Source organism: Peromyscus eremicus, chromosome 7, assembly GCF_949786415.1.
Source record: "Peromyscus eremicus chromosome 7, PerEre_H2_v1, whole genome shotgun sequence".
Classification (NCBI taxonomy): Eukaryota; Metazoa; Chordata; class Mammalia; order Rodentia; family Cricetidae; genus Peromyscus; species Peromyscus eremicus.
In genome coordinates, this window is record NC_081422.1 from 65,146,055 (window position 1) to 65,267,950 (window position 121,896).

General features: G+C 38.7%; 1 protein-coding gene across 1 annotated transcript; it reads left to right on the top strand.

The window, feature by feature from the left end:
• Nucleotides 1-10,709: 10,709 nt before the first annotated feature.
• Nucleotides 10,710-121,522, top strand: Adam10 (ADAM metallopeptidase domain 10). Its single transcript, XM_059268205.1, has 16 exons — nt 10,710-11,012; nt 37,566-37,716; nt 54,403-54,521; nt 58,312-58,470; nt 76,930-77,030; nt 80,387-80,539; nt 82,605-82,697; nt 86,072-86,255; nt 93,772-93,935; nt 103,658-103,841; nt 109,801-109,951; nt 110,714-110,897; nt 111,643-111,751; nt 112,462-112,682; nt 117,622-117,748; nt 119,255-121,522. The coding sequence occupies exons 1-16, from the start codon at nt 10,958-10,960 to the stop codon at nt 119,347-119,349; spliced, it is 2,250 nt and encodes a 749-aa protein (XP_059124188.1). The 5' UTR covers nt 10,710-10,957; the 3' UTR covers nt 119,350-121,522.
• The last annotated feature ends 374 nt before the right edge of the window (nt 121,523-121,896 follow it).

Consider the following 121,896-nt stretch of genomic DNA (forward strand, 5'->3'; position numbering starts at 1 on the left):
CGGAGCCCAGGGCTGGGATTAGAATCTGCTCCATCTGTCTGTTCACTCATTTTCTAAGTTTGAATATGTTCAATTTACTTAACTTTAATTGCTACTCTTTGTAAAAGGAAACGAGAGAGAGAGAGAGAGAGAGAGAGAGAGAGAGAGAGAGAGAGAGAGAGAGAAAAGAAGAAGAAGAAGAAGAAGAAGAAGAAGAAGAAGAAGAAAGAGGAAGGAAGGAAGGATGAAAGAACAGAAGGAAGACAGAAAGGGAAAGAGAAAGAAAAGATAGGGTAGGCAATGAGGATGTAACTCAGTTGGTAGAGAGCTTGTCTAGCAGACAGCCTGGATTTGAACCCAGGTGTAGTGGTGCATACCTATAATCTCAGTATTTGGAAAGCAGAGGCCAGGAAATTAGAAATTTAAGGTTATTCTCAGCTACTTAGTTTGAGGCCAGCCTAGACTAGACATAAGACCCTATCAAAAAAACAAAAAGCAAAAAGCCAAGGGACCACATTAGCTTCAATGATTTTATTTTATTTTTTGTTAGATTTTTCTTGTATTTATCTGTATGTCCGTGTATATATAATGGGATTTCACATGTGTGCATGCCTGCTGAAGCCAGAAGAGGGCATCAGATCCCCTGGAACTGGAGTTACAGCTAGTTGTGAGCTACAGGACTGGGTGCTGTGAGCCAAATTCAGGTCCTCTGGAAGAGCAGCAGTGCTCCTAAGCACTGAGGCATCTCTCCAGCCCATGTTATATTATTTTGTAAATTAAATGGGAACTTAGGACAAATAATTTATAAATTATGCATGGATTTTCAATTGTGACTGCTGTTATGGTGATAATGGGGATCAAACCCAGGACCTTGCACATGGTAGGCAAGTGCTTTCCTACTGAGCTACACCCGGGCTCGAATATATTATTATTATTATTACCAGAGTTATCAAACTACTGACAACCTAGTTAGAAAGATACAACGTAGGTTTATTAAAATGAAATGAAAATATGACATGTGTAGGCAGTGCAAAACGGGCTGGGAAGTGATAGGAATGAAGTCACCAATGATAATGAAATATCTAAACTAAAGCGAGGCATGATAGAAAATGCCTATAATCTCAGTAACTTGGAGATGGAGGCAGGAGGATCACGAATTCAAGGTCATTCTTAGCTACATAGCAGTTTGTAGGCCTGCTTGGGAGATGTGAGACCCTGGCTCAAATCCTCTCCCACCCCCAAAATTAAAAATCCACATAAATATAAAAAGAATTAGCTTACCTATTTGTAATACTTCCCCAGGAGATTAGATTTTTTAAAAAAATATTTAAAAGTAAGGGTTAGGAGTAAAGGTCAGAGGTAGAATCCTTTCAGCATATGTGAGGTCCAAGGACAATTCTCAACCCAGAAATAAATATATAATAGTAAATAAATAGGGCTGTCGAGATAGCCCAGTCATTAAAGTGCTTGCCACAGAAGCATGGGGATCTGAGTTCAGTCTCTCAGAACTGCAGCAAAATAGCTGGGTAGAGTAGTGTTGGGAAGGCAGAGACAGGAGGAGCCCTAGAATCCATTGGCTAGCCCATCTAGCCGAATCAGCAAGCTCCAGGTTCAGTGAGAGACCCTATCTCAACAAATAAGGTGGAGGGTTGGAGAGATGGCCCGGAGGTTAAGAGTGTTTGCTTCTCTTCCAGAGGATCTAAGTTTGGTTTTCAGAACCTATATCAGGTGGTCCATAACCACCTGTAACTCCAGCCCCAGGGCATGTGGATACTTCTGCTGGATTCCATAGGCACTTGCATTTACACATGCATACACACACACACACACACACACACACACACACACACACACACAGGCATACACATACACAAATTAAAAAAAATTTAAATCTTAAAAAAAGTGTTATAACATTTGCATCATGTAAATAAATAAAAGAAATAAAGTAAAACCTAGAAATCGAACTAAAGCCTGGCCTAATTAATTATGGCAGTGCTGAAGAAAACATAGTTACTAAACGGAAATGGTGGTGAGCATGGTTCTGGGGATCATTCCAATGCATGTGGGTTTGTTACAGTGTGCCTTTGATCACCATCTACATAGAGGTTCCTGAACAAGTGAGTGCCTTGATATCTCTGCCAGTGTGATCCCTAGGTAACCTCTACTTTGGCTGGGTAGTTGAATAGTAAAATCACTTAGTGCATTTCTTTGGCACCAGTGACATTCACTAAGCCACTTTCAATTATGATTCAGCTTCTTGATTATTGATAGTAAAGAAAAGATGAGTTCATTGGCTTGGTAACATGAAAATCTACCCGAAGGTGCTTTTAATAGTTTATTTTGAGACAGAGTCTCAATATGTAGCTCTGGCTGACCCAGAACTGGTGGTGATCCTCCTGACTCTGCTTCCTCCGTGAGGGGATAACAGGCACACAACGTGACGTGCCTGTAACATTTAAAGACACCGCTCTTAAGAGTTCAGTTCTCATTCATTCGTCCTTGTTAGTTGATAAATTCAGATAGCACTGAGAAACGGGGATGGCAAGATGGATTAGTGAGTAAAGGCATTTGCCCCCGAGGCTGATGAGCTGAGGTCACTCTCCAGAGCCAGAGTGGGAAGGAAGGACTTAAGAGCTGTCCCTTGATTGCCACTCATTTGCTGCACACATCTTCACTTACACACATACACACAAAATAAATAAATAAATAATTTTGTTTAAAGTCGTTTGTGGACCATCAGAGCTAAAAAGAGGGGCTGAGGGTATGACTCAGTAGTATCATAGAACATGTGTTTACCATGCGTGAAGCTTTGGATGTAATTCCTCAGCCTAAAACAACAAGCAAAAAACAAACAAGCAAGCAAGCAAACAAACAAAACCCCTAAGATGGTTTTGGACCATAGCAATGACAGTACATCTTTATTTACCACGTAATTCTGGAGACTAGCCTACAAGATTCCGAGTTCAGGTTGGCTTAGCTAGGGTAACTGAGTGATGAGAAAGGACAGGGTACAGGTGAAGCACACATGAGTCGTGGAAGAGGATAGAAAGCTAAATGTTTTTCCAGTTTTAACTGTGTCACAGATTTTCCTTTCTTTCTTTTTGTGGTGGATAAGTGCATACAAATGTAATTGATAGTGAAAGTGTAAAATCCAAAGCCAAGCTCCCCGGTTTCAGACTGTCTAGTTGTTTAGAAGTTCACTGAGATGTGTAGGCTTCTGGGTAAGTGCTTGAGTGCCTACGTTCATCTAGTTGTATGAATTTTTTTTTGTTTTTTAGTTTGCAAGTTCTACACACACACACACACACACACATACACACACACACACACACTTATGTTAGAAGCCCCGTGTATTCGTTACTCTCTTTTCTCATTGCTGTGGCCAAATTCCTGACAAGGAGAAGGAAGTTAGGGAAAGAAAGGTTTATTTTTGTTCCTAGTGTGAGAGGTACAGTCCACCACCGCAAGGAAGGCTCGGCAGCAGGAACAGGTGACTGGTCACGTTGTGTCCTCCATTTGGAAGTAGAGGGATATAGCACGAATCTTAAAAGGTCTTATTAATAAAACAATCCTGAAGCCAGGTATTGAGGTGAACACTGGAAGATCAGAGAAACAGAACAAGCCACAGCTGACCTCACCTCGCCAATTCCTCAGCTGATCCTGTTTCCTCAGACCGGAAGCCTCTGAGTCCTCATCCAAATGGATCTCAGCTGAACTGCTGCTAAAAGCCTAAAAGCTTAACCAGCTCTAGTTCCTGGTTTTCATGCCTTAATACCTTTCTGCTTTCTGCCATCACTTCCTGGGATTAAAGGCTCTTGTTACCACGCCTGGCTTTTTCCAGTGTGGCTTTGAACTCACAGAGATCCGGATGGATCTCTGCCTCCAGAATGCTAGGGTTAAAGGTGTGTGTGCCACCATTTTCTGGCCTCTATGTCTATCTAGCAGCTGCTCTGCTCTCTGACCTTAGATAAGTTTATTAAGGTGCACAATATATTGGGGGACACAATCTCACCACAAAGGAAGACAAATGGTCATGCTCATGGGCCTTCCTTCTTCCCCCTTTTCATCAGTCTGGACCCCAGCCTGTGGGATGGTACTGTCCACATTTGGAGTAGATCTTCCTTCCTCAGTTAAACCTTTCTGGGAACATCCTCACAGACGCACCAAGACATGTATCCCCTAGGTGATTCCAAATCAAGTCAGGTCAACCATTAAAATTAACTACCACACCTGGTACGTCTCAGTTTCCCCACCTGTAAAATGGATCACAGTATATCTATGTCACAGCATTGTTACAAAGAATAAACAAGATTGTGTGTATAAAAGTGTCCATTAACATATCAGGACTATTATTTGATAATCTGGGAATACCCATAGTAGGAACAGAATAAATGTTCATTGAATTTCAGAACAACAGTGATCATTGCCATTCTGTAAGGTTTTCTGGTCCTTTGCTTCTGTCTTAGTGCCTCTTGATGTCAGCTGTCAAGGTAATAATAGGAGAGTTTCCAGGAAGTAACACATGCTTAATTGTGGAAGAAGGCTAAAAATAAAAGGTGTTTTGGACTAAAATGTGACTGAGATTACTGGAGCCAGAGAAGCGCAAGCAAAATCAAGGACTCTTCGCAAGTTGGTCTAGTTTCTAAAGCAGAGGTCGCATAGGAAGTTTACTAGTGGGGATAAAGAGCTCTGGAATGACCTAAGACAAGCCCAGTCCAAAGAGGGCAGTCTCTCCTCAGTTCCTGACAAGGAACGTGCACGAATCTAGGTCTGCAGAGAATCATGGCTGTACCTTGAAAGCTCCTAATTGTTGGATTCAAATGAATAATGAAGTTTTAAAACTTGACTTTAAATCAAACTAAAGATGTCTCTGAGTGTGACGGGCTTTCTGAGCCGTCAGACTGTGCACTGCACTGAAGAGGCTAGGTTAAAGCTGTACAAGGTGAAAGGAAATGGGGCAGAAGTGTGTTGGCAGAAAATTCTGAAGATGTTTTTCAAGTTACCAAGACTAGACCAGTTTAACGGAACGGGGAGGAATAAGAGAAAAGAGAGAGGTCCACGGACAGATGAGATATGTCTGTGGAGGCTTTTAAGTTTTGAGTAAGTTACTAGAATTTTAGGCAGGAAGGTGTTATTTCTAATTTTGGAATAAAGTACTCAAATTCAGTCCATACTAGTATTGAAATTTAATATGTTTGGACATATCTTTACTACACTGTATGGCTCTTTCTAAAACTCCTATAAGATGGAAATCACACTTGTCATCCGAGAATTAGGGAGAACGTGGCTTTAACTCAGCATTACAAATGCTTGGCTAGATGTGGGTTAATCCACAGAGGAGAAAGGAGAGAGAGAGAGAGAGAGAGAGAGAGAATATGAGAACGTTTGATTAGTCTAGGGATCAAATCCAGAGCATTGCATATACCAGGTTAGTACAGTACCACTTAACCCAGGATAAGTATTTTAAATAAGCAAATACATTACAATTTGATAAGTCTACATTAGAGGTATGTAGATGGCAGATACTAAATTCTTTCTAGTAGAGAAGTTAATAAGGATCTTAGAAAAGGGGAGAAGCCTTAGCCATATGTCTTAGGCTTTCTACTGCTGTGATAAAACACCATGACCACAAGCAGCTTAGGGAGGAAAGGGTTTATTTCACCTCCTCTTCCACATCACTGTCCATCCTTGAATGAATTCAGGGTGAGAACCTGGAAGCAGGAACTGATGCAGGGAGGAACACTGCTCACTGGGTCGCTTTTCTCATGACTTTCTCAGTCCACCTTCTTAAGAAAAAAACAACCCAGGAACACCAAGCCCAAGGGTGGTATGGCCACAGTGATCTGGACCCTCCCACATCAATTATTAATCAAGAAATGTACCACAGGCTTGCCCATAGACCAATCCAGTGGGAACATTTTTCTCATTTGGGGTTCCCTCTTCCAAAATGACTCTAGCTTGTGTCAAGTTGACATAAAAACAGCCAGGACACCATATTTCAAATTCTGTCCCTGTTCATTTGAAAGGAAATGGATGCTTAACCCCAACCACACCCCCAGTAATGGGAATTCACTAAGATCCCCTGCATGCTAGACAAGCACTGCCAATCTGCTGTTGAGCTGTATTCCCAGCCCAGACATTGATACTTTTAAGTGCCAGTAATTGTATCAGCATATTTTATTAATTTCTAGAAGTGTATTTTAATGCGTTTCTTTTTGAATCTCTCTTTTACATGAAAACTAGAATCCTAACCGCCCTCCAATAAAGTGTGTTAAGAAATGCATCACTGAGGGGACCTTCTGAGCCTCATTCTGTAGAATATGGGGACTGCATGGGAGAGGACTCCTGGAGGGTGGAACATGTGCAAAGGTGTTGAAGTGGGAAGTGGTGTGTTTGGGAAACTAACCTCTTGAACAGCAGCACGCTGTACTGACTGAAGCCGGCATGTTCTCCAGATGAGTCTAACTTTGTTGCTTGGCCCGGCTGCTCATGAGCTTCTGACTTTGGATGGATTATTTAAGTGATGTAAACTTCCATTTCCTTACTAATGTCAGCTCCTGTTACTCTGATTTGGCCCTTGTTACTTGTATTTTATTAACCCGCCCCTCCACCCCGATGCTAAATTGGACTTAGGATCTTGTGCATGCCAGACAAATCTTTCCCACTGAGCTGCATTTCCAGGGAAGAAAAGGAATGGGTTGGGGTTGTAGCTTAGTGGTAGAACTGTACACACCAGGCCCTGGGTTCAATTCCCAGGTCAGGGGGAAAAAATTGATGATGTGGCTGTGTAACACCACCAAAAATCTAGTGAGCAAATGTTACACTTGTAATTGTAATAGAATCATCTAGAATTTTATAATGCTTACTATGTGCTATGTGCTTGTCTCAGTGCTTTACACCTGTTAACTTATTGAACTCTAGTAGCAGTCTTGTGTGGTAAGCAGTACTATTCTCCCCATTGTGAAGATTAGGAAACTGAGACTCAGATGCCTTAAAAAAGATTTCATTCTTTTATTATTTTTTGTGTCTGGGTGTTTTTTTTTTTCTTGCATGCATGCCCATGCACATGCATTCCTGGTGCCCTCAGAGGCCAGAAGATGGGGCTGTACCCCCTGCTATTAGAGTTACAGACTGTTTTAAGCTACCATGTGGGTGCTGGGAATCGAATTCAGATCCTCTGAAAGAACAGCCAGTGCTCTTAACCACTGAGCCATTGCTCCAGCCTCCTTGATTCCTTTACCTTAGCCAAGAGCACATGCTTAGGAAAATGGTGCAACTAAGCTATAGATAGATAGGGCTGGGGCTTGGGACGGAGGTCCAGGAGAACAGGCTGACTACATGCTAAGAACCGGAGTAGAATTCAGAAGAAGGCAGACCCAGGCTTTGTGTGGAGTTTGCAGCCTAGTCCCAGTCACATGAGGGTCATAAGAAGTAATCAAGGGAGTGAATGATTAGAAAATAAACCCAAAAGATCAAGTCCTGAGGACCAATGATATTTAAGGGGTAGGTGGAGGGAAGAGAGGCCTGGGGGAGACACAGATAGAAGCACAGCTCAAAGCCAGGAGGAAAGCGAGGAGGGAACAATGTCTTCCCGAACACTGTAAGAGGGAGCTTTTCTTTAAAGTGTCAAATATCTAAGCGGTCTGATAAGATAAGGAATGAAGATGTCTACTGCCATCAACAACTGACAGATGTTTGATGGCTCTAGGAATGATGAGGTGGCATCAGATTGCTAGGAATTAAAGTGAGGTGTGAAAGCAGGGGGAATTGGAGAAGGGAGATGAGCTCGTCCTGTACCTGGTCAGCGAGAGAAAGTAATTGTCTCAAACAGGGTAAGAGCAGAGAGGGGAAGTGCAAGAAAGGGACGACTCAAAAGGACTTGGTGACTGGCCATGGGTGACAGTGTGAGACTCTAAGGTGATCCCACTCTTTTTTTTTTTTTTTTTTTTTTTGTCGTTGTTAAAACATTTATTTTTTTTTTTAGGTGTACAAGAGTCTTGCCTGCATGTCTGTACACCATGTGTCTGCCTGGTGCCCACGTAGACCAGAAGAGGGCGTCTGATGCCCTGGAATTGGAATTACAGACAGTTGTGAGCAGTCCCCTGGATGCTGGGAATTGAAGCTCTGGTTCTCTGGAAGAAACAAGGAGACATCAGCAGGTGGTTTAGTAGGAGTTGAAAATTTAAAAGGAAATTGCTGGGCTGGGGATGTAGCTCAGGTGTGGAGTGCTGGCTTAGTATGCATAAAGCCCTGGACTTGGTCCCTGGCTGCATGTGCATGTAGTTCTAGCTCTCAGGAGTTAGAGGCAAGAGAATCAGAAATGCAAGGCTATCCTCTGCTACATAGCCAATATTGGTCTTAAGTCTGTGCAGCAAGCATTTTTCTTTAATATCATTTGCCTGATATATCATATATGACTATTTTTTACTAAGGAAATGTCTCATTGCTATAATGTAAGGATGGTTTTTATGGGCCGGACTTTAACAAAAATCAAAACAAACAAACATAAAATCTGTTACTGTTAGCATCAAAATTGTCTGTTATTGATTAATGAACAATGCTGCTACAATAATTCTTGGAGCAGGTTAGCTGCACAAACCTGATGACCTGAGTCACTTGGAACCCAAATAAAGATGGAAGGAGAGAGCTGACTCCACAAAGTTGTTCTCTGACCTCCACATGCTTATTCTGGGCTATGTCCCTCCCCCCCACCACACCCCCCACCCCTGGTTAAAAATAAAGGAATCACTGCTTTCCACTAGATATTTGTTTGAGAAGGAAATTAGTATTTATGTATTTTAACATATAACAATTATTATCTGCTAGGTACTTATAATTGCTTTACAATGTTAACTAATCTGAATTAATTAATCCATCAAAATAGTTACAAAAGGCAATTTTCATTTTACAAGGGAAATGTTGAGGTTACAAAGGGTTTTGAATAAGTTGGCCAAAGTCAATGAGCTTATAAATGACAGGGGTGGGAGTCAAACTCAAGTAGGTCTGTGGTGGACGGTATAGATGCAGACCTTATCCCATTACATTTTTCACTGTCCTCTTCACTTGCAAAATGTCATTTTGCAAAATGAAATTAAGACTTCAAGCAAAGTAATGGTCCAAAATTGTAACATGAAATTGTCATTCATTATGATGCGGGAGTGTAGTGGTATCAGGTTTTACAAAGATAAGAAACAGCATCTTAGATGTAATGTTTGGTGATTATTTTGAATTTAAAAAGAAAATGCTCTTTGCCTATGATTACTGGACAGTATTGTCTAACACCAAATTTGTCACAAAGATGGATTAGTAACTTGAAGACTCAAACGTCACTTGTGACAGCTTCTCTGTAAGGGAGAAGTAGCAAGTACATGTGGTAAGCAACATGTCTCGAGGTAACTTTCCTAAGAGTAGATCCTTTAAGAAAGGAAAAAGAAATAATAGCATTCAGTCATTCTGTGTTAATTTCATATACCTCAGTAGAAACGAACGGATGGGATGATCATGATGATGTGGGAACTTCGGACTGTAGTATTGAGTTCAGTGATGTGAAACAAAACAATAATTCATTTCTCAAAACAACTAAAGAAAATACGAATACTCCTTAAAGATGGTGAGATGGTGTATGTCTATAATCCCAGCGATGGAAGATGGAAGGCAGGAGGATCAGAAGGTCAAGTTTATCCTTGGCTAAATGATGTGTCAAGAGATTGCCTGGGATAGATGGGGATGGGAGATGGGGGAGGGATAAGTATATTTTCCTTTGCTTTTGTTTTATTTAGAGAACCACATTGGACTTAATGATGTAGGTTGTAGGAAATATATAGGGCAGAAGTAAAAGAATTTCAATTTACTCTTATTATCGATAATATAAACTCTTATATTCTCTGAGTCAACCTAAGCAGAATACCGAATAGATGAAGAATAATTAGTGTCATCAAGAAGTTGTAGTTCTTGAAATATGAGTGTAAGAATCAAGGTGAGTTACTGAGAAACCAAATATCAGCTTTGTAGAAGTTGGCTTGAAGGCAATATGACCGGACAGACTAACAAAGGGGCATTTTCTGAGCTGGAGATTAAGGACTGCTGGCTTTTTATCTATCTATCTATCTATCTATCTTTTTTTTTTTTTTTTTTTTTTTTTTACCATGGCTAAGGCCTAGTATGTGACATAATTTTGTTAGGGGTTCAGGAAAAACTACCCCTTAGGCATCTCTTCTTTCCTTTGGGTCTTTCCTAGCTAGGTCCCCAACACGGCTATCTATCGCGGCTAAAATCAGAGCTTGCTGGGACTGCTTTTGTTTACTTGGCAGCTGCAGAGCTTCAAGAGAGGCCGATAAAGAAGCAAGGAAAACCTCTCGTTTTCTGGAGGCGAAGAGGCGGAAAGCCGTTCCTCTGGAGAGCTCCTGGCTAGGGTGTGAGCCCCAGGGACAGTTCATAACAGCTGGAAGAACCGGACAGCACTTTCACAAGGAAAAGAGCGCTCCCGCCCGGGGCGGTGGGCGGGGCCGTGGGACGCCCCGCCCTACAAGGCCAATCCCAGCTCTCCGTCAGCGGACAGGAAGTAGCGGCGGGGCCTAGCGGCCGGGGCGCCCGTCTCGGCACGCATGCGCGCTCTCCCGGGGCGCCTGGGGGAGCAGGGCGGGGCGGGAGGCAGGGGCGCGGCCTCGCGAGCGCATTGGGTGCCGGCGCGTCACGTGGCGAGGAAGGAGGCGGAGGGCCGCGGCTCAGGGAAGGGGCCGAGACCAGGCGAAGAGCGAGGGCAGGGAAGCGGGGAAGGGAGGAAGGAAGAGGCCGAAGGGGAGGGAGGGCCCTGTTTTGGCGGAGCGGGGCGCGCGGCCGGGCCCCTGAAGTGGAGCGAGAGGGAGGCGCTTCGCCGGTGCAGCTGCCGGAGAAGGCTCGTCGGGACCCAGCGCCGGTCGCGGCTCCCTCAGGATCGATGCACCGCGGTTAACCCGTGAGGAGGCGGCGGCCGCGGAAGATGGTGTTGCCGACAGTGTTAATTCTTCTCCTCTCCTGGGCGGCGGGGCTGGGAGGTGAGACACGACCCCCGGGCGGCGGCGGAGCGGCGGCCCGGTCGAGCGCAGCGTCGCGGAGCCGGGCCGCGCGTGTCAGGGTCTCCTCAGCTTCTGTCAGCTCTCTCAGCTCGCCTCAGCCGACCCCGAGCCGCGCTCCCCGTGCGCTATTGTCCCCCGCGCGCCCCGACCGCGCTCCCGCCGCCGGCGGCCCGAGCAGGCTGCGGAGCCCCGGGCCAGGCCTTCCCCGCCCCCACGGCCGGGCGGCCCTAAGCAGCCCAGCTTGTCGCGCCGCTTTCCCGGGAGCCGCGGAGCCCAGGCCGGCCGCCCTCGCGCACTCCTCAGCCACCTCAGCCCTGCCCGGGTCCGAGCCCTTGGACCGCGCAGACTCGCAGCAACTTGCGAGGTTGGCAGCGCGGCGCGTGCATTGTTCTGGAAGCGAGCGAGCGCGGCGATCCGGAGCCGATCCGGGCCGGGTGTCGGGCGACGGTGGTGTGCGTGTCCCACTCGGGCGCCTTCCCTCCCCATTGCGCTCGGGTCGGAGTGTTTGCAGTCAGCGCGCCGGAGTGTGTGTGTGTGTGTGTGTGTGTGTGTGTGTCTCCTCTGTCGCCCTGGGGGAAAGGCTTTAGTTGACTTAGGAGGACGTTTTAGGATGCTCTTCGATCCATCTGTCTGTTTGATTTGAGTTCCTTAGAGAAGCGAGACCTACCCTTCCTGGGCGACCCAACTTGCAGAGTTTGCTTAAACTCAGGTGGAGCAGACGTACCGCGGAGTCAGAGGATTGTCAAAACTGTGCTGCTCCCTCCCCCAGCAAATTGGAGCTCACAGTTGCTTGAAGTCGGCAGTTTCTTGATGCGTCGAGTTTGAGGGACTTCTCATTCCCCGTGTTTCCTAGGACAGGCATTCTTATTTTGTTCGTAGGAGAAAGTGCTTTACTTTAGGTAAGCTGACTTGCTGCCCAAGTATCCTGATTGAGCTTAGCTTAAAAGTGTTGAATTGAAAACAAAACAAAAACCAAAACCAAAACATGCAGGAGTGCTTTGGATGGCTGTCTGCAGCCTAATTTGATAATTTAGGGAATATCCCAGCTTTTTCTGTGGCGTATTGTTCGTGTTCTTCCCTTTGTCTCATTGACTTACAACTGCAGGGCCTGTTTCTGTCCTTTCTGCTTACTCTGAAGTTGGTTTTGTTGTGTACTCAGACTTCTGTTGTCGTTTGTACTATTCATTTATTAGACACACATTTTACATGATAGCCATTAGTAGATGCTTTTTTCTTTCTCTTCTTCTTTTTCTTCTTTTCCTCCTCCTCCTTTTTTTTTTTTTTTTAAAGAACCAAGTTACAGACTGTCTGTAAAGAGCCTCTTTAACATTTGTATTTCTTGTTGAAACATGGTTTGCAACCCTGGCTTGGTATTTCCACTTTTTGTGATTATGGTCAGGAATTAGACACTGTTCTCCATGAGGTAATAAGAAGTAAGACAAACAGGAGACACTTTGATAAGTAGTATATAAAATGCCTTTTATTAAGGAAAACTAAAACCAATGTAGTCTGATGTTTGGGGGGAAAAGTAAATGAACAGCATAATCATTGTGGGTGAAGACTTTTATTCAGAACTCTGGAGTGTCTTACTGCACTAAGTAATGGTTCAAAGGCCAGTTTTCACTGTGCTTCTGCTATAAACTTAAAAAATAAAAACACCAAAGCTTCACTGAAGTATTGATAGCAAGATTGTAATGTGGGTAGCAAGGCCATGCAAGACTTTGGGTTCAGACCCCCCACTTTAAGGCAAACAAACAAACAAAAAAAACCCAAAACCCTCCTCCTGTATTTATTTGTAATTTATTGTACTATATGTTGTTTTTTTGTCTACTCTGAGCCAAGTATAGCTAAGTTTGTATGTTTTTGTGATGCTTTGTAGGCTAGTGTGCGTTCAGGCTGAGTAGATGTTGGCTTTAGTGCATGGGAAAGTTGAACATAAGATTAGGGTAGGCTGTAGAAGTACAGAGAGTGTTAAGGTGTGAACATTTAAGTGCAACTGAACTCAGTTGGTTGCTTTCATCTAGCCTGTTTGTTAATCACTGCTGTGTGTGAATTTTTTCTTACTCCACTTATGTGAGGGATGGAAAGCCGGAAGGAGGCAATAAAATGTTTAAAACATAAAACAAACTTTTCTAGTTTTCCCTTCTGTATTAGCAGTTGTCCTGCTCTAAGTTTTATTTGTAGAAAGATACTGTGGCATTTTTAGTTTATGAAATGTCTGTATGGAAGTACTAAAACATACATACAAAATGCTTCTAAAAGTTATTTGTGTCCTAGCAAAATGACTCAGTAGGTGGGAGCCCTTGCTTTGAAAGCCTGACTATCTGAGTTCTAGCCCTTGTCCTTTGGTTGAAGGAGAGAACCAACTCCCGAAGATTCCCCTCTGACCTCCACATGCATGCCATGCTTCCTCATGCCCACACTCACACATGTACGCCACACACAATAATAAGTAAAATGTTAAAGTCATTTGGAGATAAGTTAGGAATTCATTGGCACTATTCTGATTAACCAAAGAATTTTTCTGTATTTGTGATTTTTAAGATGCAGACAGATTATGTTGCTGTCCTGTAACTCCTAGGCCCAAGTGATACTCTTCCTTTGTAGTAGCTGGGACTACAGGTGCAGGCCTTTATACAGGGCTGACTGTTACTTTTAAGCATACAAATGTGGAAAAGTTAAGGTCTTTACCTTCTTTTGAAAAATTATTTTGTGGGTAATGATGATTCACACCTTTAATCCCAGCACTTGGGAGGCAGAGGCAGGCAGATCCCTGATTTCAAGGCTAGCCTGGTCTACAGAGTGAGTTTCAGGACAGCCAGGGTTACATAGAGAATCAAACAAACAAACAAAATTATTTTGTGTGCTTGAGAACTCAGAAGGTATTAGTTATAGCAACACATTAATCCTGTCATGTTTGGCTTGATGAAGTCATCCATGTAATAAACTTTGGTGTGTGTGTGTGTTTTAATTTAAAAATGTGGTGTGAATGCTTTGCTTTGTATGATACATGTTCTACAGAAACAAACTTTCTGGACGCTTAGTCCAAAGAATTTAAAGTATCAGTGCTTAAGCTTGAACTGTTTTTTCCAACTTCTGCCAGCAAGTAGGAGTATAGAAAGACAGGGTCTTTTTGTCTTTGCCTCTAAGGAAGTTTGACTTTTTATCTTTTTAACTAGAGTTTGAGAGTCCAGCACACTCTGTCACCTAAACAAGGCCAATTTCAAGTCATTCCCAACATTAGCAGTGTCTCTTGTGTCTGTGTACAGGACCTCTGTTGGCAGAGTTGAAGGGAATGGGCATGGTAGGCATTCCTTTGTTTCTGGTGTGCTCTTAATAACTTGCTCCAGACCTTTGTATACTGTGTATTATTGGATCTCTTTTTCCTAAGGACTTTAACCTAAAGGGTTGGATTGGGGAGTGCAAAGGACATTTCTTTGATGTTCATCATGCATCTAATACTGTTTAGGAGTTTCTCCTTTAAACATTTATGAAAGCTAAACAAATGTAGGCTTAATTTTTTAGTGTCTGCTAAGTGGTGATATATTCAAACACAGGTTAGTGGGCTTTTGTTTTAGGTGCTGGAAATTGGATCTAGGGCTTCCCAAATGGCTGGGCAAGTACTCTACTACTGAATTACATACCCAGTCTCCCCTAACTCCCCCGACCCCCTCACTTTTTTGTTTTAGACAGGGTCTCACTAAGTCCTAGGCTAGCCTTGAGCTTGGGATCCTTCTGAGTAGGTGGTATTAGGTCTGTACCACCAGGCCTGACTTACCTCAACTGAGAAATCTCAAAGGCTAAAGTTTTAACCCACTGCTGTCTGTACCTCCATACCAGCCTTTTGTTTTGATTTTTCTTTTCCTTCTTTTTTTTTTTTTTTTTTTTTTGGTTTTTCGAGACAGGGTTTCTCTGTGTAGCTTTGCGCCTTTCCTGGGACTCACTTGGTAGCCCAGGCTGGCCTCTTTTCCTTCTTGAAACAGGGTCTCACTGTGTGGCCTACACTGTTCTCAAATTTATAGTCTCCTGCCTCAGTTTACTCAGTGTTGGGATGACAGGTGAATTCCACTATGACAGACTATATAAAAACTTTCTTTCTTTGGGGTGGTGGTGGCACATGTCTTTAATCCCAGCACTCAGGAAGTGGAGGCAGGTGGATCTCTGTGAGTTCAAAGCCAGCCTGGTCTACAGAGTGAGTTCTGGGACAGCCAGAGCTACATAACACAACCCTGTCTCAAAAAAAAACAAAAAAAAAACAACAAAAAAAAACCCAAAAGGACACAAACAACCCCCCCCCCCAACTTTCTTTTCTGCTTTTTAAATTTTAATTGAAATAAACTTTCTTTTTTTTAAATATTTATTTTATGTGCGTGAGTGTTTTGCCTGCAGGTATGCTTATATACCACATGTATGCTTGGTGCCTGCCAAGGCCAGAAGAGGGTGTTAGATTCCTCTAGAACTGAAATTACAGTGTGAGCCATCATGCTGATGCTGGGAATTAAACTTGAGTTCTCTGAAAGACCAGCCAGTACTCTGAACCACTAAGCGATCTCTTCAACCCCTAGATAATAGCATTCTAAAATGCATTACGTGTTTACTGTCTAAAACAGACTAAATTCAGTCTTTTCTTAAATGAGAAGAAATGATAGGGAAGGGGGCTTTCTTGTAGCTTCTGGTTTGTTTGTTTTTTTTTTTTCCTTCCAGAAACTATTGAAATGGCATGTTTATTATGAAGTTAGTGTAATTGATTATGCTTTTTAGTATTATATATAGTTTTGGTCATATAACCTTTTGGTTAGGTTTCCTTGTGAAATTTGAGGATGTTATTTTTAGGGGGAGTGGAGGATAGATGTGCTCTTACTAACGAAGTCTATGCTGTCCTGAATCACCACATAGTCCAGGCTGGCCTGGAGCTCTTCATCCTCCTACCTCTGCCTCTGGAGTGTTGGGATTACAGGTGTGTGCCACCATGTCTTAGCCGGGTTATCATCTGAAATTAGCTTCTTTTTCCCCCTATGAGAAAACTGAATAGATGTACTTAGCACTTGCATGCAAAGTGGAAGTTCCGACTTTTCTCTGGGATAAAGTAGATGACCTTTGGTAGTTTTATCTTTTTAAATGTATGTTTGGTATTGTAGAGTTTAGCACTGAGGTTGCCTTGTTTAGTTTCTGAACAGTTGGGATATGGTACACATGTGTTAGTTAAAGTGAGGGGGCCAGAATGGGAAGAAAAACCATAAATAACCTGGAAGGCTTAGCAAATACTATGCTCATTCATTTAGTCATAGATAGATCAATCATGTCCTGGGTCTGAATGGTGAATACTGTAGCTTTAAACTAATTTACTAGATTGTTGATAGGAATTTAAACGTACTTTAAAATGTTTATTATAATATTCCCTATAGTAATATAAACTGCAAATTGAGAAAATGTGTTTGCTCTACTTAAAGAGAATTCAGTAAAAGCTGGATGGCAGAAGCATCCATATTGTTTTATTTATTTACTGCTAGGGCTGTGCTAGAGTAACTCTGTTATTCTATTTGTATTAAAGTTACATTTATTCTTTCTTTTCTTTTTTACCCTTTTTTCTCAATATTGAGGATTGGACAACTTTGCCCCTGCTAGGAAAACATTCTACTACTGAGCATTATATCCCCAACTCTTTTTAATATTTGAATTTTAAAAAATGACTTATTTATTCTGTGTGTGTGTGTGTGTGTGTGTGTGTGAGTGTGTGAGAGAGAGAGAATGTATATATGTATGTATGTATGTATGTGTATACACATGCACATACTTATTTGCATGCACATGTCACTTATGGGGTCAGAGGACAACATTTAGAAGTTCTCGACTACTTTGTAGGTTCTGGGAATTGAGCTCAGGTTATTAGGCTTTAGTTTCTGAGCCATTTCACTGGCCCTTTTTTATGATTAATTTGGAGACAAGGTCTCATTAAATTGATCAGGCTGATCTTGGACTCAGTCTGGAGACCAAGCAAGCCTTGAATTTATAATCTTTCTCAATAGTGTGAGTAGCTAGGATTATAGTAGGCCTAGGTAAGGGTCCCCTGCCCCTACTCTTTTTTTTCTCTTTGGTGTTAGAGACTGAACCCAGGTCATAATTAATGCTCTCCCACTGAGCTGCATCCACAGCCCAGTCTTTTAATTATAATGTTTAGAAAAATTTTGCTAAAGCTGGTGTTTTTTTTTTTTTTTTAAATAATTTATTTAGCTTTTATTTTATGTGCATTGGTGTGAAGGTGTCAGATCCTCCGGAACTGGAGTTAAAAAAAGTTGTAAGCTGCCATGTGGGTGCTGGGAATTGAACCTGGGTCCTGTGGAAGAGCAGCCAGTGCTCTTCTTTTTAATTTATTTAATACTTGGTAACACTTCCATGAAACTCAAAAAAGTTGGCTTGGGGGCCAGCAAGATGGTTCAGATGGGTAAAGGTGCCTGCCTTCCAGTCTAAGAACTTGAGTCAGACCCCCAGAATCTACATAGGGAAAGAACTGACTCCTGCAAGTTGTACTCAGACTGTACATGAACAAAGTCGGCTTGTTCTAGTGGTGGTAATGCTGACTAATCCAGATGTCAGTGTTTTTAAGAAGGTTATTTATTCATTTATTTGTTTACTATATGCGGTGTATGCCTGTGATTATGTTGGTGTAAGCACCTTGCAGAGGCCAGAGAAGAACTCCACATGCCATCCTGTATTGTTGTGCTTCACCTTATTCCTTGGAACAGGGTCTCTCACTGAAGCAGAAGTTAGCTTTTTTAGCTAGGCTGACTGGTCAGCGAGCTCCTGGAGTTTGCCTGTGTGTACCCACTAATAGAGGAATTAGAGGTGTGAGTATCCACACCCAGATTTCTGTTTGTCTGCTGGAGATTTAAACTCAGGTCCTCATGTTTTGACAAGTGTTCTCATTCACAGAGCCCTTTCCCCATCCCCCACCCACATCCCCCAGTTGTCAGTTTTTATGCTAGGGATAAGGAAGCCATGTCAATGAGAAGGGGGAAGCTGCAATAATTCCTGTCAGTTGGATTCCTATTCTCCAACAGTGAGATGGTCTTGAGTTAGTACTTGTGGGCATAGTTCTGATCCAGGTAGGTTGAAGAAACACATATGAGGACAGCCTCAGATAATGTGATCTGCCTTTGCTACCAAAAGAATTCATCCTTTATCTACTGCAGTTCCAACTAATTAATGAGCAAGATCTCCAGTAAGAACCAAGAATTGTTGGGTATCTGTAATTGGTAGTTGTGAAGCTGCAGTTTGAATGAGAAGAAAAGTAAAAGATACTAAATTTACCAGAGTGGATATAATGCCAGTATGTAAAAATACAGTTCCAGTTATATATTGTAGTTGCAAGTGAAGTGAAATTTGATGAAGCTGTAGAGATGTCACCTAGCTAGCTGGGGAAGTTTGTGAGGTAAAAGAGAATGATTTAGGAATTAGGTTTGAGAGACAAAAACAATTGCTTTTGATTTTGTTAATTTAACATGTTGGAATTAATCTCTTTAGTTCCAGATTGCCTGGTATACTTGGTTATATGTAAATTGTGAACTTACTATTTCAAAGGCTAGTTGGGGAAAACAATCTGATCTTTGAGTTTTAAATGGCAGGAAGGCCCTTGCTAACTGGGCCATAATGACCTGGATTTGCATTATTCATATTCTGGGCCATTACTAGGAGGCAGAATACTATGGAATAAAGTTGGTGTCCATATTGAGTGATTTGGGATGTGATACAATTAGGAGTAAGTTAGCTGCTTGATGAATTGTGTGGCCTAGTTTCAGGTTAGTTATTGTAAAAATAAAGATTTAAAAAGTTTTGAGAGCTGGCAAGGTGGCCAGGTAAAGGCACTTGCCACTAAACCTGACAACCTGAGTTTCTCTCTGGGACTTACATGATAGAAGGAATGAACCAATTCCCATAAGTTGTCCTCTGACATTCTCATATATTGTCCCCCCCCCCCCCCCCCCCCACACACACACACATAGAGGTGGGGGAATAGCACTGGTAAAACTTGGCAAATGTTTAATGTTAAGCTAACAAAATAAACTGAGGGCTTACTGTTGAATTGAGATCTTAGGAGCTTTTACTTGGAGAGTGGCTTTGTAAACCATTGAGATTTTAGTCTTTGAAGTTGAAATTGTCTTGAGGTTTTGATTCTAGATAGAAGATGGGGGTGAATATTAGTCTAGGACTAGATACTACTGTGCTTCTTTCTGGGACTGCTTAAAAGTTTGCACTGCTCTTCAATTTTCTGTGGCTGGTGATTGGTGAAGAATGTTCTAGAGAGTTGGATGATAGGGGTCTAATGAATTTGGGACAGAGGGGAGCAATTAGCTTTGAAGATACACTAACACATTTTAAAAAGTGGTTTATTTTTATTTTGTATGTATGAGTGTTTTGCCTGCATGTACATGTGTGCACCACGTGTGTGTCTGGTGCCTGTGAAGGCCAGAAAAGGGCATCAAATCTCCTGTGACTAGAGTTATAGATTGTTGTGAGCCATCTGATGGATGCTGGGAACTGAACCCAGGTCTTCTGTAAGAGCAGCTAGTACTCTTAACTGCTGATCCATTTCTGAACTGTCTCTAGCCTCCATTTTTGTTGTTCATTTATCTTGCTAGAATTAGCCTCTAGAATTTTAGACTGTTTTTGGTACTATTGATTAAGGAGTAGTTTGATTAAAGCAAGTTTGGACTATGAACTTTCTACTTCAGAAACAAGTTGGGGAAAACAAGATTGTCTTTAAATTTTAGGCAAATGGTTGTATACTATTGTGGAGCAAAGGTCTTTCCATGTCTTTGCTTACATTGATGCTGATAAGAGACACATAGTCACACAGACACTTGAACTTTTGATTGAGTTTTTGGAATAATAGAGTATATCAGTCTAGAAGACCATGGATAAAGAAATGTGATACTGCCAGGGGGAGGTGGCACATGCCTTTAATCCCAGCACTCAGGAGGCAAAAACAGACAGAACTTTGTGAGTTCAAGACCAGCCTGGGCTACAGAGCAAGTTCCAGGACAGCCAGGGCTACACAGAAATCCTGTCTTGAAAACCAAAACACAAACCAAAAAATGTATTCATATGCAGTGGAGTTTGATTCAGCCATAAGGAATTACCAAATTTGCAGGAAAATGCATAGAACTGGAGATTGTTAAATAAATAACCAGACTCAAATACATGTTGAGTGTTTTCTGTCATATACAGAATATAGATGAGTGAGAGAGTGTGTGTGTGTGTGTGTGTGTGTGTGTGTGTGTGTGTGTGTGTATGTGTGTAAAACCTCATTGGGACTTGGGGTTTACTGAGTAGGCTAGGCTAGCTGTCTAGCCAGTGACTCTCAGGGATTTGCTTGTCTCTGCCTCCTCAACACTAAGCTTACAAGCATGTGCCACCATGTCAGGCTTTTTACATGTATTTTGGGGTTCTCATGTTAGTGTGGCCAACACTTTATCAACTGAGTGATCTACCTGTTCCTGTGATTTTATTCTTAGTTTATGTGTTTTAGGACCTAACACAAAGTGTAGCTGACATCAAGATTTATAATAAATGTTTTATTTAAACTGCAGAATTATGGCTGATGAAATAGCCCATCAGGTTATGAAAAAAAAAAAAGGAAAAAAAAAAAAAGCCTGACAAGCTGTGTTCTGGAACCACAGTGAAAAGAGGTAACCGACTCCCAAAAATTGTCTTCTAATATCCACCATGGCACATTAATGTGCACCTACATTCACACACACCCCATATATACATATACACATACATATTATACACAAAGTATTTGAGAAAGTTTATAAAAACCACAGAATTGTTAACAACATTGCTTGGTGAATGGACTAGATTTTTGAGTGCATGTTACATAGCCATTTTCATTAAGCAAGGTTGTAGTCTGGCGAAACAGCCTTTGAATTGCTGTCTGTCCACAGTGTTAGAGAAGTAGCTTCATTATATAAAGCTAAATGTCTTGATTTTTGTTAAAATTGAATATTCTTGTAGTACATTAGAGAGTACCCCCTCCAATTAATACAGTATGTTATCAGAGTTCCAAATGGACAGTAATAAATATTAGGTTTTTTAATCTGGAACAATTTGGTTGCCAGCCTTGAAGGTAGGTAGTTATTTGTACTTACAAATTTTAACTTTATTTTGGTCAAAATGTTTAATTTCCCTGGTGACCTATAAAATCTGATTTTGCCCATACAGTAGTACAAATCTCTTAGTAATCCAAGAGTCTTTATCCTTCATATATAGAGTAAGCTATAGAATAGTAATTCTTAGCCAGGTGTGACATGGGTGGAAGATGAGGCAATGGATATAGGGTTAGAATGAAATCCAAGATAGGTGTACAGCAACAATGGAAATGGTAGCTGGAACTCCTAGTGTCTGTGTGGGAGAATAATGTATATAGGTTGAAAACTACAGTTTTTATGTATGTAGATTACCATCTGTACTGGTGGTATTTATTTGAAAGTATATGAAAAAATTCAGATATAAGCATACAAATCTAATGATAATACATGGTTCCATTTTGGAATTTTCAAACTTTATTTCTTAAGTGAATGGTAGAAATAGAATAGTCAGTGGATTTTAATCATTCGTGTTCTGTGCCCTGTGTGATTGATTTAGTTTGTAATTTGTGAAAGAGTTACTTAGTTAGTTTCACTTCTGATCCAGCAGGCTTTATTATTTTATTTATGAGTCTAGCTTATTTAAAAATGGATGTGTTGAAATATGCTTTTTAATATAAATGTACTCTGTTATCTTGAACTTTCACTTGTAACTATGAGGTGTAGATAGTTGATTTTAGATTATTTGACTGGTTTCTAGTGAAGAAATGGATACTGGTTTCAATTTGAAGTAATAGTGTAGAAATGGTTTGTCTCTAAGTACATTAAAATGCTTTGTTATATTGCTGAAATAAAGGTCATAGTTCCTAGAAGGCTACTTTTGTTATACAAGAGAACAGTTTTGTAAGTGCTGTGTAGTATTTCAAGATCAGAGTGAATATATATCAGCATAAAGAGCATTGGTCAAGAATGTTCCTTGAGGTACAGTTGATGGTTTGAAAAGAAAGAAAATCTGCTTTTATGTTGGAAAATGTTCTTGAAATCACATTGTTGACTTTAGTTGTCAGCTTGACTGAATTTGGAATCACCTGGGACACATAACTCTGCAGGTGTCTGTGAGGGTGTTTCCATAGAGATTTAGCGGAAGGGGAGAGAACTACCCTGAATGTGACTGGTGCCATCCAATGGATTGTGGTCCTGGGGCGATTGTAAAGGAAACAAAACAAACAAAACACCAGAAAGGAGGTTGAGCACCAGAACTCCTCTCTGCTTCCAGACTATGGATGTTATGTGACCGACCAGCTGTCTGAGCTTCCTGCACCACATCTTCCTCTCCTTGGTGGACTAGACTGCCAGGCCACAACAGTGAGAAGTAACTTAATAAATGTAGTAACGAATTTTGAAACTAATGTAAGTGAAAAGTGTTGGAAATAACTTGATTGCAGGTAGTTCTTTTGAGGCATTAGAGATGTACCAGTTTTAGTTTGTCCTTTATCTACCTTTTTGTGTGTTGTAATTGAGTTTTCTATTAAGTCGGAAGATTTATGTTAACATTTTTGTAGATTTTCTCTCTCTCTCTCCCACCCCTCTCTCCCTCTCTCCCTTCCTTCCTTCTCTCCCTCCCTCCCCCCTCCTTCTTTCTTTCTTTTTCTGTTTTTCGAGACAGGCTTTCCCTGTGTAGCCTTGGCTGTCATGGAGCTCACTCTGTAGACCAGACTGGCCTCAGAGTCATAGAGATCCCCCTGCTTCTGCCTCCCAAGTGCTGGGATTAAAGGCATGTGCCACCAAAGCCTGGCTTCCATTCTTAAGATTGTATAATCACTTTTTTAAAAATTATAGATAGGAAAAAAAAATGTTTGTTAAGTAATGTTGCTATTGGTCCAAAAGTGATGCTGTTAACCCACCATCTCTAGGCTAGTAGCTAGGATTATAGATGTGCACTATCACTCTTGGTTTACTTACCTATTTTCATAATGTTTCACAGTGCTTTGATTGAACCCAGGACCTCCACACACATGCTAGGCAAGTGCTCCACTATTGAACTACATTTCCAAGCCCTAGCATACTTATTTTTCAAAGGTTGAGCACAGAGAGAAGAATCTCTTGGCTGAGAGAGACTGTTTAAATGTGTTTTCCACGGTACACGTCTGTAATTGGGGTAGAGGGTGTTTTTAAAAATATTTTTTATATTCATTCACTTACTTGCGTGCTTGCCACTGCACATGTGTTGAGATCAGAGGATGACTTATAGGGGAGATCGTTCTCTCCTTCCACCCTGTGTGGCTCAGTGGTTGAACTTAGTTCCTCAGGCGTAGTGGCAAGTGCCATCTCACCATCCTTTGTGTGTGTGTGTGTGTGTGTGTGTGTGTGTGTATGTGATAAATGTGGGAATGTTCAAAATTTCCACTGGGCCTGTAAAGTGTTAGGCACTGTGTGCATTTTATTGTGTATTTTATACAAGGTCAGATTTCTGAAATATACAACAAAGGGCAAGAAAGCAAACTGCTGCTGGCATGCTTTTTTGTGTAGGTGAAATAAAGTAAGAGAAAGATAACCTACCTGACAACCAGAGTGCAGAGTGATTTAATGTGGACACAGTGCTGCAGTGAAATAGCCCTGAGAGTATTACATCATTGTGGCCTCCCCCGGTGAAGATGTTGATAAGAATGCGCCTGATCAAGATGTTAAACCATGGAGAGAAATTAGTAATAGTTCAGGTGGAAAGATATATGGCACATCGAAAAACTTGGGTTGTCTAGAAACGTTCCTTCACCGGAAACTGTCACTTTCCACTGACCTCACATAAGGAACATTTCACTCGGCACTGTAGGTTAAATGTGTGTTATTTTTGCCGTTGTCAGGAAACATCATTGCACGGGAATACCTTTAGTTGTAGTCTCTGTGTTTGGAGATAAAAGGAGTTGGGTTGGCAACTTTTTTCTTTTTATTTCTTTTCCATTGTTGGGCATCAACCCCCAGGCTCTGTGGATGTTTGACACGTTTTCTACCAGTGAGCTACACTGGTTGGGGTCTTCTGAGCTCTTCCTGCTAACTTCCCTGTTGTTCATTGGTCCCTGTATGGTAATGCATCAGTAATGAAAAGAGATACTCTAGCTCTGGGCTTTTTGGTTTTACTCCTAGTCTTTAGGAGATTGTTCATTTTGTACAGATCTGCTTGATATATTTAAGGAGTTTAAGGCAGGGGAAGATTTTCATTGTGGACTATAAATCCCATGTTAAAATAGAAGCAAGCTTTTAGAAGACATAATTTCTTTCACTTTTTTTTTTTTTTTTTTATTTTTCGAGACAGGGTTTCTCTATGTACCTTTGCGCCTTTCCTGGATCTCGCTCTGTAGACCAGGCTGGCCTCGAACTCACAAAGGTCCGCCTGGTTCTGCCTCCCGAGTGCTGGGATTAAAGGCATGTGCCATCACCGCCTGGCTGACATAATTTCTTTGTTGGTATTTAGTAGTTACTTTCTCTGTAGCCTAGGCAAGCTTTGTACTTGTACTCTTGAGTAATTGATTTCAGTCACCAGTTCACCAGTTCGCTTCTGATTCAGGTTAGAGTCATTTTTCTTCAGTTCCTGTCGTATGGTGCCCACTCTTCTCCCTGCATCCATCCCATTCAGTCTCTCTTCACCTTAGTAGTCAGTGACCATCCAAAGTGTGGTCATAACCAGCCAGTAACAGATTGTGTACTTCCCAGTGGCTAAAGTCAGGACTTTATTGTGTGAATTTTACCTCAGTTAAAAATATCTCAATTGAATAAACAATAACACACCTATCAAGTAATTCACCATTGTAAGTAAAAGTCAAGTTTGTAAAAAACTGTATGGGTACCTTTGCATCTCTTGTTCATTTCTGTTCCAGTTAAATTTGCTCCTGTATGAGGGCCTTTGTGCTTTCTGGTCCTTTGCATGAAACACATATTTCTGTATATGGCTCTATTATGAGCTCTCTGTTATTTTGGAAACTAAAAAAAAAAAGCAATAAAATCTTAATAGTTTCAAAGTATCTAGTTCAGTAGTGGTATGGACAGTCACATTATTGTGGTTTGTTCTCTATTGAGTCTTTTTTTATATCTTAATCATCCAGATTACCTTATATAAAAATGCCAGCTCCTTCCTTGGGCTTCTCTAGCCACCATTTTCCTATACCTCTCTTCCATTAATAACTTTTATAGCTTTGTTTATTGTTCATCATCTGAGAGTAAAGCTCCACAAGACCAGTAGCTATTTATTGTAACTTTTTAATGTTTGTATTCTCAGCACCTAAAATAAAGCCTAGCACATCCACTATTAAGTGTACCCAGTATGTTTGTTGAATGAAAAAACAAATCATGAAGTCAATAATTTCTTCATTTTACAAATTATGTAAGAATTCCCAAATTTCTGAGAGTGTGTATTGGGGAAAAAGCCTCCAGAGATTCACATTTGTCCTTTTTCTTTCATTGACCCCCTTAACATTTTAAGTGGTGCTCAGGATCAAACCTGACTTGAGTATGCTAGCTAAGCACTTTACCACAGAGCTGTGCTTCAGCCTAATGTAATCAACTTTAAAATAGAATGGGATTGCCATTTTTGCTAGTGTATTCATTCATTTTGTTCCTTAAGTACTTTTACATGCTCTTTTAATTAAAGAGGTAGGATGAGTTAGAATTGTTTCTATAAGAACTAAGTTGCTTTTTAAAAACAACTGTGTCTTCCCATCCCAAAGTATATTTTATTTTATGTATATAGGTGCTTTACTGGCATGGATGTTTATGCACTTCTTGTGTGTCTGATGCTCATGGAGCCAGAGAGTGTCAGAATACATGGAACTGAAGTTACAGACACTTGTGAGTTGCCATTGTAGGTGTGTGGAATTTAACCTGGATCCTCTGAAAGAGCAGCTAGTGCTCTTAACTGCTAAGCATCTCTCCAGTCCCTGAAAGCGTTTTCAAGCATGTATTAGTTCACTGCAAAAAGTAGCCTAAAAGCATAAATATGTTGTTGTTTTGAAACAGAATTATCTTATACTCATCTTCCTCCCTTAGCCTTCTTTATACTGGGATTATAGGTATCTGTCACCATGTCCAGCAGTAGTTTTTAACAATAACTTATTATATCTTTAGGTAGTGTGTGCTGTAAACCATTCTAGACACTTTATACACACATACATTTAATCCATATAATGTCACTTTTAGGTACAGGTACTGGTATCTTACACCTTTTTCAAATGGGAAAACTGAGGCATAGTGAAGTAGGTACTTCATATAGTTGTGAAAGCTGCATGGATATTTTGCATGGAAATTTCCTGAAACACATTCATGGCAGCAGTAAGATAATCTTTCCCTTATCTTGCAAATAGATATAGAAGTTTTTATAGAAATAAATTTTATTCCATTGCCAGGCTTGCTAGGAATTCTGTTTTGTTTTTGTTTTGTTTTTTCGGTTTTTCGAGGCAGGGTTTCTCTGTGTAGTTTTGCGCCTTTCCTGGAACTCACTTGGTAGCCAAGGCTGGCCTCGAACTCACAGAGATCCGCCTGGCTCTGCCTCCGAGTGCTGGGATTAAAGGCGTGTGCCACCACCGCCCGGCCTGTTAGGAATTCTGATACTTAGGTTCATAGGTTCATATGTTTTCCATTGATTAGTTTGTGGCTCTTAATTTCTAAAATATAGTTTGCCTTTCCATAGAACATTTGAATAGATTCATTCATTAATTTTTTATATTGGTGTTTATTGATCACCTTTTCCTTTTTTGGAGATAGAGTCTCATTATATATCTCTGGCTAACCAACACTCACTATGTAGACCAGGCTGACCTCTCACTCACAGAGTTCCTCCTTTCTCTGCTTCCCATGTGCTAGGAGTAAAGGTCTGAATGACCATGCCTACACCTGACTGTTGTCCAGATGCTGAGGATCCATGAGTGAGCAAAGTGCCTGTTTAACTTGTGACTCTGTATTCTAATGATGGTGGGCGGTACATGTTCAAAATCTCATAAAGAATACCAAAGTAGGACGTGAGAGTGTGAGTGATGGGAATGTACACTTAGGGTGCTCAGAGAACTCAGGATGACAGAAAGGTGACGGATAGAGATATTGCACATAGAAAGAAAACTGGGGGAAGATAAGATGAGAATAGATAGGAGTTGGGCACGGGGAGTACAGCCTCTTGTAAGGATCACACTTAGCTTTGTAAGCTGTTGTTTAGACTTTGAGTCTGGAAGGTTAATATGCTTACACTTTTATTGAATAGCATTACTCTGTTGTGTAAAGGATAGATAGTAGGAGGTGGGAATAGAACCAAAAAGGAGGTCAGTTATTTGTCATGGATTTGACTGTTGAGGTACTTTTGAACCTTGCTGTGTTTGACACGTTTTTAGCTTTTGGAGTTCAAATTTCTTTGCAGCACATTTTTTTCTTTCTCTCTAGGCACATAAAGAAAGCTACTGTTATGTTAGCTATAGGCACCTGTAAATTAGAATTCTCCCTGGAGACTTAGGTTCTGAACTGAGCAGACATGCTTTACTTGATGAAGTGTTGACATTAGTGTACATCTTTTGGAAAGTTTTCTCCTAATTGCTTTTAGGTTGAGTTTCTGGCTCTAGAAGGGCTGAAGGTGCAGGTCAGGTAATGTGCTTGCCTCAGTATCCATGCGATCCCTGTGTTAAAACTCCCAGCGCAACAAACAAAGATGACATTAGAAAGGCAGCACTTTTAATATTTTCACATATTTTGATGGTAATTATGGTACATGCTGTTTGCTTCTGGGAGTTACCTGAGGATAAAAGTGGAGAGGTTTATTACTGTTTGTTTATTTTGTTGGTTTTTTTCAAAACAGGGTTTCTCTGTGTAGCTCAGGTTGCCCTGGAACCCTCTCTGTCACCAGGTTGGCCTTGAACTCACAGAGATCTGCCTACCTCTGTTTCCTGAGACTGGGATCAAAGGTGTGTGCCATAACTGCCTGGCTGGGGTTTGTTACTGTTTTAAAGTGTGAAATTTTACTCTAAGTAGATAGTATTGTGTGAGAAGTATAGAGATCAAATAAAATCATATAGGGAAATACTTTAGTATTTATGGGAACAGTTTTCCTGAGGAGGATTTTACAAGATGATTTGTACGAAACACAGAATCTTGGATTTCTATTTGAGTATGGTGTTGCTTTGCCTGATTCATGATTTCTCTTGATTAGATTGATATTATAGGAAGGCTAATATTGTTAGTCCCGAGGCATCTATAGACTGATATAACCTGAACTGGAAGAGTAGCAGGTGATAAGAATAAGGACTAGAGTAGATGACGAGGAATTGGAATAGACAGTTGGCACCTTGGTATTGGGGAAATCAAAAGCTGTGCCAGGGAGGGCTGGATGCAAAAGTGAGAGGGCTAGAGGCTGAGCTCTGTTTAGATAGAGGCAGGTGAGTATTTAACATGTGTCTGTGAGACCTGAGGGCAACCTGTGTTCTGTCTTTACCTTTGGAGTTCCTGACCAGTTGCTAAAGTATAAGAACAAAGCTCAGTTGAGTCACTTCAGACTCTGCATGTGGAAACAGGCAATTCTGTGGTGTCTGACTGAGGTAAGTGCTGCAAAGGTTGGAGATTGGCCCAGGTGCCTGTGGAGTAAACCATGCCAATTTCAATTACTAGCTGTGGAAATCAAGGGTATGCACATATTTTTGATCTATAAAAAGTACATTCTATTCCTCTTTAGTATTTCATTATATGTGGGCTTAAAAATATATCTTAAAGGTAGATGTTAGTTTTGAAGGCCATGTCATTGATGTGTTTTTATTTCAGTTTTTTGCAGTCACATCAGCATCATGAATGGTGCTTGACTTTATGAAGATAATAAAACTGTTACATGTTTTCTTGAGCTCGTTGATACCTCACTTACCTCCCTCATAATGCTCCTGATTTGCTCCATGCCTTTGGGCTTGTTACATACCTCCTAAACCACCAGTTTCTTTAACAGTGCCGAATAGTTTTTAATTAATAGATCCATTTGGTGGGTCAAATGGAAAAGTTCAGAGCAGTGCATAGCCTGGTAAATTGCAAGTGCTCAGTAAATTTTAATTATCATTACATTCAACTTATAAGTACCATTATTGTGATAGTTAACCTTGATTACCATCTTGATGCCAAATTAGTAGTCTGGAGAGGATTAACTGGGTGTTTGGGGGTGGCAATCCCTGCTCTGAATATGGGAGATACTACCATCTAGTAGGTTGGGGCCTGGGTGAAATAAAAGGAAAATAAGAAGGAAACATTCTCTCAGCTATAATGAGTCTTTCTCTATCCCACCCGCCAGCTCCCAAATAATGACATGGAGACTTTTTATTAATTATGAAAGCTCAGCCTATAGTTTAGCATTGTTCCTAACTAGCTCTTATAACTTAAATTAGCCCATTTATATTACTCTACATTCTATTACATGGCGTTGCCTTTCTTCCATCTTGCACCTCCTGTTTCCTCTCCTTGTCTCTGGGCGTCTACTGCCGCTCGATTACCCACTTCCTTTCTCTTACTGGAAATCCAGCCTATGCCTCCTGCCTAGCTATTGACCATTCAGCTCTTTAATAAACCAGTCATAGCAATATAATCTTCACACCGTGCACAAATATCCCACATATCTTAAGATATTAGCAGCTTCCTGGCTGCTAATGTGAGCTGCTTTGTTTTGTCACACTATCTCTGCCATGGTAGGTCAGAACCTGTGAAATTGTGTCAAAATAAGTGTTTTCTCCTTTAAGTTGTTATCTCAAGTTTTTTTTGTTCTGTTTTATTTTTATTTTTGTAACCATGATGTAAAGTTAACAAGCTTGCGTTAACATTTATTTTACTTACCTATTTTTTTTTTTTTTTTTTTTTTGGTTTTTCGAGACAGGGTTTCTCTGTGTAGTTTTGTGCCTTTCCTGGAACTCACTTGGTAGTCCAGGCCGGCCTCGAACTCACAGAGATCCACCTGGCTCTGCCTCCCGAGTGCTGGGATTAAAGGCATTCGCCACCACCGCCCGGCTATTACTTACCTATTTTTAAACCAAGTGCTAATTCATAAATTTATTTTAAATTACATTTATTTATTCTTTTTGGTGGGTGTGGGATGGCAGCATGAGCCTGCCATGGTGTGCATAGAGGTCAGAGGATACCATTTTAGAGTTGATTTTCTTTTTCTACCTCATGAATTCTAGGGATTGAACTCAGGTCACCAGGTTTGGTAGCACACAGCTTTACATGCTAAGTCACCTTTCCTGTCACAAATATTTAATTAAACAAAAACTGTACCTAATCAGGATAGTCTTTCCCCCCATATATATATAGTAAGCTGTCAGTGTTCATTAAAACAAACAAACAAATAAACAAACCCAAAAAACTAACAAACAAAAAAACCCCAAAGTCCTACAACTGTAGTACTTAAAAAAATAAAATAGCCCTTTGTAGTTTTGGGATTTTAATTTTCCTTCTTAAGATATAAAATGTGGAGCTCTAAATTTTTTTTGTGTCTTCTAGCCAGATTTTCATATGAATTTTAAAATACTAGATTTTTAAAATAGAAATGAGAGAAAAGCATTAGCATGATTTTATGAATATGCAATGAACTAAAGGTATTCTTACTAAAGTTGAGGGCAAAGTGAAAATGCTCTTATTTCTTTTTTGGTGAACGGTTTGGGGTGATCCTAATTAGTATAATATAGTAAGTTAAAAACAGATAAGGTTATAGTAGATGAGGGAGAGATTTAAATATAAGAAACAGAAACAGTGCCAGAAAATAAAATAAAAAATATTTTCATAAGTTTTGTGTATAATCATGGAGTTTACAAGTTCTCTCCAAAGGGTCTCAAGAAAGAAAAAAACCAATAAGAGACAGATAAATGGATCTGGATGATTTGGATGTCTTAGGGAGAGTTTACTAGAGGAATTGGCTTGTGGTTATAGAGGCTGAGAAGTCTCATGGTAGGCCATCCCAGAGAGAAAAGGAGAAAATGATTGTGAACAATTGATGATTTGGTGATGTTCACCCACATGATTGGATCAGTTTTTTGTCTTCCACACTCACATTCCTGACTCACATGGCAGTCTCCTAGAGACACCCAGAAATAGCACTTTGGCAGCTCTCTAGGTTATTTTTTTTTTAAATTAAATTAAAAAAGAAGTATATCTTACATGTATATGAGTATTTGCCTACATGTTTATCTGTGTACCATATGGATGCTTGGTATCTCTGGAGGTCAGAAGAGGGCATTGAATCCCCTAGAACTGAAGTTAAAGACAGTTGCGAGCCACCATGTGGGTGTTAGGAGTCAAACCCTAGTCCTCTGGAAAGAACAGCCAGTGTTCTTAACCTCTGAACAATCTCTTCTGCCATATCTATCTCTAGGTGTTTGTTAATCTAGTCAGGAAGATGCTAAGATTAATTATCACAGAGGTCTAGTGATCTCAGGTTAGTGTTCTTGTTGCAGCAGAAAAAAGGATGCATTGTAGTTAAGTCAACACTTAAGAACCTTAGTGTCTTTAGTGACTTCTGTAACATTCTGTAATGCTCCACATGCCTCAGCCTCCTGAGTGCTAGGATGACAAGCTCTGTTGCACAAAAGTAGTGATTAAAAAAAACCAAACAAACAAGTAAATTGATGATTTTATCTGTGTTAAAAACAGATAGTGTCTGAAAACTAGCTTTTGGGTTTTAGGATATGGACCCCTGCATCATCATCATCATCATCATCATCATCATCATCATCATCATCATCGTTTGGCTTTTCAATACAGGGTTTCTCTGTGTAACTTTGCATCTTTCCTGGAACTCACTCTGTAGCCCGGGCTGACCTCGAACTCACAGAGATCCGCCTGCTTCTGCCTCCCAAGTGCTGGGATTAAAGGCATGTGCCACCACCGCCCAGTGCATTATTATTATTATTAATACTATTATTGGGCATTTTTGAGACAGGGTTTCTCTGTGTAGCTTTGGAGCCTGTCCTGGAACTTGCTCTGAAGACCAGGCTGACCTCCAATTCACAGATCCACCTGCCTCTGCCTCCCAAGTGCTGAGATAAAAGGTGTGAACCACTACGGTCCAGCAGACTCCTGCATTATTTAGTAAATTTTCCCTAGCAGTTCTTTTACCTAGAAGCATGGGTGGTCCCTAGCCCTATTAATACACTGTTGATGCTTCAAGCAATCATGTAGAAAAAAGGGGAAATAGTTGCTGGGCTGAAGTCTGGAGTTTCTTCATGAAGAAAAGTTGCAATGCGTCCTAAGCTTGAATGTGCATGTGGATGACTTTGGAAATCAAGACTGTGTCTTTCTGTTGCTGTGACAGATGCCTGAGAAAATCAGCCTAAGGAAGAAACGGCAGCCTTTGGCTTATGGTTTCAGAGGTTCCAGTCCATAGGCCAATGCTGCCCTTGTTTCTGGGCCTGTGGTAAGGCAGATGAACATTCTAATGGAACAGAGTTGGTCACTTCATAGTGGCCAGGAAACAAGGAGGGGTAATAGGAGGTTGTAGGGTCAAGAGAAATATGCATTTTAAAGGCATGCTCCCAGTGACTGACTTCCTCAGAATAGGACCCATCTTTCATAGCTCCATCTCCTTCCCATAGTCTCAACATTTCAAATCTGTTGGTGGCTGAGAGCATTGATTATGTCAGAGCCCTGATGATCTAACAGTATCAGGAGATACCCACAGTATCACAGTACAGGTTCTTCACTGATCTGGATGTTTCTCAATTCAGTCAAGGCAGCCAGCATTCAAGATTACCTACCACACTGGGTTATTTGGAGTGTCAGTAGATGTTGTGGGGTGCTCCAGAATCTGCCCTGTTAACAATTCCCCAAGGTATGCCCATGCTCTAGTCCTGGAAACAATTTAGATAGTGAGGTCTCTTGTGATAGGAAAATGCAACATCTGTGAGTGGAAAAGTATTTATTTTCATAGGATTAAGACATCCACAGAGGTGTATTTCTAGTCTCAGCATTGAGTTAATGAGTTTATACTGCTAGGTGTTTGGTGCATGCCTCTCTGTGAGTTTAAAGCTAGCTTGATCTACAAAATGAGTTCCAGGCCAGACAGGGCCACACAGTGAGACCCTGTCATAAACAAACAAAACCCCCAAAAAACTAACAACAACAAAAATCAAACAAAAACAAAACAGTAAAAAAAGTTATGTATTTATTTGATCATATGATAAATAGTAGATTTTCCAGATTTTCATTTTTAGCTGTTGGTCTTAAATGCAGAGTCAGATCTACCATGTTCTAAGAAGTTCTTGGTTGTGAGCAGAGGATCATAGAGTTGTTTTTTGGTTGAAAATGACCTAGTTATGTTGGTTTTTTTTTTTTTTTTTTCTTTTCGAGACAAGGTTTCTCCGTGTTGTTTTGGTGCCTGTCCTGGATCTTGCTCTGTAGACCAGGGTGGTCTCGAACTCACAGATATCCACCTGGCTGTGCCTCCTAAGTGCTGGGATTAAAGACGTGCACCATTGCCGATTGGCTCTTGTTGTGTTCTTAACTGATGCTTTTTCTTGAAGTTGTTTTCCTACAGGTGTACTCTTCATACCTGGAATTGATTGTTACTTGATCTTCTACTTTTGCTCTGTCTTGTTTCTTGCTCTGTCTTGTTCAAAATGGAGATATTTAGGAGCAACAGATTATTAAAAGATGGGCTAATAGTTTATTGGAAATGATTAGAATGGTGATATTTAAATTTCTGAGAGAACAAATTGAAATATTTTTTTGAGTTGTCTCTGATTTGTGTTTGTTTTTTATTATGAATACTTAAAAACAATTTTAAATTTTGTTTATATTATGTGTATGGGTATTTTGCCTTCATGCATGTCTGTGTACCATGTGCATGTCTGGTACCCTTGGAGGCTAGAAGAGGGTATTGGATTCCCTGGAGCTGGAGCTACAGACATAGCTGTCATGTGGGTGCTTAAGACTTAAGTCTTCTGCAAGAGCAGTAAACCTTTCTAATGGCTAAGCCATCTCTCCATCTCCCTGTTATTTTTTTCTGCCTGGAAAATTTCTCCTAACATTTTTAGTAGTACAGGTCTGGTATTAAGATTAGAAGCTTTGATATCCAAACAAGTCTTGGTTTTGACCTTCAAGACCCTTCATTTAACTGGTTATAGGATCGTGGGCTGAAAGCTTTGTAGAACTTTAAACATAGATGCCTACTTTGTGATTGTGTACAGAGTTGTGTCTTTATTCTTACCTGTGTGGCGTGTGTATTTTCCTCTGGGTGTTTTGGTGCTTCCTTGCTACAGTTCATTTTAACATTTTGACCTCTAGTTTTCAACCATTAGCCTATGATTTGCCTTTATCTAGTTTTCTTTTATGTGTATTCTTTTTGATTTAGTGTTGGCTTAGAGTTATATTCTGATATTTTTTTTTATCCCCCTCTGGAATATCTGCTTTTCCGGTTAACTAGTGTGTAGGGTGTTGAGACAGGGTTTTTCTCTGTAACCCTGGCTATCTTGGAACATGCTCTGTAGACCAGGTTGGCCTCTCAGAGATTTGACTGCCTCTGCCTCCCGAGTACTGGGATCAAAGGTGTGTACCACCACTGCCCGGCTTAGTGGGGCTTGTTTTTAATAGCTGCGTTTACAACATCATCTGCAAACTTCATCATCTCTTAATATTCTGTTACTAAGGACTGATTTTTGTTTTAGTTATGGGAGAATACACACACACACACACATAAGCATATTATATGCATGGTAACTGTTGTATAAAGAACATTCTGATTTTTATATTTGGAGGTGTTTGATTGTATCTTTAAACACATTTAGACTTTTCTGGCAGTTAAGCTACTTGGAATCAGTTAAATCCAATTTGTTATTTAAATTTGAAAGACCATGTTTATTTAAGCTTAGTTAAGATAGATCTAGAACAGCTGTTAGTCTATGACTACTTGTACCTCACTACTAAGGAGTTACTTTTTTTTTTTTTTTTTTTTTTTTTTTTTTTTTTTTTTTTGAGACAGGGTTTCTCTGTGTAGTTTTGTACCTTTCCTGGAACTCACTCTGTAGCCCAGGCTGGTCTCGAACTCACAGAGATCCACCTGCCTCTGCCTCCCAAGTGCTGGGATTAAAGGCCTGTGCCACCACCGCCTGGCTAGGAGTTACTTATCTGAGGGTTATACCCAGTGTTTCATATACTTTTCTTCTCTTGGAGATATGGAAATGAATACTTACTAGACCTGTGTTAGATGTATTTTGTCTGGGCATAGTAGTATATACCTTTAATCTCAGCACTCAGGAGACAGAGGCAGGAAGATCTCTTTGAGTTCAAGGCTAGCCTAGCCTATATAGCGAGTTCCTGGACAGGTAAGGCCACATAGAGATAGCCTATCTCAAAAAAAAAAAAAAAAAAAACCCCAAAAAAACAAAAAACAAAAAAAAATAAAATAATTATTCTCCTTTCTGGTGGTTCTTATTTTCTGTGGTGGGATAATTTATTCTTTCTATTCAGATCATTACTCATCAAACTCTCCAGGTGTTAGAGCTCTCTTCTTCCTGGCAACTCTGTCCCACAGGTCTTACTTAAATGCTTGACCTCACTGAACTCGGCTGTTTAGGTTGCTTCTTGGAAGTTGTGGGCATTTGTAGAACTCACCTCATTTGTTGCTTTGTCCAGTTTCTTATTGTTAGGATAGTTTGTTAAATTTAGTTTGTCTTGATTTCATCCTAGCCAGAACTGGATATTGACTTAACAATTTGCATCCTTTTTCTTTTTCTTTCTTTTTTTTTTTTTTGGAATCACTTCAGTGTAAATTATAGTTATCATGCCATTTAACCCCCCAAATACTTCAAAAAATTGTCTTTGCAAATTCAAGACCTTCTGTTATGTAACCACAGTATTGTACTAAAGAAAAGTAGCAAGAATCCCTCAATGTCATCAAAGACTGATTCTGATTTGTTACAAATTATTTTTATGCATTTGTTTCCATCTTAGCTGGGTAGATTTTTTCCTCCTTTGATTTTGTTTCTTTGGTGGTTTTGCTCTGATGTGATTATGCAAGGTTATATTTAAGTGTACATGTAACATTTCTCAGAGATTTTTATTCTCGGTTATAAAAGAAATTTCAAAGTATTTGAAAGGATGTCATACAACCTGTATTCTTTGGCTATATAAGAATTAAGCTAGAAGTCAGTAACAGAAATAGGTCCTGGGATATACTCAGTAGTGCTGCTTGCCTAGTGTGTATGAGACACTGGGCTTGATCCCCAACCCCACAAAACAACAAATCAAATAATGAAAATATAGTTGAAAAATCTTCACTATTTGGAAACTAAATACTAGTATTTGAAATAGTGTATGGATCAAAAAATAAATTAGAAAGAATGAGGAGTGGAAAAAGAAGTGGAATGAATATAACAGAATTTGTGAGTTACCTCTGAGGTGGTACTGAGAGAACATTTATACTACTGAAAGTCTAAAAGTTCACCAAGGACTAGCTGCTGCTGGCACCACCACCACCACCACCACCACCACCACCACCACCACCACCACCACCACCACCACCACTGCCGCTGCCTCCTCCTCCTCCTCCTCCTCCTCCTCCTCCTCCTCCTCTTCCTTCTTCTTTTTAAAATCTACTTGCTGTTGGTGTTTGAGACAGGGTCTCACTATGTAGTTCCCACTGTGTAGTTCTGGCTATCCTGGTGCTTGTTTTGTACCAGGCTGTCTTCTAACTCATAGAGATCCACCTGTCTCTGCCTCCTGAGTGCTAGGATTATAAAGTTCTGTACTATCATGTACTATAAAATGAAATTGTGGATAAAATGTTTGCACAAAACAATTTAGGCTAAGATGATTTCATTGGTTAATTTTGACAAAACTTGAAGAGGGAAATGATACTAATTTTCTTTTAATTTATCTAGAAAATTGAAGATATACTATTTTTCCACTAATTTTTTACTCTGATAATAATAATAGATACTGAGGGGAACAGGTGACAAATTGGCTTCTATGGTGGTAATTTTTACCAGCAAAAATGTGATTAGTGTGAATTTGTTCAACCCAATAAAGCATATCCAAGACAAACCTACAGCAAATTCAAAAGCTTTTGTGTGTGAATAATGCCATCCTTATAATAAGTTTTTTTTTTTGGAGGGGGGTTATTTTGAGACAGGGTTTTCTCTTCATAGCCCTGGCTGACTTAGAACTCAGTTTGTAGATGAGGCTGACCTCAAACTCACAGAGATCCGCTTACCTCTGCCCTCCAAGTGCTGGGATTGAAGGTGTGTGCCACCAGATCTGGCAAATGTCACCTTTATAATAAAGTTGTGTGAGAATAATGTTAGTGGGAGATTCAGCATAGTAGTCAGGATTAATGAGACAGTTAGTATAACTTATTCATAGATATGTGAAAATAATGGATGGGTTAGCCCTAATTAGTTAGAACTAGAAGGGGCCTTTAAGATGATATTAATTCAGACTGTTACCTATTTGCTTGTTTTTATAGGTCAGTATGGAAATCCTCTAAATAAATATATTAGACATTATGAAGGATTATCTTACAATGTGGATTCATTACACCAAAAACACCAGCGTGCCAAACGAGCAGTCTCACACGAGGACCAGTTTTTACTTCTAGATTTCCATGCCCATGGAAGGTGAGTAAATTTATTGCTGACAGTATCTAAAGTCTTGATTTAGTCGGCTAAAGGAAGGAACTTTATTTTTGTTAATGGAAAGCTTCTCATTTGAAAATTCATCCTCCACCGGAATTTGGTATATACATTTAAAAATGTCTTTTAAAATGGATTGCCCTATTGTATATTTAAGTCATATGTAAATATTTTTGAATTGTGAATGTGAGGTCCAATCTTGGATGCTTGTAAAAGATGGAGGGTGGTTACAGGAGGTAGGAGGTTACAGAAAATGGGAGGAATTATAGACAGGTAAAACATACTTTATTCACTAGCATACAAGTAGCTAGGTAGCGAGATGCTGGCAAGTACTCAGGCAGGAGTTGGCTCACAAGGGACACACATGTGCAGACTCTGACCTGGCACATAGGCTGCACAGGGGTAGGGACAGTGGCAGACACACAGGCAGGCTGATGAAAGAGAAGCCTGTGATCTTAAGACCATCTATCACATGAAAGTGGCACTCTGGTAGGAGTAGTTATATAACAGATGACATCAGTGTTTACTTTTGGGGTTCCTGAATATCTGGTGTCAGCTATTTTGTGCCAACTCAAGGCCCCTCAGATGTTGGGTGTCTGCTATGTTTTAGCTAACTCATACTAGATATCCATTTCAGCACCATGTTGTCTAAGCATAAGCTAGCCCTTATGCGCCCCCCCATTCCCTACAATGAGTCAGATTTGATAATAGAATGATATATTTTTTAAAAAAGATTTTGTGTTTGTCCTTCCACTTTTTGTATGTTTTGTGTTTAATGTAGTTTTTCTGGTACCAACAGACAAAGTGGCTAATTGTTTGCTATTGAATAAGTTACTTAATCTTTTATTAACTCAGTTTTATTAGTTCTGTATTAACAACCAGTAGACAGATTACTTGCTATACTGTTGAGTTCTCAAGCAGAATTGTGAAGGGATACAGAAAGGAGAGCTAAGGGAGAAAGAGAAAATTAATTATTAAATAACTTTTCTATTCTCAGTGTTTTATTTACATTTATTGAAAAATTATTGTTGTTGTGTGTACATGAGTATATACATGAATAGTGCACATGCAGTGGTCAGAAGACAACTTCTGTGGCATAGTTTCTCTTCTTCCACCTTTATGTAGGGTCCAGGCATCAGGCTGTCAGCCTTCCACAGAAATTGCCTTTATCTGCCGAGTCATTCAAATGCCCTTCATGTGTATTTTATTATTAGTCTTCTGAACACTGCTTAGTTTAGTCTCCCCCTCCCCACTGATCCCCCCAGTCTATCACTGAGAGAAGTCAGAGCAGGGAGGCCTGCTTGGTATTCCACACACCCTTACCTCCAACCAAGGAACTCACTTCCTAGCCAAAGAGTACAGCTGGAACGGGGAGGATGCTGCTCGCTAGGTGCCTTGTAGGCCGGCTTACACTCAGCTGCCTTTCCTAGATAGTGCAGGAATACCTGCCTGAGGTGGTATCACCACAGTGGGTGGGTCCTCTTATATCAATTAATAATCCAGACAGTTCCCCACAGACATGCCCACAGGCCAATCTCATTTAGCCATTTCCTTCACTGAGGTTCTCCTCTGAGGTGTTCTCAGTTGTGGCAAGTTGATAGTTGAAAACAACCAACACACACTCAGACAGAGGTAACTGTCAGAGGAGGAAACATAGACTCAGGAAATAACTTACACAGATAGATTTTAACCAGACCCGGATGACTAAAACCTTCATTTTCTCCCCTTGTGCTCTTGGTCAGGCATTCTATATTGCTTGTTATGATTATACTTGGAACTTACTGTACTGGTATAACCTTGATTGAGACTTGCATTTACTTCCTAGTAGATTTCTAATCTTCTAGCCTGTTCTCATTAATATTATTCTGTATATGGCTACAATGTGGCTCTTCCCTAAATGCCATCATACCCTCTTTTGTGGTGCTGGATATAGGACCCAGAGCCTTGCACCTGCTGACACTCTGTCAGCCTCTAAATGTTTCCTTTTTCATGTCAGCTTACATCTTACGTGCTTTGAAGCTTTCCATTAACAAGTTTTAGCATTTTAAAATTTGCCAGTGAAATTTTTCTGTAAATTAGTCATAGCCTTTTAGTCTAAGGTAGCTTCAAGTGTCTTTTTTAGCCAGAATGGTCTTCTGAGTACCTGAGGTGCATATACACTTTGTTCTTTATGACAGTTATTTTCCATTCTGATCATCTTTTAATGTGTAATTCAACTTCTGCTTCTTAGACATCCTTTCCCATTCTTTTGAACTTTTAAATTCCTCACTGTTTCATTGACATTTGATTTGTGCTCTCTTCTTTTCCATGTATTTCTTGCCTATTTTTCTTTTCTTCTTAAACATTATTTTATGTATATGAATATTTGGCCTATTTCTATGTTTGTGTACCATGTATATGTCTGGTACTCATGAAGGCCAGACCTGGCCATCAGATCCCCTGGAACTGGAGTTACAGGTGTTTGTGAACTGCTGTGTGGGTGCTGGGAATTGATCTGGGTTCTGTGCAAGAGCAGCCATTGCTTTTAACCACTGTTCTGTCTCTTCAGCTTATTTTCTATATATGTGTTGTTTCTTTCTTCAGGCAAGCACCTTGTTATTCAGTATTATTTGGTGTATTACACATTTGATCTAGGTGCTTTGGAAAGATATTAATAGATTAATCAAAAGATTAATTTGAAGATGTTTCTTTACATTAAAAAATTTAGGGCTAGCAGTTTACCACACTAAATAATTTTTTATGACTCAGTTTTGGATATTATTAAAATTACCCATTCTTTATTAGCACCATCAAATAATAATGTCATTAATCTTTTTAACTTTAGTAACATCTCAAAATAAATTTACTACTGTGTTTCCAAATATACTTACTATTGTATTCCTCACTAGCAGAACATGCAATTTCAGTTAGCTGCCTTTGGTTTGGATGTCACATTGTTATATAGGTAGATTTTTATTAGATAAATTACATATTTTATATTTGACAAACCAAATTCCTAGTTCTTTTATGTGTATGTGAGTGAGAAAGAGTTACATGCATGCAGGTATGTAGTCATCTAAAAAATAATTTGATTGCTGGTTAAAGGTAACCTCATTAAAGCCCTGGATTATAGAAAAAATATAAATATAGATTAATAAGAACAGTAGGGTGTGCAGAAGTCATTGTGAAGAAGGAAATTTTATATATGGTGTTTTAGAGATACAATACTGTAGAAACTTACAGTGGGAGAACTTCCTTTTGAGGTGATAGTTTGATGGTGTTACTTTTTCCTTTCTTTGAAGTAGGAAATACAAAGTGATGAAGTTGTGTAAGAAATTATATATTTCTTACTAAATATATTTCTAGTCTTGTAAGGAATACTAAAACCAGGTATGATGGTGCATGACTGTAATCCATCTCCAGTACTTGAGAGGTTAAGGCAGGAAGATCTCATGTTTTAGAACAGTATAGTCTACATAATAAGACCTTGTCTCAAAAATACAAAACAAAACAAAACAAATTGAAATACTGGTTATATCATAACACCTCCAAAAGGATATGTATCTATGTACAGATTATTATTTTGGGGATAAAAAGTAACCTGTGTTTAATTTTCACAAATGATCTCTTATATATTTGTATTTGTTAGTGAGTACACTATAATGAAGACTTGGGGTTACAGTTAACTGTAGCCACATCTGTAAAATGTGCCAGTCATATGCATTGTGGCTAGATTACTTACCTATTTTTCAACCTTTTAACAATATCAATAAGAATTTATCTTATTCACAAAGCAGGGCCTAGTCCCTCAGAACCAGATATGTCTACTTGAGTTAATTATGAAAGATGTTGAATATTGCACAGTTAGTTCAGACACATAAAGAATATGCTTGTACAGAATTATGATTAGACAATTATGACTTAAAATTTGAGAAGTATCCCAGCCCCTGTGTGTTCAAGTATTAAAGTCCTTTTTGTATTTCTTTTTTTTTTGGTTTTTCGAGACAGGGTTTCTCTGTGTAGCTTTGCGCCTTTCTTGGATCTCACTCTGTAGACCAGGCTGGCCTCGAACTCACGGAGATCCGCCTGGCTCTGCCTCCCGAGTGCTGGGATTAAAGGCGTGCACCACCACCGCCCGGCTTGATTACCTTTTTTTATTGTGTCCATATGTGTATATCTTTCCTTGTGAACTTGAGGTGCAGAGCCTGAGTCTTACTTGGGTTTTTACATAGATAATGGTCATAGTGAGGGAAAGAAGGGTGGGGGAAGAGAGGGGAAGAAAGAAGGAAGGAATACAGAAATATTCAGAATATACAGAAAGGGCCGATGTATCATATTATAAGACATAGAGTTATAATAATTTCAGATAATTTGTGTTTCTTAGACCTTGTCTTAATGTAATAGTGTGCAATATACTAGAAACTGTTTTCCTGTATTCCTTTTAAATACTAGCCAATGGCATGTTGCATCCTGCTATAACTGTTATACAGACCTGCCTTAATTATCATGTATCCGTGGCTTGATTACCATGCATTTTAGGCTTCTGTAATACGAATGTGGTATAATCTCCTGAGGAATTTAGTTGATGTGGTCTTTGTAAAATGCAAGTTTAATCTCGTTTAAGTTTTGGTTCTGCAGTTCTGCACTCTATGATGTAGTATCTCTGTAGGTTAGTTTGGATATATCTTGGGCTTTGTTTTTGCCGTATCTTCCTCCAACAAGGCACACTGTCAATAATGCCACCCCCCATGAGCCTGTGGGCCATTTTCATTCAAACCACCACAGAAGGAAAGAGGACAACTCTTATGGAGCTTTCACCTTTATTTACATTGGATTTGGAGATCAAACTTAGGTTTTTAGTAAGATTTGTATTTTAAGAGCCCTTACCTGTTGAACCATCTCACCAGCTTTTTTTTTTTTTTTTTTTTTTTTAAAGTTTTAGTTTTTGAAACAAGGTCTGTAGCACGGAATGGCCTTGAATTAATGGCAGTTCTGCCTCTGCCTCCTGAGTGGGGTTTTGTTTAAGTTTCCCTTGTATAGCTCAGACTAGCCTGGAACTCACTATGTAGCTTGCCTGCAACTGGAACAAGTACAATCTTCTTACTTTAGTCTTATAAGGGCTATGCTTCTTTTATGTTTGTGTGCATGTAGGTGCACACATGTGTTGGTGTACACCCATGTGTATGAGCATGAATATGGAAGAGAGACGACAACCCGGGATGTTGTTCCTCAGGTTCCGCCTACCTCTTTTGAGGCATGTCACTCACTAGTCTGGAACTTGCCAAGTAGGCAAAGCTAGTTGACTAAGGAGCCCAAGGGATCCTCCTGTCTCTGCTTCCCAGTGCTAGGATCACAAGCATGTACCCTCAGGTCCACCTTTTCTTTTTACATGGATTCTGGGGACCGAATTCAAGAGTTTGGTTGTGCAAACCTAATGGGCCCATCTCGGAGGAACTATCTTTATTAATTCTGTGGTGATTGCAGGGACCCAGTTACTTTTGGTTTGGATAATTCTTTCCTTACAGTGTGAAGTACAAACATACTTTGCTTGTCCCTGCTAAAGGACAAATGCCTATATATTTAACTCCCAACTGTTTTTTGTTTGTTTTTAAAGTTTCACAAATAGTTTAATCTCACCTGTCAGTCTGAGTGACGCTTTCATTTTCTTTATCTTGAAGCCTTGGTGGTCATTTTGCCCAGATTGATAGTGGATGACATTCTGAGACATAGATTATGGAGCCTGTTTTACTTCTTTTAGGTTCCTGCTATTGACACATTCTTTTCAAATTTCCCATCATTGGTTATGGTTTTTCAGTCAGTCCTTTGATTTTTGGCTTTTACCAGAAGGCCTACATTCTGCCAGTTAGGGCTCACTTATATATACGAAGCAGGGGAACTATAACTTGGTATGGTGAGAAGGTCATTGGCTAGCTAGAGATGACTGGTTCAAGTTCAGACTCTGATTTTATTTGTGTGATATTCATGTTACTCTTCTCTTTGGTTTGTGAAATTATTAAACTTAAGTGTTTTCTGCTTAATTTGTGGTAATTTTTGTCTTTGTTTTCAGCCTGTAGAGCCCTAGAATTCCTGTGGATGATGCCTGGGGTGCACAGAGCTGATTCTATCTTCTGCTTCTGCAAAACTGTTCTGCTTATTATTTATGTATGTGTATGTGATACATATTGAGCTTCTAAAAGGTGATTTGAAGAAGGACTTTTCTGTTTCAAAAAAATATGCTATTGGGCGAGTGAGATGGCTCAGTAAAGACACTTGCTGCCAACCCTGGTGGCCTGAGTTCAGTTCCTGCAATTGAAGCCAGGAGAGAACAGACTCTCAAAAATGTCTTCTGACACCCACATGTGTACTGTGGCACATGTTTGAACCCACAAAAATAAATGATAGAAAATGTAATAAAAAAGCATACTAGTAAAAGTAAACTTAATAATCAAACAATATTTGATGTTCATATTGGCACCTTGCCCCTTTGTTTTTAAATTAGCATGTAAAACAATGTTTTTGTTAAAGCCTTTGCATATACACATCATGTGCATTGCTTATATTCACTCTCACAATAATAATTGAAAGAAAATATAGATGGAGAGACTATCTCAAGTATCTTTGTAAGAAGAAAGAGGAAATGAACGTCTGGAGACATTAGGCATGTCTTTTGAATCTGTTGAGATTTGAATGAGAAATGTCTTCCATAGGTGTATGTATTTGAACACTTGGGCCCAGTTGGTGGCTGTTTGGAGAGGTTATGCCTTCTGTTTTCTTTTCAGAATTGTTTTGCTGGTCTAGGTCCTTTGCATTCCCATCAGTGTTAGAGCCGCCTTCTCGGTGTCTACAGCGAAACTTGCTATTTTGATGGAGACTGTATCTTTCAATAATTTGGAAAGTTGGTGGCTTTTTGGAAGGAATGCTAAGTCTTGAACTCAGGATCTCGTGTCCTAAGCCCACTGTGTGCTAGCACACATTCTACCACACTGTACTCCCCACCCAACAACACTGTTTAGTGGTCAAATTCTGAACCTGATACCTCCATTTATTTAAGTCTTAGTTTCTTTCAACATTTTTTTTTTCTAAAAAGCTTTCAGTGTAGAGACATGATGCATCTTTTGTTAAAGTATTTTAAAAAATACTATTGTATAGAGAGCACAATGACCATCTTTGGGTCATAGCATTTGTGGTGTTTGTTGACCAGTTGAGAGTGAATTAAAAATGTATGATGTTGAGAAAGGCAAGAAGATTTTTGTTCAGAAGTGTGTCCAGTGCCACACTGTGGAAAGGGGAGGCAAATATAAGACTGGACCAAATCGCCATACTCTTGTTTGGGAGGAAGACAGGTTAGGCCACTGGATTCTCTTATACAGATACCAATAAGAGCAAAGGCCCTACCTGGGGAGAGGATATCCTGAGGCAGTATTTGGAGAGTCCCAAAAAGTACATCCCTGAAACAAAATGATCTTCACTGGGATTAAGAAAGGAGAAAGGGCAGACCTAATAGCTACAATAATAACCTAATGTTAAAAAGGCTACTAACAAGCAATACCACTGCCTTATTTATTATAAAACAAATGTCTCATGGCTTTTAATATGTACTATAATTTAATGCAGACACCAAAATTCAGATTATAAATGGCTAACAATGTTTTTGCTGGACAGTCCTGATTTAAGTAAAATTGACTTGTATGTAGTAAAATGGATATGGTCTTTTTTAAAATAACAATTCCAGTTGCATAAATACTATCACTACTTTTTCTTTCTCAAGATAAGATTGGATTTAATTAGTAATGTTCTACTTTCCACAAAGATGGAGGTGTTTTATACTTAGATTTATATGACTGGGCATATGAATATATTTAAACACTGGGAAAATTCTATCACTGTCTCAGAAACAAGACTCACCTGTGTTTCAGTTTGTGTTCACTGGCCTGTTACAGGCAATAGTTAAATGTCAGGAAGCAATTGTCTACTCTTGACAATGCTGATTTAATTAGAATTCCCTATGACAAGGATGCTGCCTTTACCACCAAAAAACACATACTATAGTTTATGTATAATGTAAATAAAGAGTATTTGACACTTAAAAAAATACTATTGTAGTTGAGCATGGTGTGAATTTCCTAGCACTTGGGAGGCAGAAGCAGGTAAGGTTAGCCAGGGCTATGTAATGAGACCCTGTCTAGTAAAACAAAACCCCCATTAAAAAAACAGACGGGGCTGGAGAGATGGTGCAGCGCTTAAGAGCACTGACTGCTCTTCTAGAGGACCCAGGTTCAATTCCCAGCACCCACATGGCAGCTCATAATTGTCTATAACTCCAGTTCCAGGGGATCTGACACCTTCAAGCCAATGCACGTAAAAATAAAGTTAAATTATTAAAAAAAGATAAAACACATACTCTCTTTCTCTGTCCCTCTAAATGGAATTGTTTCTTAAATTTCACCTCTCTTGTGTTTGCTGCTAGATATAAAAACAGGCTGGTGGAGTTTGTTTTGGTCTTGGTACTCTGGTCCTGTGTTAGTGACTCTTAAGTTCACTATTTCTATTAGTGTCCAGTAGATTCCTTAGGATTGTCTACATAGGTAGGTGATTTTTCTGTCATCTACAAATTAAAGCATGCTTATTTCTTTGTTTATACACCGAGTTTATTGTGCTACTGGGACCTTTGTTCAATGTTAAAGAGAACTGGTGAGTGCAAATGTCTTTTTATTTCTACCTTAGGGGTAGAGTCATTGGTCCTTAACACTAAAACTGTATTGGAGATATTTTGTTAGGTTAAGGAAGTTCTGACTCTTCCTTGTCTGCTAAAAATTTTTGTTTTGAGTGGGTGCTGAAAGTTTCAGTTGTTTTTTTTCTGCATGTAATGAAATGATTGTGTGGTATTTCTCCCCTTCAAATACAGTGAATTACGTTGATTTTAAAATGTAAATCTACTTTATTCTTGAATAAACTAAATTGATCATGAAATACTATTATTATTATTATTATTGAAATTTTTTTGTTGTGGTGGTGGTTTTTCGAGACAGGGTTTCTCTGTGTAACAGTCCTGGCTGTCTCAGAACCCGCTTTGCAGACCAGGCTGGCCACAAACTCACAGAGATCCACTTGCCTCTGCCTCCTGAGGGCTGGGATTAAAGGCGTGGGCCATCCATCCTTTGAAAATTTACTTTTATTAAGGTATTTTTCTGGTTGCTTTGCCCAAACACCTGGTGAGAAGTAGCGTAAGGGAGGAAGGACTTCTCTGGGCTGTGGTCTGAGGGCATAGTCCATCATGACAGGGGAGACATGAGCAGGAGTAGCTCATGACAAGTGATGGCACCTCTGCAGACCAGGAAGCAGAGAGGTGGCCAGAAGCTAGGCTGGACTGCAAACCTTAATTACTAAACCTACAACCCAAAGATTCCATAACCTCCCAAAACAGTAGCACCAGAAAAGCTGAGGATGCGAGGCACATTTCTCATTCAAACCACATGAACTTTTTTTTTTTTTTTTAATATTGCTTTTTTTTGGCCTTTCTCTTGTAGCGTGTTTTCTTCTAATTATGCTAATATGTACCCTCTAATTCTATGGTTCTCAATCTGGGTCTCATCCCTTTTAGGGGTGTGAATGACCCTTTCACAGGGGTTACATATCTGATATCCTGTATATCAGATATTTGCATTATGATTCATAACAATGGCAGAATTACAGTTATGAGGTAGCAACGAAATAATTTTATAGTTGGGGGTCACTATAATATGAGGAACTGTATTGAAGGGTCCCAGCATTAGGAAGGTTGGGAACCACTGCTCTAATTCTTGAACATGGTTATAATACATAGGCAAGAAAATTCTCATCTTCTAGTTTCATCTCTTTCTCCCTCTCTTTTTCTTCCTCTCATTGTTTCTTTCTCTCTTTGTTTCTTTTTCTCTGTCTTCCTCCCTCAGCCCTCCCCCTCTCCCCCTCTTGTCCTCTTATACTGTTGATGATTTTTACAGTTTGGAGGCAGGGGCACAGGTGTGATGGCCTTTCTCTATATAGCCCAAGCCTGGATGTTAGACGGCCACCATGTCTGGTGCCTTATGTTATTATTTCTTATTCTCATTCATCACCCTCATCCCCACCCCCTCCCTCCCTTCCTTCCTTTCTTCCTTATTTTTCTTTCTTTCTTTTTCTTTCTTTTTTTTTTTTAAAGACAGGGTTTCTCTGTAGCTTTGGAGCCTATCCTGGAAGACCAGGCTGGCCTTCAACTCACAGAGTTCTGCCTGTCTCTGGCTTCCAAGTGCTGGGATTAAAGGCATGCGCCGCCACCGCCCAGCTCCTCTTCTTATTCCTGTTCTTCTCACGTTATTTTGTGTTTTTGGGTGTTTTGTTTGTATGCCATATTCATGCAGTGCCCTCAGGCCTGAAGAGGAGGTCCCTGTAGCCAGTAGTTTCTCTGGTCCCATCTGGTCCTGGTCCCGCAGCTGCTTATAAACATAATCACTCAGAGGCTTAATATAATTGTAAATTCTGCGGCCTATTGGCTCAGGCTTCTGGCTAGCTAGCTCTTACAACTTAACTCAGCCCATTTCTGGAGACTCTCCTTTCTCCTTTCACTAGCTCTCTTGGATTTTCCCGCCTGGCTCCATTCTGCCCTGCCATAGGCCAATGCAGCTTTATTTATCAACTAGTCAGAGCAACATATATTCTCAGCATACAAAAAGACATCCACAGCAGGACCCCTTGGGACAAGTTACAGATGGTTGTGAACTGCCACATGAGTGGTAGGGATTGAATCTAGGTCTTCTGGAAGGGCAGCTGGTGCTCTTAACCATTAAGTCATTACTTTTCATTTTTTTTATATCCTTCAGGACATTTGGCATACATTCTGACACTATGTCTCTCATAGAAAATTTTCTCTGCAGAAATGTAGGGGGTTATATACATGTATATATTCATTCATATTCTTTATTTTTAAAAAAATATAATATTGGCTGGAAAATTGGCTCAGGGTAGGAGCACTTGTTCTTGCAGAGGACCCAGGTTTGATTCCCAGCACCAACATGGTGATTCACAACCATCTGTAATTTCAGTTCTAGGGGATCCAGTGCCCTCTCTGACTTCTGCAGGTATCAGGCACACACGTGGTGCATAGACATACATGCAGGCAAAATATGCATATACATAAAATAATAAAATAAAAATCTAAAAAATTATACTTACTGTGTTAGTTACTTTTATATTGCTATGATAAGACATTATGACTAAGGCAACCTCACTGTTTCAGAGACAGGGACTGTGGCAGCAGGCAGGCAAGTGCAGGAGCAGTAGCTGAGAGTTCACATCCTTTCCACAAGTAGGAGGCAGAAAGAGCTAACTGGGAATTGTGTGCACTTCTTTTGGGGGGGGTGGGTAGTTCTGAGACAGGGTTTCTCTCTGTAGCTTTGGAGCCTGTCCTGGAACTCGATTTGTAGACCAGGCTGGCCTGGAACTCACAGAGATCTGCCTGCCTCTGCCTCCTGAGTGCTGGGATTAAAGGCATGCGCAACTACCACCTGGCGGTGTGCACTTCTGAAATCTCAAAGATCATCACCCCTAGTGACATGCTTTCTTCAATAAGGCCACACCTCCTAGTCCTTCACAAATAGTTTCACCAACTGGGCACTGTGTATTCAAATATATGAGTCTATGGGGGGCTATTCTCATTCAAGCTACCACATTCCTTTTCTATATTTTTTATTCCCCCTTTAAAAACTTAGTATCTTTGGTTTCATTAAATGTAAGCATATGATTTTTTTCAGGTTTTTTGTTTGTTTGTTTTTGATAGCCATTGTTTATTTAACTTGATTGGTTCTTTCCAGTCAGTTGTTCTTACTCTAGACTAGTAGAATGAATACTCTTTTGGGGGTATTTATTTATTTATTTATTTATTTATTTATTTATTTATTTATTTTTAAGGCAGGATCTCTTTATGTTGCCCTGGCTGTCCTGGAACTCACTATGTAGACCAGGCTTGCTTCAAACTCACAAAGATAACTGCCTCTGCCTTCTGAGTGGTGGGATTAATGCTCTACCACATCCAGCTTCTTGGTATATTTTCTTGTATTAATTAACAGTTTTCTTATTCTTTAGATATCAAGTGAGTATTCAACAATTTGATAATAACTATGTGGAGATAATGTAGACTTCATAGCTTAAGGGCTCAAACCCACAAAAAAGTCCCTCCTCTAACCCTTCAGACACAGTGGTAAATTCTGAGCAATCTTTAGATCTGACCAAGCTGCTATAACTAAGGAGTGCTTACCACTTCTTTGTAAAGTTAATTTTCAAGAATGGATCACAGAAAACAGTTTCCTTATTTTTTTTATTAAAAAATACTTCATACAGTGTATTTTGATCATGTTTTTTCTCTTCCCCCAATATCTTCCAGATCCTCCCCACTTCCCTAACTCACCCAACTTTATGTTCTTTTTCTTTCTCTCTTTCAAAAAACAAAACAAGAAAAAGGAAGAAAAAAACAAGAAACACAAACTTCTCAAAACCACAAAAACAAAAATCTAAGCACGCAAAAGTCTAATAAGACAAAAAAAAGAAAAGTCATAAATAATGTAAAATAAAACAAAAATCGACAAAATTATCATTGAGTTCATTTTATGTTAGCCAACTACTCCTGGGTTTGAGGCCTACCCTGAAGTGTGGTTAATTTACCCAATGAGACAGATTTTTCTCTTTGACAGTGGGTATCAATTGCAGATAGCTTCTTGGTAGGACCCTGTGTCCACCTAACATGAATCTTAAACGGTCTTATTAATAAAAAAAAAAAAAAAAAACCTCAGTGCCAGCTATTGGGGTAAGTTCTGAAAGATCAGAGAGACAGAACAAGCCACAGCTAACCTCACCTCACCAACTTCTCAGCCGATCCTATTTCCTCAAACTGGCCTCAAACTGGAAGCCTCTGAGTCTTCATCCAAATGGATCTTAGCTGAACTACTGCTAAAAGCCTAAAAGCTTAAAAGCCTCTAGTTTCTGGTTCTCACACTTTATATGGCTTTCTGCTTCCTGCCATCACTTCCTGGGATTAAAGGCATGTGTCTTTCCCAAGCAAGACATGAGATCTCAAGTGCTGAGGTTAAGGTGTGTGTAATCATGCTTGGCTCTTTCTAGTGTGGCCTTGAACTCACAGAGATCTGGATGGATCTCTGCCTCCGGAATGCTAGGATTAAAGGCATGTGCTACCACTGCCTGACCTCTATGTTTAATATAGTGGCTGTTCAGTTCTCTGACCCCCAGATAAGTTCATCGGGGTACACATTATATCAACCACACTTCACCTTTTTTTGTTTAAAATAAAAAAGTTAAGCCGGGCGGTGGTGGTGCATGCCTTTAATCCCAGCACTCGGGAAGCAGAGCCAGGCGGATCTCTGTGAGTTTGAGGCCAGCCTGGACTACCAAGTGAGTTCCAGGAAAGGCACAAAGCTACACAGAGAAACCCTGTCTTGAAAAACCAAAAAAAAAAAAAAAAAAGTTATAACTAATATAAGAAAAAGTATATACAAGAAGTATATACAATATATACAGTCAAGAATTACATTAACAATGTCTAGTCCATTAACATTTGACAGATTCAGACAAAAAACTCCATCGTATACATTAACAATGTCCAGTCCATTAACATTTGACAAATTCAGACAAAAAATTTCATTACTTATTCTATTTAAAATAAGTAGTTCCTTTTTAAAAGTAGATTCAGTAATCTACCTTTTATCTTATTATATCCATATTCTCTCTTTTTTCTGAGTAGATTAAAAAAATCTACCTTTTATCCTATCATTCCACTTCCCCCTCTCACTGCTGGGACACTGTTTGGCTTGAATTGTGCTTGTCTTGTGCATGCCACCACAGGTGCTCTGAGTTCATATGTGCATCAATTTGTTAATGTCTGGAAGATAGAATTTCATTGGACTCTTCCATTACTTCTGGCTCTTTAAAATCTTTCCATGTCCTCTTTTGCATAGATCCTTGAGCCTTGGGTAGATGGGTTTGATGAAAACATCCCATTTAGGACTGAGTGCTCCAGAGTCTTCCTGCATATTGTTCAGTTGTGGGTCTCTGTTAACTCTCATCTACTGCAAGAAGATGTTTCTCTAATGATGATTAAGCAAGGCTCTGATCTATGGGTATAGCAGTATATCATTAGGAATCATTTTATTGCTATTCCTTTAGCAAAATGATGCTGGTAGGTTTTCCCCTAGGCCTGTGACCTATCTAGTTTCAGGTTTTTGGCCATTTTAGCAGTGCCAGGTATGGGTTACATCTCAATACTGGGCTTTAAATCCAATCAGAAAGTGGTTGGTTACTCCAATAATATATGTGCCAGTATTGCACCACTCTGTCTTGCAGGCAGGTCACTGTTGTAGGTCACAGGGTTTGTAGCTGGGTGATGTTGATGATTACCTTTCTCCTTTGATAACCTGTAGAATACCTTCCAGTACCATGAATGCTAGTCAGTAGAGGTAAAGCTTCTAGTTAGGCACTAGCTTGTTGTCTCCTTGTTCATTGATGTAAGTAAGTGTTGTCCTCAGCAATAAAGCCTTACCATCAGGTTGCCAACAGTCTTGGCAATAGCCAATGAGGTTTGGGGGTTTCTGTGGGGCCCTTTTGGCCAATGACTCAACAAGAGGCAACCCATTCCTGGCACTGGAGGCTTTACTGATAGCATAAGATGTCTAGTTGGGGCATTGTCTCCCTTATTTGGTGACTCATATATGCATGTATTTTAAGAAGCTTTTATAGTAATAGGATTCCATATGGTTTTTCTGTGGTCTTTGTTGTTAGTTATCTTCACCAATTTCCCTTCTTTACCCTTTTCTCCCATCTTCTTCCCTATTTAACCTTCCTGTTCTACTTTCCCCCTTGTCCCTCCATAACACTGTATTCTATTTCTTCTTCTTTGAGACCCTCTCCTCCCTATTAGTCCCTTACTGGGTACCTAACCTCTGTGCACATATATTGAAAGCTTAAAAGTTAATATAGACATGTAAGAGAAAATATACAATATTTGTCTTTTTCAGTTTGGGTTAACTCACTTAGGATGATTTTTTTTTTCTAGCTCCATCCATTTATCTGCAGATTTCACAATTACATTTTTCTTAATGACTGAATAAAATCCATTGTATAAATGTACTACATTTTTCATTATTCATTCATTAATTGAAGGACATCTAAGCTATTTCTACTTTCTGGATATTATGAATAGAGCAGTAATGAACATGGATGAGCAAGTATCTCTGTAGTGGGATAGAGTCCTTTGGGTATATGTTCAAGAGTGGTATAGCTGGATTTTGAGGTAGGTTGATTCCCAGCTTCCAGAGGAACTGCCACACTGATTTCCATAGTGGCTATATCAGTTTGTACTTGCACCAGCAGTGAACATTTATTTCTTTCCCCCACACCCATACAAATTTTTACTTATTTTCATTGGTGCAGGGAACAAATCCATATAGCCCTTAAGCATGATAAGCAAACACTTTACCTTTTAGCCATACCCTGAGCCCTACAGTTTACTTACTAATACCAGTTTATTTTAAAGGATACAACTTGGGAACAGCTAAATGGAAGAGATGCAAAGGACAGATGGGAGCACCGAGCTTCCATGCCCTTTATGTCTCACCTCTGCACCACTTCCATGTGCTAACCACCTGTGGATGCTCACCAGATTTCACTCTCTATGATAATGAAATGACTGAACATGGGACCCTTAAGACAGCTTCAAGTTGGGCTGATCATCAGAAAGACCAAGTTACTAAGGGCTGAAATTCCAGCCCCAAAGATCAGGGATTGTAAAATGAATTTTGAACTCTATAAAAACGTTAAACATTCCCTGATCAACCCATCCTAAGGCTATATGGGGGTCCCATGTTCAGTCACCTCTTTATAGACTTTGGTGTGATTAGAATTGGACTCTTTAATAGGAATGAGGACACTCCTATCATTCAGGAGATCCCAGAGTTTTAAGGGCTTTGTCACAGGAAATGGAGATAAAGGCCATTTTGTAATCTATTGTACTGGAGGCCATTTCATTATGTGCAAGCATGCATAAGAATTCTAGAGGAGGAATTCTTGTACTAGAAGCCACTGCCACTGCCACTGATTCTTTTGATCAGTTTTCCTAAGCAGATATTATACCAATTTATTTGTGTCACAGATGAGTATAATGACTGTGGTGCAAATTTGTGATATGTTTTAAACAAGATTCCTTCCTCTTCTACTATTCAAAACATGCTTGAGAAGATAAGTTGTAACAGCACATTTTTGTTATAAAGATCATGGAGTAGAGATTCTGGTGTGTGCAGACTTCTGTAGCAATTATGGAAGAGTTTAGTAATGATAGTTAAGTTGTTGCCATTTATCCACATTTCTTGCAGCTCAAGCATTGTGCTGACTTTATGTTATAATCTCTGATCCTTAAAACAGTTTCACAAGATAGTCAGAATTTATAATTCAATTTAGTTTTATTTTTATAGTCCCACCTGGCCTGGTGGGACTTACGCTCACACACACTATCTGTCTGTCTGTCTGTCTATCTGTCTACCTACCTACCTAAATTTTTCCCCCAAATACACAAATTGTGTGACACATTCCTTGTTTTGTGTACTTTTTTTTGTAATACTAAAAGAAATCATTTAAAATTTGGATCCTTTTAACTTCTTTTTCTGTCCCAATTTGCAGACAGTTCAACCTACGAATGAAGAGGGACACTTCCCTTTTTAGTGATGAATTTAAAGTAGAAACATCAAATAAAGTACTTGATTATGATACCTCTCATATTTACACTGGACATATTTATGGTAAGTTGGACTTTTATCTGACATTTGATTTTTTTTCTAAAAAGGGAGTGTATATTATAAATATAGGCAGATATTTCAGAAAAGGTTGTGTAATGAGAGGGAAGAAAGTGGCAGAGAAAGAATGTCTTGTCATTTGACTCTAGAGTGTCAAGAATTTTAGAAGAGTCTCAGATCCTTAAGAATCAAGGTTGCCAATCTGTTGGCCAGGGACCTTTTCCCTAGAGATCTAGAAAAGACTGAGAAAGCAGTCCACTGGCTCTCTGGTTCCTTGTTCAACTTTGTACCTCGGCATGAATTCTGGACAGGAGTCATGCACTGAGGAGAAAGGGAAGAAGAGATTAGCATCTGATTCCAGGTGGCTGTCACTGCAGTACTTAATCACAAGATAGTCTGGGGGACTCTGTCTCCTGAGAAACTCATACTGTCCTTTCCCTAAGTACTTCTGTTCCTAATACTCCTTGCTCTAATAAACCCTGTTAAAACTTATCTTAATGGATTTCCAACTTTGTTAAAACAAAACCAGAGGAAACCCAAGATGGCCCTGGCTGTCAATGTACATCCTTCCTACCCAGCCCGCTGTAGACTGACCTACCAGTGCATCAGAGGTGCAAGCCCTAGAAGAGATGAGAGTTCTATGTAGAGTCACCTGTCATGCCTGCCGTGGAGCCCAATATTCCCATGCCCAAGGCATGTAGGGAATTTTGTGGGGTTTTTAAATTTAATTAATTAGTTTAGTTAAATTAATGAATTTTTTTCTGCTTTCAAAACAAAACCTGAGGAGGTAGAGCAGATTATCTAGGGCAATGATCTTTGAAAATGAAGTCATCTATGGACCCACTTTACATGATGTTTAATAGCAAATTATGTGATGTGCCACTTCTGAAATCTTTCACTTTGACTCTTGGTGCTTCCAAGTGGTAAGAGTTTCCAATTGTTTTAGCCTCGTGTTTGTTTGTTTTTGAGACAATATTTTGCTCTGTAGTGTAGGCTAGCTTGGAACTAGCAATCCATATACCTCTGCTTCCTAAGGATAGGATTGCAGGTATGTACCCCCACACTCAGACTTTTCAAAAATTTTTAATGATTTTTAGAACATTCTAATTTTCCAAGGAAGAAATTAGCGTGACTTCCGAGTTTAAGAAAAGAAAGAAAGAAAGAAAGAAAAGAAAAGAAAAAAATTAGAAAAACCTAAAAGGAAACTGGCAGTAGAGATCATTTTAGCCCGAAACAATCTAACAAAGTCACCTAAGAAAAATTTCCCAGGCCCTTCCTTCCTAAAATCCATGTGTTTTTCTTGACACTTGCAACAAATAGCTCTTACCAGTTTAAAAAGTTGCTAGGAGGCACAGGCACATACTTAGCCCAACAGGAAGTTCATCTGGCAGCAGAGTGGGACAAACAGACAGGGAGGTCATAAAGAGGCTAACATAATTCAGTCTGCTAGGCTATTATAACTCTACATTAATAATTACTAAAGACAGTCCTCAGTTATTAAGTCAGAGTGGTCAAAAATTTCCTCCAGTAAATGATATTTTTTTTTTGCTCAAAATCATAACATTTTGAAAAATTAAATGCTTAAAGAAGAGCTTTTAATTTTTTATTATACTAGATAAATGAGGCCTTTTTTTTTGGATTTTTTTTTTTTTTGGGTTTTTGGTTTTTTTCAAGACAGGGTTTCTCTGTAGCTTTGTGCCTTTCCTGGATCTCGATCTCTAGACCAGGCTGGCCTTGAACTCACAAAGATCCACCTGCCTCTGCCTCCCGAGTTCTGGGATTAAAGGCGTGCGCCACCACCACCTGGCGTAAATGAGGCATTTTATTATTTAACTTACCTATAAACTAACCCAAGTTACTAAATTTTATGTTTTTTTTTTCTTTTGCAGTTTTTAATTGTAGCCAAAGGAAAGTATTTTCTGGCTGTTTTTAGTGTTCTCTTTTCTTCATCGCTTGTCTTACTGGGCAAACTCTGCCCTTTTTGGTAGGTGATGGTCATAAAGAATAAAAATATAAGTAAGTTTGTAGAGAAAGATGGGGTGGATTTGATGGCACACACCTGTGATTCTGGTATTCTGGAATACCATAGGCAAGATGAGCATGAGTCCAGGACCAGCCAGGTCTACATAGCAAGACATTCTCAAACAAAACACAAAACAAAACAAAAACAAAATATAGATCTTATTTTCAGTTTGTGATTAATTGAAAATCAACTAATGTTAATCTGTAACTTAGAAATTGTGAGAGACTGGGTCTTGGGTATTTCACATGGGTGGAGTATATACTTAGCATGCACTCAAAACTAAAGAAAAGCCTGTGAGTTGAGTCCAGTCTTGTCTTCCATTTCTCTCTCTCCATTCTCCACTGCCCTTCTGCTTCCTCTTCCTTCCCTTCCCTCACTTCCTTTTTCTGCCCTTCCCTCTTCTCTACTTTCCTCTTTTCTCTCTTTGCTTTCAGCTGTCTTCCCTTCCTTCCTTTTCTCTCCCTCCTCTCCTTGTAAGCTTGGGATTGAGCCCAGGGAAATTTTTTTTTAGTGAGAGATGAATTTTTAAACAGTAAAATTTTGGGTTTTGTTGTTATTGAAGACAAAAGCCTTATGAATAGTGTTCAGGCTGATTTCAGGTTCTGTCCCAGTCTCATGCCCAGCTTTGATCAACTTAACTTTAAATCTCCTCTTTAAAGGCACGAGCCTGCAGTCTCAGCTACTTGGGAGGTTGAAGTAGGGGGAGGCTGAGGCCAAGCTGAGCAGCATCACCAAGATGCTATCTCTAAACGAAACCAGAATGGCTGGTGGTGCTGTAGACATGGCTCAGAGGTAGAATGCTTGCCTAGCACATGGGAGCTCCTGGACTCAGAACCCTCAGAGCAAACAAAGTACAGCAAAGCAAAACTCTATGCTTAGATTTTGTGACTATATTTAAATAGAACTAAAAATACTCCCCTTTTTGCTGTTATTTCTCTCATTAGAGAATAGTGAGATAGTATTACAAATCTGTCTAATGCCTTTTTTTTTCCTCGAGACAGGGTTTCTCTGTGTAGCTTTGTGCCTGTCCTGGAACTTACTCTGTAGCCCAGGCTGGCCTTGAACTCACAGAGATCTGCCTGCCTCTGCCTCCTGAATGCTGGGATTAAAGATGTGTCACCACTGCCCGGCTCCAATACCTTTTTTGTTTTTAATTTAAAGACAAAACGTGACTCATCTTCCAGGCTGGCTTAATTCTCAGTATGCAGTACATTGTCATCTTGAAATTGCAGGTTCCTCTTGCCTCAGGTTCCTGAGCACTGGTACTATAGTCATGAGACATTACATCTGGCTTCTTTGTCCAGACAAACATAAGATCTATAGGAGGCAATGAGGCCAAAAAACTGTAGTGTCAAGTTGGAAAGGACCTTTTCACTTGTGGTAAATTAGGAAAAGTTTCAAAAGGTACTTTGAGTATCTTTATTCTGGAAATACATAGTTTATTAGAGGATCTGTTTGCTTTTTAAAAGTGTAAGTTAATGTAATGATTATTGAATTACCACTATCTGCATGTCAGGTGCTGTGCTAGATGCTAGGCACATGACTGTCAATATGACAGATGTTTCATTTTCATTGTTGTGTAAGTAATTGTCTATCTGTTTTAATTAAATACTGATTGCTATTCATACCTCAAATTTATGTGAAAATTAATTTCCCAGTACATTTGTACTCAGGATATTTATAAAACAAACAAACAAACATAAGAATGGCTTTTTTTTTTTGAAGGAAAATGTGCAAGTTAAAATTTCAAGAATTTGTTGCTTTCATCAATAGGTGAAGAAGGAAGCTTTAGTCATGGGTCTGTCATTGATGGAAGATTTGAAGGTTTCATCCAGACTCGTGGTGGCACGTTTTATATTGAGCCAGCAGAGAGATATATTAAAGACCGAATCCTGCCGTTTCACTCTGTTATTTATCATGAAGATGATATAAGTAAGTACTCATGTTTTATATCAGGTGGTCTTTGCAAAGGCATAGGAATCCTAATTATATGGAAACAAGTGTAGCCTGGGCTGTTTTCTTTCCTAAGCTTATTCAGCTTAAACAACCAGAGTTTAATAAGTAAAGTCTCCATTTAGTAAATAATGGGTCTGTATGGTATAGCAGTTGTCAACACAGGCCAGTCATACTCTGTTGGTATAAAACAACCGATTCTTTTTGAACTGTGAGTCAACCAAATCCACTTGAACTGGAAATCTAAGTTCTGGTATCAACCAGTCTGCTTAATTACAATGTCTTATGTCTGTGGCTTGCTGAAAGGACAACAATGTCGTATCTTTTTATATCAATTTCTGTATGAATATTTGTGTAATGTTATAGGATTTTTCTAATTTCTAAATCCACTGAGTACTTCTTTGTAGAATCTTAAAACAGTGACTTGACCACAGCTTGGTAAGAATCCAGGCTTACTATGGATTTTTTGGGATAATTCTTTTTCTGTGTTTAAGGATAGTAAATTCATTTAGACTTTATGTTTTAATTCTGTCATTATCTGTGTTTCTATGGTTATCTAGTCATGAGAATGTGACTAATGAAAATAACACAGAAACACATTCCTGTAGTTTCTATGCATCTTGAATACTTTTTTTTCTTTTTAATTGTAGCTAGGCTAGTTTCTCTAGTTTTGCCTGTTTTCCTGACTTGGCAGCTTCCTCCTGGTTTCATTTTCTTGTCTACAGATAGGAATTTCTTACCGGTATTTCATTTTCATGCTTAGTAATATACTAGCAAATGTGAACTATTTTGCTTTTTTGCTCCGTTAGCTCTGACAGTTTCTATACTTCCATGGACCCAACTGCTTGTTGATTCTGATGGTGAACTACTGTGGGAGAATAGCCCAAGTTTACTTAGGGATGTGTTTATAACTGTTGTTGCTTGCTATCTCTTGGATTTATTAAGGCTGTCTGCTTGTGTTTTTAGTCATCCTTATTTGATGATATCTTTCCACTTCACCTCCTGGTATTTCAAGCCCTTATTATTTTTCTTTTGGCTGCCAAGCTATAGTCCTCCTCCTTAAGTAGGAATGTGGATTCCTTTGCTTTCCTTTCTGCTGACAGAATTTTCCTTCACTGGGCTTATGTTTTTCCTTGAAATTTTCTGACTAATTTGCTCTTCTTGCAGTTTTATCTCCACTGTTACAATATACCATTCTACAAATACAGGTCCTGTGGTTTTTGCTTCTTTAATATTCAAGTAACACGTATCTGTGAAGTAGACCTTGATAAATTCCTAATAAAATGTTGAAATCTGTTCTCTAGCAAGTGTCTTCAGACTCAAGCTAGGCTTTCTGGATAAGGAGGTTGAGAAAAGTAATTGGACAGGTTACTATTTCTCCCTGTGTTGCTGTGACTGTTCTGCTGCATGTACTTCACTCTTGCTGTTAGCGTCTTTGCTGTGGTTTTGTGCTGCTTATGACTCCTGGGATGTCTTCTCCCTCCTGTTTTTCCCTCCTGTGGATCTCTGGGTGTGCATATGTTCTATGTTTTTCTTTACATTCATATTTACCCCTTGTTAGGTCTCATTGTAACTTCCAAGTATCGTAAGTTTATGTCAGCATTTTTTAGTAGACACCAGTAGTGGTATTCAGATGCAAAGGTAGTTATGTTTAAGATGATTTTGCTTATAACTGCTCTGTTAAGTGGAAATGTACTGTTGTCAAGAACATATAGGAAGCAAAAGTTTATAAAAAAATGTTTCGTTAGAATAAAATAGGTTGTGTTATAACATTTTCATACAGTGTATTTTAAACTTTATTCATATTAAAAATAGGGCTCTTGGGACAACAGAGATGGTTTAGTGGATAAAAGTGATTGCAGCACAAGTGTGAAGACTATCCCATTTCCCACATAAAAGCCAGACAGGTGTAACAACAACATTTGGGAGGTAGAGATGGGATCCCCAGAACAAGCTGGCTAGCTAGACTATCCAGAATTGGCGAGCCCAAGGTTCACCAAGAGACTTTGACTCATAAATAAAGTGGAGAGCAATCAGGGAGACACCCAGTATTCAGTTTTGGCTTTGACATACAACTGCACACATGTGCAACCCCTCCCCCCAACACGTGTATCACACACAGTGTAAAAACCACCTCTAGCAAGCATGCCAAACAAAAGTAGGGGGTTGGACTTACTTGTCTTGCAAACTGTAGTTTACCTACTCCCGTTCTAGGGGGTGGACAATAAGTTTATTTTTAATCGACCGTTTAAACTCTGGGTGTTGGTGATCCTAAAAGAAGCAGCATTAGTAAGAAGGGTAGTTGTTGTTTAATGTTGCTTGGCACTGTATAAAATTCTTTGTGTGTTTTAATTACTTCATCCTGTGAGGTATAGGCAAACATACTATTCCTACTTTATAGGTGAGGAAAGGAAGACTTGGAATCTTACGTGACTTGTGGACACCATCTTCTGTGCCATTTGCCCATGGGAAGAAACTGTAAATCCTCATTACCTTTCACTACTAGGATTTCTGGGGCTTTTCTGAAATCTGCACGCCTTCCCAAAATTACACATTTTCATCTATTGCTGTGTTAGACCAAATTCTGTCCTTGGGTTTTTCTTTTCTTTTTAACTAATGAAAAGAAAGGGTATGTTCTTTAATTATTATTTATTATTATATTATTTCATATAATTAGCTTAGTGCCAATAATTTATTTTCACAACTGAAGTGTTATATGATTGTTTATATACTGTGGATATGTATAAGTGAACTTATATAAAGGTTCTGATCAGAATTTAGCTATACTTTCTAAATACTGTTTTTGGACCTCTTGGCATAAATGTGTAAATCCATGTGGAAAATAATGTTGTTGTTCTGGAGGACATTAGGTGATACTTTTTCAGCAGAAACACTGAGCAGCCTCTTCAGGTGCTTGGATACACACCTGGATGTGATGCTGCTCACTACATACAGGTGCCAGCATAGAGGTCATATGTGCTCAGTTCTATATTGTAGCAGTAAGAAACACTCTCTCCTAGGATTACAGTTGTGACAAGGTACATATGCCACTTAGTTCTCTGCCTGCTAGCACAGTTTATTTTGAAGAAACAACAAAACCACTGTCTAGTAAACTCTAATAGTAATTTTGATATGTGTAGATCTTAGGAATGCCTGACTATTTCCCCTTGAAGCCTTCCATGTACTCTGAGGAAAAGGTCTAAGTCACTTTTTCCTGCTATACTTTCATAACAATACTTAAACTCTGAATTTAAAAAAAAACCCTCTTAATTAAACATAGAAAGCTATGAGAATATGTTTGGTTTATTCTTTTCATTTAGATTTATTGTTTATTATTTATTTTCCTGTGTATGGAAAATTGCCTGTGTCTCCTAGGAATGTAGGTGTCCCTGCTCTTAGCATGTGTTAGCTATAGCTGTATGTGTCTCTCCTTTTTCTTGTCTTTCAGTCAGAAGGCACATAATTTCATGAACTTAAAAATTAAGGTTACTTAAAACTTTGTTTTACCATTTCAAGATGGAGACTTCATTCTTGTAGAAACCTTACTTGTGGAGGCTTCAGTGTGTTCCTTTTAATACGTTTAAACTATCAATTAGAAGCTGGATGTAGTGACACATCATGCCTGTCATCTCCGCAGATGCTAGATGGAGGCAGGAGAATCAGAATTCAAAGTCATCTTCTGCTATGTAGCAAGTTCAAGACCAGCCCAGGCTACATGAAAACATGTCTCAAACAACAAGCAAACATTCTGGAAAGCAAGTAAACAAAAATTAGTTAATTCCATATTTTTTTTTGAAATTGTTGGCATAACTGAGTTTCGTTGGTTACTAAAGCTTTCCAGCTCTTTTGTGTCACTGTGAGATGGTGGTATCACTGGAGAAAGAATTGAATTGGGGATTAGTAGCATTGTTGATATTTTATGATGTCAGATTATAATGTCACTTTTATAACATGAAATTTTGAAGATTGCCTTTAAAGTATTCTAGCCACACTTAGGGCCAGTGTGGAGTTTGGAAATCTATTTACATATATTAAGTTGTGGCAAGCTAAGATAGACAAGTGATGGGAAATAATGTTGTCTGAACTTTGTATGCAAGGTTAGTAGTTATCTCTCTACTATACAATTTAATATATAGCTTTCCTTTTGTATTGGTTTTAAATATTGAATGTAGGCACAATAAAAATATTTGGAGCAAATATAAAAATTTAGAGATATTTTTAACTTTCAAAATATTTTATGCTTTCAGATAAATATATGTAATCATAGGCAAGTGTGATGGTTAGTGTTAGTTGTCAACTCGGGTTAGATAGATGGAGGTGCTTTCTTGTTGTGTGTATCCCCTCCCCCAATTCACCTCTGGGAAATAAAAATTTCTCAAACCGTTTTACAGGTGGAAAAATCGAGGAAAGCCAGGAAAATGGCAGTTATATTAAAAACGATAGCTAATTAGAAATCTAATTTACTTAAAAATTAGATCAAAAGAAGACAGGTGTATGAGGAACATATGTAATACCAACACATAGGTGATTTGAGTTATAAAGATTCCAAGTTTGAATCCAGCCTGTGTTTTATTGGGAGTTCTGGCCAGCCTGGGCAACAGAACCACACCCTGTCTCAAAAAAACAATAAGCAATAAAAACAACAAACAAAACTACAATACACAAACAAAAATTAGATTAAAAAAGACTTATTCAGTCAGAAACTATACAAGTAGAACTCGTTGAGAAAATTTTAGATCAAGACCTTTTCTGATTTGTTACCATCTATGTCTGTATATATTTTTATCTTTAATTATAAAATAAGGTATAGCTGCAGTGAACTATAATGCATCATTTCAGAAGCATAAGATGATTTAAAACCCTCAAAGATCTGTTATAAAACAACTCTAGGAAGTGACATTGAAATTTTTTTCACAATAGTGTTTTACAGTATTTATTTTGCAAAAAGATTAAATTAGTGGGCATGGTGGCTCGCATTCAGGAGCTGAGGCAGGAGGATTGTGAATTTAAGGCCAGACTGGACTACATAATGAGTTCCAGGTCAGTCAGGGCTGTTGCACAAAAGAAATCCTGTTTCAAAAAACCAATGAGACTCTGCCTTGAATAAATAAACATCAACAAAAAAACAGAAAATTAATTTATTGTACAATCTAGATATTATAGTTGGGTGTAATTTCAAGTGTAGTTTTCAGTACAGTGTGGTGAAATGTTTGTGCGTATTTGATTTGTTAGAAGACTGAATTGAAAAGAACGTAAATTTTTACAATGGTGTTCATTTTAAAAATCAGTATTTTTTTTTGGAATATTGGCAAATAAGTTAATGCAACTCTGGAAGGTATTGACACACATTGATTAAACCATTCTGGCCTCTTTTTTTAAAAAACAGGTAGGTACCTTATATGTTCTAGGCAAGTTCTGCTAAATAACAGTTCCAGCCCAGCCTTAATTTTGAATGTGTCTTTTTTAATAGTCTGTAAAACAGTTAGAAATTTAAAAAACACTTTTTGGAGAAGCAATTTAGAGATGGTAGATAATTCCTAGTTATTGTTGGTGGGATGAAGGCCAGCAGGAGGTTATTGAAATAGTGCTTTTGTTGTTTTTTTAAAAATACATGTCTGCATGATAGATGTCTTTGAGAAAGAGCTATAGAAACCAGCTGCTGGCTGGAAAATTAAATTCAACTGTCTTGGTTTATGAATGTACAGGAAATATTGTCTTAAAAAATGCACCTTGAAGGCGAATTCTCACTTAGTAAAAGAATGTACACCAGGTGTGATGGTGCACACCTTTAACCCCAGCATTCGGGAGGCAGAGGCAGGCAGATCTCTGTGAGTTTGAGGCCAGCCTGGTCTACGAAGTGAGTTCCAGGACAACCAGGGCTGTTACAGAAAAGAAATCCTGTACCAAAAAAACCAAAAAAGAAAAAAAAAAAACAACAAAAAACGAAAAACAAAAACCTAACTGATATAACTTAAACAATGAGAGTGGAACAAACCCAGGAATCTTTAGTTGGCTATAGAAATCCTGAGGATTTGAGCCTTAGGACAAGAGGTCTCCCCTAGACTGCCAGAGAAAAGAGTACTGTTACCTGATTGCAACAATATTTCTTTTTACTTGGTATAGCTTGGGAACTTGAGAAAAGAAAAGAGAAAAACCAAACCAAACAAACAAAAAAGCCCATTAACCAAACATTGGCTTTGTCTTGGAGGCATCCACTTACTACTGTGGACAGGTGTGCCATTCCAAGTATAAAGATGGACATAATCAATGGGTTGGAGTATCCCTCATGCATTTCAGTTGTAAGTTTTACAATTCATAGGTTCTGTGTTAGTTTTGGGTTGCTACTTCAGATTAAAAAAATAAACTTTTAGAGGAAGGATTTAGTTGTCTTATGTTCTGGGGTTTTAGTCAATGGTTTGCTTGCCCTGTTGCTTTGGGCCTCTGGTGGCAACAATGAATGTATCACGATGGGGAGTCTGGTGAATACTTTTCACCTATGTCCTCCGGGAATCCAGAGAAACAGACGGGAAAGGGCCTAGATCCCTTATTTTCTTCAGTGCTTGCTTCTAGTGACCTAATTCCTGCTAGTTTGTTCCACTGCCTTTGAGCACAATAGGTAGTCAGGCCTTCAGCTAATACTACTCCATTAACAGGTATAATGATTAATTTTTAATTGATATTATTTAAATGGCTGATTGTCTCTTTAGGTCCTGGTATATAGTGGTGAATACTGCAAAATTCCATCCTTTTGGACTTCAGGCTAGTGATTCTGTTTATAATTGGTCACAATACAACAACATTTGTCCTGTTGCTCTGACTCCCATGATCCCCTGCCTGCCAGCACTAACCCTTTGTTCCAAAAACCACGGTAAAGAAGGACATGCTGGAGTTAGCTCTCTCACCTGTTTCCTGGAAGATGAATGTGATGTGTGTGCTGCTCTTTCCACCTTCCCCATACCTCCTAAACCGGGTCCGGGGTTGGGGATAGATCATAGGAGAAAAGGGGCCCTGTCCACTGGAACTAAAAAGGAGAAGCCTTTGGAGTCCTTCCCTACCTTCACATTCTTCATCCTTTCTTCTCTTGGTCCTTGTTATTTGGGCAACTTTGGAATAAATGGAAGTTTTCTTAGTTAAGGAACATGCCCTGTGATAGGATAACAGTTTTCATATATTATCTGTCTGTGGAGTTACTGTATTTTAAATTCAGTTCATATTAAGGGTTGCATTATTTGATTGGATTTGTTGATCAATAGCTCTTTACCAGATTTTAGAACTGCTTTTGTCTATTAGAGAGTCATGGTGAAGACCCTAGACCATAACTGCATAGAGGTGCTGCCCTAATGGTGGTGAAACTGCCAGAGTGTTTGGTGGCTGGTGGTACTGGGCAGATAATTCAAACTGTAAATAGCCTGCCTTAGTAGAGTGGATAATTGAGAGTCAACTACTTACTTCCTGTCTGAGGTGGTGCCACAGTGTATGTGTGTATGTGGTATTTATATTTGTGTTTCCTATAGCAAAACAAAAGCAGGAGGTTTGTATGCAGAGGAACTGGAGGAAAGGCAGGAGCTCTAAAGCCGACCTTTGTTTTAAACTGGCTAATGTTCTCCACTCATTGCTCATTCTTTTGAAAGAATCACTGTTTGGCCTTTTCAGGGAACCGCAGTGCATCCTATGATTTTGCATCTCAATGAGGGCTTATTCATTAGTTGAACAAAGGCTTTTTCTAGAAATGAGGATTATATTGTCAGTAATTTTAGAGAGAAAATGTCATTGTCCGTTTTTGTAGTTAATGTGGTGGCCAGGGAAAATGGTCTCTTAGAAATTTTAGAAGTATACAGAAAAACTTTTATACTTGGCCTCCCTCTGTCCTTTTTCTGTCATGAGAATTTTATGCTGACAGAATTTGAAACATATAATAGTGTTTTGTTGCTTTGGAATTTTACTTTTATCCTAAAAAGATTTCAGAATAATTTATGTCTTTATCTTATGTAAAATATAATTTACAAAGATAAAACACTAAATTTTTAAACACTAATCTTTGTTTATTTTAAAATTACAGTTTATTAAATAATTCCCTTGTTTTTCATTTTTTATATACATTGTTAACATTAGAAAGTTTTAGTCTTTTGACAAAGGTCTTTAAACATTAGAACAGTTATAATTTTTTTCCATTGATTATTGAGGTCACTTTGCAGAGTTTGAGACGTTTGCAGGATCAGTTTTTTGGCCTGTACAAAATAAGGTCTGCCTGTTGCTAACTATATGTGAGTGAAACTGAAAATGGACTTTGGAATAGGATGGAGGTTCCAGGCTGTGTTGGGAAGTTAAGGCAACCACTCTAAGTCATAACTTTTGCATGAGAATAGTCCTGGTTACCAGGGGTATGGGGAAGGAGTTGAATTTAAAAGGGATTTGGTTGGGAGTCAAGGGAATGAGATGGGGGACAAAGGAATTAAAGGTGAATGCAGTGAGTAATTATGATCCTTGATGGCATATAAAGTGAATAAGTAGGAGGAAAATGTCCTATGAGAGTGCACAGGACAGTAGGCATTGGTGAATTAAAAGATTTTTTTTTTTTTTTAATGGCTGTTGGGTCTAGAGGGATTGTCTAGACAGGTAGTGATGGACAGAAGATAGGATGCTGAAAGTTGAGGTTGTAAAGGGGTTATTAGTAATGAGAAGTTCAAAAGTAGAAATGTGGACTGGAGACAAGATCTAAATATACAGGAGAGGTCATCAACATCAGTGTTGTAGTTTCCAAGAATTATGATAGGTGATGTAAGTGAGAGTAAATCAAGATCTAAAAATAAGAAATCAAGGGAAGTGACCTTGAGGGGCTTCAGATTCCTGTGGTACATGGAATAGTCTAATGCTTTAAAAAAAAAAAAAAACAACGGGCGGTGGTGGCGCACGCCTTTAATCCCAGCACTCGGGAGGCAGAGGCAGGCGGATCTCTGTGAGTTCGAGGCCAGCCTGGTCTCCAGAAAGACGCAAAACTACTCTGTCTCGAAAAACAAAAACAAACAAACAAAAAAAAATGCAAAGCAGAACTTGTAGATAGCCCTGTGTGCTTATTGAAGTGTGTGTGTGTGTGTTGGGGGGGGGCAGATAATTATCTTTCTACCAGTAGGTTGCCCTTAACTTCATGATGAAGGTGAAGATGCTCTTGACCTTTGCCAGATGATGGGCTTTAGAGGAGCTGATTTTATAAAAACATAGATACTCTTTTGATTATGGATAGTTGTAATCTTTTCACAGTGAAGTAGGGGCAAGGCAGTTTTATGCTAATTCTAGGCTGCCGTTTTACTCAGGAGTGACAGCCTGTTGGTTCTGTTAAGTTTTTACTGACTTCCCCTCAATTCCTGCTGATGGTATCTCATATAGGCAGTATGATATACTCTGAACACTGGCACATACTTGACTACTATATGAAGATTAGAAATGCAGTATCAAATATATGTAATTGTACACAGTGTTACAAATAGATAATGTTTATGTATATAAATGTATTAACTCATATCTTTTATCAATAAAGAAGAAAGTAAAATGCCCAGTAGATATTATTTGTTAGGTTATTTTAGGATTAATGATAAAATACCTTGCTTGCATCCATAACACTGTATTGATGAAAACCAATGCTGGTCATAATCTCAGATGACATAGTCCCAGACACCTGAAGTCTAAAATAGCAAAATTTACATAAATGAGGCATAGTAATGTATAACAGGTAGTCCCTAAGGAGGCAGAGATAGGGGAGTCCAGTTCAAATGTTTGCGGCTAGCCTGTGCCAGCACTGCCACTCCACTCCAAAGCCTAAACAAGTAAAATCCCCAATGTTGATGTTCCAAAAGGTAACTCTCCAAAACAAAGATTCTCTTCTGTGTGCCTGTGTGTGTGTGTGTGTGTGTGTGTGTGTGTGTGTGTGTGTTGTACAGAGAGCTATGTGTGAGGAGTAGAAAGGCACATTTTAGGGAAGTGATATCTTGCCATATGGCAGTCCCCAAAATTTCATTTTAAAATTGTTTCCCAAGTGTGATGGCTCATGCTTGTAATCCTGGCATTCAACAGGGTGAGGCAAGGAGAAGGATCATGAATTTGAGACCAGCCTGGACTACATAGTGAGTTTTGAATTAGCCTTAACTACATAGGGAGACCCTGCTTAAAACAACAGAACAGCCGGGCGGTGGTGGCGCACGCCTTTAATCCCAGCACTCAGGAGGCAGAGGCAGGCGGATCTTTGTGAGTTCGAGGCCAGCCTGCTCTACAGAGCGAGATCCAGGAAAGGCGCAAAGCTACACAGAGAAACCCTGTCTCGAAAAACCAAAAAAAAAAAAAAAAAACACAACAGAACAAAACGAGGCTGTTTTTTTGGTCTGCATTTGTATTCATTTTAGCTGATGAAATCACCAGAGTTTTAAATGAATTAATGTCAGTGTTGTTACTGGGCTGGTTTGAAAATAATTATGTGCAGTGTAGGATAAGAAGACATTTGTTCTACAGTGTTGCATTTTGAATCACCAGTATATCATATGCCAGTTTTTGTGATCTCTATATGAGTGGGTGCAGAATGGATTTCCCGGTACCAAGAAAGAGTGCTGGGGAGATGACTCAGTCAGTAAAGTGCTTGCTATGCAAGCGTGATGACATTTGAGTGGATCCCCAGCATGCGTGTTGTGGTAGTTGGAATGTAATTGGCCCCCATAAGCTCACAGGGAGTGGTACTATTAGGAGATGTGGCCTTGTTGAAGTAGGTGTGGCCTTATTTGAGGAAGTGTGTCACTATGGGGGCAGTCTTTGAGGTCTTCTATGCTCAAGCTATGCCTAGTTCAGACCACTTCCTGTTGCCTGTGGGTCAAGATGTAAGAACTCTCAGCTCCTTCTCAAGCTGTCTGCCTACATGCTGCCTTGCTTCCCACCATGATAGTAATGGACTAAACCTCTAAAACGGTGAATGAGACACCCCTGTTAAATGTTTTCCTTTATAAGAGTTGCTGTGGTCATGGTGTCTCTTCACAGCAATAATAACCCTAAGACATATCTAATAAACTAGATCAGACAATTTATATTTGTAATCCCAACACTGGGGTGGTAAAAGAGAAGGATCTCTGGAGTTTGCTGGATAGATAGTCAAACTGAGTCAGTGAGTTCCAGGTTCATCAAGAAACCCTGTCTCCAAAAACAAAACAAACAAACAAAAAAAAACAAGGTGTGTGTAGTGGTGGGGTCAAGAGAGATGACTCAGTGGTTAAGAACCCTGGCTGCTTTTCCAGAGAACCCAGGCTCTATTCCCATACCTACACAATAGCTCACAACTGCCTGTAACTCTAGCTTCAGGAAAGCCAGTACTGTCTTCCAGCTTTAGCAGGCAGTAGGCATACAAGTGGTGCACAGACATAATATGAAGGCAAAACGTCTATACACGAAGGAAGGAAGGAAGGGTGGAGAATAATTGAAGAAGACTCCCAATGTCGACCTCTTGTCTCCACATGCAAACACACAATTTATATATATCACATATACACATACCACTACTACCATGAAATAATACAGAATCATGGGACAACAGTAGGTGCAGAAATCTAGTAGGGAATGCTCCTGTCTACATATATAGACTTTAGAGGAATTTTAAAAGGAGTGGTACCACATGACTTAAAAGACAAACAGGCAACTATTCATCCCTATGTAATACTTGAACATAAAGATAATGCTGTGAAAGTCAGCTAGCTCTCATATGCTCCCTCTGTACAGTTGGTAGTCTTTCTCAGCAGTGCACTTTTTCATGTGTTGAACTTTGAGTATTTTTCATTTTTGTTTTTTCCACTGTTTAAAATTTAACATTATTTTCTGTAATTTGCTATACTATTTATTACAACTTTGTAATATTTATAATACCGAAAGTAGAGTTTTAGACTAAGTCTAGTTTTGTTTTATGGAGTTTGCAAGTTTGACTCCATGAAAATACATTATAAGCTGGGCATGGTGGTGAGTGTCTTTAATCCCAGCACTTGAGAGGCAGAGGCAGACAGATCCTTTGTGAGTTCTAGGCTAACCTTCTTTATCTAGCAAGTTCTAGGCCAGCCAGAGTTACTTGTTGAGATCTTGTCTCAAAACTAACAAAACCCCATAGCATTGACTTACTGTATGTAAACATTGTGTGTGTGTATTTGTGTGTGTGTGTGTGTGTGTGTGTGTGTGTGTGTGTGTGTGTATAAACATCATCAAACTATCCTCATTTAGTGAAGAATTTCCGCATTTGTGAATGATAAATTTCTTTTGAGAGCTTGACCGTTTGAGTAACTGCATACATAATGCTGTCCTATTGTGGTTTTTGATTGATCTAATCAAAAGACTCAGGCTGTTTGTAACTGTGTATTGGATGCTTTGGATTCTGAAGCTGTATACCTACAGTTGCCAAGCATAGATATGAGTTTTTATATATTCTACCTTTTGACATACTTCTTTATAAATGTAATTCATCTACTTACCATTCTTGGATTAGTGTTATTAGCCAGATTGTTAGTATTTGCAGATGTATGTATTTTATTGCCTTGTTTTATTGTGCAGAGTGGCTTGTTTAATGTTCTTTCATGTTTTTATATGTTTTTATTTTTTTTTTATTTTTTTTTTTTTTTGGTTTTTCGAGACAGGGTTTCTCTGTGTAGCTTTGCGCCTTTCCTGGAACTCGCTTTGGAGACCAGGCTGGCCTCGAACTCACAGAGATCCGCCTGGCTCTGCCTCCCGAGTGCTGGGATTAAAGGCGTGCGCCACCACCGCCCGGCATTTTTTTTTTTTTTTTTTTTTTAAAGATTTATTTATTTATTATGTATACAGTGTTCTGTCTGCATATACACCTGCAGGCCAGAAGAGGGCACCAGGTCTCATTACAGATGGTTGTGAGCCACCATGTGGTTGCTGGGAATTGAACTCAGGACCTCTGGAAGAACAGCCAGTGCTCTTAACCGCTGAGCCATCTACCCAGCCCTGTTTTTATTTTAAAAGCGTAAATAAAGCCGGGCGTGGTGGCGCACTCCTTTAATCCCAGCACTGGGAGGCAGAGGAGGCAGGCAAATCTTTGTGAGTTCAAGGCCAGCCTGGTCTACAGAGCGAGTTCCAGGAAAGGCACAAAGCTACACAGAGAAACCCTGTCTTGACAAAAAAAAAACAAAAAACAAAAACAAAAAAACAAAAACACGTAAATAAATGCCTTAAGGAATTTTTAAGGTTTTTTTTTAGTAGTGTTTGTATGCATGCATATGTTATTCATTTATTTATATTTATGTATTTATTTTTGAGACAGAGTCCAGAGTCTCTTATGGGTATGGAGCTTACCAAGGAGGCCAGGCTGGCTGGTTAGCATGTAGAGAACATTTCTTTTTTTATTTTTTGAGACAGGGTTTCTCTGTGGTTTTGGTGCCTGTCCTGGATCTCGCTCTGTAGACCAGGCTGGCCTCGAACTCAGAGATCCATCTGACTCTGCCTCCCGAGTGCTGAGATTAAAAGTGTGCGCTGTGGTGATATTATGTCCCCCAAAATAGTGTGCACACTAATAAATTTATCTGGGGTCAGAGAACAGAACAGCCACTAGACAGACATAGAGGCCAGAAAATGGTGGCACTCACACCTTTAATCCTAGCATTCCAGAGGCAGAGATCCATCTGCATCTCTGTGAGTTTAAAGCCACACTGGAAACAGCCAGGCATGGTGACTCAAGCCTTTAATCCAAACAAAGTGAGCCATTAATCCTAGGAAGTGAGGGCAGAAAGCAGAAAGGTATATAAGGCGTGAAAACCAGGAACTAGCTGGTTAAGCTTCAGGCTTTTAAGAAGCAGTTCAGCTTAGATTCATTCTGGATGAGGACTGAGAGGCTTCCAGTCTGAGGAAACAGGATCAGCTCAATAATTGGCAAGGTGAGGTGGCTGTGGCTTGTTCTGCTTCTCTGATCTTCCAGCATTCACCCCAATACCTGGCTTCAGGTTTGATTTTATTGATAAGACCTTTTAAGATTCCTGCTACAGTATGCCACTGCTGCCCGGCTCAGAAACATTTCTTATTCAAACCATAGCATAATTCTGATGTTACCAGGTTGGAGTCTATTGGCCTTCAGAAAAAAGACCAGGGACTATCATGGCTAGTTACTTCAGCTAGAACTTGGTTGTGTGTGATACTTTACTTGAAGGGAAGCTATGCAGTTCAGTCTACAGACATTGAGGAATAGTTTGGTCAATGACTTTCAAATTGCTTTTTTTTAAAAAAAAATAATGTTTTAATTTATTATTAATTTTTAGTATTTTTATAAAGCAATTATAATTGCTTTTTAAAAAAATATTTAATTTTAATAATAGTTTTTAAAAGTCTAAGTGATTGATATGATAATATAAACAGGTCTTTGAGAAGTATGTATTTTATTGGACAGATCATTCTTACCCAACTCTAGCATACACTTTTTTAATAGTAGGTGCTGTTGAGGTATAAAGGAAGGGACTAGGTATGGGAGATATTTAAGGAATATTATTGTGAAACTTCCTGCAAGTGATTTAATCACAGGGGTTCTCCTTTGAAAATCTTAATTTCAATAGTCACTTATTTGGCAATAATGCTGTCTGTGTGCTCTTGTATCTATCCTCTCGGCGTCTGTCTGAGCATGAGAGAGAAAAGTTGAATGTGGCTTAGGATGGGAGGTGGGGTTGTAACAGTTTTAGATACTTCATAATAGATTAAAACTATAAGCACAGCTCTTTGGAGGAGAGTGTCTAATTTAGTTCTGTAAGAATGGCATCAAATGTTGAATATTTTTCTTCATTAAAATTATATTAGCCTAAGGTAAATGTTAAAATGAGAACTTATTAACTTAAGTATTGACACTGTTCTTAGAAATTTATATAGAGGCACCATGCACTAATTCACAAAGGAAAAATAACATGACCTACTAATTGAGTAATGATTGCTCGTCATACTGGAACAGGAATTTAAAAATTTAAATACCACAGTTTATGTGGTAAACCATTTTGTATGTCAGTATTCTTAGAGCTTTTGTTTTTCAATTGCTTCTGTGGTTACTGGCTGTCATAGTTACTTTTCTGTCACTGTGAAGACACCATGACCAAGGCAACTTGGAAGAAAGAGGTTATTGGGGGCTTACAGTTTGAGAGTGAGTCCATGACCGTGATGGCAGCGAGCATGGCAGCAGCGGGCAGGCGTGTCTGGAGCAGTGGGTGAGCGATTACATGTTTGTAGATGTAACCAACCGTCTTATTAAATAAGAAACACAAAACCAATGCAAAGAAGAAAGCAAAGAGATCAGAGCTAAGAGTCTTACCTGCCTGCTGCAGCTAGCCTCTTAAGCCAGGAGACCTCTCCGAAAAGAGAGCTACTTCCTGTCTGTTTGTCTTTATATAGACTTTCTGTTCTGCCTTCTCATTGGTTGTAAAACCAACCACATGACTGCCTCGTCACTGTCTGTTGTACAGCCCTCCAGGTCTTCTATGGTATTGAGATTAAAGGCGTGTGTCTCCAATGCTGGCTGTATCCTTGACCACACAGAGATCTACCTAGCTCTGCCTACCAAGTTCTGGGATTAAAGGCGTGCACCACCAACGCCCAACTTTTGCTATGGCTCTAATAGCTCTGACCCCCGGGCAACTTTATTTATTAACGTACAATTAAAATCACATTTCAGTACAAATAAAATACCACCATACATGTTGAGAGAGCTCATGGGGGATGGCATGGGCTTTTGAAACTTCAAAGCCCACCCCCTAATGACACACCTCCTCCAACAAGGCCACACCTCCTAATCCTTTCCATTCAAGCTTCAAACCACCACACCAGCTAAGCCAGCAGCAGAGTCATCATCATCTACACGGTTGTCTTCTGAAAAATAGAATAATCTTTTTTGTTTTACTTAAAATGTTTTGATATTATAATTACAACATTTCTCACTTTCCTGTCCTCCCTCCAAACCATCCCATATACCCCATACCCCTCTTTGCTCTTTGAAATTCATGACCTCGCTTTTTATTGTTATCTCATGCATATATATGTATATATAAATATACATTGCTAAATATAACCTGCTCAATCTGTATAATGTTACTTTTATACATGTTTTCTGGACTGATCATTTTGTATTAGATAACCAGCTGGTGTGTTATTATTCCCGGAGGAAGACTATTTCTCTTGGTCTCAGCATTCCTTAGTTGCCTATAGTTTTTTGCCTAGGGTTAAGACCTTGTGGGCTTTTCTCTATCCACCTTGGCATATGTATTGATGTCATCCGTGTTCAGCTCATGTTTGGGCAGTTATGTTGGTGAAACTTTATGAGTATAGCTTCTGACATTACTAGGGGACACAGTCTTGCTGAACTCTAGCTACACAGTCTCACAGCAAACTCCCTGATCATCTGACTCTTACAATCCTTCTGCCTCCTCATCCACAATGTTCCCTGAACTTTAGGTGTGGCAGTGTTTTGTAGATGTATCCACTGGGACTGGGCTCTAACTCTGCATTTTGATTGGTTGTGAATTTCTGTAGTGGTCTCTGTCTGTTGCAAAGAGAGATTTCCTTAATGTGGGGTACAGACTATACTTATTATGTGTTTAAGAACAAGTTGTTGTTAGGAATCATGCTTTAGTAAAGTAGTAGTTGTAGATTCTCCTTTAATATCCATGAATTCACTAGTACTGAGTGGCTAGCTAGGTTACTACTACCAGGCTTCCTTCTTGTTGAGCAGGCCTTAAATCCAATTAGAGAGCTGTTGGTTACCTCTAATGTATATGTGTTCCCGCTACACCCTTAGGGTTATTTTGTCATGCTGGTCATTGATGTGGTTTATAAGCATCATAGCTAGGTAGGGCTATTGTTTGCCTCCTTCATTTGTAAGCTTCATGGTGCCTTCTGGTACCATAAAAGTAGTAATCGAGAAGGAGGCATTCAGTTCAGTTCAGTTCAGTTCAGGGGTCTCTGGACCTTGTTTCTGAAGTGCATGGTATCTTTCAGTAATAGAGACTCTGGGAACAACCAAGGGCAATAGCAATAGGCTATATGTTTTAGGAGACTTTTGGACAGTCCCGACCAAAAATTCAAAAGAGGGCTTCTCCTGTTTGGTATTGGGGTTTTTGTTCTGTGGGCTTTGAGAAAAGTTCACTAAAACTATGTAAGTGTATTTATACACAGAATTACATGTCTTATAGGTTTTTTGTTAAGGTGCATAGTTAGTAGTATGATTTCTTATGGCATTTTCAGACATCCTTGTTATTTTTCCTTCCTTCCTCCTGTATTTACCTTCCTCCCCAGTTCCCAAAGAGCCTACCTTTTCCCATTTCCCTGTTAGATCTTTTGTATCCTGCCCTTCCCCCTTACCCTTTTCCCACTTCCTTGATCAGATCACCATACCCTACTATTACCTTCCCCTCAATCTTAGCAATGGTTGCATTTTACTTTCCTGGTTTCTGCAGTTACTGCTGAGGCACTTTTCAGTGCATACTGTCCTACCTGTATCCTGGCATTTTATTTTGTCACTTCTCTTAGTTGTGGTTATTGGATTGGATTATAAAATGTGTTTGTGAACTAAGGAGAATCTTAATAAGAAAGAAGTTTATAGATTGTTGAGAGAGTAGAATAAACATTTAAGTGACTCACTTAAATTACATAGTTTATTTGAAAACAAAACCAGTTTAGCTAAGGATAAATTAATACATGAAGGGAGAACAAATGATAAAATAGTTATTAGTTTATATAGCATACATTTGAATTATAATGGGATAAATTTAAAATAAATCTAATTTTTTATGCCATGGAATATTTTTGGAGGACACTTTATCTGAGGCCAGTTAGTATTCATAGAAGGACCTCCAGCCAAAGATAATCTTATATTGATTGACCTTACTGTGCTCAGATTGAGGGAATTTGTACATTTGTAGTGCAGAAAATTTAATGTACTGAGGTAATGAGGTAAATTGCAGTTTTAAGATGCTCTGATTATCTAAAGTGGGAAAGTTAAGAACAAAATAATTATTTTGTTTTTGAATTCAGAAATTGTCCACAGATAAAAAGCTAGAACCAGGATTCAAGTCCCTAGCATAGGTGCCTTTCTCATGAGTGTTCACTAAACATTTATGGCCTTCATTAATTATGATATTTAATTTTTAAAATTTATTTCTATTTGGTGTGTGTGTTGCCTGCATATGTGTCTATGCACCACATCTATGCCTGGTGTCCAGAGGCCAGAAGAAGGCATTGGATCTCCTGGAACTGGAAGTACAGACAGTTGTGAGCTACCATGTGGGTACTGGGAATTGAACCAAGGTCTTCTGGAAGAGCAGTAAGTGCTCTTAACCACTGCACCATCTCTCCAGTCCCAAATTAGGATAGTTAACTTTTCATTGATAAGATGCTGGCTCTATCTAAACATGTAGCAATGATGTTTCTTCTCTGCTTTAGACTATCCCCATAAATACGGCCCACAGGGAGGCTGTGCAGATCACTCCGTCTTTGAAAGGATGAGGAAGTACCAAATGACTGGAGTAGAGGAAGGAGCACAGGTAAGGATTTCAGCACTTGTTAAACTTAAGACATGGAAATGTACTTGGGCAAGTGTTTCTTCTTTTCACATATGTGTTCTAGGCAATATGAAACATTTATACCACTGTTGTGAAATATTTATACTCGTTTAATGCTCAAAGAGGCCATGTACATAACTTAGCAGTAGTAAAGAGGTAGTGCTGGTCACCTGTTTTAAAACTGAGAGTCCTTACTCTTTAGAAAAACCAAGATGATTGATTACTCACTGCAAATAAAAGCTCAGTGCTGTTGACATTTTAATTACACATTGATTTTTTTTCCATTTGATTTTTTAGTCATAAATAGTCTATGTTATGTTACCATGCCCCTAAATTTTTATACCATTTGAATGTCTAAACAAATGCTAGATAAACACTCCAGGAGAACATCAGACTTTAAGAATATGTGAGCCGGTGGTGGTGGTGGTGGTGGTGGTGGTGGTGGTGGTGGTGGTGGTGGTGGTGGTGCACGCCTTTAATCCCAGCACTTGGGAAGCAGAGGCAGGCCCGGGCTACAGAGTGAGTTCCAGGACAGGCTCCAAAGCTACACAGAAAAACCCTGTCTCAAAAAACCAAAAAAAAAAAAAAAAAAAAAAGAATATGTGAAACTGCTCATGGTAGTGAACACCATGCATCCCAGTACTTGGGAGGCTAGGGAAGGATGAAAATGTAATGAATGTGTTCTCAAGTTCCTAAATTTTCTGTGAATAGTTAAAAGTATATTTGATTTTGTTAAGTTAAGGATTGTATAGTTACCTCTAAGCTAACTTCTTCCTCTAAAATATAAGAATCTAGAAAGACTGAAAGGAAAAGTATACAAGAGATAAAAATTTCAAACTCTAATTATTATTATATATACTTTATTAATATCAAAGTAGACTTCCAAGAAAGCATTAGTAAAATAAATACATTTTAAAAAGATTGAGTTCTCTTGTGTTGTAACATTATACTATAACTTCAAATATATAAAGCAGGGTCTGGGGCTGTAGCTTACTTGGTAGGTACCTGTATTTCTAGCACTTAGGAGCACAGGCAAGATATGAACTCCAAGGTCGTCTTTAGCTCCATTTGAGTTTAAGGCTGGTCTTGCTACGTGTGATCTTGTCTCTGAACAGACTAATACAGCTAAAATTGACTAAACCAGAAGGATCAGTAGAAAGGCCATATGATGGTAATTTCAGTTCACTTCTTAGGGAATAGTTGGATAAAGAATAAAGCCCAATAAAGATATGGAAAGTCTGAATTATATGATTAATAAATTTGACCATTTATGTTAATTACTCTACTTGGAAATCACCTTCACACTTAAGACTAACTTAATTTAAATTTTTTCCTCAAAAAATATTTTCATATTGGAGCATTCAGGTTTTTCTCCTGAAGTTAAAAAAAAAAGCTGTATATGCAACTTTAAATGTAGCTAAGATCAACATAAGATTTGATGAAAAAAATACAAATCTTTTATTATGAAATAACATGATTATAAATATCAACTATAACACAAACTTGTGCATATGGAGTACTTTTCAGTCATTTCCAAGCTGAGCAGACTGGCTCCACCTAGAAACCACTTAGATGAAAATCTTGAGGAAAATAGTATTAAAGGCATGACTCCTCCAATTGTACTATTTAGGACTATAGCTTTTTAATAGTAGATTTCTCCATCCTCCATGACTGGGAATTGAATTTAGGGCTAGTTCATGCTAGGCAAGCACTCTACCACTGAGCTATATCACTAGCCCAGTAGAATTTGTTTTTACCTATAATGACACTTAAAATTCTTTTTCAAAATTGTGTATCTTTATGGTATAGTCTCTACAATATAGATACATAGAGAATAAAATGATTATAGCAAAGCAAATATACATATTCATTATCTCACTGTTACTTCTTTTTTTGTGGAACATAATACAGCATTTAAAGTTTATATAAATTAGCAGGGGATTGTCAAGGGAGAAGGAAATATAAAATGTGAATGTAAATTTGGAGTTGTGGCTTAAAATTTAATTCAGGTTCTGTGTGACTATCAAATTAGGCTTAAAACGATGTTTTTGATGTTGTAAATGTTTCTGAGTGTTTAAATTCAACAGTAGTGGCAATTCATTAAAGAAATACTTCCTGCTAAATCTATTTAGTTATAACAATATAGTGACGAACAAACACAATGGGGTTCTTTTTTAAAAACTTATATTCTAGTGGTTGAAGTGATAGTGATGAGCTGGGGACAGAAATTAAACAAATAATAAATGTAAGGTTGCCCTGTATAAGGAAGCTAGGTGAATGGTTCTGTGAAGTGATCTAATGGGTGAACTGACAGTCTCTCCATCTGAGAGAAGATACTAACCAGATCAAGAGAGACAGCATAAGCAAAGACTGGCAGGAGACAGGCAGGCTGTGTTCTAGAGAATCAGAGAAGGCTTCTGTAGTTAGGCTTTGGTCATATGGGGTCTTTTCGGGAAGCAGCATGGAAAAAGATAATGTTTGGTTGGTAAAGAGAGGCTGTGTGCTACTGATCTCATGGAACATATGAAGAATTGAGAGCTTTATCCTTAGAGTAATAGAAACTCATTGAAATATAGTATGCAGATGAATAAGTACATTTTCTTTTTTTGCAAAGATTATAGTCTGAAAACCAGTTAAAAGTCCAGAGATGGTAAGTAGCTTTAGCTGGAGTGTCAGAGCCATAGAAAATGTCTAGACTCCTTAGGTATTTAGGAGTTTGGTAGGACTGGGTTGCAGATGGGAACTGAAGAAGATATTAAAGTACTATGTATGACTATTGACTTACTTTACATTTAAATGAATATATATTTAAATACACTTTGAAAATGTTTAAAAATGAAGGAATTGCATGAATAGTAAGTTATCTATGTGGAGACTATTATGGACAAAAGTGATATTTATGCATAATTTCTAAATATTACAAAATGTAAGTGACATATTTGTACATATTTATTGGGTGTGTGTGTGTGTGATGATCAGAGTCCTCATTATTTCCATCTCCTTGGGTTTTACTACTTTTTGTGTGTGTTAGGAATTCTCAATCTCTTTTATTTGGGAGTTTGTCATTAGCTGCAGTAGAGCAGAGTTGCCCTACTTAGCCATACAATACCAGAGCATGGCACTCCTCCTCTTCTAGGTTTTGGTGTCCACTAGCTAGCCCTCACATTCCTGCCTTTCTTGCTAACTTCTAGTGGCCCCTGTTATACTAATGGCTTTAGAAGTACTTGCAGTATTACATAGTCACATGATATGAAATTGTCCAACATATGTGTTCTAAACTATAAAAATCTATAATTGTGAAACGAGCTACTTACCAGAAGTGATTCTTTGACATACAGGCACGTCAAGAAGAGCATGCTGCTAGTATTGGTCCCGAGCTCCTGAGGAAAAAGCGCACAACTCTGGCTGAAAGAAACACTTGTCAGCTCTATATCCAGACAGATCACCTGTTCTTTAAATACTATGGAACACGAGAAGCTGTTATTGCCCAGGTACTTAAGTTACTCACCATGTTATGAGTTCTCCTACTGTTTTCTTATATAAAAGCGAAAGAAAGTATACAGTTTCACTTGTGCCATGGGGAATCTGTAAACTAAGTGCAGAGGACATGGAAAGACCATTTTAGATTTTGGATTGCTGATCAGAAGAGAGATAAAGGGAATAATTTCCTAAAGTTGCTGACGACACTGAACTTAGGCTTTTGTTATTATTTGTTTTGATAGGAAAGTGTTTTGGACTTGGGGCTGGCCTCATGCATGGTAGACAAAAGTACGAAACTTACCTTTGAAAACAATTCCATCTTCATTTTGAATTTGAAAGAGAGAATAGGAATTTTTCCAATAAGAAATGTATAATTTCTGTTTTGTGTCTCATTGTACTTACTTAGCATTTTCCAAGTAAAATTATTATCTATAGTTTTTCCCTGCCTTTCCCCATGAGAACAAGTCTTACTTTCTGGCCCAGGGTGGCTTGAATTCAGTTTGTGCTGAGGCTGTCCTTGAAGTCATGGTAATCCTCCTGTTTCAGCTCCTAAGTGTGCTGGAATTACAGGTTTGCTCTACCACACTACCTATGGTAATGTCTATTAATCCTTATGAAAATAGAAATGTTTGAGGGTACCCTTTAAAATGTCTTTTTATGTTGAAGATACCTAGAGAAAGTTTGTTAAATTTATTTTTGACTCACAGGATTTGAGACAGAGAAGATGGGGTGCTGTGGTATAGCTGGTGATTGCATTTTGGTGGTGGGAATAGACAGTGAAAGTTTAAGAAGTCTGAAAAATAGAAGAATACAGTAAGCTGTAGTTGGAGGATAGTGGAAAAATGGGGAGCAATGAGAACATTCAAAGGGCAGGGGACAGCTCTGTAGAGAGACAGTGTAAGCCGAGAGGGTATTCTTAAATGTGCACTGTATTTTTTGAAGAGAAAGTGCTCTTGAACACTCACTAAGGATTACAGTCATGAAGAAAAGGGACCCTTTAAGGAGGAGTCACCATTTGAGGAAGTAGAAATGGCTAGAGAAGGGAAACTCAAAGGTAAAGAGGGAGGAACTCCTTTAAAGCATATGTAATCATGCCTGGAGAACTATCTGAATCCCTACAGATGAGAGTGGAACAGGAATAATGAGAAAACTGGATTAGGCCTTGAGAGCACTGAGGCCAGGCATGTGAGTTTAGGATGGACCCTTTAGTCCTGCCTTCCTGTTCCTTAGAGTGTTTATTGGTATAGACTGCTTTTGAAATGTTTTCATTAATGCTACTTTTTGATCATCTTCTGTGCCTTCCCAACACATTTTGGAAGTATGTATACATATTTTCACTTAAGTGGTAGCCAGGGTGCTATTTTGTAGATGAGTTGGAAGGTTGTGTGCAGAGTGGTCAGAGCCAGTGCTTAGGTGGGAGTCAGTTAAGTAAACAGACACCTCTTGAGATCTTTCATTAAATTTATTTCCTTTTAGAATTTAAGTAGATGTAATACCCTTTTTATATTCAGATTATCTCCCTCCTATATACCTCACTATAGTAAACCTTTATTAACTTATAGGGACCTTCTCTATTTCCTTACCAGTTAATCCCCAGCCCCTGAAACAGTGCTAGTACATAGAAAGTAATCAACAAATCTTTTGGAATTTGTGCCAGTGCAGCAACAGAAGGACTGTTGTTGAGAAAGGAATGCATGTCCTGATAATGTTAGATTCTTGTAGAAAGTATTTGAATTTTAAGGACAAATAAAGACATTCCAGGCATTAAGGTGAGTAAAAAGGAGGGACATGGGACTCTGCAAGCTGGATTGATGAAGCAGTTTTTAATAGGACTGAAGTAGGGGGTGCACTTAACTGATTGATTCATTGGTTGGTTGATTGGCCAGAGCCTGGGAAAAACAGAATATCCACTCTGCCCTAGCTCACTCATCTTTTCCATTCTGTTCAACACATAGTATACACATTCTAAAATTTAAATGTGTAGCATAGTTCTTGGTGTTACAAGGAAAAATTAATAATCTTTTTCATAATTTAACAATGCCTCTAAAATGTTTTGTCTTCTTTTTTAATTACTAGATATCCAGTCATGTTAAAGCAATTGATACAATTTACCAGACTACAGACTTCTCCGGAATCCGTAACATCAGTTTCATGGTGAAACGCATAAGAGTAAGGAACTCCAGTAAAGACATTTTAAAAAGTAATACGGGTGCTGGAAAGATGGGCTCAACAGTTTAAAGCACTCATGCTCTTTCAGAGGACCTAGGTTTGGTTCCCAGCACCCACATGGCAGCTCAAAAACTGTCTATAACTCTGGATCCAGAGAATCCAATACCTTTTTCTGGCCTCCATGGGCACCTACCTACATGCACGTGATGCATTTACATACATGAAGGCAAAACACACATAAACACACATAAAATAAAAATAAATCTTAAAATTAAAAAAAATAGTAAGGATCAAGTTTACAAAGAAAGAAAATACTTGCTTTTTACTTGATCTTTATACATGAAATAACATAGTAAACATAATTTAAATCATATCTACCATATCTACTCTTGTTGCTTCTCTTACACACACACACACACACACACACACACACACACACACAGAGTTTATGATTTAAGAAACAAATCTAGGAGTCTGGGGAGATTGTTCAGTTGATAAAGTTCCTGCCATAAAGAACCTGAGTTTGGATCCTCAACCCATATAAAAGCCAGTTGTGGCCCCATGTATTCATAACTTCAGTACTGGGAGAACAGAGATAAGCTGATCCCTGAATTGCTCATTGGCTAGTCGATTTGATGAGCCCCAGGTTCAGGGAGCAACTGTGTCTCAAAAATGAAGTGGAGAGCATTAGAGGAAGACTCCCAGTGTCAACCTCTGACCTCCACATGCACATATACACATACCACTGCAAGACTCAAATCTGCAAGGCCTTAATCTATACTGCAATAGAGGTAACAGTGCTGCTTTGGTCTGATAAACATGGTTCGAACTCCCCCCTTTTTTATTACTAGTTTTTTTAAGGTTTGCCTTGTGCATGGTTGTTTTGGGTGTGTCCCTTTTGTTTATTCTAGGACAGAGGAAAAATAAATACAGTGTTTAAATAAAATTAGAAGTTGGAGAAACACTTATAATCTTGAAACAGCTTACAATGTCATGTGTCAGGTTTTGAGAAGTCTTCTAAGAAATAAAACTGTTCCTCTAAATTTGGCTATGGAATCCTCTTCTGTGGTAACATCATTTGTAACTCTCAGAACCTATTGTACAGAACCACAGGGTACTGAATGTAATTTCTTGTCATTTCTGTTGTACTGGTGATAGCTAAAATTGAATCTAAATATTAGGTATATTAAAAATGGGTAGTTAATATTTAAGTGTTACTGATTTTAACTAAAATGATAATCTCAGTTACAGTCCTACAAGCTGCCATATTCTTCACTGATACACACATTATCTTCAGAGTACCAGTAATTTTACTAAACTTTCCCCAAAAGTTGTCAGATATTCATTGTTTTCTATTGTTGTATTTTATTGCTTGGGAAAATTACTGTTCCAGTTTATATGCAGATAAATATTGAATCACTGATAAATTAGGCTAAGTAAAGAATTTTCTGAATTTCTTAAATATGTGTGCATATCTTTTAAGATTCTAATTTTTAAATGGATATGCCTGGGTTTTAAAAAATTTACCCTCTTATAAAAATTTTTACCGTAAGGTTTCTTTATATTTTTATATTTTTCTTAAAATGATTTGATAACTATATATACTAGACATTTTTAGTACATATATAGTTTATCTAAAAACAGCTGAAGGTATTCCTTACTTTCAAAGGTAGTGTAAGTAGATTTTGCATTGGTTTATCTCAAGGTGCAATATGGTTTATATTATATGAGTCACTTATAATCACTAGAAATCCTTAAATGTGCAAGTAAATGTGGAAAATAGTTTGAGCATTGGTTTTACTGGCAAAGTAATAAAATGTAACATAATAGAAAATAGTGAATATCTAACAACTTTGGGGGAAAGGTAGAGTTTAGTAAAATGATTGTATCAGTAAGAATATGGCAGCTTGGAAGATCATAACTGAGATTATCATTTTAGTTTAAATCAGTACTTAAATATTAACTACCTATTTTTAATATAGCTGACTAAAATTTAGATGCAGTTTTTAGTTATAGCTAGTATAACAAATGTCAAAAAATTATTTCTATATGAAGTGGATAAAGGCATTTTTATGCCTTCATGCATGGGTTGTTATAATATATACTTACCTGATTTTGCATAGTTTTGTATTAAATGACTACAACTAACTGTGTACAGTTAATTGATACTTAAACCGGAAGCTCTGAAGTGTGTCCTTAGATCATTGTTCACAGTGGCATTTAATCCTGAAGTTCTGAAGTGTGTCCTTAGATCATTGTTCACAGTGGCATTTAATCCTGCCTCTGAGCCTCTTGGTTTCTGGAGGGTGTAGATCCTAAGAAACTGTAATTCTCACTGTATCAGTTATAGCTAGCCTTTCAGTCTGATGTGAGTTTGCCTTCTAGAAAAACATTTACTTTCATATAGATCTTTTCTAAGATCTATTACCCAGTTTGTGGTGTGATTTCCTAGGAAAGCGAACTGCTCTAGGATGCAAGAGGATAGCGGGCATCGGTGGAAGAAGCAAGGTTGATACTTGAAAGTGTTGTTTAGTAAAAGTTTGGTGTTCATTGTTCTTCAGATTAGGAAGGAGGGACTGTGGAGGAGAGCAGTAGCTGAGCATTAGATAAAAGATTTGCAGGAGCCGGGCGGTGGTGGCGCACGCCTTTAATCCCAGCACTCGGGAGGCAGAGCCAGGCGGATCTCTGTGAGTTCGAGGCCAGCCTGGACTACCAAGTGAGTTCCAGGAAAGGCGCAAAGCTACACAGAGAAACCCTGTCTTGAAAAACCAAAAAAAAAACCAAAAAAAAAAAAAAAAAAAAAAAAAAAAAAAAAAAAAAGATTTGCAGGAACAGTTTAAAACAGTAAGAGAAGTTGAAAGTAGAATTCAAAATTCTTACGTATATCCAAGAAAACAATGAATCAAGAAGTTAGTTGGGTTTAACTCACGTGCAAGAAGAACCAGGAAAATCTGGCAAACTTTGTCTTGGACTCCATACTTATTTCATGTTCTAGTTATTAGCTGGTGATGAGGTTTTTGTATCTTTATACTTGTCCGCATTTGTAGAGCTCCCATAAACAAGACCTGCTGAGACAGTTGAGTTTGAGAAACCATACTTCCTTTACTAGAACTTAGGTACAGTGTCTCTTCTCTATGGCTTCTGTTTAGGAATCTGGCAGATCCTTGCTGGAAAATTTAACATCTTCAATTTCACTTTCCCTGCCCTGCTTTCCTTTTGTTCTTTTCATTTGTGTGTTTATGGTTTCTGTGGCCAGTTCAGGACTGTGTACAGTTCTCTAGAACCCACAAGTGTTGTCCAGGTCTATGTGGGAGGAGGTGGGTAGGAAACAGCCAATAGTAATTACTTATTTAAATTACTGTTTTGGATTTTAGATCAATACCACCTCTGATGAAAAGGACCCTACAAATCCTTTCCGTTTCCCAAATATTGGTGTGGAGAAGTTCCTGGAGTTGAATTCTGAGCAGAATCATGATGACTACTGCTTGGCCTATGTCTTCACAGACCGGGATTTTGATGATGGTGTTCTTGGTCTGGCATGGGTTGGAGCACCTTCAGGTAGATTGTGTGATAATGTCTTAATACTCGGAAGGAAAAGCAACTTTGGGGGAAGATTAGGTTTTACTAAGTGTAGGAGAGAACAGTGCCTATACAGGACTTTAATTCATATAACCTGAGTTAAGACCAGATGCACAGCTGGGCAGCAGTGGCGCACGCCTTTAATCCCCCGCACTCGGGAGGCAGAGCCAGGTGGATCTCTGTTGAGTTCGAGGCCAGCATGGTCTACAGAGTGAGATCCAGGACAGGCACCAAAACTACACAGAGAAACCCTGTCTCAAAAAAAAAAAAAAAAAAGACCAGATGCACAACAATGCAAATGGTGGAATAGATGAAGCAGCTTTTTATTTGAAAAAAAAAAATGTATGAGTTGACCTTGTGGTGTACACACATGTAATCTCAGCTCTCAGGCTGAATCAGAAGGTTTGGGAAGGTAAGTTCAAAGCCATCCTATACTGCATAGGGAGACCCTGTCTCAACTAACTAAGTAAATAAATAAATAAATAAATAAATAAATAAGTAAGTAAGTAAAAATTTAAAAAGAAAAGAGGAATATGGGAAGTACCCCGATTTTGGGATTTCTAGAAGCTGACACAATTTTGTGGGAAGAAGTAGTACTTGTGACACTCTAAAAGGGAAACCTACATTTTCCCACAAAAGCTAAATGCTACTAAATTCCCCTGCTTCTTGGAATAGGGCCAGAAAGTCAAAAGGGCAAAACTATGCTTTTACTTTGTGGAAAGGAGAAACAAAACAAAAAACAAACAAACAAAACGAAAACAAAACAAAACAAAAAAACGTACAGTCTTTTCTGTTCTGCAGTGAGAGAAAGAACAGAAAAACTCTGGTCAGAAGCAGCAGATAGAAAGAAAACATATCTGATTTCCTCTGGTCTTTATTTTTACAGCAGAGATGTGCTGCCTGAAAGGCAGGCTAGGCAGCAAGCCATGTGCCACATACGGGCTCTGTTGGTATCATCCATGATCACTATGGAGATGGGGTCCATCATTGAGACGCTTGAGATGAGTAGTCCCCATCCCATTACAGTGGGTTTGAGGGAGCTGTTGACAAATTCAGATTTACTCGCTGAAAGATGGGTAGAAAGGTCCTCAGATTCTTTGGATATGAGTTTGGATGTATGGAGTCTGAGTTGTTTGTAAACTTTAAAGCCATAAACAGTGATTTCTCCTTTTTTTTTTTTTTTTTTTTTTTTGGTTTGTTTTTTGAGATAGGGTTTCACCGTGTGACCCTGGCTGTCTTAGAACTCACTCTGTAGACCATGCTAGTCTTGAACTCACAGAGATTTGCCTGCCTCTGCCTCACGAGTTCTGGGATTAAAGGCATGTACCACCACCACCCAGCTGATTTCTGCTTTTGATGCCTCATTTCTATTTAAAAACTGATTTTTCTGTGGGGCGTTGGTGGCGCACACCTTTAATCCCAGCACTCAGATTAAAGTGGCAGAGGCAGGCGGATCTCTGTGAGTTCGAGGCCAGCCTGGTCTACAGAGTGAGTTCCAGGACAGCCAGGGTCACACAGTGAAACCCTGTCTCAACTCCCCACCCCCTCAAAAAAAAATTGAGTTTTCTTTACCTGGTATAAAGCACATCTTTCTCTTCTTTAGTTTATTCTATGATTTATTTTTTACATTTCATATTAAGTAGTGTGTTTTATTTTACGTTTCTTGCTCTTTCTAAGGCAGCCAACAATAATACCCTTATTTGTATTTTCGGTGCTTTTTTTTCTCATGTTGTAAAATACACTGGATTCATGTATCACTAAGGTACAGATTTATGTCACAGATTGCTTGTCCTCCTGTAGTATTGTTTTAGTCTTTGTCTATGGTCGTCTTCTTTTCATGTTCCTTGCACTGTGACAAGTTGTTCAGCTCTTTCTCTCCCAGGATGTTTCAGATTTTATAAATTCTATTCTCTTTTCCCTTCAAATAGCTGAAAATTTTTTTCACAAAATTAATGATTTCCCTTTTCCTATTAATTAGTAAGTATTATAAAAGCTTGGGTGTTTATTTGGATTTTCTTTGCATATTTTCTAGATAGTCTCAGGTGAGAAATGGTTCTCATCCTGTGAACCATAGCTAGCCATGCTTGTATCACCTGAGACCTGGGAAGGAATGTTGTGGTTCACAAGCTCCACCTGTGGTCCTTTGAGTCAGGAACCCTTAGTATTAGTTTCAGCAGTCCTTGTTTGGACAAGCCTTCCAGATAACACTGCTGCACACTAAGTGTGAGATTTTTGTCTCTAAAGCTTACTCACCAAATACCTCCAGAGCAAACAAGATTATTTCAGATTGGGAACCTGCTACCATTTCACATTTTCATTTACAGACTGTGGTTCATTAAAAAAAATGCCTGTAATCCTGGTGGAATCATGAGTTCAAGGCCAGCCTTCACTACCTAGTAAGACCTTGTCTCCAAAAGAAAGGAATGAGGGGCGGGAGAGGAGAGGAGGGAGGGGAAACTGCAGTCAGGATATAAAATAAATGAATAAATTTATTTTTTTTTTAAAAAAGGAATGGCGGGGTAGGTGGATACTACAGGAGCTTGACCAACTTTCTTGAAATCTTTAGATACCTTCCTGCCTTTTACGTACATAACTGCTTAATTTCCTTTTAAAAAAGCTTTATTGTTTCTTTAGAACAGTTTTTAGAGTTACAGAAAAATGAAGCTGATGTTATGGCGAGCCCTACACACACACACACACACACACACACACACACACACACACACACACACACACACCCCGCAATGGTTTTAAAGAGTGCTGTTTGGCTGGGTTGTAGGATGTCCTATACTGATGTCAGATGATTTTCTTATGATTAGATAGAGTGTGGGGGCTTAGGGACACTTAGTATTTATGTCTAGATTTCGGGATATTTGGACCATTACTTTGTTTACTACTCATTTTGCTGACATGACACTGGGTAGAGTGTTTTTATTGTTAGGTTCTTTGTGTGGGTGAAGCAGGACTCTACCTTGGCCTATCGTGAGTAATGATAGGAGATTGAGTAGTCAGAATGGAAAATATGACTTTTTTTCCCTCCCTTTTCTGCTCTTTTTCCTTCTGGGTTAATAACCTTTCCCCTTTATTTCAGGTCTAAAATACTCTGTAACTTGACTATTAAATCCCCAGCTCTGGGTCTTAGAAGGCTTTTCCCAAAAGCTCTTAGAGAGAGGATAGGCAGAGATTAGAGGCCAGAGTGAGGGAAGGAAGGAGTCTTTCCTCTTTTGTCTCAGTTATCTTAATACAGGGTTCCTGCCTTGAAATAACACCAGCAACTTTGTCCTCTTAACTGAACTAATTTTGAATTTGATATGCACTTGATTTTACAAGGAATGTTGCATATATAATCTACTTGATTATCCCGGGATAATGGTTCCTGCTTCCCAGTAGAGGTTACATTTTACTGCCTGCATTTTCTTCTTTCTTAAGAGAGGAAGCTGGACACAGGAACTCTGTTATGCTTCAGCATTATCATGTAGAGTAATTGTTGAGGCTCTGTGGGAATAACAGAGGCACTAAGAGCCCTGGGCTCTTGCCTACTTTTTTTTTTTTCTTTCTTTTTATATATACAGTCCAGTAAATTACTTTGCATCAGATTAATTTATATTATAATTTATTTTCTCTCCTTCCTTTGAGACTCCATCTTTTTGCTTATGTCTTAATTGTGTTTGTTGTTACCTTTTTCTTTGATAATGCTTCATAGCTGACTTACTGAGTTTATAGTCTGTTAGTATTTCTTAATCTTTCATTATTTGGTCTAGGTAATCTTTGTTAATTCTTTTTTTTTTTTTTTTTTTTTTGTTTGTTTGTTTTTCGAGACAGGGTTTCTCAGTGTAGCTTTGCTCCTTTCCTGGAACTCGCTTTGGAGACCAGGCTGGCCTCGAACTCACTGAGATCCACCTGCCTCTGCCTCCCAAGTGCTGGGATTAAAGACGTGCGCCACCACCGCCTAATTCTTATCCTGTTGTTTAGTTGCCCTAAATTTAATTTATTAAATTCTGAAGTAATTTCACTAGTCAAAAACATGGTAGTAGAGAAGATGTTACGTTATGGTTAATTATCACAGAGTATGTATGCTGTAGGCCTGTGAGCTGTAGGCCTCTTGGCTGACACAGTTGATGTAGGAAAATGAGGGTTGAAATATATTAATAGTAAGTTTCTTGTCTTTATGTCTTTTGTTGTTTTTCAAATAATCTCTTCTTTTTCTTTTGTGCTGGAACCAGGACATCATGTACTCTACCTCTTACTTAAGGCTTTCTTGCAGTAGAGTGCTGCTTTAGGTGTCTTTGATAAAACAAAAACAAAAGCAGTATCTTCCCGGTGAACTGAGTTGACTTGGAGATTCACACTTAAAACTATGCCTTGCCATAGTGGAACCATCAGAAAGGGGCCTGGTTCTCAAACAGAGATATACAGGGGGAGTGGCTCAGTGGCAGAGTACTGGCTTAGCATGTGTAAGGCCTAGAGTTTGATCTACGGCACCAGGGAAGAAAGTCAGTCCAAAACTCAGGAAAGATTACTCTATAGTTTTCTTCAGGGTTAAACAGATAACCTGTTACCATTTGATACAATGGTTTTGTAACAAAATAAATGCTATCTTGAGATGGAGGGCTCACTGTACACAGGCTTAACTTGAATTTATGTTGAACTTGGGACCTTGTTGCAGGTTCCCAAGAATTAGTGCTAGGATTACAAGTAAAGTCTTTAAGTTAGATAGCTATCACCTTCATTCTATTGCATTTCATTTGCTGAACCTCTTTAATACACCTCTGAAATATATTTCTCTGGCTTGTTCTTTCCTGTGTTAACCTGTCTCAGTGTTATCATTAAGTGAACATGGCTGTAGCTCGCTCAGGTTACTTACTGCTTTTGATTTGAGTAAAAACATTTCACTCTTCTCATTTTATTCACGTTTTATTTCTCTCTGATGACTCTGCAGCAAAATGTGTAAAAGCAGTTACTGAGCTTGAGTTACAGTCAACTAAGTGAGATGTGTCTCTAATTGACCTTCTGGCATGTCAAAACTAGTTGCAGTATTTAAATGCCATAATTTATAAAATACAATTTAGTATCTTATTTTTTCCTGTATGATCTGAGTTGTTCAATGTATGCTATTAGTCTATAACTATATTAAACTCAAGACTTGGAGCAGTTATTTAGGAGATTAAGCAATATATAAATCATAGGGACTATATTTAAGAAGAATGTTCTCAAAGATCTCAAGATCACTTGTATGTATGTTGCCTTAAGTTAGTTAGTCCTGAAAACTACAGAAACATGTTAGAGTTATTAAAAATGTGCCTATGTACTCTTTTTCTTTTAACTGTTGTGCAGTATGGAGGCTTCTGTGCCTGGTTCAAATTTGACAGGAGTTACTTTGTACTAGTTTCACATGACAAGTCTTCACCGAGGCAGGATATTAATTTACTACTTGCTCAAAGTTAATGTGCGGTGTATAATTCTTCCAGAGTACTTACTCATAGGTTTAATTTCCTAGTTCCTGGAATGATGCAACCTTCAGAAAAAGAACAGAAAAGATCAAATATTCATAAATCGCTCCCTGTTTTCTCTGTTTTCTGTACAGGGAAGGGTGTGTGTAGAGACCATCATGAAGGCTGTCAGCGCTTTGTGGGCTAACTCTGCACTTGACTTAGTCCTCACCTTCCCTTTCCATGAAGTTGCATTATGATTTCAGCTTGCTAAATCATAACAGTTTTCCAGATTTATGTTTGTTGCCATATGTTTAATAGGAATAAAGCAATAGCTTGTTTTTGTTGTTGTTGTTATTAGGGTATGGGGACAAACAAGGTCTTTACTTAATAGGCTAGTTGTGAATTTAAGATTCTCTTGCTTCAGTTTCTTGAATGCAAAGATTACAGGCATGCTCTAGTATTCTTGGCTGTAATCATGCCATTCTTGCAATTCTATTTCCAGTTGTCTTCTATTAAAGTTTTTTTCAGGAATTTAAAACATTAGACTTTTTAAATGGTTTAGTAGAATGGTTGTATTCTAGTGTGTTGACTCTGAAGTGAAATAATTTGATTATCTGAATATCTTAATCCATTTGATTTTGTCTTTTAAAATACCAAATGAGAGAGAAAGAGACAGACAGAGAATGTACAGATGGCTCAGTGTTAAGAATATTTACTACTCTTGAAAAGGACTCGTTCAGTTCCCATCACCCAAATCAGGTGGCTAACAACCACCTTTTAATTCTAACGCTAGGGGATTTGGTACCCTCTTTTGGCGTCTGTGAGTACCCACACACATGCACATACCTACCCACCCCCCCACATATATAAAATTAAAATTAATCTTTAAAAATAATACTAAATAGGAAAAGCTCTTTATTTAAATAGTAAATTTTTGTGATGCTAAGGACCAAATCCAGGACCTTGGCACCTGAGACAAGTACTCTGCCACTGAGCTACATTCTTTTAAATGTGAGCGTAGACTGAAGAATTTCTCCTTAAAAATGTTTATAAAATTAATTAAAAGAAAGAATAAGCTTGGTGACATATGCCTATAACTGCATGTGGGAGTCTGAGATGAAGAGGATGGCAAAGGACCAGCTAGGTTGATTTTTCTAATTTATTTTCTCTTTTATTTCTTGTAAATTTCTTTGGTTGTGGAAGCACTGTCATTTTGATCTTGAACTCCAAAGTTCTTGTTAATGAAAAGACAAGGTACAAAGTAAGTTACTGTGCTTACTCTAAGTAATTTCTTTTAAAATTTGAAAATGAATTCAGGGCACATTGCAAAATCACAATTCAGGTTGGTTTGTTTGTTTTTTTTAAGTTTCACAGCTGCTGAAGAAAGAGTTGTGTGACTAGTACAGTAAACTTCTAGCAAACCAGATACTCATATTCTTCCATATTTACTTTTCTGCCTTTCCTTTCTTCCCACCTTCTCTCCACCCTTCTTTCTTTCATCTCTTCTTAAATCCACGTCACTTGGTTGGTGTTTCACCAAAAGAATGCATGACGGAAGCATTGCATCGGAGGACTGCCATCCCCTGCTGAATGCTCATCACTGTTTGTAGAATTGGCTTTTGTAGAATGTACTTAAGGATATTTTAACTTTTATTTAATTTATAAGTTTTCCTTTTAAAAGATGAAGGGGTATAAGCTTTGATTCAGTATAAATGTGGACTTACTCAAATTTAAAGGAAGTAGAAATTTTTTCTATGTTAATGGCAGCAAAATATTGAGGACTTTTTGATGCTGAAAAACATGTAAGGATTGTACACAATCCTAGGGTTTCTTTGCAGGGACTATTAACATTTTATTTTAAATTATTTTTTTTTAAATCTTGGACTGCAAGAACTTTGGAGTATTTGAGTCATTTAAGTACCAGTTGTATTTTAAATTGAAAAATATAAATGTTTCAACTCTATAATGATTTCGTTTACTTTTTACCTGTTTTTTTGCAGAGGAATGGATAACTAATTTAGTCTTTTTATTTTACTTTATTACTTTTTAAAAATCTGAATTAGGAAGCTCTGGAGGAATATGTGAGAAAAGCAAATTGTATTCAGATGGCAAGAAGAAGTCATTGAACACTGGCATTATTACTGTTCAGAACTATGGCTCTCATGTGCCTCCCAAAGTCTCTCATATTACTTTTGCTCATGAAGTTGGACATAACTTTGGATCTCCAGTAAGTACTGCCTATTTATTAAAAAATTTAAAAAGTGATTAGCCTGAATTTTGTCTCCAGTGATATTTTGTGGTACAAGTAATGTACATATGAATGTTTAGTGTTAATATGCCAGAGCATAGTGATGAAATTGACCATACTGAAAATAATTCTGTGAAAGCACAGAATTTTATCTGGCTCCTTTGTGGGAGGGCAGCTTTGAGATAGCTACCTCATGTCGCCTAAGCAGTCTTGAATTCCTGATCCTCCTGTCCCTACTTCCCAAGTTCTGTGAACATAGGCATGCACCAACCATGCATGGCTTAGTCTGGCTTATTCAGACAGAAGGTTGTCTATCTATATTTGCTGGTTCTGAAACAGTCACCAACACTTATTACACTCAAAATTTCTTTTGAATGAGTCTCCTTTTATTAGTCTAGTAAATTGTATGATGGCCTTTTAGCTTTGTTTCTGTTATAGCAATATTGTGATTTACTTGAGCATATTTTTCTGTTGTGGAAATAGATTGATACTTTACATTTTCTTGTGATAAATTCCTGATATACAGAAGAAGAAATAGCATAACAGGCCATGTTCCCATCATGCAGAACAGGAATAGGAAAGCTTTTCCCAAAGGGCCTACTTGACATTTTTGTTAGGCTTTGAGGGTAACATTTTGTCTTATGTTCCATGTTCTTTGTTTTTTCAATTCTTCAAATTTGGAAAGCCTTTCTTAGCTTAGGCTATGTAATAGCAGCTTATATGTAATATGGGCTCATTTACTGACCCCTGAATCAGTTAGTAATTATCAAGGTTTTGCCTTGTCTACTTTTTGTATTCCTTTCTTTTTCTTTGCTAAGATGTTTAAGTTATAACATCTTTACATGCTTTAGAAAAAAAGGTTTCATATATAACTACAATGTGATTATTGCACTTATAAGAGCTGTCTTTGGTACCCTGCAACACTTGTTGCATTCTGATGATTTTTAAGTGCTCTGAAACATCACTTTAACTCAGAAATAGAAAATAATGAAAGATTCTGTGTGCTTTTGCTGGTGCTTATTAAGTACATGTTTGGGAAAATTCCACTTGATAACTGTCTAAATTCATCTTACTGGGACCTTATTATTTGTAAACATGTAATTGTTCATTATTTTAAGAATAATTTGTTGGTGTTGAGGATGTAGGTCAATATAGAGTATATGTATAGCATACATGAAGCCCAGGGTTTAATTTCCAGCACCAAAATAAATACACTAATAAAAATATCATGAACTTGTAGTTTAAAATCTTAAAAGGCACTTCTGAGTTTTCCAAGTTTGTAAAATATATTGTCTCAGACTTTCCTTGTCTAAGTCTCCATCAGAAGTTGAGAGGTTATTTTCAGAGGAGTTCTTGAAGTATCAGACATGAGCAGAGGGCTGATGCTGATGATAAAGTTGCAATTTCAAGTGCAAGGAAACACCCCTTCTTCACAACTCCCTCCATTGCAAGCCTTGCCAGAGATGTTGTCATACCCTCCTAATACCTTTTCTCTTCTCTGTCCCAGGGCCTGGCTTTTTTTAAAATTTTTATTTATTTATTATTATTATTTGTTTTTAGAGACTGTGTAGACCTGACTGTTCTGGAATTCTCTGTGTATACCAGACTGGCCTCAAACTCATGGCACTTCTCATCTTAATCTTTATCTGACTGCCAATGAGTTATATTTAGTAAATTAACATTATTGTATATTTTATGAATTGTTTAATAGATAATTTGTTTCTCGTTCCTTGTCTGCTTTGTTAACCTTTCCCTCTACTACTTGACTACTTTTAATGACATTACCATGCGTAACCACACCCTTTCTTTGTGCATGTTGTTAATTCTACTATACATATACCTGGTAGATGCTTAATAAATATTTATTGAGTGATTTATAGATGAACTGGAACCATAAACTCCCAAACATGTCCACCTTGACATCTTTCTCTGAAATCTCTTTCTGTCTGCTTTGCTCCTGCTATGTCTCTGTGCCACATAATGTTACTTTCTCCAGGTGGTTTACATTATTCTTTATGTTCACTTTTATTATCCCAAATATTTATTGTGCATTTGTAAACTGCTTTGTAAGCTTTGTATGGAAAGCTGTAATCACAAATGAGAAAGGTCCTGCTTTTTAGTATGAAAAGTCTGATATATTTCTGCTTTTACCAGAGTGGTCTTTGTGCAAATCTAGCTATAATCATGCTTCTCTGACTTTGCTTCTGCTTTGTGATGATACTGCTGGTAAAGTTTCCTCATCCTGTATTTAGGCCTTGCTATAATTCAGTTCAAAGTTGTGGTGATATTTTGTGTGTGCTCTAACAAATAAAGCTTGCCTGAAGATCAGAGAGCAAAGCCAGCCACTAGTTCTTACCTCTACAAAATCCTCAGCCTGAAAGAACTGAGTTCCTGTCTCCTCCCACCTTATATTCCTTTCTCGGCCCAGCCATATCACTTCCTGTCTCAACTTACCTAGTGCTGGGATTAGAAGCATATGTGCCTTCCAAGTACTGGGAGCAAAGGCATAAGATCCCAAGTGCTGGGATTAAAGGTGTGTGCCACCACTGCCTGCCCTCTATGGCTAACTAGTAGCTGGCTTAGCCCTCTGATCTTCAGGCAAGCTTTATTTGTTAGAGCATACACAAAATATCACCACATTTCCCCTTTTTTGTCTAAAATAAAGAAGAAAGTTATAACTAATATAAGAAAAACTATACAATAAGTACAATAACTATATACAACATATGCAGGCAATAAATACATCAACAATGTCTAGTCTATTTGCATTTGACAAATTCAGAGAAAATACTCTATTATCTATTCTATCTTGGTGAGCCCAAAGTCTTGTACGTAATTCACTTTCTATCCTAACTTGCGTTAGCATCTAAAACTATCTTTTGATGTCTCTCAACCTTATACACTTTACACTTCTTTAGTGAGTTTCTTTTCTAAGTCTGGTAAACCAAGGAAAACTATAACTATCTAGTCTTCAACTCCCTCAGAGACTCAAGAAGGAAATAATATTACCTGAGTAAACAGGAAATGTAAGCGACTTCCAAAAAATGTGAGAAATGACAGAAACAGCTGGCTGCCTGGACAGTCACCCAAGATTCCGCTGTAATGTTGGAACATCCATCTTCAGCCTACAGGCTTAGAATATCTGACTGACTTCTCTGTGAAGTATGATATTCTGAAGGGCTGTCCTACCTTGGCTTGGCAAAGTTTGGCAGTCTTTTCTTTTGTGTCCAGCTTGTCCCATTGGAAAGCATACTATCAGCAGTCGAGGCAAGGGCACTTTTTTGCCTAGTGGCTAACATTTGCCACAAAGAAAGTAAACTCCATGTGGAGTTTCTTCCATGTCTCTCATCTTCTTTGAAGTAGATTGGTGCTGCCAGGAGCAGACATGTCTCATTGTCATTAAAAAAAAAAAAAATAACAACAAAAAAAACCCTATGTTATTAAAACATCTTAAATGCCATATTTTGTAGATCTCTGAAATGTTTGAAGACCACCTAACTACCTAAAATATATCTCTTTGACCTTGATAACATACCTAACATGACTACAAGTTTGATTGTAATGACTGACTACTCATTTGCATTTCTTTGTATCCTAATTAGTTTGTAATAATAACTTTCAAGGACTAGAAATTTGCATTAAATTGTTAAATGAGTTTAATAGGTACAGTATCCTGAACAAGATTAAAAATGTATGTACAGTATAGTCTAACAAAATTAGTCTCAAATTTGTATCAGTATACAAAATTTGTGTACAATATACAAAAATCCAATCCAATGTAAAATATTTAAAACTAGTAGTTGCTTTTTAAAAGTAGATTCAATAATATACCTTTTTAATCTTACCATGTCTATATCCTCTTTTCTTTTCAGAGTAGATTCAATAATTTACCCTTTTATCCTATCATATCTGTATCCCCCTTTTTTCTTTTTCTTTTTTTTTCTTTTTTAAACAAGAACCCTGAATCTAATCTCCTATGTTCAGCTTTTTCCTCCAACCATTACCAATACAACCTATAACCAACCACCCTAAACAATGACAAATATCCGTAACCCATTGGATGACCAAAAACCACCCACGCACCTCTTGGGATTATGGGCATTATATTCTTAAATTTATTTCCTGCTGTCTGGGGGCGACAGCATCTTTAGGAGATCTTGAAAAGAAAAAATTGAGTTAATTATCAAGTCCTGGGAGAGATAGCAGTATCATTTGTTGTCCAGTCTCTGCATAATGGGAAAGTGCAGGGCTTGTCTCAAGTCCTGGATAGAGTAGTCTATGAGGCTGCATCATCTCAGCTAGCTACCTCGAGATTGTCCTAAGCAGTTTGCAGTCCAAAGCTGATCTTTGGGTGGTGTTTGTCAGCTTAATGGTGTTATCATAGTCCATACAGAATTGTCATTGTGGGGCCCCATCATCTTTTTGGAGACTTCAGAGATCACATTAAGTTCTTTAATTGCTCTGGGAAGGAGTTTCCTCTATGATGACAGGAAATGACTCAACCAAATTTGACATGGGAGCCTGCGAGAGGCCCCCCCCCCCAGGCATTTTCCGATGGCAAAGGGTTACTTTGTCTGTCCCTTGTTGATCTACATTCATTAGTCCAATGCCTGTCTTTGCCACATCTTCTGCATAATTCAGAAGGGAGGGGCATTCTGTTGAGATTATTTTTAGCAAAAATGTTTTTTCTAGAAATGCCCTGCTTATAGTCCCTGTTTAGGTAACCTTCTTTACTGCAGTTGAAACATTTGACATTTTGATTTTTCTTCAAACCTCTGGAAATCACCTCTCCTATCCAAGCATCATCATGGTCATGAAATTCAATATTGATTGTATCTCAGATCCATTCTTCTAAGGGTGCTATTTTCAAAAGCCAGAGATTCAATAATTATTTGTCTAGCTTCTGAATTTGGTATCATTCTATTTACTGCTGAAGACAATCTTTGTAAGAAATCAGTGAAGGTTTCTTTTGGGCCCTGCATAACTTTAGTAAATGACTCAGTTTTCTTTTCTTCAGTTCTGTCCCAAGCAGTCAAAGCTGCTGCGTGGCATAAAGCCAGGGTGTAGTCATCATATAAAGATTGCCTTTCTGCATTAGCATAATCTCCCTCTCCATACCTCTAGCCCTACTTCTTGTTCAATGGTCTTAGCCTCATCTTTCCACCAGGTCCTCCATTGTAATTGAGGACCAGCCTCCAAGACTGTTGTAACCAAATCTCTTCAGTTTTGAGGGGGTAATTCTATTACAAGTTGACCATGAGTTTAACATCTGCTTCACAAAAAGGTGAATGCATGCCATATGAGACTATCGCTCTTACACAACCTTGGGGATGTCTGTCATTTGGCAGTTCCTATAAGGTTACTGGATAAATTAAGATTGGCTGTTTGAAAGCCGTAGGCTGTTCCTCTCTAACCTTATAATTACAATGCTGAGATTGGTTCTCCTTTATTTTTTTTTATTTTTTTATTTTTTTTTTTGGGTTTTTCAAGACAGGGTTTCTCTGTGTAGCTTTGCGCCTTTCCTGGATCTCGCTCTGTAGACCAGGCTAGCCTCGAACTCACAGAGATCCGCCTGGCTCTGCCTCCCAAGTGCTGGGATTAAAGGCGTGCGCCACCACCGCCCGGCTTGGTTCTCCTTTAAATTCCTCTGTCTGGGTCTGAAAATCTCTATGATCTGCTTTAACAAATTTTTCTAAAACTTTTATCTTGGCACTTGACCAACTTTTTTAATGATAAAATAAAAATAATCAAATAATATTTATAGTTGACATTATGTAATTCCCATCTAAATTAGTTATCCTCTCTTTAATTGCTCCATTTTCAAACCATCTAGAGTATTATCAAACAGAGACCTAAAATGTTTCCTATTTTTTTAATGTGGGGAAAAAAATACCTCCCTTTTAACTAATTCTTCCCTTTAAGAATTCCCAATTGTCTCACCAAATTTGCTGACAATGATGATTCAGATGTGAGGCTGACTGCTTCTGTGTAGAACAGTAGAAGCCCGAGTGGGTTTCAATGCAGCTACCTAATGCGGTAGTAGCCAGAGAGAGCCCACAACCCACTGGGAGAGAAGTAGCCAAAGAGCCAGCCATCTGCATGGGGGAATGTGCAAAAGTGGCTAACTCCTGTGGTTTTAGAGTCCAAAACCTATGGAGTTTGCTGCATATAGGCTACAACAGAAACTTAGCTGGCAGGGTAGAGACTCTGTCTAGCTGTGTGGAGCTCTGGCCTGTGCCAGTAGCTGCAAAACCACAGGAAAGTTGCTTTTTTGTGACTTCATGCCCCAAAAGTTGGACACCAGGTGTAGCACAAATCCTAATTGATTGGATACTGTAATTCTTACTTAATAACTGTTTTTGTTTTACTGTATTAAGATTAAAGTCTTCCTTTTTAATTAGACAAAAAAGGGGAAATGCTGTGGGATAATGTTCTTGTAAATGACACTGTAAAGATGTGTCACTCAAATTGCTTTAATAAAACACTGATTGGCCAGTAGCTAGGCAGGAAGTATAGGTGGGTGACCAGACTAGGAGAATTCTGGGAAGAGGTAGGATGGGGTCAGGAGTCACCAGCCAGATGCAGAAGAATCAAGATGATAATGCCACACTGAGAAAATGTACCAAGCCATGTGGCTAAACATAGATAAGAATTATGGGTTAATTTAAGTGTAAGAGCTAGTTAGTAATAAGCCTGAGCTACCAGCCAAGCATTTGTAAATAATATTAAGCCTCTGAGTCAATTATTTGGGAAGTGGCTGCTGGGTATTTGGGAATAGGCAGGTAGGAGAGAAACTTCGGCCAACAGAACATATATATCCTGTGTCATCTTCTCTCACCTTTCAAATGGGATGAATTTCCTGCTTCAACCTACCTTACCTTGAAATCTTTTCTTAAAAAAATATTTTTATATGTATACATGTGTTGTCTGTGTATATATATATATACACACACACACACACACACACACACACATACATACATACATACATATATATGTATGTATATGTCTTTGTACACATGGGTGCTTTGAGTCTACAGAGCAAAAGGTGTCAGAACTCTTGGAACTGGAGTTTACAGATGGTTGTGAGCTACCATGTAGGTACTGAACCCAGGTCTTCTGCAAGAGCAGCAAGTGCTTTTAACTGCTACCATGGAATGCTCTGCAACCATTTAAAAACCTTAGGCTCCTCAGTGCTTAACTTACACTGGTATGCTGAGACATACATAATCGTTATACTCATAACAGGATGCAAAGTTTAAATTAAGATGTGATAAAGCCAAATATAGTCATAAGGAATATACCAAAATGTCAATAGTTGTGATCAGTAGATTATAATTAATTTTTTATATATTCTTAAATCTTTTTCTAAATTTTCTATGAATATTTGCTCCTTTCTTTCTCTGTTGCCACCCTCTTCTTCTATTTCTTTTTCTTTGATAAGTCCTCACTGGGTAGCCTAGGCTGACCTCAACCTTGTGATCTCACTGCCGCAGCCCCTTTAATGCAGGGATTAGAGTCTGTTCCACCAGATGTGTCTTAGGAACTTAGGAAGTAGTTTTTCTTGTTTTCTTTTCTAACTAAAGTTGTAGTATACTTGTGAAACTTTGCTCTTAATTTGCACTCTGAATCCTTTTGGCTTCCAGTCAAGATAGTCCTTTGTGTATATATCTGTGTTGGGGGAGTGGGGTCTTTTTACTTCTTTGTTTGCGAGTTTTGTCCCTGTATCTGAAGTGGCAAATAGTAAGCATCCTTGTTTACAACCTGTTTCTCCTTCTATAGCCATTGGTGAGATCTCTTATACCATTTCTGAATAAATAAGACTAGGCAGGTAGGTCACAATTTGCTGTTTTTAAGAATGTAACTTTCTGGCAAAGTTTCATCTGTATAGGTTTGAATATTTTAGTACTTTTATGTATAACTGGGTCCTCTAATATTTCTTTGAAAGGTAGCAAGTAATTCTATGGTCACATTAAGAACTATGTAGTTTTGGAATTTTTTTTCTTTCTGTTTCTAAATTTGAATGATGAAACTCTTGCTAGTACCATACTTAATCAGAAACCAAACTGAATTGTAAGGAGCAGAAATGTAAAGCAAGGTAATACTGTGTACAAAGCAAGTAGTTGCTAGAGGCTGGATCTGGGCTCAGGAGAAAAGTAGGGCAGTATCAGGAAGAGTAAGATGTGAATAGAGGTCTCTGATGAGGAAATATAAAATTGAAGTGACTTGTTATTTATTGTTCGTCTGTAGAGAGTGGGGTTGTTGGGTATTCAAACCAAGATTCAGCTAAATACAATTGCCATTTTAATACCTTACATTTTTGCCCCTTTTAATGATTAGTACCTTAATTACTTGAGGACATTGTATGTGAGGTTTGCTTCAGGTGTGTGAGTGTGATATTGAAAGTATTGTGTGTGTGTGGTACATGCAATTGAGTATGCACCTTTGTGTGTTCATGCAGAAGTCAGAGGAGGATGGTGGGTGTCTTCCTCAATCACTCTTTGTGTTAGTGCCTTAAGACAGCTCTCTCAGCTAGAAGCTTGCCATCTGGGCTAGACTGATCATCTAGTGAACTTCTGGTATCTGTTTCTATATTCCAGCAATGGGGTTGTTACAGATAAGCATGGCCATGTCTGGTTTTGTTTATTTTTTCTTAAAATTGTTATTGCATTTATCTGTGTGTGTGTGTGTGTGTGTGTGTGTGTGTGTGTGTGTGTGTGTGTGTGTGATTGTGTACCACAGCACATGAGTAGAAGTCAGAGGATAGCTACTTGCATTTGGGTCCTGGGGATCAATTTAAGTTGCCGTTTAGTGACAAGCACCTTTACCTCCTGAGCCATCTCCCTGTGCCTGACTTTTTTATGTCGGTCCTGGAGATTTGAACAGAGGTCTTCTTGCATGCACAGCAAGTGCTCTTACCCACCGAGGCATCAACCAAACCCTAGGTTATTTCAGTGCATGTGTACCAGGAAAGCAGGTGCTGCTGGGGTCTGCTGCTTCATTCCAGCTTCCTAAGTGTGTTTTCTTTGAGAAAATTCAAGCAGCTCTTCTGATGCCTCTAATACCTGGGTAAGTTACTGGAACCAAAACCACTTCTGTGCATGTGCTCATACGCAGAACTCTGTCTCCTATTTATTCTGTAAAGTAGTGTTTTGATCTCATGCCTTGAGTTCTTAATTTCATTTAAAAGTAAAACTTGTATTTCTGTCTCCAGTCAGCATTTTACTCAGCTGTCTTTTGCACTGACTCATAAGGAAGCTGCCCCTGCCTTGAGTTCTTACTCTCTGCCTTCCCCAGCACTGGTCTTGGGTTTTGTTTTCATCTCTGCTTTCCTGAACCAGTTTTAGCATGTAATTTATCATGTATTTTAATGAATGCTAAGTAATCCATATCATTGCTGCCAGCCTTAAAAGCTGTTTTTCAATAGTCTTTATGATGGTGTATGCTCAGTTCTAGTACCTAATTACAAAGTCTTAAGATAGTTTGTGTTTAGACCTTCAGTTTTCCTTCTGTGCTGCAACTGTGGCCCCTGACAGAGCAAGTAGTTATCCTAACTCACCATCCGAGGCAGTTGGTAGACCCTTCCTCAAGGAAAGTATGTGACTTCCACTGTTCTTCTGATGAGAAAGTTCCACTTAAGCAGATGACCTGGAAACCCTATTTTACTTCCTATTAATGTAACATCATGTTCTATTTGGCAGCATGATTCTGGAACAGAGTGCACACCAGGAGAGTCTAAGAACTTAGGACAAAAAGAAAATGGCAATTACATCATGTATGCAAGAGCAACGTCTGGGGACAAACTTAACAACAACAAGTTTTCACTCTGCAGTATTAGAAACATAAGCCAAGTGCTTGAGAAGAAGAGAAACAACTGCTTCGTTGGTATGTATGGTTCTCAATATTTTAGTTATTAACTTTTTTTCACACGCCATGGAATGCATGTGGAGGTCAGAAGACAACTTGCTGGAGTCAGTTCTCTCATTTCACCATGTGGGTTCTGAGAATTTAATCTAGCTTGTCAAGTGGAAGTGCCTTTCCCTTGATATTTAAACATTCAGAAAACTAGAAAGAATCTGCTCTAAGAACATCTTCCCCTGTGTTTTCCCATTAAGACTTTGCTGTATTTGCTTTATCAAATACTTAGGAGTTTGTTTGCCCCTTTGAAACTCAGTTGCAGGTGGCAGAGTAACTTACTTCTACATACTTTAGCTTATATCTCGTTAGTTAGAGTTCAGTGTTGTTGGAGGTTCTTCCCCCTCCCTCTCTTTCCTTCCTAGGTGAATTGTACACTCTGAATTATGTGTGTGTGTGTGTGTGTGTGTGTGTGTGTGTGTGTGTGTGTGTGTGACATTTGACTGTACATTGGACGTACTCACCACATACCTCCTCTCCTCCCTTTCCCTGTCTCTTCTTGTTCCACTATTCCCCTTGCTCTCCTAGGTAGTTTTGCTTCTGCTTTCTTGTTATATATGTGTACATGATTTTATGGATTGGTGTAAAAGCTAGGAACTAGAAATGAGAAGACAGCACAATCTTGTCTTTGTGACATTGGCTTAATTCACTTAATATGATTATCTCCAGTTGCATCTGTTTTCCTGCAGACAACAAAAAACTGTACCCCTCATGTCTGAAACCATCTCCATTGTGTATGTGCTGCATGGGTGTGATGGTGCACACCTTTAATCCCAGCAGTTGGGAGGCAGAGGCAGGTGGAAGGTTGTGAGTTCAAGGCCAGCCTGGTCTATATAAGCAGGCTCCAGGCCAGCCAGAGCTACCCAGCAAGATCCTGTCTCTAATTAACCAACAACAACAAAAAACAAAAACAAACAAACTAAAACCCGAAGTGTGTATATATGAAGTTTCTTCATCTATTCCCCTTGTTGGACACCCAGATTAGTTAGTTCCACAGTTTGGCTGTTGTGGATAGTGCTGCAGTCAACAGGGATGTGTTAAGTGCCCGTCTTAAGTGCACCATTTGGTGAATTTGGCAAATGGCAGTTAGCTATGTAAACCAAGCAGGTGTGAAGATCAGAACATTTCTGCCAGTCCAAAAAGTTCTTTATTCCACTTTACAGTCAGTCTCCTAGAAGCAGCTGCTGATTGTTTAACCAGAGATTGGTTAGCCTGTTTTAAGATTTCATACAAATGAAATTTATAGCTTTTTCCTTTTATGGAATTTTACTTTTAACTCCACATAGTATTTCAAGGTTCATCACAATGTTTTGTTCCTGTTGCCAAATAACAGTGTGTTACAGGGCTAAATCTAGTTCACTCCTTGTTTCTGTCAGTGGGCACAGAGGACTCATAGAGTGTATGTTCTTTTGTGTCCAGCTTGTTTTCCTTAGCATAAACTTTTCAAGGTTCACCCCTGTAATAACATGTACCACACTCCACTCCTTTTAAAGGGTAAACAATATTCCACTGTGTAAGCATACCAGATTTTGGTCTTACATTCAGCCGTATATCTCTCTTGTGACAATTATCACATTCCAAATATTCTACCTAGTCTTCAAGTTGTTTTGTGTATCCTCCTTTTCCACAAGATTATAAAATACTTGAATGCAAATATTGAGTCATGGTTACTTTTGTACATAAAGGGCATTCAAAGAAGGGTTGAGGAATTGAGGGAGACTTCCGGATAAGTCTGTCCTTTTGTTTTCAATACAGTTTTTAATGGCATAATTATAGATTCACATACAGTTACAATAAGTAGTCGATGCTCAGTACCTTCATCTTGTCTCTCCACTGGTAATATCCTGCAGGTTGATAGTATCTTCGGTGTGATGTTGTCATCAATGCACATTCCACACTCCTTACTCCTGTCTTCTCGATGTTTGTTTCTTTTTATATAATTTGATTACATGTGTAGTTTTATATCCCACCACCGGAGACAAGATCCAGAACAGTCCATCAGGACAGGTATACTGAGTATTATCTACTCATAACCACACCTATGTGTTCATAACCATACCTAGCTGTCTCTTGCTATTCCCTGCCCACCCCATTAATCTCTTTTCCATTTCTAAAATACTGTCCTTTTGATAATGTATAGATGGAATTGTACAGTGTATAACTTTTAGGGAATGCCTTTGTTCACTTAGAAGAATTTGCTAAATATCCAAATTTTATCAGTAGTTTGTCCATTCTGTTGCTACGAAGTATTCTTTGATATATAATGGTTTGTTATAAGCCAAAAACCTGGCTATTTGCAGGGTTTTGCTTTTATCAATTAAATATCTATAAAATTTATGTGTAAGTTTTGTATGAATATACATTTTTCATTCTTTTGCTAAACATCTAAAGTCTAGCTAGTAGATCATATAGTGATCACTTGTTTTGTTTTCTACAAAACTCCCAAACTGTTTTCCAGGGTGGCTGTACTATTTTACATTCTCATGATCTGGTTATGACTAGTCTCAATCTCATCAGAATCAGAATCTAGCATATGCACTATTTTTGGATCAAACCATTCTGGCAGGAGTAAGGCAATAGTTCCTTGTTTTATTTTTCATTCCTCTGGTGACAGTGATGAACTCCTTCACAGCTTATTAGCTGTTTATCTTTGTTGTAGAATATTATTTTAAGGTGTATTACTTTTGTTTATGTTGCATTTGTTTAACTCTGTGAAGCTGTGTTACTATGCCTGTGTAAAACACTTGATGGTCTAATAAAGAACTAAACGACCAATAGCAAGGCAGGAGAAAGGATAGGTTGGGCTGGCAGGCAGAGAGAATATAGAGAAGAAAAAAAATCTGGGAAGAAGAAAGAAGTAACCAGAGAAGGAGGAGGACTCCAGAGGCCAGCCACACAGCCAGCCACAGAGTAGGAGTGAAAGTAAGATTACAGAAGTAAGAAAAGAAAAAAGCCCTGAGGCAAAAGATAGACAGGGATAATGTAAGTTAAGGAAAGCTGGCAAGAAACAAGCCAAGCTATAGACTGAGGTTTCTTGGTCCTGCCTGGTCCCATCAGGGCAGCAGCCATTTTTATAAAATAATCACTCAGAGGCTTAATTATTAATTACAAACTGTTTGTTTATTTTTGCTTTTTATTTTGTTCATTGAGTTTTGAGATTGCTTTATATAATCACTGGTGATTTGTCAGATAACTTGGGGAGTTTTTTGGTTGTTTGCTGTAGCACACAATTGTAGCTAGAGTTTTCCTGCCTGGCCCACAGTCAGGACAAATCTCTCTCACCTGCCAGTCCCACAGCCGCTCAGACCCAACCAAGTAAACACAGAGACTTATATTGGTTACAAACTGTATGGCCGTGGCAGGCTTCTTGTTAACTGTTCTTACAGCTTAAATTAATCCATTTCTATAAATCTATACCTTGCCATGTGGCTCGTGGCTTACTGGCATCTTCACATGCTGTTTCTCATCGTGGCAGCTGGCAGTGTCTCTCTCACTCAGCCTTCCACTTCCCAGCTTTATTCTTCTCCTTGTACCACCTACACTTCCTGCCTAGCCAATGGCCAATCAGTGTTTTATTGACTAATCAGCAACACATTTGCCATACAGAACATCCCACAGCACACAATCTTCCTTATCTTCGTGTTCTGAGTGCTGGATTATAGGTGTGCACCCCTATGCTGGACTCAGATAATGGTTTACAGGTGTTTTCTCCCAGCCTGTGGTATATTTCTTTATCTTTGTCAGAGTCTCTGGCTGTTTCTTTTAAGGCTTTTCCCCCATAGGGTAGATTGACATTACATTGATGCTATTATTTGTTACTGTCATCGGGTGTTTTTCTGTCACTTACTTCTGTCAGTTCTTCATGTAGAAATACCTTTTAGATGATAAGAGTTTTCACAGTAAACTTTGAAGTTGATTATAAAAATGAATGTATAGATCGGTATGTATAGGAAGAAGATTGTGTGTCAGATACTGCACATGCATTTTCTGACATTTCTCTTTAATTACATGTCACATGAATTATAAAGTTATTACTAGCCTTTTAAAAGTCATTGTTTTACTTAGTGTGGATATTCCAGTTGTAGAGTCCAAAGAAATCATATGAGATCAGATAGTGGGCTGGAGTTTCAGTGACTGCTAAGATTTACTTTAATGAATTAAGAATAACTTGATAAATGTAAAGCCTATCTTCCTGGAGTGGTTTTCACTCATCTGTGCTGTAAGTGAGATTCTTGTGCTGGGCGTGGATTCCCTTCTATTTATTCAGTTCCCATTTTAAATTCCGAGTTGGTGCATTAGAAAGAGAAGACCCTAAGATTTAAGATCCAAGAACCTCTGGGCTTCATCTGTTTGATCGTATTGGGGTATTTGGCCTCTAGCAAGTCACAAGCCCCTTGGAAGTTAGTTTTGCTTACTAGAAAATGAAGGCATTTGATTCTTGTCCTTCCCAGCAAATGATAATGTCCTGAGGTGATTTTGTGATCTCACGAAGAGTAGCATTCCTAGTCTGATTTTTTTCCCCATCATTTGTTTTGATGGTGCTGGGGATTGAACCCACTGATCTAATTCTAAGCTTCAGTGAGAACTTTAGAAGTTAAAGAAAAATATTGAAATTATCCACCAATATTTTAGACTAGACTTTCTAACTCTAATTGTCTAAGATCTGTCCTTGTACTGTTAGGCTACTTGGGACTACAGAGAGCATATTAATGATTAATACATATTTCTTTTCTTAAGGAGCTTGGTCTAGCAAGAAAAAGAATAATGTATATTTAAAAGTTCTTATTGACAATATTATGATCACTTTTTAAAAATGAGTTATTCTATAGGATAAAATCATCCAACTTCCTTAACAAATAAATGATGTAAAAATAAAAAAAGACAGGATGAACCTATTCTATAGTAAAATAAGAGATACATCATCTAAAGCAACTATGGGGAAGGGGTGGAGTTAGGAGAGCCCTGTTTGGAACTTGATTTAGTGGCCAACTGTAAAGAAATAGCTCAGGAAATTTGAACATTGGTGATTAGATGCTTAGTTATTAAGCATCTTGCTGATTTTATTAGCTGTGATAATGATATATAGTTAGGTCTATAAAACATTTATCATTTAGACATGCAGCTCGAAGTATTTACAGAACAACATATTAGGTGTGAAGATTTCAAAATGCTACAGAATAAAAATGGTTGGGAATAAGACAAGAGAAGCATACATGGGAGGTCGTTGTGCTTATTTTCTTACTACTTTTATGTATGTTTGAAGTTTTCTCTAACAGACAGGTTTTCCTCTTTCGTCTGGTTGAGAAACACTAACTTTATTTGCATATGCATGACATACATATGTAGTCAGCAAAGCTCAACTGTGGTGTGGCCTAAATAGCAAGTTAGTAGTTCTGTAAAGAACATAAGAAGGACCCATGAAGTCAGTCCTTTCACTGAGCAGAAACAGAGGCCCCCAAAAGCAGTGATATGCTGAGGTTGCATTGTTGGTTAGTAGCACTGCCCTTACTAAAAAAAAAAAAAACAAAAAAAAAAACCCAAAAAAAAACAGGTCTCCTGATTTTCAGATTCTGTTTTTTGCCTTACTTGCTCATTGGAGTTTCCCTTTTCTTTTTGGTAAGGCTCTAAAGAGTTTGTGAATTTTATTTTATTTTTTTATGTTTATGGTGTTTTGCCTGCAAATATGTCTGCATTATATGTGAGCCTGATTCCTTTGGAGGCCAGAAGATGATGTCAGATTCCTTGGATCTTAAGTTATAGACAGTTGTGAGCTCCACTGGGTGCTGGGAACTGAAATCAGGTCCTCAGGAAGGGCAGCAAGTGCTCTTAAATAAATCACCAAGCCGTTTCTCCAGCCCTGAGTTGGTGAATTTTGAAGAAAATCAATGTGTGTATACAGTGCTCATCTTGTCCTGTTAACTTTCCTCAGAGTCTGGCCAACCTATATGTGGAAATGGGATGGTAGAGCAAGGTGAAGAATGTGACTGTGGCTACAGTGACCAGTGTAAGGATGAGTGCTGCTTCGATGCAAACCAGCCAGAGGGGAAGAAATGCAAGCTGAAGCCTGGGAAGCAGTGCAGGTACCTGCCTTGCCAACCCCCGTAATGCAGCATGCCTGCAGGGTCACCCACAGCAGTTAGGAGAGACTTACTGCTGATGTCACTGCAGGGTCACCCACAGCAGTTAGGGGACTTAATGCTGATGTCAAGAGGTCCATATGGCTATAGAAATTTGCCCTGCTTTGTTCTATTGTTATTTATTTTTCTGGAATGACAGTATTCTGTTGTTGACAATTAGAACAATTCATAATCTAGTGATTTGGGTATTGAAAAAAAGAATGTGAAAATGCTGCTCCTTAAAATACATACATTATCATTTAGTTCCTAACTTTGAAAATGTGGCTATCTTCTGTCCAAATAGAAACTTAACTTTAAAATATTTAGGTAAAATGGGGCATGTAGGCTTCTGTCACTTAGTGTCATGTAGTTAGTTTACGTAAACTTTTTAGATGGTTAGTCTATGTGTCCTAGTTCAATTTTAGTATAGAAATGTGTAAATTGACTAATACGTTATATAGCCATGGAAAAAACACTGAAAAGTTTCCTAGTCTTGAATTCACTTCACAAAAGGCTGAGTAAGAACGCTGACTGTAGTGTTTTTGACTGTGGAAACCAGATATTTAATCATCTTCTTACACTTGCTAGAATGTTCAAATAGAGTAGTTTGTTGCTAGTAATATTTGAAGTTGTGTTCCAGTAATGTGCTTAGCATTTAAGATGATGTGAAAATCAGGCCCATATCCAAGTGATTTACTTTATCTGACCATTTAACACTTCTCCTAGTCCAAGTCAAGGACCCTGCTGTACAGCACAGTGTGCATTCAAGTCAAAGTCCGAGAAATGTCGGGATGATTCTGACTGTGCAAAGGAAGGGATATGCAATGGCTTCACAGCCCTCTGCCCAGCGTCTGATCCCAAGCCCAACTTCACGGACTGTAACAGGCATACACAAGTGTGCATTAATGGGGTAAGCATTTGCTTTAAGATGTTTAAATTTTAATTTTATAGAGCATCCTTTTTCAGAATAATGGTCGACGCTGAAAGCTCTATAAGGTAACTACTCTGGGGCTCCTATTCAGTAATACCGCTCTGTTCCCCACAAAGCCACAAATGTATAAAATGACACAATTGCCTGGTGACACACAGTTAGCTCCTGACTCACCTTTCATCTTTGCAACTATCTGTCTTTGGTATTCACAAGAGTACAACTAGGCATGTGGTCTTATCTGTACTGCTTTTAAGTTGTATAAATTAATACTTCAGGAGCCTGAATAAAAGAACTCATCTGGTCATTTTTTCTGAGTGTGAAATCTTTTGAGCTTCATGGCTAAATGTCACTTTGTTCTGTATGAAGAAAACTTATTTTTTCTCTACTTATGGAGGAGCCATGATAACTAACACAAATGTGGAACTACTTCTTTCTCTGCTTTTGTTTAGGTTTTTTTTTTCTTCTTTAATTGCTTTAAAGGTTATACAACTTACTTTGATTTATTCTCACGTGTATTTATGTGATATTATTGGTTCTGATATCTGTGTTTGGGATCTGACCCAAGACCTTGCATGTGCTAGGCATTTGCTTGCCATGGAGGCATATCTCCAGCCTGTTGTTTATTACATTAAATATACCCACTTTATTATTTGACATCAGAAGCTTATACCTGCCTGTTACCATGGACTGCACAGATACTAAATAAAATGTGTCTTTCCCCCAGCAATGTGCAGGTTCTATCTGTGAGAAGTATGACTTGGAAGAGTGTACCTGTGCCAGCTCTGATGGCAAAGATGATAAGGAGTTATGCCATGTTTGTTGCATGAAGAAAAGTAAGGCTTTTCAATACCTCAGCTTGAGGTCTACTTCCAAAGTCCATTATTTGCCATTAATTTTTTTCAACCTTTGGGAATGAGGTTTATTAGGAGAAAGGACCTCAAGACCATGATTGAGCCTTTAGGTGGGAGAACATGAGAAAGGAACAGCAGTATCAGAAACAGCTTAGCAGAGCCTTAAAAGGAAAGAGGCTTCCTTTAAAACCTGCACAGGAGCCTTTTATAGCTTAAAGTAAGAGAGAGATTGGGGGGGGGGGGGGTGTGCCATGAGAGTGGTGGCAGGGGTGGGATGGGGGGGCAGAGAAGATGCCTGTCTTTAAGTTCCCCTTGGTAAACTGATACACAGTTTGTTGGACAGATACTTTCCAGCTAAGTTGGTTCTCTTGAGAAAAATTTAAATGTAGCATTGTATTATGGTCCTTACAACGTTGTTAAATGATGCATTAGACCAACTCTTGCCAGCTTTAGGTAATAATGTATGTAAACATAGCTCAATGGTTTTAAAGCCATTATAGGCATTAAGTCAAGATTTAATGTTTGTTTATATTTTTAACATTTAAGGTAAATGATTAATGATGTTACTCTGACAAACTAGTGTAGGTGTGTGTAATATGGGAATGAATTTAGGTAGTTCCGTCTTTCTTTTTGCTTTCTAAGACTGTCCCGCCAGGAATTCTGACTTCTGTGTTTGGCACTTCTTTTTCCAGTGGCCCCTTCAACTTGTGCCAGTACAGGATCTTTGCAGTGGAGCAAGCAATTCAGTGGTCGGACTATCACTCTGCAGCCGGGCTCTCCATGTAATGACTTCAGAGGCTACTGTGATGTTTTCATGCGGTGCAGATTAGTAGATGCTGATGGTCCTCTAGCTAGGCTGAAAAAAGCAATTTTTAGTCCTCAACTCTATGAAAACATTGCTGAGTGGATCGTAGTAAGTATAGTCTTCATTCATAAAAATCTTAACTTAAAATGTTCCATCTAGATTTTACTTGGGCAGTGGTCACCAATGTTGGAGGAAGAACACTTGCCTATTTGTACTAGAATTACTGTATGTATACGTTTTTAACTTTTAAATATTCCTGGTTCTTATTTCCTTCTGAAGTGATTGGGATCTCTCCCTGAGTGCCATTCAAAGCTCTGTTACAGGCAGTAGGAGTCACTCTGCTTCCCTCTGCTGCTTACATTGTCTTTTACAGGTGACTTCTTCTGGTAGTACATATATTAGTATTGTCACTGGGCTTTTTGGGAAAGTGCTACTTGGTTTATGTATTTCTCTCTTGTTTTAGTATAACAGGTACACCCATATACATATATTTATTTATGTACTTTATGTATATGGGTGTTTTGTCTGCATGTACATTCACACATCAGAAGAAGGCATTGGATCCCAAGGGACTACTGTTATAGATGGTTGTGAGCCACTGTGTGGGTGCTGGGAATTGAACTCAGGACCTCTGGAAAAGCAGCCAGTGCTCTTAACTGCTGAGCCATCCCTCCAGCACCAACTGTGATTTTCTTAAAGGACTACTGAGATTAACCTAAATGTTCATGCTTTCCAAGTGATTTGTGTAGGAGACTTACTTGCAAGTGGTTATGTTTAAGAATGTGCTGTACCTAAAATGGGATAGTTTGCTTTGCAAATTGACTTAGAACTCAGACTCTCCCTTTTCCAAGTTATTACTTTTTTAATTTTTTTAAAAGTAGGTTTACTGAAAGGCCCCTTTCTGTGAATTAACAATGAGAATGCTTATCTTATGTTCTGGAATAGATTAATCAGACACTTCTGAATTTATACAGGTTTGCTGCACATGAGTGAGGGTAACAGGTGTCGTTTATTGTAAAATGTCAGCATTGATATAGCATCCTCAGTTAGCACCACCCACAATGCCTGGAGTGTAGGCTTTGGATACTTTAGTGAGCATTGGCCAGGTCAAGCAATAAGACAGTAAATGCTGAGTTTGTTTTACATTGTTTGTCTCATTTGATTTTGTGCACCGTTTCCTTGTATAACAAGGTTTATTTGGAGCAAGGATAGTTTGTGTCTTGGCATCTTACCAGTCAGGACAATATTTTTCTGTTTGGTAATGTATGCTGTTAGAGTGTTCTGCTGTAAGAGACTGTACAAGAGGTGAAGGGCTACCTTAACTATGTCTTTTCTAGTGCTACCTAGTGTCCTTTTGTTTCCTTGATGTACTTTATGACCCCTTTTCTCCTCATGCAGTTCTGTAGAGTAGGAAGAACCTTAACACTTCAATATTTTATGGCTACTGTTGCCATGGAAATATTTTTTGTTGTTGTTGTTTCTTTGTGGAGAGTTGTTTTGACAGCCGTGTCTAGGTTTTTCCAGAATATGCTCCATATCTTTGTTGGGTTTGTTTAGGAGGCATTGGTAAACACTCCATAGCTTTAGCAGGCATCATGTAGTTCTTGAGAAGACTGAGAGCACTCACCATGAAATATGTTGAGATCTTGGGCCATTATTTCCTGTTCTTTAAGTGGGAGTTAAGGGTTAAGAACATTAGTAATTCTTTTCCAGTTTCTCATATAGTTGATGAGGTCTTGTTTCTCTTTTCATCTTTTGGTTAGGTTTGATATTGCAGAAAACCATTTTTTTTTACCTTTTTTTCAGATTTATCATTATGTGCCTCTTTCCTTTCATTCCCTGCAATGTTGTGACTTTTTATTTAAGTTTACCAAAAGTTTGTGTTTCAGTTATTCTTTTGATAAGAATTAACATTCCTTATACTCCTTCTTACTATGGTGTTAGGTCTTTAATCCCTGGGCTCAAGGGTTCCCTCTACCCTTAGCCTCTGAGTAGCTGGGCTCCAAGTACACACCCTCAATTTTTTGAGTCAAATCTTGTATCATAGCCCTAAACTGGTGCTTGCTATGTAGCCCAAGCTGAGCTCCAACTAACAGCAATCCTACCTCAACCTCCAAAATGCACTGTCTCGTTTTTTAATCAGTTTCTACTCTCATATTTTGCTCTAATTTTATGAATTTAAATACTAAGTATCTGGTATTCTTTTTGAGTGGGAGATTTAGAGCAGTGGTTCCCAAGTGAATCACAGACTACAGTTGCTCTCAGCTTGATTGTCCAGTTCCTCTGAGAAAACTGGAGGCTGGTGAGATTGGGAGAAGTCCTGGAATGCAGACATCTTTTTAGCTTTGTTTTCGAAACAACCATAGGAACATTTACTCATGGAAGGGTTACAAACCTAGGATGTCCTTAGACGTTACTTGGTGAACATGGTCCAAGAGCACCACAGACAGTTGTGAACTGCCATAGGAGAGCTGAGAATTGAACCTGGGTCCTCTGGACAAACAACCATCCTCTTTCCCTTTCCTATTCCCTTTTCTTTAATATTTTTGGGGTGGAAAGTGGGGAAAGGATTGAGTCAGGATCTCATTTGGCCCAGGCCAGCCTCAGTTAGTATTAGCTGAGACTAACCCTGAATGAACTCCAGATCCTCCTGCCTTCATTTCCCAGTTGCTAGGATCATAGACATGTGCCAGCATGTCTGGCCTCCCTCTCCTTTCATTACTTTTTATTTTCATATCTTACATGTTTGAGTGTTCTGCCTGCTTGTATACTTGTGTACCATGTGTGTTCCTGGTACCTGCAAGAGCCAGAAGACAGTGTCATATTCCCTGGCACTGGAGTTACAATGATTGTGAACTGCCATGTTGGTGCTGGGAATTAAACCTAGATCCTTGAAGAGCAGCCAGTGCTCTTAACCACTGAGCTATCTCTTTATCACCTTTACATTTAAAAAAAAAAAAAAAAGTGCATGTGTAAGTGGAGGTCAGAGGACAACTTTCTGGAATCCATTCTTTCCTTCCATTATGTAGGTTCTTTTCTTTGAACAGTTTGTTCCTAAAGTCATTGGGTGAGTCTAAGCAAGGTAGAAATCCACATCAGGTATGAAGAGCTGCAGTACCACAGAGATGGCTGGCTAATAGAGCCTTAACTGGTTGGGAGGGTGTGGGAAGAGCATGATGTGGGATGACATAGCCCAAACATTGTGAGCGTCCTCTGCCCTGCGTGGAAGGTGCGTGCCATGTTAGTGTTCAAGTGGAGTGAGTGGGGTGTAGAGAGTAGTAGAAAGACAAAGCACAGTGAGAGGCCTCTGTCCTGTATAGAGGCAAGTGTCATGCCAGTGTGCATGTAGGATGGGGAGGGGTCTTCCTAGGAGGAGAACCTGGATTCTACAGAGACATGGGTGGTCCAGGTCTCAGATATCGAAAGAACAAGATAAACCTGGAAATTTTTGTTGCCTGAGAAAGTAAGTGCTTAAAGAATGAGATGGGGAAGGTGTCAAAAACTCCATGGTAATAATAGTATTGGATTATAATCCATTGTATAGGATAGGAAACCCCAACAGAACAAGTAAGTAAATGATAGTTGGTAAAGAACAGAATATTTACATAGTTCCAAATTATATCTCTACAAAATAGTCATTGATTTCACAAGGGAAAAAAAAAATCTCATTGGATAATATCTGGTGGATAGTATCTCAGTCAAGTAATCAAGGTTAATTAGCATCATAGTAATGAAATCAGAGTCATGTCCATCCTGACAGGATGTGAGAAAAGAGTACAACATCCCTTCTGTGACACTCTTAACAGATGCATGACCTGAATCTGATCATAAGAAACACTGGAAAATTCAAAATTGGTTGTTACCATCCTGTACTTAACAACTGCCCTGAAAATTTCAAGTGTCTATTTATTTTGTGTGTGGGGGTATTTTGCCTGCATGTATTTGTGTGCATCACATGCATATCTTTTTCCCTGTGGAGGCTGGAAGAGAGCATAGGATCCTCTGTTGCTGGAATTACAGATCATTATGAACTGCCATGTTGGTGTTGGCAATCAAACCCAGATCCTTTGTAAGTGCAGCAAGTTCTCTTATCCATGGAGCCATCTCTCCAGTCCCAAAAGTGTCAAAGTCTTAAAGGTCAGAAGGGACCTGTGGGATCCTTCCAGCCTGAAGGACAGCAGAGGGGAACAGACAGCAAAGCTTGCATGGGTCTGTGATGACCATGGCCTGACTATCTAGGAAAATACTCTTGTATTGTAGGAGTATGTATGTATCTGTGTGTCTGTGTCTGTCTGTCTGTCTGTCTGTCTGTCTGTTCATCTGTCTGTCGGTCTGCTTTGGGAATTGCATGTGTACATGTATATGTGACACACAGTTGGATGTTGGATGTTGCTTCCCACCTTTTTTTGTTGTTGATATAGGATCTCTCACTTGTAGCTTTCTGATTGGCTAAACTGGCTGGTCAGCAAGCCTCAGAGATCCACTTGTCTCTGTTCCCCAGTGCTGGGATTATTCACACCTGGCTTTTTACATGAGTTCTGAGGATCTGAACTTGGGGCCTCATCTTGGTGGCAAGGCAAGCCGATCGAGTGCCAGTTGAGCTCCTTGTTATGGGACTTTCATGCTAACGTGCTCAGGGGAATAATGTGGTACATGCACCTGGCTCTGGGTCAGATTTTTGAAAGTTGCACAGTGCTTGCAACTTTTCATTAAGTTAGAGATTCTTTCAAAGTGAAACAAAAGTTGCTTTAATGTGAGAGAGCTTATGCATGCATAAAAAGTGGCTGGAGGTGTTTTGGCATAGCATGTATTTTTATTTTAGGATCTGAGTAAATAGTACAGAGGTAATAAGTTGTGTAAAGCCTCAGATGATAGAGGCATTTTGAATGTTTGTTTTGCCAGAAATAATTAGTAGTAATTGCATAAGTGTTATAATAATTTGTATTAAAGCCAATGTGGATATTCAGAATTTGGAAGCTGTAAACACTACATATGATGGTTGTTAGTATCTGCTGTCTTAAAATAGTTTAATTCTGTTCCTGTCTAGGCTCACTGGTGGGCAGTACTGCTTATGGGAATTGCCCTGATCATGTTAATGGCTGGATTTATCAAGATTTGCAGTGTTCACACTCCAAGTAGTAATCCAAAGTTGCCTCCTCCTAAACCACTTCCAGGTAAGGTGCTGAGCAATGGATGCTGCTGTGAGCAGAGGTGGAGCTTCCAGGCAAGGAGGATGCAGCACCCACAGGCTTTAGTAACTGAGTTTATGGAGCTTTGTTCTGGACAAATTGCCTGATAAATGATTCACTGGCTGTATATTTGTTTGTCAGTCCAGTCTAGTTACTGACTACCGGGGTAATGCTGATCTGTCCTGAGTGTCAAGAAACTTTTAGAATAACATTTTGATGTTTGGTTGGACTCGCCACCCCTTGTTTTGTCTCAGTCTGTTACCATACCTTGTTTGTGTTATGGTAGTTAAGGTGCTTTCAAATTATTGGTTTTTCCATCTGAGTAGTAAATGGCTCTGATAACTATTTGTAATGTCTGTGTTCTTGAAATAGTTTATGGCTCGTGGCATCGAGCCATAAACTATTTCTTCCTGAATGAGGCTTCCTGAGAAGTACAAATCTGTCTGTAGGGCAGTCTTGGTGTAGCAGCTTCAGATGTTAAGAACCTATCACATAGTCTACACCTTTACCCTCGGGAGGATACCACCACTGGGATAAATCAAGTCTGGGCATTTGAAGAAGACAAGAGAGGAAGCAACTTCTCTGTGTTACACATTAGTCATTCTTAATAGTCCCTCCCTTCCCCTCTCCGAAGTATAATGTGACTAGTCGTTACAGATGTGAGGAAGACATTGCCTAAGACAGTATCAAGGATCCAGGGTTAGATGCTGGCATCTCCTTCTTAGGAGAGCCTTAAAGTAGTTAGTTCTGCTTTGTGTTTTCCTTTTGTTCCTGTGTCGGGACAGGAGAGCCCAGACGTCATGGCGGGGGTAAGAGGACCTTTGATTTGATAAACTTGTTTTCTTAGTTTCCAGAGTCAGAACTCAGGCACTTGTGTCAGTTTTTAACTGTTTACAAGAGCTACAGGACACTTTTTAGGCACAGTTACCATGATGTTCTCCTTCAGTGGAACAGATATTTGACTTGTGTGTTGACATCTCTGAAAACTGCCATTTGTTAAACCTTCATAAAAAGTGCTAAGCACTTACTACAGGAACAGTCTTAAAGTTTTCACAGCAGACTGGATGAGTTAGTTGCCATCCTGCTGTGCAGACAGGCCTCAAGTGTCTGTCTCAGACCTATATTAATTTAGACGAATCAGTCAAATTCTTAAGGCTGTCCAGTACTTGAAATGTGACTCATCTCCACTGAGATATGCTGTTAAACATTAAATGTGAATCAGACTTAAAGACAACATAAAATGGTGAAATATTTTAGTAATTTTTTATATTGAGTAAATGTTAAAGTTGAATTGGTCTAAATGAAATAAGTATTAAAATTATTATTTATTATTATTATTTTTATTATGGCCATCAGAAAATTGAAAACTATGTTACAGGGCACATACTTCTGCTGATCAGTCACAAAGAATCACTTTTCTTGGTGAGAGAGCACTTTTCTTTTGAAGATTAGGAGGTGATGCACAATAAGCTGTTTTGCTTTTCGTTTCAGGCACTTTAAAGAGGAGGAGACCGCCGCAACCCATTCAGCAGCCCCCGCGTCAGAGGCCCCGGGAGAGTTATCAAATGGGACACATGCGACGCTAACTGCAGCTTTTGCCTTGGTTCTTCCTAGTGCCTACAGTGGGAAAACTTCACTCCAAAGAGAAACCTGTTAAGTCATCATCTCCAGACGAAACCCTCACAGTTCATAGTTGAAGAAAAAATGGCAAGAGATCATGTCCTCGTACCAGGTGGAATTACTTAAAATTTAAAGCCTGAAAATTCCAATTTAGGGGGGTGGGGTAGATGGAAAAGGAACCCAATTTTCTTATGGACAGATATTTTTAACCTAATGGCACAAAGTCTTAGAATATTATGATGTGCCCCGTGTTTTCTTCGTTGCTGCATTTTCTTCACTTGCAGACAGACTTGGCTCTCGATGAACTTTTATCACAAATTGAAATATATTTTTTTCAACTGCCAATCAAGGCTGGGAGGCTCGACCACCTCAACATTGGATACATCACTTGCCAATGTACATACCTTGTTATATGCAGACATGTATTTCTTACGTACACTGTACTTCTCTGTGCAATTGTAAACAGAAATTGCAATATGGATGTTTCTTTGTATTATAAATTTTTCCCGCTCTTAATGAAAAATTACTGTTTAATTGACATACTCAGGATAACAGAGAATGGTGGTGTTCAGTGGTCCAGGATTCTGTAATGCTTCACATAGGCAGTTTTGAAATGAGAATCATTTTCCTTTTCTTACAGTGGAGTTGGTTTTTACATACATCTTTTTCCTTGTCACATGGCTGCTGTGAGCAGGAGAGGCTGCGCTGAAGAGAGCAGCTGATCGGAGTGCAAACTGGACAGCAACAGCCTTTGGCTTCAGAGTCAGTTCTTTATGTAAATGTCTGGTTTCTGCTTAGAATTTTACACTTCCTAGTTCAATTCCCTTTTTAAACTGCTAGGTGAAATTTGTTCATGCCTTGGTAGGAATTATGTCAGAAATGATGATTTTCATTTGTAGCCTGCTTATTCCTTTGTGTATTCCATATACTTAAAGTCTGCTAATTCTGTTTTTATCTGATATGGAAAAGAAAATCAATGTCTTCATTGAAATATTTGGACAGGTCTTTGGCACACCATCTGATCATTGGTAACCACTAGAGATGAGTAATTTGCTCGGCAGGTAGTTGAAGTTGTAGATAGGCCTTCTGACATGGTTTCCAACCCTTAAGCCATCTTAACAACAATGAAGGTAGACAGCACAGTGTCCATTACAAACTTTTTTTTTAAGCAGATATAAATAATTGGCATTTTAAAGAAAGAGAAAGCAAAAGCATTTAATGTATTAACAGGCTTATCGCTATGCAGAAAATGGAGGGGGCATTAAAAAAATGTAAGCTTGTGACATATTCATTGCTTCTGTTTTCCAGCTACATCACGTAAATTAGAAGTCAACAGTAGTGACTTTCCTGGCTTTACATAGGAGGCAAATGTAGGGAAGGTTGACAAGATGACTGTGTTTGGCTTTCTTTTTCTTTTCTTTTCTTTTTTTTTTTTTTCCTTTTTTTTTTTCTTAAGAGTCTAAGGTTTACACAATCACTCATAATGTGACGCGAGCCAGCAAGGCCAAAAACGCTAGAGAAACAATGGGATCTCTCCTTGTAAACTTGTACAGTATGTGGTGACTTTTTTCAAAACAGCTTTTTGTACATGATTTAGAGACAAATTTTGTACATGAAACCCCAGATAGACTATAAATAATTCTAACCCAACAAGTAGGTAGCTGTGTATGACACTGCTTTAAATCATTCAAATGCCTTTGTTTTTGGACTGTGCAAAGGTTGGAAGTGGGTTTGCATTTCTAAAATGGTGACTTTTATTCTGCAAGAGTTCTTAGTAACTTCTTGGGTGTGGTAGACTTTGGAACATGTACATTTTTTGCTTGTAATGTTATCCTGTGGTAGGGTTTTGGCAGTTACACACTGCCCTGTTTTATTTTGAGTCTAAGTTAAATGTTTTCTGAAGAGATACATGCACTGAACTGTTTCCACTGCAAATCAAGATGTGGTAAAAATGAAAGGATCAGGACCAGTGAGATCTAATACTACTGTCAGTTTAATGTCCACTGTGTTTTATACAGTATCTTTTTTTGTTCACTTTGGAAATTTTTACTAAAACCTGCAAAAAATAAAGTATTGTGCAAAGATGTAAGGTTTTTTGAAACTTGAAATGCATTAATAAATAGACTTGATGAAATCAAATTGACGGGTCTGTGCTCTTTGAACTTTGAGAACCGTCAGAGGCAGCTGCCCTACTAAATGAAAGGCTACTCAGCAGAACGATATCTCCACATGCAAGTGCAAGCATCCTTGCTCACTGTGTGATGCCACAATGAACAGCCCAATTGGGTATCATTGTCTTATACACAATTAAAAAATCACTCAGCAGCGCTGCTTTTCACTGTTCATAGTCAATGTTCAGGACTTGTCTTAATAAAGAGCTGAGCGTAACTGGAAACTTGCAGTCTTCTTTCTATTTCCAAAGTTCTGAGTGCTAAATGCCTTATTAATGTCTAATTTATCTGGGTGTGGTAGTGCACATCCATGATCTCAGTTTTGCAGAGGCTAAGGTAGGA

Bases quoted from the DNA above. Each gene is read 5' to 3' on its own strand.
- Adam10 (XM_059268205.1), top strand. From the start codon at position 10,958: ATGGTGTTGCCGACAGTGTTAATTCTTCTCCTCTCCTGGGCGGCGGGG. The intron at 103,842-109,800 runs GTATGTATGGTT...AACTTTCCTCAG, and splicing joins GAGAAACAACTGCTTCGTTG to AGTCTGGCCAACCTATATGT. The intron at 112,683-117,621 runs GTAAGTATAGTC...GTTCCTGTCTAG, and splicing joins ACATTGCTGAGTGGATCGTA to GCTCACTGGTGGGCAGTACT.